We start from the raw sequence: 144,179 nt of genomic DNA, 5'->3' as shown, positions 1-144,179 counted from the left end.
TATTGCCTCAAGGGAAGTAACTGTTTAAGGGCCTCTAAGCAAACTGAAAGCAACATAAATGTGAGAGGGTAAAGAAAACGTTTCATTGAGATGTGCTTGAAGGTACCAATCACAGAAATCCAGAAAATAACTGCATACTAACAGCCTGGCATACAAAGATGATTTTAAAAGACTAATAAGCTTGTCCCAAAAATATAATTTAAAATTTGATTTAAGAGCAAAAGATTATCTTGGTGACTAAAGATCTATTTGAAATGCTGGAGAAAAAAGCCCACCAAGCTGATGTTATAGAGATCCAAAGCTGCAAAAAATTTTCTACACCAGCTAAATATATTCCTCTCACAATTTTAAGAGATTCAGTCAAACCTCTCCCACCATACCTGTACAGATGTTACATTGTCACTACCTATATTCCTCTCATGTTTGACCCTCTAGTTAAAAAAAAAGAAAAGGAAAAAAAAAAGACTACTAGGAGCAGCTTAGGTTTAGATCTTGAAAACTTATTTATGTAATTAAAAATAATAAAATGCAAAGGGCAGATTTGCTACTTTCTTACAGGCTTAGTGAGATTACATTTTGTGTAATAGTTTTACAAACAGAGACCCCACTGCTTAAAGGGCTACAGTAGAAAGTAACTTCTACCATATTGCTTTACAGAAAGCAAATTTACCTAATAGCAGTGCTTAAGTGCTTATTGAGCCATATTTATTTGTATATAAATAGAAACAGGTTGCTTAGTAATAAGCCACTTCTCTCTCTCTGATTCATGCAGCGCTACCCTGATCTGACATTTGGAATATCACAGAATCTTCCTATTATTAGGAGTCTGTTGCCTTTTTTTTTTCCTCTGGAGTTTCACGCCTTAAGGAACTGTACAGTGACTGCAGCAGGGATGTTGGAAGGGTACATCTGTTGTGCACAGGCTTGTGCTGACAATGGGCGTAGGGAAAGGTCTTTTTCTCACACTTGAAGGTTCTTTTTCTCACATTTCCCACATTCTCTGCTGGGAAGTGGTTCCCAACATCCATTCCTCCCCATGTCCATGCAGTATTGCAGTCTGGAGTAGCCTCTCTGGCTGCCTGGCAATTTTCAGGTTAGTGTTTGGATGGGTTTGCAGTACTTTTGTCAGCATTTCCCCCTGTATTTGAAAAAAAGGCAAATTTTTCAAGAAGTGGAATTCCAACTCACTAAGCAGTGGTAGAGAACTGTTTCTGATGAAAGATGAAAATATTAGAGACTTTTAAGCAGTGATAAAAGTAAGCACAGACTGTTGGAGTAATGTTAACATGAATGTGTGGGTTGGCAAAGAGGTGTGAATGGATATTGCACATTTTAAGAGATTATTAATTCTGAAACCTAAAGATAAAACTGGTGAAGTACTTAAAATGGAAATTACATAAGCAGCACAAAATCCACTAAATTTAACATTGAACAGGGAGAGAGCAGGACAGATATTGTATTTATAATTTAATATTTAATTAATGTAATTAATTTTAAACCATTACTGAATTTCTAAAAGGGATGTTGAATTGGATACAGCAGTAGGAAGATGCATACTGCCATCAAGTTAGTCTTATCTACCAGATATGTTAAAGAAATCACAAAGGTCTAAACTCAAGTTTCACTTCTTAATCTCTGTTTTTAACTGTTTTTTTTGGTTTTCTACATTAAAAATAATTCATTATTTTGGGTCTCTTTTTTTCCACAGAAACTGGTTTTACGGATTTCTGCTCCACTTACTCAGGAACTCAACATTAAGTTTTACTAGAATGGTCAGAACACACGGACCTAATTTAACATCCTTTGCCCTCAGATATTGATCTCACTTGGATTTTAATGTAAAAAAAAAAAATTAGTCATTAAAGCATTGTATATAAACCTGATGACTGATCTTTTCTTTGGTAGTATTTGTAACTCAGTATTGCTCAAATAAAATTTTCAGTAGTAGTTAATAAGTATTAACATAAACTGATGTGTGTTCAAAATAGCATAGAAGAAATCATCCTGAAAATTCTGTCTTACCACAGATGGAGATAATATTTGGAAATGTCCTCTGTGAGACCATATTCTAGCATATTCAACAGCATTACACTGGGTTTTTTTCAAAGCTATGGTAGGGGAAATAAAAGGAACAACTACTTAATTTCCATAGTCCAATAAATAGCCTGCCATTACTATAATATGCCATAATATATAATCTAATTAATATTAATATAATATAATATAATATGAAGTACCATATTATCATATCTAAAAAATCAGCCCATTGTCCCAGACTACAAGATCTACAACTGTAGTGATCACTCATTTTGTCTCCATCCTGAAATGTGATTGCAGCCTGGGCATGTCTTTCTCAAAGTGAGCTGGGTCTTGTGGAGGAGCTTTAAGACTTGGGTCTCTCCAGAGTCTTTGCTGGTTGCAGTCAGGTCTGATGTGAGATATGTTTGCTCTGCACAGTGCAGAGAAAGCAACTTGCACATCAGCTTTTTTGTGGGAAGAAGCTGGGGAAAATAAGATACTACAAAAAAGGCGTAGCTGAAGATGGGGAGAAAGGGCTGAGGAAGAACAGAATATGGGCAGTGGGATGAAGGAGGATTCAAGGTGACAGATTAACTAACCATCTTCATTGCTGTAGAATGCAGCACATGGCTACAGTCCTTGATGAAATAAACACTTGAGAAGTGTGCCACTCTGTGCAAATGAAGGTCCTTGTGCAGAGGAATGATGTTAGCAGGGTTTGTGAGAGCTGTGTATTTGAGACAGGGAAAGAAGGAGAACCTCTATTGGAGCAGACAGCATCAGCGGGCAGCCAGACAGAGCAGTGCTTGCTGCACAGACCTGAGAGCAGCAGAGGGCCAGAGGATTGGTCTGCACGGTGTCGTGGCTCTGCACTAGAGCAGGGAAACCAGCAGGGGCTCCAGCAGCACGGGAGGTGCTGGTCCAGAGGCTGCTGGCCACAGACATTGCCTTGGGCTTGGCCACCGTCCAATAAAGCAGACCAGTTCTGTGCAGAATCCAGTCTCTTCCATGTGTCTTTGCACCAATGGCATCAGAGGTACCTGCTCTCAGTTTTCCTCCAAATATGAGGGTGTTATTTCTTCACCATGGAAAAAGAGCTAAGAGAAAGAGCAAGAGACCAATGCATTAGAGAAAGCAAATTTGTAAACACCCTGGCCTGGCCTGGGGAACAGAATTTGGTTGGTTTGTGAGTGAGGCTTTTTTTGGTTCAGGGGGTTTCTCTCTAATCCACCTTACAGTGTGGGTAAAAGCAGGATTGGGAGAGGGGAGGTGGGTGAATTTGCTGACAAATTGTAAAAAAGGAGATGAGACTGATGTGGGAAGTGGAGCATAGATGTGGCTGGAGAGCAATGGAGATGTTGGAAATGTCACCTCTGTATAGAGCTCTTTGCTGGATAAACATGTGGAGTCAGCCAGTGCTCACAAGTTTTCTGTGAAATCACTGACTAAGCTAGCACTTACACATACATCTTAATAAAATAAATGCAGAAAAATACACTCCTACCAGCATCAATATGCTGTTTGAGCTTGTATTGCAACCTGGATTTTATTCCTTTCTTGTTATTTTAGGCCTTGTAACTTCAGTAAACACAACAGGGAATCACTAGCCAGTAATACATCTGCCTTGGGCTCTGATTTCACATATTTATTTTTGTAAATGTAAGCAAGACAGCCCTTGGTCAGCATTTGTAATAGGGACATAAGGAAAAACAGAGTTTGTGTGGCCATGTGTGTATCTGACTATTTATCCTCTCTGAAAATTAAGGTGCAGATGTAATTTTGGATCATTTACACTTTTTTGAAAGTTTTTGGTTACACTGTTTGTTCCTTACCATTCCAACAATTTCTTTTTTCTTCTTGTGCAAAGAATAACTTCAACAAAAAATACTGATCACCTGTTAAAAGTGGTATGAGGTGAACCCAAGAATCTACAGACAAATATTTTACTGTCACTTAAGGTCAGATTGGATTAAAGAATGAACTTCCCCAAGTGTTGGTGTGGATTATATTTATTACAAATACCGATTTTCAGTGGAGTGAGAACTTCTCAGACTGGGTTTCAAAAACATTGGCAGTCAGCTGCTTTCTCCATTCTGCCTTTGTTAGCCATATAACCCACCAGCTGAGTCCCTCAGAATCTGAAGGAGTTGAAATGTAAAGGGGAAAAGTCTTACTTTGCATTTCAAAACCCTGGTGATTCTATGCTTCTGCCTTACAAAGCCATAAAGAGAACACAGAAATTCACCAGCCAAAGTACAGCGACCCCTGAGAATATGTCATTAAGCTTCTCTTCTGCAGAGAAAGGAAAAACAAACATTCTCCATACACACTCTCCATGTACGCTTCATTTTTTTAATCTAAAATGGATGATTTTAGGTTTACTGTTAAAGGATCCCCACTGTCTGTCCTTGCAAAGCAGGAATTTGCTTTGTTGATGAATGTTTATGTTGATTTTGTGTAACATGGAAAGATGGTGGTGGCCTGAATCAGCTACACTGACAAATTAAATTTAGGGGACATGCACAGAGAGCTCTGCTGCGCTCAGTAAGCCAGACACAAAAAATCTGTTTTGATATGGCCAGATGAAGTATGGCATGTCTCGGAACAAATAAGAGACAAAAGAAGATATGACTCTGCTAGAGCAAAGGAGACACTGGAGGAGATGTGGGAGCTTGTTGGACCTGAGCATGAGCTCCCAATGAAAGGTTTAATCAAAAAGGAGGTAGAGCAACCTCAGACATACAGAAAAGTAAAGGCTGAGATACTATAACTCACCTGTTTGTCATACTGACACCATCTTGTTGGAACACGCCATCCCATTCTTGTGTCAGAGGTATGTGGAATATATGGAAATAAATAAGCTTGCCTACAAAGTAAAGCCACAACAGTGTCTAAAAGGCTGCCAAAAAAGTGCATTTTCTTGTGAATGCACTGTGGAGCTCAACCTTTCTCTAATGGCCAAGAGAAGGCTCAGTCCCATGAAAGTCTCGGTGTACCTACGGGGGCAGAAATGCAGTGGCAGAAGCTCTTTAAATTAGCAAAGGTAGGATTTGGTGTTAATGAAATTAGACAAATTCAAACACTGATATTTTAATTGTTGGAACAGCTTTTCGAGAACTGTGGTGAATTCTCCTGCAGTAGAAATTTTTAAAAGAGAAGTGGATGCTTTTCTAAAAGAAATACTCTTCCTCAGTAACTCAGGAGCTTTTTGGAACTGTATCCCTAGCCTGTGTCATGCCAAGTAATCACAGCAGTCTCTCCTGGGTTCACAATTATGAATCATAAAAGGATATTTTGTAGGTTTTTTGCAAAACATGGAGATTTCTGTCCCAAGTCAGCGCTTTTGGAGGTCTCCACATAGCTACAAAGATTATAAAATGCCATTGATATGATCAGATTTTTGGTAAATATTGGTATGTAATACATTTTGAACATATTTGAATAACTTCTTGTAAAGGCTTTGGTAATTACTTTTTCCTGTCACCAGGTGGAACTTGAATCTACCTGAAAATTAAAGCAATTCATTGCCATTCTCATGCAGGGACTATTTGCCAACAACAGGTCTGCAACAAAGATGAAAAATATCACTGGATCTAGAGTGTGCATGAGGTAGACAGCCAAGTCTCCCACAGCAGAGCTGGTGCCTGGCTCTGGGGAGCAGTGATGCTGTTCCTGGCCCTCGCCCCTTGCCCAGAGGCAGAAACCACACAGCTGCTGGTGTGACCCAGAAGGGTGAGTGTGACACCCATGAATTCCAGTTTCCTCTGCGGTCTGGGGTAATGTGACCTGGGGTGGCTGTAGGAACAGTCAGACATCAGGACTCAGCACCATCATGCAAAGCCAGAATGCAGCCTCTCCTGGGATGCCTCCCAGTGCAGGGACCTAGCAGGGTCCATGGCCTGGGCTGGGAAGTGGCACCTTGGTTTCCCTGCTCCCAGATCCATGGGGAAGGTGTCCAGAGCCTCAGCAGTGACCCGTAGAGACCTTGGCTACAGACTTGCCACTGTGGAGGATTATGAAATGAAGGTGAGATGTACCTACTGGGCTCAGAGGGAGGGAGACTGCCAGGGCTTTCTCTTGGAAATGGCACATTTCCATCCCAAGAGGGAAATGCAGCTGCCAGAGGATGTGCCAACAAATGCGGGATCTCTCTCTAGGGTCTAAAAAACTACAGGGATTAAAACCAGCACAGATGCAGAGTGTTGCCTGTATAAGCTCTAGCAATGTTCCCAGGTCATGCCCCAGATTCGGCAGCCACTGCCCCATGGCTATCAAGAGGTCATCCTACAAATATCTCAAAGAAAAAAAATTGCAGTAGAGCATTCTGGTGTCCTCTCTTGTTAGTCACCCAATGAAACGAGCAACCCCTGTTAATTTTAGAGAGACAACACAGTTCCAAATAGCAAGGCTGGTGGTCCTTAAACACTCCTGTGCGCTGTCCTGAGTGCTATGCTCAGGGCACAGTGAAAGCCATGAAGGAGAGGGGGGCAGGAAAATGCCCTTTCCTGGAGCAATGCAGTCAACTGGAGAAGCCCTGAGAGAGCAGAGGCAGAGAGAGGTGCACAGATAACAGGAGCGGAGCCCTGGAGCTATTCTGAGCAGTTCCAGGCCTGAGACAGATGGTGAGGCTTTTCCTAGTGACCTAGAAGGGATTGTGTAGATGCTCTCTAAAGGCTGTTGCAGTTTCACCACAGAGAAAGACCCAAATGGAAAAAAATCCAAAAGTAATGAGAGTTGTGTGTCCTTTCTGTTCACTGAATTTTGCTTGGGAGGTTGTTGCAGTTGTAGCTCAGAGCTTGGTGTTTTGGGATACTGCTGAAACTCACACCTGGAAGGTTGCTCACATCAGGCAAGCTGCTCAAAATTTCACCCTTTCTGTTCTTAGGCCCTGCTTTTACTTCGTGCTGTCCCCACAGATATGGCTCTTAGTTGATCTTTCATGGTCAGGAGTGATGAGACTACATTGTGTCTGCCAAGTGAGATGTTTCCTGTGGTCATTGAATAACCATTACTAAAATTGTTGTGAGAAATACTCAGTTGCTAGTTGCCTTCTCCAGATCCTCTCTTTATCAATAGATGATGGTGGATGATGAAATTCTTCACAGTTCTGCCATGGTTTCCAATTTTGGGTCTGTCTGAACCTTTTCCTTTAAATGTTTGTCCTAATATTTTCTCCAAGCAGTAATAATAGATTTGTAATACATCTTTGGTAGACCATGATGCCACGATTGCTTTTCAATCATCCATAAAAGATCTCTAAACTCCTAGTATTTAAAAAAGAAAAAAAAAAAAAAAAAAAAAAAAAAAAAAAAAAAAAAAAAAAAGAAGAAGAAGAAATTAGGCCCAGATAAAATATTGAAATTTCAATATGAATTCAGAGGAAGCAAAAAGGAAAGAAATACTTCTCGGATTTTTGAAAGAGTGTTGATCAGTTTTTTCACCACCTGATTATGCTTTCTGGAGAGTAAATCTGAGAAAACTGAGATAAAAGCATGGCAATTATGGGGTCTATATATATGCATATGTACATATATATATAAAACTTCACACAATAATTTTGAAGATACAAGCAATGTTCTCTCTTTTTCCTTCCATGGGCAGAGTCTGATGGGAAAGCTGTTTTGAGCCATTGCCAAGTTGGAAAAGACAAAAGCACAGTTCCATAACACTGATGTGTTTTTAGATCAAGCAGCTGGAAGTACTGTACTTAATGGCAGAAAAAACCCAATTCTTTTAGTAATACATAAAAGAAAATAATATAGAGCTCAAACTATGCAGCATTTAATTATTTCTTAATTTGTTTCACGTGATCATAGAGGTTTAGAGGCTAGAAAAGGAGAAGGTGTTTGAGAAACTCTAACTTAAAATGTCTGGAATTTATAGGCAGCTGGAAAGCAATGGAAGTTAAAATAGCATTTCCAGTGAGATGCCAGGAGTCTGACTGTCTGACACAGACACTTTGTGCCTTTCAGCACCTAAGGGAAATTTCAAACCTTTGTATACAAAATATTTGTATACATTCTTATTTTTAATTTGTCTGAGGGCTCAATTTCGTATTTTGGGTGGTGCATAGAATTCCTACTGACTTCTCTGCAAGTAGTGTATAGGACAAAGGTGCCCCTGGGATAACATTTTAGATCAGACAAGGAGCAAGCTTTTGAAGTGAGCCTTCTGACTGTCTCCACTTACTGCACTTGGGTCTTGGGGCACGTGAAGTGAACCTTTTTCACATGAGCTAAATTAGAAGAGGCTCTCTAAGGCACGATGGAATGTACCCTGGCCATCAAGGAGCATGCATGCTGTATGGGAGTAAATCACTCATAAAGGGCATGGGGTTGCTGTTGGTACTTCAGCACCTGGCCTTTCCCAATAGTTTGGTCCTACTGCACTGTACTACTTTCTAGGTTAGACAGGGTCCAATTTAGCCCAGCAGTTCAGCTAAATAATCTTAAAATTGTTTGAAGCATTCCCTAAATATTAATAGAACATGTGAACAGAGAGAAATCTGAAAAAAAATTAGAGAAATTTGGGCTTTGTTTTTGTTGGTTTTTTTTTTTTTTTTTAGCTAATCCTTACACATCAGGGAGGATTTATGCTGTTTATCTTTTTCACCTGCAAAACCTCACTATTAAGAGAAATTTGAAAAACTCAGTCTAACATCTGGAGGGACAATGTGAATCCAGCACTCCCAGAAGAATGTTAAAATACTCCTAGTGCTCCTCTTTCTGCATTATCAGTTTAGTCTGCTACTCATAACTTTTATGGGACAATGAATCAACTCTCAAATTCCTAATATTACATCTACAATACTGTTGTGATATTTTGTTTTGAGGTGCAGAGGTCAGATCAGCAATTACTGATTTGTTGCTTTATGAAGAAAAGCAGTATGCTTCTAAATGTGACTTCATTTTTTGTTTAATGATACTCCAAGCAGAGTGGTTTCTCACTTTTGTCTACTTTGCTGTTATTCCTTTTACTGCTCTAGATCACACCCTTTAATTGTTACTCTTGTGAGGAGGGACAACTGTTGATTATTTGGCTTTGTGTTCTTAATAGAGTCGTTATTAAGCTTAATAAGCATATCTTCTCCTGAACCTTAAAAAGCAATAATTATCTTTTTATAAGTAGATCTCACAATCCACCCCTAAACTGCAAATGTTTTCTTCTTGGTTTCTACTTTTCTACCTCTGGAAAACAGGAGATGCTAATTTAGAGAGAGTATGAAATTTATATTCCCTGTAGTCGCTCTTATAACTGACACAATCACAATGAGTTTTATGTGTTTGTTCCTATGCAACCAATGTTTGCATATGTTTAACAAGTCAAACCTCTTACGGTTCCTTTTCTTAATGCTATTTGTTTTATACCATTTATGACTATAAATTGCTGCAGGATTATTGCTGTGTGCCCTGCTTTTGTTGGTCTTACTGAACACAGGAAATAAAAGACATGGAGTGAGATTCTTCCCGTTTAAATACAGTATCTGCAGCCCGGACTTGGACATGGGCAGGGGTGCCCCTTGCTACCAGTGCAGACAGCAGCACCTTCAGAGTGCATCACCCACACTGAAACAGGCTCCTCCTGCCTGGATTCCACTGCCAGCATTTGCTAGACCTCACTGATCACAGCAGGAGCCTGGAAACCTATCCCCACAGGCATACCTACTCTGTGGACTTCATTACCAGATGAGAGGATTTTCATCCAAGGAGTTTCAACTGATTCTAAATTGCAGTTATTCAGGTCATCAGGCAGCATACTGGAACTGAATAGCAAATCTCACTGTGAATTTTTTTTCCCCCAAGATGAATCACCAAGAAAGTAAAGGAGGGAGGGTTCCTTCTTGAGATGGTTCTTTGGTTCCCAGAAATTGATGCCCAGAAGTCCCCAGGCAAGCCAGTTTTTACAGCAGGTGAGAGCCCCACATTTTCCATATACTGTCTTTCAGCATGAAATGCATTGTGCTACAGAAAAATAATGTTAACTAAAACACTGCAAAATGAATCACAAGGAAGAAGTAATTTATGCTATTCACACCATAACCTATAAAGCTTTTGTCAACATAGAGGAGGAGGCAAAATAACTGTTTGTGAATATGGACTTACGAGACATGAAAATGAGCTTTGGTTTTCCTATTAGCACTGTTCAGAACAGCACAGCTGGTCACAGAGCAGTAGTTCTAGAGCTTTTCCTCCTTCCCATCCCAACTGTGGTTGGGGAAACCTACCACATAATCCCTTAGACTGGTTTTAGAGCTATCTCTGATTTTTAGATCTCTTTGAAATAGAGTTTTTAAATAAAATTGATCTGAAGAAGAAGTGAAGAGCAATAGTTTAAGCATTAAATATGGGAAATATTTGCATCCTGTATTTATGACAGCAATGACCATGTAACTGGTGGCTCAGCTAAGTGATCTATAGGTGCACTGCAGGGTACCATTAAAGGTTAGCTTGTGAGATAACTGGTTTCTTAATCTTGCTCTGACAACCAGCCAAAAATAGGCAAGTGATCAGTCTTACTGATGTTGCCTAACAAGTTTGCTCTTTTCCTGTTGCTTCAGAGCTGCAGCAAATGCTTCAGACAGAAAAAGTTGGATGTTCAAACTGTGTAGCTGAAGCTGTAAGAAAAACAAGGAATGGAAACAATTTCTTGCAGAGAGAGAGTCCACCAAAAAAACCCCTCAAAAAACCCGACCACAATCTGAATCATTATTTTTACAAGCATGCTTTTGCTGTTTGTTCTGTTATATGCAAGTATTGGGATGCATTAACTTCTAGGCTTTATTTCTGCTCAGGTTCAGGGACCAGTGACCCTTTCTTGGGAGTTGCAGACTGTGGTGTAGGGTGCACCCACTCTGGGCACCTGTGGAACAGTGGGAACTACTGACTTCAACAGACAACATGCAGGCTTTAGCATATTTACATTTCATAGGTATTTTTTAATATTGACATTTCTGTTAAAATCAGGTAAGGTATAGGGATGGATAAAGCCTGGACAATCCTACAAATCTACAATAAATTGCTGAAGTAGGAAGAGTTGGCAAAAATAATCCCAAGGAGTGACTGAATTTATCTTTAAGAGATAGTATCTGGGGCCTATTCTTTCTGTGGCAATGACTTCACCATACTCCTGCGCATCACTGAGCCTTCCCTACCTAAGAGCTGAAACATCCCAGGTGAAATGATCCAGGAAAACATGGGAGCAGCCTGCGGCTGGGAGCGCCGGGCAGGCGCTGTGCCTGTAGAGGCAGGGCGGAGCAGCCCACAGGGAGCACACACAGCTGACAGCTGGACGGGAGCACAGCTGGCCGGGAGCACAGCTGGCCGGGAGCACAGCTGGACGGGAGCACAGCTGCGAGCCAGCCCCGCGGCCAGGGGGAGCTGAGCAGCCGGGTGCAGCTGTAAACTTCAGCTTAGGGCCTTTCTCCAAACCAACACAGAGTGGTGACACGGTAAACAGATGCAGCACCAGCCAATCCCTGTCTTTTGGGACAGCACCTCAGTTCCTGGCTACGTGGGTTATACGATGAAAAGGGGGATGATTGAAAGAGGAGAGGACTGCAGTCAGCATGTTCTGAGGAAGGGTTATTTTCCTTGCTGTAAATTGTCTTGCAGCCAGTCCCTTAAAAGTTTTTATTATTTAAACTCATGTGTACAAAATATTGTTTGTCAATAGGGAAAAATTTTCCTAGTTTAGGTGCATTGATTTAATTCTCCTCAGACAGTCAGACTCCTGTTCTGCATTTCCTAAAGCCTCTTGGAAACAGTATGTGCTGCTTGTGGCCAGTCTGTGCTTGGGGACAGGGCTGCAACTCATCTGTTCTAGAGCACTATAGACTGTTTAAAACTGCTATTCATCTTGTCTCCAATTTTGTGTTCAACGTGCTGCTCTCTAAAACAGGCCTTTCTATATTCAGTGAACGATCCATATCTTTGCATCTTATAGGCATGTGTTTGCATTGAACTACACTGCACCATTATTCCAGGGAACACAGTTTACCGTGAAATTTCAATCACTTGATTGACCTATTTCTTTTCCTTACAATGGTCTCCATTATGTTCTATCTGTGAAGTTTCCCAGTAAAGGACAAATATATTGAATAGAACTGATCCTGAAACACAGCATTATAGATGCTCTCTAGAATTAATTTCTGAATCATATTCTTTTTAGCATGTGCAGCATTCATTTTGTATAGTGCTAATTTTTAATCAACACATCATTTGGTGAGAAATTATATCAAATCCTTCAGCAAAATCTTGATGTATTACATTGCATTGTCTGCACTCACAGATTTTATCAATAGAAGTAATTATCCAGCATTATTTGTTTTCTGTGTGCTCTCTGTTACCCATACTCTGCAGTTATCTTTAAAATCCATATGTTGAACCTTAGCCTAATTTAATCTCTTTGAGGCAGGAACAATTCCAGTGTTAAGACATTGCAGAGCACAAAGGGAACTCAGAGAACTATTAATAATGTGTGCCAACTATTCTTCAGCTCTCTGCTGCAATTTAGTTGTTTCACATTTATTGCATTACTTTGGCCAGAACAAATACCCAGTCCAGAAAGTCCCTACAAGTTACATCTTGAAGAGTCCAAATTATCAGATTTTCCCTTTAAGAAGAATTTTAAAGCCTACATTAGAAGCTAATGGAACATGTATACTCACCAACACCTGGAATAGAGAGATAATTAGATTTTTTTCTGCAGGTAACAGTAGCAAGTAGTTATTATTTGTATAATGACGTATTTGTGACCCTCACAGAATGGTGGAGTGCAGAGGAGCATTGTCACGGTGTGAAAGCAGAGACTTTGCAAATGGGAGAAAAGGAGGCCAAATGTGAGAGCAGAGGGTGAAAAGAGAGTACTTAGGTGTCCTCCTACTGAGGACCTCAGGGCTGTAAAGAGGTCACCAGTGGTTGGTAAGGAAGCGCAGCATGAGAGCTGGACCAAGCCAAAAAGGCTGAAAAAACAAAGTTCACCATATCCAGTAAATTAGAATTTGAAATGGAGTTGCAGGGCAATGAGGCAGGAGCTTGGAGGACCAGTCTTGAAAAACTGCCCCAAGTGAGGGTTCTCATGGTAGGGAGGAAGAAACCATCAACATCATACACCTCCTTCCAGCAAAGAGGGAATTCGAACATGGACACCACAATTACCCTGGCAAAGGGTATGAGTGCTGGTGGCCTGCTGCAGACCTCTTTTTCTCAAGCAGTACTGATGCCATCAAATACAAACATGAAAACCCATGGGAGAGACCAATGGCAGAGCCCAACAGCAGAGCTAGATACTAGGAAGGTTTTGTACAACAGTTTTGACTCCATTATTAATGTTATTCTGAATTGTTCAGATAATTTGTACTGCAGCAGGAAGTATTATTGTGACTAGACTAATCTTAGTAACTGTCTGTTATATTGTAATTAGCATTGAGATTTTCATTAGACTAATAATAAGTTCTTGGCTTCCATGTTTTCTTTCCTGCCCTTAATGTTATTTGGAATGCAACATTGGTCTCAGAATTCACTTTTATGCAATAACACTGGTATGGAGCAGTGGCAACATAAAAATCATTGCATCATAGTTTTATCCCATTAATTTTAAACTTTATTTTATTCTAAGCAAGTAGTTTTTAAAAGATAGATTTTTTTTTTCTGTAGTCATAGTTCCATATATTTAGATAAATAACTTCTGCAAGTCTAAAGTCTGCAGCAATAATGTTGCTTATACAACTGAAGCTGTCCCTTTTCATTGTAAGATCTTTTACATCTGATCTGATCTATTCCTCAATATGACAAACAGATCATGAAAGTATTTCTTTCTATGACAAACAGATCATGAAAATATTCCTTTCTCTGTGACTGCAAATAAAGTATATGCATTCCACTGATATTAAAAATGAAAGAGGACATAAGCAGTTAAAATCTGAACAATTCTGCGGCTCTAAAAGAGGATATTTATGTTTCAAAGGCCTTTCTCTGCAAAGAGGAAGAGGCATTTAGAAATGTTTTAAACATCAAAAAATGAAAGTTAAATAAAGCTGTATATAATCTAATTGTCTGTATATCAACTATTTTTTCATTTGCATTGCATATGTAATTTTTCAGAAAGCATAACTGGGAGAAAAAGCCTTTGATGGAGAAGTTATATGTGTTACTATTTGCATTTCTCACCCTATTTGTCTTCCTTTACTACAAAAGAAGATTCAATTTAATTAATTTGATTTAGATAGTAAATGTCTGTAAGAAGCTTATTTTGGAAAGCAACTATAAAAGGAACAGAATATTTTAAGAGAGCTTTAGAAAGACGAACTAAAATGGTAATACTAGAAATTCAGTTTCAGACAATACAAAGAACGAAATAAATGTAAAGTGCAAAGACTCACTGTGCAATGAGATATATATCTAAGTTTTGGAGAGTAATGCAAAATAGATTCTTATGCTGTATCTGCTTTTTAGGATCAGCAAAGGCTGTGGGGAGGACATGAGTCAATGGTGCAGAAGGTGGTTATGGCTTGGCTTCTGCAACCTGAGAGACTCTTTCACTATGTCAAGTTCACAGACTGCTTGGGAAGCTGTGCCAAGGATGATATTAAGGCTTACACTACATTCTGCCTATGATTTGGACTTCTGAAAGAAACAAAAATTAATGGTTTATTAAAAAAAAAAAAAACACCAAAAAAAAACCCCAAAATGAGCTAATTTTTGTGAACTGATGTTTATTGCTTTACCACATTACATAGTGGTGTGAAAAACAATCATCAGTCACCAAAAAAACCTGCAATCAAGTTTGAGAGAATAAGCAATGAAGACTTTTAGCACATTTACTGTGTTGAGAGAGGCCCCCATGTCAGGCCAACAGGAGCATTGTGGGTTTCAACGCAGACCAGTGCACAGGTCTGCACTTGGTGTGGGTGCACCCAGACATGGGTAAAGGAGGGATCTGAGGAGGTCTGAGGGGCTGCACAGCAGCTCTGCAGCAAAGCCTGGGCAGACAACAAACTGAACACAAATGAGCAGAGAGATCACCCCAGGGTGTCCTGAAGGTTAACAACACCCAGGGATGTAGCAGCAGAGCCAGCAGGGATTTTTTTCCTCAAGTCATATCTTTGAATTGCATTGGGATGCTTGCTATAAAGACATTTAACTGCAGAGACACATAAGTGCAAGATCATTAGGATGATTAGGGAGCTGATGATTAGATCATAATGAGCAAGAAGAGCAGAGGGAACTCTCCTTGTGTAGCCTGGAGATGAGAGGGATGAGGAGTAGAACTGCTGCTGTCTATTACCTGAGTGGAGCTCTCTGAAGATACCTGGGACTGTTGCCTTGGTGGTGCACAACTGGAAGGACAAAAGGCAACAGTCAGTCACAAGCTGCAGCAAAGGAAAATCTAACTGGATATAGAGCAAATTTTTATTAAGTGTTTAGATGTTGGAAAAGGGCACCTGGTGAAGCTGCAAAATGGCAGCCTTAGTGAGTTTTAAACCTCGTCTGAACCAGACCCAGAGCAACTTGTCCTTCCCTTGATAATAGCCATACCCAGAGCTTTGACAATGGTCATGCTCAGAGCAAGAGGACTAGGTGAAACTTAGAGGTCACTTTCGGTTTCAGTGGTCCCACCATTCTTTGATAAAAACCAGCAGGTTTCCATGGTTTGGTGTTGGGGAAGATGAATCAGGGAAACATTAAAAATACGATTGCTTAGCAAAAGATTCTGAAAATATGAAACCTATAATCGGGATAGAAATGAAAGCTTACTTCGAGTTGTAGGATACTAAGTCTTAGTTACTATATAACCTGGAAACAATGGTCTAGCTAGCTGAAGGAGAATCCCTTTGGATTGAGCAGAACCCTTTCTGCTGGCTAAGGGATCCAAAGGTCAATGTAGCAAAACAGAAGTTTAAAGAGTAGTTTTTAGAGTTTAAAATATAACACAGTATGGTAATATAGTAGTTCTTATAGGCTGTATGTAGATTCTATAGGATTTTGTGTCTTGTGTTGGTTGGTCACTGAAAATTAGAATATTCATCACAAAAAGAGATATAATGTATTGTAACAAAGACCTCGGTCTCTTAGTTCTTCCTCCTCTCCTTCCCGCTGCTCTTAGCTCGCTCTTATACTTCCTCTTCCCCCTACTCTTGCTCTCTCCTGCTCTCTTCCCCCTGCCCTTTGCTCTCCCACTCTCTTCTCTCTCAGCTCTCACCCTCCTGTTCTTTCTCCCTCTCTCTTTGGGACTTCCCTCCAGCCCAGGCTGGTGACTGAAGGCAAGGCCTTTTTACCCACCACCCTTGCAATAAACCCACGTGTTCTAGAATATACAGGTTGGCAGAATTCCTTGTCCCAGTCATCCGTGGATTCGCCTACAGTCTGGATGATGTGAAACAGTGCTTTCCTTGCTAAGTTAGCTGCCATGCCAAGATGGCCTCATGATGTATTAAGGTTCATGTTCGATTTATAGTTTGACAAACATCTACAGCAATGAGTAAAATGAAAGCTAGTGAGTTTAAAAAGCTGGATAAAAACTAATCTTTAGATAAGAATGAAGAATAACTAATTTTCATAATTAAGATCTTCTATCTGGGAGGACTGTTAAGTCTAGAGATGTTAGAATCATAGAATAGTAGGTAAAACACTTTTTTAAGTTGAAAAGGGGTGAAAAACTAGGTTTTGAAGCATGACTCCTAAACCTTCCTTACCATGCCAAGCTTCTGCAGTGAGTGGCTTCTCAGCCAATGCTAAGCCAAGGCAAAGGTTAGTCTTGTTGAAGGTAAACTCAAGATTATTGATGAAGCTACAAAAAGAAGGTGAATTTTCACTATAGCTGAAAGTGACCCTTTCTATAATGCATGATCCATGTAGTGTATAAAACAGTTCTTGGGATCTATGTGGCTCTTAGGAGAATGCTTGTGTTGGGAGTCTGCTTCTATGAGGTACCAGGATTCCATTCTATATTGAATTAGGACTGGTTCTTGGACTTAGGTATGCTGCAAGACTCAAACTGGACTGAGTATTAGGATTAGTATTGTGTGAAGCAATAATGTAGTGTAGTATTATGTAGAATTAACAATTGTGTGTAGGGAGTTTACCCCTGAGTTAGCAGCCCAAGTTTGTTCTTTATACAGATTAATGCTGAAGAATGCATAATATTTTCCCAAAAGGCTTTTAAAAAGTAGAAACTGTCAATAGTAAAAGATTTTTTAGCACCTTTCTGTTTCAAAAGTTTGTAATTCTTCCCGGGAGACACAAAAATGACTCACAATAAATCTTGCAATCAAACTTCTAAAATCACTATATATCTCCATATAGCTATGCTAATTATATCACTATGAAAAAGATACACCAAAACTGTAAATAATTAAGGACCTGAAGTTAATATTTAAAGTGTAATATTAATTTGTACTGAATTATCTGTTAAATTCAAGAAGGTTAATTAGTTCATTGAACATTTCATTTCAATTTGGCCTAGGTTGTTTAAAATACAATATGTTTAAGAATCATTCTAATCCTTCTCTTAATTATGCAAAGTAAGTTTACCATTTTAAAAGCTACTGAACAAGCTAATTTAAATTTTTTGTGTGTTTACTGTTAAATTTAAATCAAACATATTAATATTAAACAGGGAATGACTATTCAAATAAAATACATCTTATTTCAAGAAGTTTTGTGTTTATCTCTGAAGCACATTCAGAACTGCAGTCCGTGGGACAGTTTTAAAATTGGCCATTTACTTTTTCTTTAAATTTGTTTCAGAATTCTTTGGTGGTTTGTTTCCCTTTTACTTATTTTTCCCACCAGAAAAAAAAAAAAAACCAATTGAAGTGTTTATGAAGTTACTTTCTCAACTGGGACAAATGATGATTGTGCTGGCAGCAAGCCAGCATCATTTTTTGCAGAATAACTTGAGGACAATTGTGCTATGGTTACTTAAATAGTGGAATAATTTTCAGAGAATTCTTGCTACCATGGCTCTGGAAAGTATGCTGCTGGTATCTGGCAATTGCCCCAAACTAATTAGATTTTTTTATTTTTGAAGATTAATGTTTATTTCACAGTCAAATAAGTAATGTGTATGAAGTCATTTTAGGAAAACAAATACTGTTTTTATCAGGACCCAAACCCCTTCTTAAAAGAGGAAATGAAAGGTTCTCATTAACATAGATACAGAATTAGAAGTCCATGGTGCTGATACAGTTTAATTTTTTATATTCTGTTAAATAACAGAATCTAATTTACCGCCCATTTCAGAAATATTGTGGTATCTTAAAGCTGAAAATAAGTAGTTGATCAAGTCTCATTTGAATAATTTGTGGACATGAGTAAGTACATTGAGAGAGCAGAATGTGATGTGAGAAAATTGTGATATTCTACTTCTCACACAGGCAAAGCAATGGTGCAATGACCCCTCCAAGCTCAGCAAATGGTAAGTGTGAGCTTTACACCTCACTTAAGAGGCAGACAGCTGCAGCCCAACAACACAGTTATGAATTCAAGCATATGGTTAAATGCATTCCTGCATTAGTGCCACAGTTGTTCTGGAAGATAGTCAAACTCATTACATTATTTGGGCTGGAAATTTTCAGCCTCATTAAAACCTTAATTGCTTGAATGTTGCCATGAAATGAGAAAAATCTGATGGACGATGTTCCCAAATGACTGTTCCCAAAATCCACATGCTGTTAACTGTTTGTTTAAGGTATGTTAATTGAGTAGAAAATAATATAAAATTAAAATTCATGAATGAGGGAATACATGAGGATGAAAAAAGAAGAAATACTCTTACAAAATTCAGTTTTCTATCTGAGGTTCTTTTCTGTTTTCATGAAAGGAAAAGAAGCAACCCTTTGAAGTTCTTACTTCTGTAGATATTTTAGTGACTTGCTAAATGTCAGTACTATAAGTCACACAGCCTTTTTGATAGTTCATTAATAACGCAAAATTAACCTATATCATAAATCAGTGTTTGGTAACTAGGATGGCAACTGTCATTATAAAATGCAATCAAAATAAATGCTGTGAAGTTGGAAAATTTAATTCATAGTTATAAATGAGTCATGAATGATTAAAATCAGCTTCTCTGAGAGTTTGTGTAGTCACTTTGGAGCTTGTTTCTGGTAAATTGGATGCAAAAGGAGACGATGCCCTGCAGTAATTGTATTTCTTCAAAATATGTTGTGTACAAGGACCTTCCTTTTGCTGCAGAGATCTCCCAGCTGTGTAGGAAATAGCCAGGCCCACTTAGGGGCAGAGCAACCCAGACCACTGCACAGCTCCTCCCTGGAGAGAAACTGAATGTCTGCACCCTGGAAGAAAACCATGGGCTCTGTAGAACCCAACCATACTGAGTAGCTCAGAAAATTGCATTTTATCTAAAAATGATAAACTTTCTCTGAGTAGCTGAAGAAAAAACCCCTACTGCTACAGGCCTTCCCTGGAGGTGAAAGCCAAAGTGATTTAATGGATTAAAGTTTGCTTTGTCAGACTGAGCATCTGACCTTGAAGCTCCTATCATGAACTAATGATTGATAATTATGGGAGTGGAGGTGTTTAATGATATTCCTATTTCAGTTATTGCTGCTTGAGTTCTTGTAGGTGGGGGCATAAAATCATCACAGATAGTACTGGTAAGATCTGTTACCCACTCAGAAAGTCTTTCAGCTGGGAAACAGAAGGTTTTCTGTCCTCACACAATTTCACAAATCTTTCCAGACACAATTCCTTCTCTTTCCAGAAGTCAGACCATAGGAACCCATTGTGTGGGAGAGGCTTATGCCTTCTGATTCTGTCTCTAATGGTGAGTTATCAAATATGACACAGAGTCTTGAGGAGCCATGAAGTCTTTCCTCCCTGAAAATAGAACTATGTTCTCTTTTTGCCTGGTTTCTTCCACGAAACAAGTACAATCCTGGGAAAAAAATAATCAAGAAGTCAATAAAGTAAATCACACGCAGCCTTCAAAATTAATTTGGGACAGAGCTTCTCTGTAAGCCTGACTGCATGAAAAATAGTATATGGAGGGACCTGGCAACATGCTGGGATTTCACTGATCTTTGAAGGAATACAGAAACACCCACTACTTTTTTTCAAAATGAGGAAGCCATAGAAATGGCATGGACACAGATAGTGACAAGTTTTTTGAAATTCAACTATCTTGGCTTACACTGAGAAACTTGTGAAAGAAACTGTTAAAAAGCAATTGACAGAAAAGTTTGGGTTTGCTTCTTGCTGGCTCATTAGAATATGTAGTGTTACCCTAACTTCACAGGGATCCTTCTGAGAAGATGAAATCATAAGTGAACCTGATATATCATCCAGAGTATTTATTTACGTGAGTTCAAGTGTGTGACTATTGACAAGCAGTGGATCCAGCACTTTCTCAGATTAGTACAGGTCATTCCTCTCACCATCTACCCATCTGTCTGAATATTTACAGGTAGATAATAGATAAGCAATTGCTTCGCCCTCATGAAATCTGCATTGGAGTCTACACACAAAGATTAAATCCGTGTCTATTTTGGCAGTTACTGATTTCTTCCATGCCTAAAATGGTGTGACTCAGTATCTCCTTGATGTTATCAGGAAATACACGAAGTCATGTGCATGGGTACTGAAGCCACCACCTGGGTGATGGAGGAGGCTGTAGCAGTTTGGGCATTGCTACTGTTGCATTCAGAAATGCTGTGATTTTTTTTTTTCCTGAAAGAACGGACTTTGACTTTAGCTGTGTCCTGGTTTGGAGTAAATTAGGGAAGAACCTCCAAAAGGAGTCCCCTAAACCAAACCTCCACCACCCCTTCCGCCCCCCAGCCCTGGGTTCGGGAAGGAAAATACCTCGGAGGAAAGTGGAAAAACCGGTTTATTGACAAAAATACACTCCCCAACACCGAATAGTGGGAAAGGACGGGTTACTGTGTCGATGGGGAGGGTGCTGACGCGTCTCTGTCTGGCCCGGGTCTTCTCCAACTTGTCAGGTCAGGTCAGGTCCGGAGCCGGTTCAAACCTTGGGGGGGGGGGGGGGTGGGGGGGGGGGAGAGAAAGAAAGGAGGAGAAAAAAACAAACAGAAGCAGCGGGGGGAAGAAAAACGGCGGCAGGGGCAGCCGGAGAGCAGAGCGAGGCAAAGCGAAGCGAAGAAGGCAAAAGCAGCTGAGCCAGCTGAAGCAAGAGCCGAAAAGCAGCCAAGAAGCCAAAAGGAGGCAGGAACTGCAGGCTCCTGCCCAAGAGGGCGGGATTCAGCTGCGAGACATAACAACATATCCAAGATATGGGATGGATATATGGGATAGGAGGCAGCTCAACCCAGAACAAGCTGCCATGAAGAAAACAACTGAATAACATACCTTTAAATTGTAGAGGCTATGTGCTTATTTCTTTTGCATTAGCCAAATTCACAAAGCAACTGTTACATATGAAGATTTGGCCTCCCAAGATGTATTGCTAATGGTGGCATTGATTTTATGAATATTCTGGAAGCATGCTGAGGGAAATTCTATGGGTCGAGATTAGGCAGAGAAGGAAACTGTGAAATATATTACTTCTAAAAGATTTGTAACAAACAAATATTTTCTGCAAATCAGCTGATATTTCTTAGAAATATGGAAAGCCTAGAAGTGACTTGGCATGGAAGGGAAGAAAAAATAATTCCAGTCATCAAGAGTAGTCCAAGAACATGGGAAGTAACTGAAGAGCAAGAAGTAGATTCTCCTCTATCTCTTCTGAGACTAAAATACTTTCCTGAATTGCTCAGCTGATCTTGTGAAACATCTTGAGGTTTCATTTTGGGGCTGTCTAATCTTAAGTTCTTTGAAAAGAATATTGTTATTTAGAATTTTTGAGATAAATTGTATGCAGACAATCTTCTTGTTACCATCCTTTCTGCTATACTAAACACTTAGTTAGCAGAACCTGGAATTATCTGCTGCCATGAATCAGTCATAAATTGTCTTTCTAGAAAAATAATTTTAAATGAATCCTTACATTTTTCTGGCAGCTTGTCTATAAATGAAATCTGGATGGCCAATGCTCAGTTGATGGTGCATGAATAACACTATTTCACCCAATCTAATCAGTTTTCCTTGTCCTTTAAAATGAAACCTGAACTTCTGAACTTTAAGCTGACTTCGTTAACAGTTAAAAACTTACTAAAAATATTCCCAAGTCACTTTTTTAGAACTTGAGTTCCACACGACTTGCTTCAACCTGGAAAAAGTGTTCAGTATATTTAAAATTCCTCAAAGATGTAGAGACCTTACTATGCAGTGTTAGGTGTAAGCTGTCTAATGGATTCCATTATACCTCCTGGATGACTCTGAGAATGTTTCAAGGGTCTTTGCCATTTTAAAGAGTGTTGCAACAAATCAGCTGGCACTCAGTTTCTTCATGCAGAAAGCCAATGCTTTATTCACAAAGCTCATATTTATAGGACATATCAAAAGGCACTGTGTTAAATCTAATTGGCCCGCAATACAGTGAAACTCAGTTCATTGGTTGGCAAGGGTTATCGTATATTGTCTATTAAATTTTCTCTCTCTAGATACGTTTACATATTTTCTTCACTGATTCTCATGGGGCAGATTCATTGTTTATGCAGGTAAACTTATTTTTCCTTCCAAGAATAGGTTGTTACGCAAACGGATTTTCATTCCTAAGATTGTTTCACTAGAAAACCAAGCTAGCTGCACTTAGAAGAACTAACAAGCTAGCTGGTAATTCAGCAGAGCAAGGTGTGATTTTATAAGGCCTTGCTTTCATAGCATCTTTTACCTGTCTGCAACAGAAGAACTCTTGAACTAACTGAAAACTATGTCAGGAATTGATGCAACTTAACCTGATTCTATGGAAGAACCCTTTCCTTAAGATGTGGCAGGAAGGAACCTTATGATTGTGCTGCTGATCTCTTCTGGCCCAGATCAAACTGGAAGAACTCTTGAAATAATACAGGAAAATTATCTAGCGCTAAAGGTACTTTGATACATAACATAGTTCTAGTGTAAATAAATATAATATGGTGAGACAAGAGTATTTGTTGGATAGGTGTCCTTTGTGTGTTTGAAGAGGGGAAGTGGTATTTACACTTTATGATTTTATTCTGCATGGAAGCAGTAGAGAGGAATACAAACAAATGCATTACTAATTTTATCATGGTACAGAAAGGGTGAAATTATTAGCTGTCTCTGCACTGATGACTCACTAACCTTCCTCACACTTATGCCATGGTGACAAGTTGTGGTGGTTTCATATTCTCTGGATTCTGTTTTGCCAAATTTAGTGTAGTGGTTTGAGTGTCTACTCTCTTTTAAAACTAAAACTACCACACAAGCTTTCTGGGTCCTCATAATGGAGGTGCTCTTAAGCAGACAGCGAGGATAGGTTTCAAAGGCTTTTAAACACAGAAGGCCTAGATACTTTTTACAGAAGAATGTATTCTCCTTGATACTTGTGAGACTGTAAACATCAGCCCTTGAAAAGCTAGTGTTTAAAGTGAAAACCTTAAAGAAGTGGAGAGTTTTTCTTTATGTCTAACCTCTGAGTCTGACACATCCTTTAGACTTTACTTTCACAAAAATAGAGCTTCATCAGTATTTGTGTGTTTTGAAAGCAGATCACAAAATCATGGAGTTATAGGAGATAATTCATCCTAGAAGAATAAAGAGACTGAATGTATCCATCAGCATGTTCTATTATGAATGGTTTTAAAGCCTGTGGTCTGTATTCAGCCACGGTTCTTGCCGATGGTTCCAGTAGTGATGGCAGCACTGATGGTTCCACTTGTCCCAGTGTTGTGGTTCGAAAACAAACCGAGTGAGAGGCTCCAAGTCAGAAATACAATTTAATGAGAAGAAAAAAAAAAAGCAATAATACAAAAAAGACCACTGACCTGATCAGGGTGATGGAAGCAGTGATCCCATAGAAAGGACAGGGAGCGCTGTACCTCTAGAAATCCAGTAGGTGAGGGCTCCCTCTACTGTCCCAAATCCCAGCTTATATCCAGGTGAGAATTCTTGGCTCCTCCCCCTGGGCGGAGCATCTCCCAGTGGGATGATGAGTCATACAGGAGCTCCTTGATGGCCCATTAAAGAGAGATAACTCCTGGAGGGAGCTATCTATGAGTCATGCACAAGGCATTGGTGGGCCATTAACTGAAGATGGTGATAGAATACATCCTAAACTACAACCCAGGACACCCAGCAAATGCTAAATGCGTTGTGTGTTTGTTCAATGAATTGAAACAATCAGCACTAGCAGAGAAGGAGTGTAGCAGCCTGGCAGGATGGTGAAATGCCTCCACCTTCCCAAAGTGTCTCCTTCAGAAGCTGCTCGGAGTGGGCCATGGGAACAATCATTTCCAGTCCATGCACACACACACCCCACAGGCAGCCCAGCGAAGGAAAGACACGAAGGGCCTTCTGTATGAAGAATTCACTTCTGTGTGAAGGTTTATTGCAGCCACCACGCTGAAGGGATCAAGGACAAAAGACTCAGATCAAAGAAGTGACCAGGGTTAAGTAAGAGGTCAGGAACCAATGGTCTGAGGGCAAGGCATGGTACAAGGGCAGGGCAAAGAGCAATGACCTACAGGGGAAATGGGGCAGACCACCAGGGATACCACAACCAATGGGGAAACAGAGAAAGGAGAAACCAGGAGAACTAGGGACATATATGAACCATAGAGGTGGGCAAAGCCCACAAACCAATGGGGAAAGCAAAACTGAGGTAGATTAACATAGTATTGCAGAGCACCATGGGGGAAGTCTTTTTGTTCACCCTAAGCTCTGAGGCTTTCTTGAATCCTTTGATAGATTTTTCCAAGGCATTGGCCTAGAAGTTTCCCTGACTGGCTCAGGGGCCTTCACAAAGGAGGAAATTAACTACATTAATCAAAGGCAGGAAAGAAAGATATAACAATTCTCAAACTGTAGTGTTCATTAGGATATTGGAATTGTTTTAGTGCTATGTTCAGTTATCAGAAAGGACAAAGTTATGGTTAAGTTCACTCCATTCTTCAGGTTCTTGAAAGAAACAGTTTGGTGGCAACCAGGATAAAAATATGACATTTGATTAATGTTACTTGAGTGAACTACTGAACGGATACTTGAAGAAGAAGGGGATAAGGTATGTTCATCACAAATACAGATTGAGTAGGCTTGACATTGTCATGAAAATGCATTGTAGTCACATTGTTCTGTCCCAATAACGCTGAAGTTCCCTTCTAAGCTCACTTCTATAATCATCCACCTATTCTATTATACAACTAGAACAGATGCCATTTCCAGTTCCTTAACTTTCAACATATAAGGCTGTGTTGGTTTTGTGTGTGGCTTTTTTTTTTTTTCAGTAGTGCAAAGATTTAATCATAAAGCTGCTTTTTTGAGATGTCTAATAATGATCTACAAGGCAGAAAGCTGAGGGGGTGGAGGGGAGTAATCAATGTTTGCATCCTGTGGCATTCTGCTTCAATTATACTGCTGAAACCTGGAAGCTGTGATGTTTTAAAGCAATCATCCAGTGTTACGCATTACAGCTATTCTGGAATCTCTAGTTTGTTCACAGTGTATGCGGTAATTACTGCAAATATATCCTTCATTCCTTAAATTAGATTGCAGGTATTGAAACAATTTATGTAGGTATCCGATAATTAGCAACAGCTAGTAATAATAAAGTAATAATCATAAAAAAAAGCAAGGATAATATGTCCTACTTTCCATTGCAAAATTTTCAGAGTCAGTGATGTCATTCAAATGTCAGCTTACCATACACCACACACAGCTCTTATGTTTCTTTTTGCACTGTAATCTGATAGGTATTTTGTACATAAATTTCAGATACTGAAACTGCCACTGTCCTAATACTTGGGCATTGTTCCAGTCCCCACACCTTAGTGCCATTTAAGAATGAAAAAACACACGGTGCCTCTCTGGAATGATAATAAGGTATATTTTAGTCCCATTGGTGCAGATCTTTCAACTACCCCTTGGTCTCCTTTTTAGTTTCTCTCTCCCATATAAATCACTTTCAGTGCATGAGAACTGTGTACTTACTCTAAGCTGAAACATTAAAAGACAAAATAGTTGTGCCTTTATAAATGTGATGAGAGAAGATGGATATCTCCCCAGCAACACTGAAGACTTGAATTACCTTAACTCCTCCATTATTTTCATAGGGTACTCTATTTATGGAATCAGCAATCACCAACAATTTCCATTTTTTTAAGTAGAATAAAATATTAAGATCGGATAATATAAAAAAGGATCAAAACAAACCCCCACGTAACCAAAAGTAAAGTGTATTAGTAGGGAATAATGTAAGACCATGTCATACTTACATGATATACTTTAAAGTTACTCACACCTGTAGTATTGTAACAGTTATATCATTTATGGTGATGTATTACTATAATAACTCTTCATACATTTCTGGTTATTCATGCTGTGCCCTGTGTGATACACTGATCATGCTTAGATCCTTATAGCAGATTATAAAAGAGGGAGGAACTGTATTATAAAGCTGAAAAGTAGCTTGGTTTTTTATCAAAATCTGTCCTTTAGCTTTTAGTAATCTAGTAGCTTACTTGTACTGGGCATTAGCCTCTCAAGACAGCACTGGTCCTTCACCCATCCCTGCACACTATTCTAAAGAAAAAACAGCAGTGAACTAAATTTCTTCTTGTTTTTTTTTGTTTGGGTTTTGTGGTTTGGCCTTTTTAGGCAATTTTACCTACAGACTTACTGGTTTGGCTGCCTGCAGACACACCTAGAATACCTGTGAAGGTACATGGTTTCTTGGTTGTACTGAGAAGTTTAGACAGATTGGTTTAAGAGGAAGTGTTTTAGAGCTATCTGATGAGAAATTGCTCTATGCTTGACAAATTGTTCTGAGCAAGAGAATGAAAATAAGGAAATGAGACTTCAGGTGATAACCTCCTGAAAACAAAGAGCCAGAAGATTAGAACTGGGAGGTGGTCAGAAGTTTCTGAATAAATATCTGTGATATCTTCCTTGAATTTCTGCCACTGGAGTTATGCTTCAGATGTGTGCTGTGCATAGGACTGTATGTACAGTGTGTATGTGCTGTGCATGTACAGGACTATATCTCCTGTACATAAAAACGTGTTACTGTTTTCTGCATTCCCACTGCTGTTCTTTCTGTTTGCTCTGAGCTAACCAGGTGTTGACATTCAGGTTCTCTTACCATTATTTTGATGTACTACCTGACATCAAGCATCGAACTTGAATTACAGCAACAAGAACCTAGAAATGAAATTAAAAATGAATGTGTTTTGATAATGTTTGTGGCTTTGGAGTAATTTTGTTTTAGAAATAAACACATTAAACTTACTTTATTGCTGTATGTAAAACTATTAACAGACAGAGGAGTAGAGGAATTAAGTACTTGAGTTTGGGCTGATATCCATGACCTGTCCTACATATTGTGTGGCTATAGATATGGCCTTTAATTTGCCTGTGCCTTAACTTCCCACTTGTGACATGGGAATTGTAACACTTCCATCTCTCTTCGAACTGCTGTGATGGGAAATAAAAATACTGGGGACTATTCAGGTGCCATAATGACGGATACAAATCAAACACATCACATGGAAGATGATGGAGCTGTTGCCATTATTGTGAATTACTACGAACAGATTCAGGGCAACTGGATTGGTGGTCTTGGGAAGAAAGAAAAAAAAAAATGGCTCTGTGCGCGTGTGAGAGTGAGACCTCGTTTTTCAGTGTAAATCAGGGTAAAATCACCTCTTTTCCCTCAGCTCTCCGGCAGTAATCGGCAGGGTTCGGCTTTCCGAGGGCACTCCCCGCCGGGGCCCGCCGCCCCGAGAGCGGCTCGGGCCGCGCTCCGGAGCGCCCCCTGGCGGCGGGCCGCGCCCCCAGCCCGGCGCTCTGAGGCGGCCCCGAGCCGCGCCGGGCCCCGGGCTTCGGCCCGCCGCCGCTGCCCACAGCCGCCGCCGAGCGGGGATCCGCACACGCACTAACGCGGGACGAGGGGATTCCCTCACAGCCTGCGGAACGGGACAGACCGCAGCGGGAGTTTCCGTGCAAGAGCCAAGGGGAAGGCATCGGGGAAGTTCCTCATTTGCCGACGCGCAGGGAGGAGATTTCCCGGACAGCCTGCGGGACGGGACGGAGCGGGAGTTTCCGTGCAGGGCCAGCGGGGAAGAGACCGGGGAGGCGCGGGAGCGAAATCACCCGGGACCGCACCCTGGCTCTTCCCCGCCCCGCACGCCGTGGGGTCTGGGCGGCCCCGGTGCCGCGTTTCCCGAGGGCTCGGTGCCTGCCCTCCCTCGGGCCGTCGGGGCCCCGCGGCTCCCGCTGGCGGTGACGCCACGCCCCGCTCCCGCCGGGCCGCTGCTCCGGTCCGCCCCGCTCCGGTCCGCCCCGCTCCGGTCCGCCCCGCTCCGGTCCGCGCCACGGGCGGCAGCGGCGTCGCGCCGTGAGACCATTAGGCGCCGCCTCCTCCCTCTCTTCCTCCTGCCCGCCCGCGCCGCTCCGTCCCATGTTCGGGCTGGAGAAGCCGGCGGGGCAGCAGAAGCCGGGCAGAAGCGGTGGGCTCCCGAAGATGGCGTCCGTGGGGGATTTTAACGTACTCAGCTCCAGCATCCCGGCCACCAAGGTGGAGCTCTCCGTGTCCTGCAGGTACGCTGGCGGCTCGCTGCCGCGCCACCCGCTCTCCCCGCGGCGTCGGAGGGGGCGGACGGGCGGGGACCCTCGTCCCGGGCTTGTCAGCGGAGCGGGGAGGAGAAGGGCGGCGGGGACAGCCTGCGTGCCCGGCGCTGTGCGAGGCTCTCTCGCTGCTGCCCTCGGGGCGCGGGGAGCTGCCGGTGCAGGCTCGGGCAGAGCCGGGCGCAGCCCGGGGCCGAATGCCAGCCCGCTACAGCCCGCTGGCCGCGCTCCGGGCGTGTCCGCCGCAGGATGTTGCCGCTGGAGCCCGGGGACGAAGCGGCGGCGGCTGCGGGTCCTGCCGGGGAGCCCGAGTCCCGGCGGGGCGCGTTATCCGGCAGGTATTCAACTTCTGGAGCTGTCCCAAGTGCTGTGGTGGCGACGGAGACCTTCCGTCCGGAGTAATGCTGGCATGGGTTCTTCAAGGCTCTCTCGCAAAACTTAGGAGTACGGGCGTGTTGTGTCGCCTCGTCATGCTTCATCGTAACGTTGCTGCCGAGAAATTGAGGGAATGCCAACCCATAACGCCAAATGTAGTGTCTCGGATTTTGTTCCTTTGGCGGTTGTTTATCGGTATTTCAAAAATCCGGTTTCGTGCCGTGGTGCAGAGATTTTCTCCTGAGAGGTCTAAAACATACTTTTATTTGTGCGCTTTTTTTTTATTCACCTCTTCGTTCACATTCCGCGACTTCCTTAAGTATTTCGTAAAAGTAGTTGCAAAGTGGGGACGCCTTTCACTAGCAGAGTTGGCAGCTTCTAGCGGAAAATTCGAACTGTCAGTGTGTTTCCTGATGGGAAATGAGACAGAGTTTCTTCTACAATCCGTTCCTTCATTTTATAATGTAGCTCCCCAGAGCTGTTGATTTTTACCAGTACTACTACCAGGACAGAACGGCAGTTATCTAAACTTAAATTGTCAGATCACTCCCTCTCTTTCCTTAGTAAATAAAAGTATGGTTTGATGTTTTATTAAGTGTGGATTTCAAAAGAAGGCTGAAGCAGTGAGAAATAGAGAAAGATTAAATCTGTAATACTGAAACAGTCTGACATATGAATGCCCCATTGTACTTGCTGGCTGTCTCTGCAAAGTTCAAAAACACCAAGTGTTGTCCGAGGAAGGGTGTGCTGTAATGTGTAAAAGCAATCCAGGACCTTTAGTATTACTTTTAAGTTCCTCAAATTGCCTGTCACAGTTACAGATGTCAGAGCGTTTATGCTGAATTTGACCCAATTCACTTAGTATGGGAGTTCCTTCAATTCCGGGTATCATTTGTACATACCTGCCATGTTTCACAGTGGCTTAAGAATCCATCAGATTGTTCTACACCTGCATTTCTTCGTAACTTAGTCAATCTGTTCTGACCTTGCTTGTAACTAATTTCAGTCTATTTCAGTATATAGTTTACACCGGCAGTTTCTCTCTAGATGTTGTTAAAAGCCGTGTCAATTTTGTTAAAACTCTTTCATTTGTCTTGATGCCAAGTGTAGAAGGATGGGAATTTCCATGGAGATTCCTTTCTTTTGTATATGCTGGATGACAATTTTTGACTACAAAAGGATGCTTCAAAGCTGAGCATAAAATGAGTGACACTAGGGCAGAGATTAATGGTTAACACATTTGTGATTCATCTGCAAACACATTTATTGGCTAGAGCTTGTGAAACCTGGTGTTAAATGAAATTGTGAAAGATTGCAAGAGCAAACTGCAAAATTCAGAGAATGCTGAAAATTCTTTAATAATTAGCAGTTGTGTATTCCTGAAAACCTGGAGAGAAATGCTTTTAACAGTTTGGGTCATGACAGTTTTTATCCTTGATACCTGAAGAGCTGTAAGACCGATGTGGTCACTAAATTACATCATTAGTTGTTAGCTGATAACTATTTTTTATTCCTAGATTTTTTTTTCTTGGGATTTTCTTTTTGTTTTGCTTTGGGGTTGTTTTTTTTGTTGTTGTTGTTGTTGTTGAGGGGATGTTGTGTGGTTTTTGTGTTCGTGGGGAGGGTTGTTTGGTTTTTGTGGGTTTTTGTGTGTTTTCCATGCAGGACATGAGGGAAGTTCTTCCAGTTTGTACAGCTGGTGTAACTTGGTGGTCAGTGAAGCAGTGCAAGCTGTTTGTGCCATAGAGTAAATTTGTGACTCTTTCCTTTGTTCTGTATTTCTTTTGTTATTTACTAAGGATACAGTTTCTGTTCCTTTAGCTTTCTGTATCAGTATTTCCCATTTTGCCTGCATGCTCTTTCTCACAGTTTTTCCAGAGTATCCAGACTCAGCCCGGTGCAGATGGCATTACACTACTTGATGTTCTCCAAGCCACCCTGGTTTAGCTTTGGGGTCACATCGGGTAGCCTTTAGCAGAAATGCATCTCATGAGATGAGAAACTCTGTGAAAATTGTAAAATCCAGAAATGCTCTTTCTGGTATTTCTTTATGACTAAAAGCTTTTTATTTAATTCACATGGCTTTTGAATGCTAGCAGTAGCTGTAACTTTAAAAATGTTAGAAAAGCAAGCAATTTATTTAATTCTAGTTATTACTACTCACTGCCTATCAAGTAAAAACTTAATTCTTTTCTGACTCTGTAAGATGCAGTTTATCAGGAAGCAGAAGTCTTTGACTCAAGGGCCAGCTCTAATATGGCAGAAGAGCTTACATATGTATCCCAGAGGATCCTCTGGTGTTGCTAATTGTCCACTGCTGTCTGGATCAGTCGTTTTAGTATCCATCTCCCTCTGCACTCTGTCTCTCCCTCCATCACATGTGATGAGGGGCATTCATGGTCTGATGAAAATGTTACTGTCACCTGCCATGCAATCTTTATGTTGCTGCCTGGCATAATTTTGCACAGTTGTCATGTGGTGGAGGACCAGGACCTTGTCCCTGCAGGCTGTGTGAAAGAGTGGAAATAGGCTGCACTCAATCCTTTTATTCCTACTGTTTTCCTGCCCAAAGGTTCCTCTTCCTCTGCAGGGATGTTTGCACTGCATGTTGGTTGTAGGCCTGTGTCTAGACACAACTCTTCTCTTACCAGCTGTGTGTGTAAACCTGTGGTCTTATGTGAGCTTCAAGTAGCTTCAGGCCATGTACCTGTCATCCTGTTTTCCCTCTATTGATGTTCTCCACTGATTCCAATCTGGTTAAGCCTTGGAAAAACATCGTATTCCATTCCCATCTTCCCTCTCTTAGTGCTGTTGACTCAAGTAGTTCATCTAATGCTGAGAGAACTGGAAGGTTGTGGTTATTATGTACCTTGAAGATTGTGCTCTGTGTGAGCATACAAAGTTCAGTGTAGTTTAATGGGTCCAAATACTTAATGTTTTTGTTGTGATCTGTATAATGATGATTTCTGTTTATCATGGTTACTGTGTGGACAGGCCTGGGTTTTTTCCTGTAGTACCTGATAATTCTGCGGCTATTCTACAGTCTTATGTTAATTATTTTTATGTTAATAAAAAGCATAACATAATCATTTTATCTCATATTAATGCTTATTTATGGACTTGTCAATCAGAATTATCTTCTTGAGAGTGTTTTTTTACTATCTGTAGGAAAGTGAAGCTGTAGTTTTATCATTTTATGACTTCTAGAAGGGTATCAAAGATTACATAGTTATGTGAAAAACGAGATTCACTTTTTGGTAGGTTTTAAGAAATAGGTTTTAATAAAAGATAAGACAATTAGGAGATAAGGAAAAAAGCAAAGTACGGCCGGCCGGGTGACTTGGCATTTAGCCAAGTCCACAAATTGCTATTTCACAGGCTTTCTTTAAATACTCCTTCTGTTGTATCAGTCTGTTGATTATTCATATTTTTCCATAAACTAGTTTCCATATTCCAGGGACAGTTTTGCACGGTCCCTCCTTGGGTCTGCCTTTTTAGAGCTGCGTGTTTCTTGGTTGTGTCTTCATTATCACCTCCAGATTGGGCCTTGGTCCGTGCTTTCTTCAGATGGTAGGTGCTGATAGTTGGTGTATCAATAGCAGAGTCTTCTTTACATCTTCACTGGAGGTTATCTCGGCCAAACAGACAGTTTAAGCAAGTACTATATCCACTACTACCACTATGCCTAATTTTCTTTACTAACAGCAGAAATAAAAACTTATAGTCTCACCACAAAGTTATTAATTGTATGGCACACATCTTGCGAAAAGCCAACTTTATTATAGGCATTTATAACAGTTATTTAAAAGACAGTAAAATTGTTCTAAGATATTGACACAGTGCAGGGTTACTTTGCTAATTCAGGACGTTTGTTATGATAATACTGCTTTGAAAGGCTTTATATTCTATCAGGCAGTGTGTCTTCTATCAGTCTGGGTTTATGTTGGATAAACTCTGTACTGCCTGTGTTCCCACAACGGGCACTGTGTGTGTAAAGGCACCATAAACACCTTGTCACGGGTAATTCAACAGAAATAGTTGGTTGCTCATGCCTGTTTTGGATCAATCCTATGCCACTTCACAATTTCTACAGAAATCTAACATTAATGAATGACCTGAATGGAGTTAAGCAACCCGTACTCTCAGTAATTGAAATCATTCAATTTCAAGTTTCTTGCACAGATGAACAAAACATACCACTTCAGAATTTTTGTTTGGCAGTCTGAAAGTCTTACCCAACCACTTCTGGATGTTTGCAATACCTGAAAGTATGTTTAATTATGTCTTTGATTGTCCTAGGCATTGATTTCTGGCAAGATCATCTCTCTCCAGCGATCATATTTACCTCCTGTTTTGTTTTGGTTTTTTTTTTAATATTAGTAATTTGTTAGAAGCCTCTGTCACAGAAAGATACAATGATAAAAGAGGTATTTGTAGCAAATTATTCCAGTTTGTAACTCTGTATAGTACAAAATACAGAATATAAAATTAATTTTGATTGTAAATCTGGTTCTCTGATTTCTTTGTGTTTGGGTTTCTGTGTGTATTAGATTAAAAGTCCATGGAGTGGTTATGTGTGACTGGCAACAGAATGTTGATCTTACATGTTTTTTTTTAATTTGAAATGAAACTGCCTAGACAACCAACTGGTTTCAAATGAGAAAAAATATAAATGGCTTACACTATCCATAGTCATGGAGATGCATTCCTGATAGAGTCCACGGTTTAGTTTTCACCTGTGTGTCTCTATTGTTTGAAATTAAAACATACAGCCATGTGACTGATAGAATTTAAAGCAGATCATTTGCAAGTTCTCTCTTGTGATTGCTAGTGATGGGAAAGATCATCCCTTCATCTTTACAAACTAATGTCTTTACAAACAATTCCATGGGTGAGTGTCTTAGGGAGAAAGGTGTGTTAATATCTTCGAAATGTGTCTTAGGGCCCTGCCAGCCTCAAGCTACAGAACCCAGCCAGTTTGACTCCTGTACTGAAGGGTAATAAACAAAGGGTCAGCGCAAAGTCTGTTGCAGAGCCCTCATAGCCCGAATTTCTGAACTTTGGAGGAAAATGACATGTTGAAGGGGGGAATGTGGCAGGCAGTTCGGCTCTACCTTCCTAGTACCGCAATGACTGGGGAAAGGAGGAAGACAACGTGTGGCCGGGATTTTACGATAAAAGGGGGCTGGTCCTCTGAAACCTCGAGAGAGAAACCCCACGGGCGTATGGTCGAGTGGACTCTCTCCCTTTATTTGAATAAAGCTGTAGGGTTCCTCTGTCTCCTTTGTGGACAGTGCCTTTTCATAGAGTGATTTTCCACACTCTGTGGAGTATGGCTGTTTTAGCACATGCCTGAGATGGAGTAGCTGAAAGTTCTTACAACATCCCTTGGGGTGGATTAAAGTGAAGTAAGACTGAATGAGCAGTGTGTATACACCTGGCAGGTTTATTCCAGAACAGTTTGGTTTCATTGGAAAGAAGGTATGTATCTGCTTTGGTTATTATTTATAGAAATATAAGTGATATAAAAATATCGCTTAGGAAAATATACAGGGAAAACCAAGAAAGTGTAAGAGTACAAAAGGAAAGAGATCACTGCCTGTGATCCAGCACTGAGACTTGATTGCTGCAATTTCGATGTCTACTGATCTGTGACTGTTGTGGTCACAGTCTTTATCCATCAGGGGTGGAGAAGTCTGCCCCGAAAAGATTCAGTGGGTTAATTAATATACGTTCAGGTGGGAAGGCCCAGGTGTCCCCTCTAGGTGTGGAGTTTTACACTATGAAATACTGTGGGTCGTGCACAGTCTGGGACTGCTTCAGGGGGTCTTTGAAGATTTGTGGCTCTTTCTAAGAGTGACCAATGTTTCTCATGACTGCACAGGTTGGGCCAGTTGTCACTTACCAGAACGGATGAATACCTTCAGGCTTATGTATGAATGTCCCTTTACCTCCCCCAGGAGGTGGTTTTACACCCGAGTCTCCTCAGCAGAGGACATTGGCATCATAAAAAGTATTACCCCACCTTGCAGGATCTGCTTCTTACTGGCTTTTCCCCTTATCTGGCTCAACAAAGAGATTGTTGATAAGCAAAGCTGGGTTTGTTGTGGTCATCCTCTGGTGGGTGAGCATACATCCTCTGCACCTGATCTGTTCTTGGGGAGATCGGTGGCTTCAATACACACCCCAAAATTCTTCTCCTGTTTGTTTAGGGGGTGCGAATCTGGCCTCAGCAAAGCACTTGTTGCTTTTGCAAATCTGATTTTTGAGTCATTAACCTTTGACATTGCAGTTCTCATGCAGGCTTCAGGTTTCACACAACCTTTCAAGTCTCAGGACTTGTCAGGTTTTGTCTGAACATGCCTTTGCCTAGATGGAGCTTTGGTTTTGCTCAGCTGCAAACTCAAACTCAGTATCTTTTTTCTGGTTACTGGGTATCTACTACATAGTTAGTCTCCCCTTGGCTTATCCTTGTATAATTGTGTGGTATAGCCATATTTATTTCAGCAGATAGTAGTAGCAAGTAGTTATTATTTATATAATGATGCATTTATGACCCTCACAGAATGAGTAGTGCAGAGGAGCATCTTCGTGGTGTGGTAGCAGAGGCTTTGCAAATGGGGGCACAGGATGGGAGTGTGGCAGCAGAGGGTGAAAAGAGGGTACTCAACATGTCTCCTTTACTGGGGACCCCAGTGCTGTAAGGAGATCACGAGTGGGTGGTGAAGATGTGCGATTTGGGAGCTGGGCAAAACCAAAAGTGATGAAAGAGCAGGTCTCAAGCAGGTGTAATACAGGCTGTATACAGTGACAGTAAATGTGGATGTAGAATGGAGTTGCAAGTGAATGAAGTCAGAGCATGTTGACTCAGCTGGGGGTCCTTGAGGTGGGGAGGAAGAAGTCATCGGCATCTTGTTCCTGGGACCACCTCTTCCACCACTGTAAACTTCAAGGTGAGACACTGATGGGTGGCTCACTGTGACACCCTCCCTCACCTGAAGCCCACTGTCCTCAGAAAGGTGACATTCAGGGAAGCCTGGCAGCAGCAGGAAAAGATCTAGGTACTAGGAAGTGTGCTATAGCTTTGTCTATTTTTGTGAAGACTTTCTGTGGTAGGATTATTTTCCTCATTTTTTTCTCTGCTCATCTGAGCAGTGGCTCACCCACCAAAGGCTCACTCTGCCTTCACTGGCAGAGAAAGGATGAATATTATACTGATGGTATAGATTTCCTTTTAAAATTACTTCCTTGAGGTATACCTTTTAAAGAGTTGTTTCAGAAAAACTGCAAAACCGATCTGTAGGTTTTATATGTTGTTATACATTAATAAACACCGTATTAACTGTATTATACATTTCTAAAGAAATCAGATCTCAAGTAGGGCAGCACATCCATGGATTTGGATGGTCTGGGTGAAAGTAACTGAAAAGGAATGGTGAGTGACATTAGACTGAAAAGCTCTTTCAACCACCAGCAGTCCTTAGTGACACTTCCCAGAGGCTCAGAGCCAGAGACTCTTTGCCTGCCCAGCCTTAACAACATAATTCTGGGTGGTTTATTTTGTTGGTTTCAAGTAGAAATTGGGTTGGTAGTGAAGCAGAGTTCCATGGGTTTGTGATAGTACTAATTGGTCTTTTTTTTTTTTAATGTAAACTGGAATAGTGTAAGATTGTGTTCAGGTCTGCTTCATCTGCACAAGAGTATTTTTATAACCCAGTATACTTCCTGTCTGTTTCAACAGATTTCCTGTAAAACTATTGCTGTTTTAGAGTAAATAAACTTGGCAATTTCTTTGGGGGTTTTTTAGCCTTCAGGAGGAATCAGCAATTTTAATAGAGGTTTCATCCTAAAATTGTTCACATACATCTAGCCAGAGATGGCTTTCTGTGGATTGTCTTAAAACTCATGGAAGCACTGCTGATTTTACTCTCCTCATTGCTTTTCCCTTTCTTTTTTTCCCTTATGGCTTCTGAATCAATATATTCTTAGCTTGACAATGAAAGTTACCATGAGACTGGAAATTATTTGTTTTCTGGCGAACAAGAAAAGTGAATTACTTCTCCAAGGGTTATGAAGAGGTATTGTGAATGTTTTCTTAAGCTTGCACATCAAAGATATGTTTGCTTTCTTTCCGGTTCTTCTAGTGCCCCAAAGAGTGGAGATGGTTTGAACAGAGAGGAACAAGTCATCCTAATTGCCTGTTAGTCAGTAAGAGTCACTGTTGTCTCACCTGTGAGCCTGTTCTAAGAGAACCAGTTATTTTGACAAGAAGGCAAAATTCTGCGAGATTGTCTGATCTGCTGTTAGGTCCAGGGCATTTTGAATGTAGGGATCTGAAGGCTAATAGCTGGCTTTGTTGTGCTCTGACAGACTAGAGAGGGAGCGAGTCAATAGCTGTGGAAAGGTGACTACTTCAGCTGCCACTTCAGTTTGTGAAATTACTCTGAAGGAAGGTCAAGTGGGCTCTTCACTCGAGTGGACTCTTTGGATTATACCTCATCTTATGACTGATCCTTTCAAGTTCAGTGATACCATTAAGGCTGAGGGGCAGTCCCTCCTAGATGAATACAGTTGTGTTACAATTAGTAGTACTATGGGTACTATTCTGCACAGTAAAAAGTGATTAGGCTGCTCCTTTCTTTTTCAGGATCTTCTGTGAAAAAGTGATGTGGGCCCATCATTAAGTGATGGAAACAGAAATGCATTTATTTAATGAACTAGGGACAGTTCCTTTTGCCTTGGATTGATAAGTGTGAGAGAAGTCGTGTGTGCTTGTAATATGTAGTACAAATATGATATACTGAAAATGTAAATTTTCTAAAAATTATTTTGCATGAGTAACCGAGTTCTGTGTTTGCAAACTGCTGAGTGCTTTATTTTACAATCAAGAAATCTTTGCATGCATTTAAATGTAATCTAAAGAGGAAGAGAAACATAAAGCCCTAGTAGCACCCAGAGAGATTTTGATAAATTAATCTGAAGTGAACCACAACTTTATCGTTTAAGATTTCAGAGGTGTTGAAAGCAATGTATAAGTAAGTCTTTTTCCAGTCAATACAGATTTTTAATTTTTTTTTTTTAATTTTAAAACTGGAGAAGCAGATTTTAAACTGCTCAGCTCTGCAGTTATTGTGGTCTGTTCTTAAGGCCAGAATTCTGTAACTTCCGACGGGGGAATTTGATTTACTTCTGCTTACCAGTTGGATGTAACAAAGGCTTAAAAAAAACTTACAGGAAAGGAAGTTCAGATATTGATCACTAAAATGAAGTACAATTTGAAGGAAAGTATATGTGAACAAGGTGAGTGAGTGCTACTTTTTAGTGTATGTCTGACAACATACATATAGTGTGTGGTGGGTGAGAGATTGTAGAAGCAGCACAGGCTGTGATGGTTTCTGGTGAGCTACCACTGCTAACTAGATCAGTGAATTTTGAAGCATCTGATTTATACACGTTACTTGTTTTAGATTAAACAGTACAAAGCACCTGGCATTAGGAAGCATTTCTTTACTGAGAGGGTGGTCGAGTACTGGAACAGGCTTCCTAAAGAGGCCAGTGCCCCAAGCCTGGCAGTGTTTAAGAGCATTTGGACAATGTCCTTAATAACAAATTTTAACTTTTGGTCAGCCCTCAAGTGGTGGCCTGTTGGACTGGATGATCATTGTAGGCTCCTTCCAGCTGAAACATTCTATTCTAAAAAAATTCTTGAGCACTGGACTGTTATTTTCATAAATTTTTATGGAGTTTATGAAGCTGTGTGTGAACAAAATGATTCTGTGAGGCATAGCTACATGCATTTTATCTTATTTACTGATCACTTTCTTTCTCACCCTTGGGAAATTGCTCTCATTATACAGAAGAAAAATTATCTCAGCATTTCCAGCGTTATTGCCATGGTTCCTATTCATTTTTTCCCCTTAGACATCTATGCTGTTGCAAGTGTTTTTGAAGGTCCACAGCAGAATTGGCAAGTGCGGAATGAATTCCTTCAAGATCTGTGCTGGTAGAATAATGCTTTCTGCACAGATGTTCCTAGATGTTGCTATAGGTGTTTGATATGCATGTTTCTCAAGAAAAAAAGTTTTGGTTTTTTTTCCCTCCCTCATAATCAAAAAACATTCCTTTTCTTTTTGCATGCTTTATCTAAAAGGCTTAATAGGCATAGAAAAAATATACTCACCATGTTCAGTTAAAATGTAAGTCGCTTTCTCTTGATACTTTGATTAGGAGAAAGAAAAAGAAGTTTCAGGTATTTCTGGTTTCTGAGTTTGTGAACCTTTCTGAGACAGAACATTTTGCTACCAAAGAGAATGTTTTTCTTAGGAAGAAGGGAAAACATACACTCTATTGCTCAGCATGTGCAGAATCTGAAGTTCTAGAAATACGTTTTCTACTTTCTATTTGGTGTTACCATTTCTTGTAGTTGTAGATTGTCCTATGCATAGGTACTTTATATTTAAAGGAGTACTTTGATTGTTATCCCCCTGAAGTGAAAATGAACAAATGAAATTGAGCAGTGTATTGAGGTGTTAGGTGATTTAGTGGCCAAATTAGACTCCTTTTTTTTTTTTTTTTCCTAGTGTCACTTTTTCTTTAAAGTTCCTTTTGAAGTTGGCTGCATTGCTTGAACAGCTTGTGAAGGTTTTATGTTACTATTTTGGTTGGCTGTTTATGATTTGGACAATCAGGTGTGCTACAAACTTTGCTGAAAACATTGGGGTTTTTTGTAGGAAAGTGTGTGTTTATTTGTAGGAAAGGGTTGAATTGAGGGTGTTGCAGGTTGTACTAGTTCAAAACCACCAGTTCCTTGCAGGAACTGACCTAAATTACAGTGTTAAACTTGGGTGTCTCTACCCTTGCAATCCTTCCAGGGATACCGCTTCTTTGTTCATTAAAGATTCTTTAGATTTATGAAGATTCTTTTAGAACCTATAGATTCAAAAAGATCTAAAAGATCTACAGATTCTCACCTTCTTTTTATGCTGCTCCTGTGGCGTCTGCTTTTTGCAGCTGCTGGAAGTATCAGGATAGATAAGCTTTACACAGTACCAGGCCACTCTTTATGTTAGTATGTATATGGGGAAATAGAGGGGAACAAAACTTAAAAAGGAACACAAGAAGAGTAGGAAATATCTAAAGAACTCAAAACACCTTATCTCAGTGTTAGCATGACTAAAATTCCTTAATTCTAATCTACAGTGACAAACACTAACATACCAATTGTAAGGTCACTGTATAGTCATTACGCAGAGGAATTAAAATTGTTTGGAATGCTAATGGTGAGTATGGGAGGCCTGTTCCAAAATCTAATGTACTATTTCTTTCATGTAAGTCTAATCTTGAGGTTTTCTTGCAGTTCATTTTGGGATAATCCAATTCCAGTTACCAGGAATTAGATATGTATAATTAAGGAGGAATAGGAGGCAATTTTCATTTTGGCAATTCCAATATTGCAGAACTTGCTGTACTGTAGTTTCTAGTGATTATTGTAAACTACTGACTTGGGTTCACTGATTTTCCTGGGTTTCTTAATACTTCCAATTTATACTTGCATTTTTTTCATTAAGGTAGGATACAGTCTCACTGAGTATAGTTTTATGCATAAAAATAACACTTCTGAATGGACTAGAGAAGTTCAGAAGCATTAGTGCATGCAGAATTCAGGTGTATTCACAAGTACTGATATTAAAGCTAGTGCCTACTTTGGCTAGATTAAATAATGCAGGTCTGTCCAACGTTCTCCTCAAGGTTTTTGTTTTTTTTTTTCGTTCACACTGCTTGTACTGAAGCGTGAACTTGGTAATACCTAAATTTGGGATATGGTGTCTTGTCATTGCTGAAGTCTTAATTGGACCACTTAGAACATCTGGATTAACAAAATATTAATACACTTTTCAGCATTCTTCAGTAGCACAAAAATAATTTGATTATATCTGAATGAGAGTAGTTAATGATGACCCTTGAAGAGGCTCTACTAGTTATTAAAGATAATCAGCTATTAAGGATGTAAACTGGTTATTTAAGCCTTCTTTTGCTTTGGGCTAGGATCAAAGACCTTACTAGGAATTGTAGCTGTCTGTCATGTTCTTGAAGACAATGGAGATTTCACATCATGTCTCCCATGTTTAACAGTGAAAGATGGTAAAATGATGGAATGAAGTTCAACTTCTGTGCCTGCGGTGCAGAAGATTCAATCTGTGGTTAAACCTGTTCCTGCTTGCTCTGCCTACATCGAGGTCAGCTGCAATTTGTAGCAGTATTTTCCTCATAGATACAGTCTATATACTTCCGATTATTTCTGTTTTCACCGAGCTCCAGTGGCTCCGTGCCTGTCTTAGATTGCAAGAAATTGGAGTGTCCAAAACATTACTGCTTGATTTGAGTGTTTATCAGTGTTATGAAGACCAGACAATTAGTCTAAAGTGGCATTTTCGTTTGTGTATTCCAGTATGCCTTTTTCCCAAAGGTACAAAGCTCCTGACTTCCATTCAATTTGTGGTCAACTGTGATGTCTAGGACTGTTTTTGACATAACTGCAGTATATCCAGCTCCATGTACCTGAATTTTTGCTGTTAAGTTTAATACCTTCCAAAGTTTATTAGCTCTTTCTTGTCCTTTTTCAGAGGACAATGGCATCCTGTTTTCAGAACATTTTTCTAGTCTGTCGAGACAATTTTAAAAATTTATTTATTTTAATTTGTTTTTGAATGATGAAGTGCTGGTGACTATTCTGAGAATGGTTTCTGGTCAGTCCTGATTCTTTAGAATTGTTAATTTAAGTCCATTCGTCTGTGAATGATTCTCAGCTGGCTGAAGTATGGTTATGATATTGGGACTGCATTCCATAACAATATTAATATTTATTCCTATATGTGTTCTATGTATGGATTAGTTCTCTTTACCTACCTTGTCCATGACAGATTCTTAGAGATACTTCCTGATGGCTCTGAAATCACATAGCCATTCTTTTAAGTAAAGTCAAAGTTTTTTGGGTTGAAGTGGCAAGATAGTATCTGGTAGACCTTTGTGATTCATAGGTATTTCTCTTCCTGATGCCTGTTACATGTATATATAACGTACAGGTGATTGTTTTTTGATTCATGGTATTGGAGTATATGAGCCACAGTTTGCTCAAATCCAAAATGGATAATGAAATGTAAGCTGACTCCAGTGTCTTGTGTAAGCTGACTAAGTCTTGTGTGTTAGGAGGGAACAAGACTAATCTGACTCCTGATTAAAAATGTTAAAAACATATGTGCATTGGTGTCTGATTTGCATCTTTCACAATTTTTTTAGCACCTAAGATTACTTTTATCTCTTCTTTTTTTTTTTTTTAGAAATCTTTTGGACAGAGATACATTTTCTAAATCTGATCCGAGTGAGTATATAGTATTTTGTTGTTTCTTCTAATTATGTATTCTAAATGTGCAGACACTGGTATAAAATTAGGTGGGTGGTTTTCTTCAGTGTCAGTTAATTTTACATTGTCTTTATGACAATTACTTAGAATAATTAAGTTGTACTTGATAAGTTACACTTACAATTAATATTATGAAAACTGGAACTTTATAGACCGTTTTTAATACTGCTTTCCTGAGCTGAATAGTCCCTTATTTAGTATTTAACCTAAAGTTTCCTAAAATTAATAAAATTCTGGAAAGTTAGGTTATTGTTTCTTTTTTAGTATCTGTTGTTTTAGATATTTTTCAAAGCCATTAGGCAAAATATTAAAGACTAGAAGCATTTGTTGCTGCTAATATATACTGTCCACTAATTTTAGAGTCAAATGCTGAAAAGTACAATAAAGTTAATTAATCTCTGGGAAACACTTATCTTTCCTGATCAAAAGTAGTATGATGTTTTTTGAATTAATCTTTTCAGAATTGTAAGCTAGTGACACTCACTTTCCACATAAGCTGCATTATGACTGGATCCCCCCAAAACTCTCAGGTCTATTAATTTATGATGGAACTTTTTATTTAAAATCCATTACTATCTTCCTGTATTGGATGCTTTCTGAAAACTTTAATCAAGGAACTGAGATCACAAAAAAATTCCTTTCTTTTCTGATATTGTTACTCAAAGGAATTTTGTATTGTTAATAGATTGGTCCTTAGGTTGTGGTGTCATCTTGTCTCCCCTACAACTCTCCATTTGCTTTTATCCAGAAATTCAGTTCCTTTCTTTAAGCCTGGGCTTTTCTTCCTTGGGATACCACATGTTGTGCTTACTGGCATTGGAAATAACCCAGGACATGTATACATTTTATCAAGTCTCTGGTCATACAATAATGTCCTGCTATTTGAATACTGAGTCATGTAGCAGTATGAAACATTTCAGTAGTTTTGTTAGAGCACATGTTTCCATTCTGCATCAAAAATTTCTTGAAAGATTCCACAATACACTTGTGAAGGGAAAAGCTTCTTCTATCTGGGGAAAAGCTACAAGAAGTTAGCAGTACCTTTGATGTTTCTAACCTGTAAAGCATTTTAAAAAAGGTATTTTTAAAATACCTGTAAAGTATTTTAAAAAACAATCTGAGGAGACATAGGCAATACCATGCCTCTCGTGTAGGGAGATCACACAGAAACAAAACTGAGTGGTTTGCATATAAATGAAATAATTTAGTTGGCTTAAAAAAGTAGTAAAAATTAGTTGGGGGTTGGATTGGATGATCTTCAAAGGTACCTAACAATTCTGTGATTCTGTTAAAAAAGATCCACATTTAAACTGTTTTGAAGAATGCTCAATGAACTATTGCCCATAATGAATTCAGAGATCTCATACTGCCAAAAGTGATATGGTGTCTATAAAAACTTAACACTCAAATATTATTATGGACAAGTGCTTCAAGTTTTTATCAGATAGTGCACTGTATTAGGCATGAATTGCAGGTTTGAGTGGCAGGGGAGTGCAGTGTGAGCTGTGTGGGAGAAGGCCATGAACCACCCTGTGACAGTCACAGCTCTGAAAACCATGTGAGTAGCACTTGCCTGCCAGAACCTGTGCCAGCCAGGGGAGCACACAGTGCCCCACTCTAACAGACCTCAGTAAAAATGTGTCAGCAGTTCTGAGCTAGAGACAGAGCTGCTGAAGATACTGCCAGAGCCACGTGTGTGCAGAGACACTGCTGGAGATGCCTTTGTGAGAGGAGATGCTCCATGCAAAGGCAGTACCTCCAAAGGCTCTGTGGCCTGTGCACAGCCCAGGCGGGTTGTTGTGGTTTTGAAAACAAACCAAGTGAGAGGCTCTAAGTCAGAAATAAAATTTAATGAGAAGAAAAGGAAAATAAAATAGAATAAAATAAAATAAAATAAAATAAATACAAAAAGAAAAACCACTGACAGAGTCAGAATACAACCTGATCAGGGTGATGGAAACAGTCCAGATGAGGTGGTCTTCCTGAAACAGAAATCTTGTAGAAAGGTTTGGTAGCTCCGGTCCTCTGGGAATCCAGTGGGTGAGGGCTGCTTTTACTGTCCCAAATCCCAGCTTATATCCAGGTGAGAATGCTTGGCTCTTCCCCATGGGCGGAGCATCTCACAATGGGATGATGAGTCATGGAAGAGAGCCTTGATGGCCCATTAAAGAGAGAGATAACTCCCGGAGGGAGTTATTTCTGAGTCATGCAGAAGGCATTGATGGGCCATTAACTGAAGATGGTGATAGAATACATCCTGAACTACAACCCAGGACAGGGATGAACCAAAGTGACTCTGGCTGGTGGGTGACCCCTTCTGGGAAAAACATGGAAACAAAGTGGCAGGAAAACCTAAAGAAATCTTAGTATCTATTTTAAAATGTTTCTGAGAGGTAAACTGGTGGTATTTTTTAATGGATTCAGAGTATCTGGAAATATTTTAAAAGTATCACAAACTTATTTATCATTTTGTGACATACTACTTTTTCAATTAATATAAAAAGCTTATTTAAAGCACTCAGATTGGTGGTGTGCTTTAGAGGTCTGGTCTCCAGTTGTGAATACCAGTTATGCTGCCAGTTAGGCTTGTCTGTCACAGGTTAGCAGTATAAAACCATGTAGTATAGTAATATATCCTTGGTGAAGAGAGAAGGGGGAAACTGTTGACTCTGGGAGTACTCATACTGTATTTGCACTCTGGAAATTATTTGTCAGTGCAGCTTTTATTTCAAATCCTCTCCAAACAGTGTACATCCAGTTTTAGTACTCTGCAGAGCTTTTTAATAGCCTATTTAGATTGTTTGCTTGTACTGTCCCTTAGTTGGGCACAGAGGTATGGCCCTACTGTAAAACAGGTGAGTAATAGAAAAGGTTCTTGTTCTTCTGTATTTGGAAGTACAGCAGGACAGATTTTCTCCATGTCTACTCACTTGGATAAAGGCCATTCTTAGGCTGCTCTGTGTATAGTAAGTTTATTCTGTAGCTAAAAAGGTGCTAAAATCAGCATCCTGCCTCTGTCACAAGATCTACTTTTACAGCCACTGAATTTGCAACCATTAGATCTCATACAAGATGGAACCATGTAAAGGCATTCTGTATGCTGAAGTGTCATTACTTTTGACTAGGCAAGTTCTAATATTCTTTTCATACTCCAATGCATTTATCTAAGGATCATACCGGTAGTAAAAATCCAATTTTATCTTCTTGGTCTTTTTCTTGGAGGGACACACATGAAGGTAGATGACTTCCATGTCAGTATAAATTGCCTTCTCCTGAAATTAAAAAGGAATTTGTGATTTTCCTGATTCTTTTAGGAGATATGCTTGGCCCTTTTTGGGTTGTTTTTTTTTGATACTGTAATTGCTACTCAGTGTCCCAATTCTGACCACTTCCCTGCAATCTAGAATACTCATGCCAAGAGGAATCTGTCACTTTGCCTCCCCAGAGGCAAGTGACAGAAATAACTGTAGAGTAGAGATAGTAGATACAGATGGGACAGGCTTGGAAAACCATTGTTCATTAAGTATTTTAAACAATACCAAAGCCTCTTACTGACAGTGCTTTCTGCTCAGTGGAGTCAAAGCAAGTCTTATATACTGATTTACTGTAGCATCCTGTTCTCCCAGTTTGGGGACCATTTTTTCTAGGAGTAGTTTTTTTTTTAAAATCTATGGGGTTTGTTGGTTTGGTTTTTTTCTTGTAGAAAGCTGAGCTAGCGCAGTGCTTCCTTGATGAGGCAGGGATAAGACCTGCCGAGGAGATCCAGATTAATGATTGCGGCATGTTTCTTCTGTTTAATGACGGGCAGAATTGTTTTCTTCCCCTGCTCTGACAACTCAAGCTGAGCCCTGCAGAGCTGTGCTGACAGCAGCACAGTTGGATGAAATGTCCTCCTGTGGAACCCTGTAGCTCCTGAGTACTGATTATCAAAAGAGTCCAGGATGAACAACTGAAGACATAAAAACTTCCCAGGGGAATCTCCCCTTGGAGAACAGTAACAATAAGAAGAATCTCTTTGCAGCTGGGACAAAGGGACCTTAGGGCACCTCTGCCTGGAAGGGATAAAAACTGATTAGTGAAGAATATTGGAGAGCCCTGCTAGTACTGGTGCCATGAAAAGATTCAGGTAGCATGGGAAAAAGGTCCATTTCATTGTGGGTAAGTCTTCCTTGAAATGGAAAAGATGTGGTGGTGTGTTTGGGAAAACTGAGATGGGCAGTGTTGATATAACAGTAGTTGCCAGCATATATACATTGAAAGGGAAGGGACAAGAGCAGGTAAGGGAGGCCCAGTCTCTCTGCAAAAATAGGACAGTGCAGTCTATAATAATAATATTTTTGGGAAGTGTACCTACAACGGAGTAATAAGTGTTGACACTTCCACCTTCTTCTGCATTGCAAGATTTAATTAAATTTACCTTGAATATGACATTGTGGTATCAGTGTCCAGAGTTAAAAATTACTAAATATTAATATTCCTGACTGTAGATGTAGCTGTATTTTGTCTTGGATCAACTCATATGGCAAAGCCTTCCAAAGGGTTTCTCTTCAGTTACTCTTCATCAATATGCTGCTGTGAACTTTCTCATTGCTCCCTCAGTTTTTGAGATTATGAGAGAAAAATTATTTTTTCAGCTCTGTCTTAGGTTATGGTTGCATGATATGATGACTTTTGAAATATTATTTATCTCCCTTTATTCCTTCTTCTCCCTCATGACAATGCTGTTAACTGTTTTCTGCTAAAAAAATGGGTTGCTTTATGGAGCCTTTAATCTCTGGTTAGAGTATTTCAAGTACTTTAGGACAACTTTACCATATTTATCTGCATTTTTCCAGTTGGATATGAATTTGACAAAGTTTTTGAGTGATTATTGCAATTAGTGTATCAGGATCTTTACAAAAGTCTCTCCATTCGAGATAGTGAATCTTAACATCGATGGAGACCAGTATCATGGTTGGTTTCCTAAAATTTATGGGGTGCATTTAGAGGAAAGATAGAAGAATTTTAAAAATGGTTCCAAATTTACAAAGTATTTGTTGGAAAGACTGGAATGTATGTCTTTCCCATAGCTTTCATTAGGGCTGGCTTTTTGAAATGTCAGTTTGAGATGCACATGTGTATGTATCCCTGTCAGACTTGCACCTTGTACTTATAATAAAATGTTGGATGAGATGATTGCTTATTAGTCTATATTTTTATTATATTTAAAATGTCAGACACATCTGCAGCCTAGAGGGGGAGACCTTATTGCAGTCTACAGCTTCCACTGCTCTATTCTCTGTGACAGGACCTGAGGGAATGGCATGAAGTTGTGTTAGGGGAGGTTTAGGTTGAGTATTAGAAAAAAGGTTTTTCCCCGGAGGGTGTTTGGGCACTGGAACAGGCTCCCCAGGGCAGTGGTCACAGCACCAGCCTGACAGAGTTCTAGAAGTGTTTGGACAATGCTCTCAGGCACAGGGTGTGACTCTTGGGGTGTCCTGTGCCAGGCCAGGAGTTGGGCTTCGATGATCTTGATGGATCCTTTCCAGCTGGGTCCCTTCCAGCTCAGGATATTCTATGATTCTACAATTCTGGATGAGTAGTCAGAAGTTCAGTAACCTACAGAACTTTCTTTGTCTGCTTTCATAGTTTTTATTTCTTTCTGTTTTCTCACATTTTTCCATTTCACTTCATTCTTCATGTAATACACTCCAGCAGCCTATTCCAGAGTGTGTTGTGAAAATAGGCTTTTTGGTTTGGATTCACTCTGCTATAAACAGTAACCAAAGGTAGGCACATAATTGCCAAGGGTTTATTTAGAGTAAATGGAGAAAGACAAACATCTAAAAATATTTTGATTTTTTTTTTGTAAAAGCTTTTTCCGTATACAAGATATCTTACTTAAAAAATAAAAGTGTTAACTTTTAGCTTCTATGTGAGCTAAAATATTGAAATTGTTTTTTTTCTGTTTCTCCTCTTATTTGCTACTGCCTAAGGGGATATGTTTGGGGTTTTTTTAGTGTGGAGCAAATGCATTTCAAGTAAGAAGAAAATGTAGTTAGAAGGTTGGCTTAATTTCTGCTTTCATCTGCTGATGATTTTGACTTCACTGAGAACAAAATCAAACCTGTACCTTTGTTGTTCAAGGCTGCAACCTAAAATAATATTATTTTTACCTTCATTTGAAAAATAATGATTGGTACAGGAAAAGAATTTGTTGAGAAAAAAAAAAAGTTGAAATATCTGCATTTCTGTTGTTTAGAAGGAGTTTGAAGAGGAATTTCAGGTAAAAATTGCTTTATCATAGTTACCTGCAACTAGTTCAAGACTAGAAAACAGGGTTTATAGTTCTCCTTCAGTGCAAATGATCTGTACTTAAAACAGTGTTTAAAAGACCTGGCTGTAGTCACTGCACCCCTGTCACCAGTCCTTGTGATGAAAGCTGCAGCTTAATGTGTAGTGAGTGCTGTACTGGAAATAGAGGTCTGAGTGACACCTGTGGGATTCTTCTGCTTGGTCTTTCAAAATCAGGTTAGGTCAACAAATTTAATTGATTCGTTTTTTTAAATCAGGCTTTGGTTTAAAAAATAAAGTATGTACGTGTGAGGTGCTTAAATATATATCAATAATTTGAAGTAAAATTAAGGAAGAAAACCTAAGAAGTTTTTTTCCCCCTTTTTCTGGTTCTGTTTCCCCTTGTTTCTTTTCAGTAGGGTCCTTATTTGGTTTTTTACTTGAATATTCTTCTCTCTTGCATATTTTAGGGTAATTGTGCATTAAATTATCTAGAATAGTCTGACCACCCACACTTAAAGAAGACCTGCTTTTATCCAGTTTTGCCTTTAAAGATTGTTAAGTGCTTTGCTGGAGGTCAGGCATTAAGTGCTGCCTCCCATTTTAGAAGAACTCCATTTATTAGCTGATTTCTGCAACAAGTACACCACATGGTCTCCGGTCTGGTTAGGCTTGCTGGCAGTTGAGGGAAAACATAACTATTTGATTGTCCTAGTTATTAATTTCCACAGCACGAGAGACTGCAAAATTAGTTCACTTAATTTAAGGATATGTTAAAGTTCAAAAATAACGAAACTTTTTTTTCTTTTTGCAGTCTGTGTTTTGTACACACAAGCCATTGGAAACAAAGAATGGAGAGAGGTAAGATGCATTTTCATATGCATGGGTGTATTTACCAATTTATTTTTTATTTTGGGTATATTTAAGGCTGGTCATTTGTCCTAGCAGAAGAGGGCATGTCATAGCCTCTTCGGTGCCATGCTAGGCTTATGGGGGTCCTTTGTACGAGCAAACACTTAAAACATAGTCACATTGATCTCAATTTCCATATCTGTATCACACATTTCCATCAAGAAAAGAAAACAATGTAGAGAAAATACATGAGTTTCCCATTTTACAGTGTCCCTCAGATAAATTAAACCAGACTTAGCTGTGAATAAGGCTAAGGATAGGTGTATGGCTCTCAAGAGGAAAGCATTCAAACAGGACTGAGCTGTGGTGACTGGTCAGTGTCAGCAAAACTAGCCTGTAGTTTTGGTCAAGATCTACTTTTGCTATGTAGTGTTTCAGAGAAGTTAGATGCTGCTCAATAGAGTGTACACTATTGTAGGTAACCAAGGGAGGGTTGATATTATGCATAGGTTGGACTTTATCTTATCTGTGAGGGGAAACACTGTGGAGAGATACGTCTTAAGAAACTCAACCAAGTACCTCAGAATTGGATACCTGCAGCAGATCAACATTTATGGCCTGGAACTCTTCTCCAGTATTAATCATCTAATTTTTCTCCTCTAATGTTGAAAGAACAGGTAGTATTGGGGGAAGGATGGTCATCTTTCTACTGATAAAATACACTATTTACCTGCCTTCAGAGAGGATTGGTGGAACTTCACTACAGGTGCCTCACTGTGTAATGGCCATGGGCTTTAAGAATAGAGCCAAGAGTGGAATGTACTATCTTACTATTTTTCCCTGTAAAAGAGAAGAGGTCTGATGCTGTTTTCAGATATTTTATGTGATTGCACTGTGTAAAGTTTCCAGTGGGAGGTGACCAGGGACACAGAAAACAAACCTCATCTCTTATATTTGGTGTCCTTGCCAATTGGCCAGAGAATTGTATTTTCTGCTTTGCTGAAACATGGTGAATGTGAGATTCAGTCCTGTCAGGAAGAGAGAATTGGATTTGTCTCATGCTTGGGGAAAATCTCATATAACTCTGCAGTACATGAATCAGTGTACCTGTTTAATTTGTAGTTTTTAGCTAAATTGTTGCTTTGTGTTGTTCTTAAGTGGGTACTAGACATCCTCTCAGTATGCCTGCTGGATCACATTCCTCTGATGGTTTGTGAAGAAATGTCTGTTTAGGGAGTCATAGTGGGAATTCCCTGGTCACAGTTTAATTAGATGTTCTGGACATACACAGGGTTCTGAATGTCTGGATAGCAAACTGTGGAAACAGTGGATTCTTAAGTCATACAGGTGGCTTGGTACCTTGATGGTTTGGTTGTCAAGCTTAGATCATCACGCAAGCGTTTGGGTCCTCTTCTGGTCCAGGGTTAAGATGATTTTGTCAAAATTTTGGCTTTTATTAGTGTCTAAGGTTCATATGTAACTTTGTGTGATTTTCATACTTCTCTTGTGTAGCTGTTAAAACAATTACTTACCATTTTTAATATTATAATTGCCCTGACAGTAGGATTATAATATAATTTTACCTAGAAGTACATATAATTAAAGAGGAAGTTTAGGAACTACAGACATTAAAGCAGACTTTCAACATTGCAGTTGCTAGAAAACCTGAGGTTTTTGTTTTAAATCATAACTATTTCTGTCTTGTCTATCAGAAGGTTCAGGTATAAATATATGCAACTCAGTTTTCTGTTTACAGTTAGTGGGAAAAAATAACATCCTGAGGGCAGTTCACCAGACCTAATTTAGATGTCTGCATTAGATCAGATGAATCATTCTATATAAATGCCTCCAAGAGATAACCAAAAGCCTAAACTTTTGACTGTGTCACATGTAGAGTTCAGTGAGTAGAATCCATTCCTTGTATCTGTTACAATGGTCAAAATTAATAGGTTGGCATTGTGGAGGGGCTTAATCAGGACTGTGTTTTATATGTTCTGGCATATTATACTTATACCAGCAGTAAAAAAATTATGGTGGTAGGTAGAAGATTAGTATCTTTAAATAGTTACATTGATTCTGTTACTCTCTCAAATAGTGTTCTGAAGGTTTTTTGCTTCTTGGCCATGTTGAAATTTTAGTTTACTCAATTGTTAGTGAGGAAAGTAGGCCATATGGAGAACTTATTAATGAGTAACTATGTTATTACTCATAAGTGACTGGATTATAGAAGTAATCTCTTCTGCTTAAAAGGGCTGTAGATAATTGGGAAAACGGATTTCAAAAGGTGCTTAATTTAGCTGAAAAGTGTAGACTAATGTTTTTTAGAGAATTGCATTTTAATGTTACAAGTAAGGTAAATTCTATTAGTAATTTGTCAGCTGAGTAATTAGTTGCAGTAGTTTAATCATAGAACCATTTAAGTTGGAAAAGGCCTTTAAGATCATTTAGGGAAACATATGTGAGGGAATAATTTGTGTAACCCATGTAGAAAGGTAAACAGATAAAAAACCCCTGAAGCCTCAGCTAAACTCCAAAATAGTAATTTAAAATAATTTAAAGAAAAGTTAGTAGTGCCACTGAATTCAGTCTCTTGAGTTTTGTTACAATCTAAGTATGATTAGTGAGAGATGAAGGTGACAGTGTAAAGGGCATTCAGTTAAGCCTTTTCTGGTCCCACTGTGATTTGAGCATCAGTACATTGGATATTTATCTTTGGTTACTGATCCACTTCTGTAATGCATTGTAAATAAAATCTGTCAGATTTCCCAAGGGCAACATGGTTGTAGTGTAAAATGAAATATTGTCTATTTAAAAAAATGCAGAATTGAAGAGATGAAAAGTACTTAAAAATTTACGAAGTTTTTTTATTTTAAAAAAACTGATGTTTAGCTGCCATTTTATAATTTCTTTTTCTCTTGAGGTGGCTTTTCCTTTGGATTCATACATAATTCTATTTCTAATGGAGCTATAAAATTTAAACCCATGATATTTGAAATATGGCAATCATGGAATAATTTAAGAGAAAGGAACCTGTGTGTTGTCTAGCCTCCTATTCATCTGCTGTCTCTGGTTTATCCTCCTGATCCATGAAAAGCCATCTCCAAAGTCAGGCCAGATTGCTCTGGGCCTTCCCCAGTTAAGGTTTGAATTTTTTAAAAATTAAAATATTTTCAGGTGGACAGGGGCTGAGGCACCTCCTATAAACATGGAGAAGGAAAAGGCATTTTGCCAAATGCTCAGAGAGAGGAGCCATGAAGAGAGCTGAACTGGGGTGAAACAGGAGATGGACAGTGCAAAAAATGATACGTTTGCAATGGAAGGACTGTGTTCCCTAATATTTAAAACTGTCTCCAATAAACAATATATGCAGGCTTTTGCTTGCTGTTGTGTCTGGTGGGGGTTTTTTTTTGGTGCACTTTTTTTCAGGAAACAGATTTTTTTAATGGATTCAGATTTTTGTGGGTTTTTTTATTGGCTTTGGGAGCTGATGGTTTAGGTCATGCAATACAAGTACGTACCACTCTATTGAAATATGAGGTCTGCTGCCATTGTCTTGATCCACAGGTAACTGATCTATTCATGTGAACACAGTCATGTGAAAATGTCATTTTCTTTCATGGCATCTATTTGAGAGAAGTTTTTACAGGCTGTCGTATATCTCACGTATTCCTGGTATTGGCAGTCTAATTATACTTCCTTATAGCATGTAGCTTAAACTTACACTTTTCTTTTACAGTTTGGAAGAACAGAAGTAATTGATAATACTTTGAATCCAGATTTTGTAAGAAAATTTATAATGGACTACTTCTTTGAAGAAAGAGAGAATCTGCGATTTGATTTGTAAGTTAACTTTGACTCTAATATTGCAGCCTCTGTAAGGATGTAAAGTTTTGTCCTGCATAAAATTAACTTGAAGTGAGATGGTATCTATTGACATAGGATAAATGGATGTAATAAACATGATTTGATTTAGTATTGCTTCCTCAGAAATAAATGTGTAACATAATAATGACTGAGTTTTAAGAAATTGGCAGATGTTAACTAGTCAAAAGTACAATTATGCTTACAATTATTACTTTCAGAAAATAGAAAGGAAAATATGTCAAAACGTTAAAATATTCTTGCAGCATAGCCAGCAACACAGGTGCAGATATACTGTCCAGAAATAAAATACCGTACAAGTAGAACAGAGCCAAAATTTTCTTTACTATGAATCTAATCATAATAAATTTTAAGGCTTTAAAACAGTAGCAGTTGTTCTAGAAGTAGATGGCTTTTGACAATATTCCAGATGTGCTCATTTCGTTCCACTGGTGAAATTGTTTTGACTTTAACTTTATTCTTTGGAAAATAGAATTGAAAATCCAGTCACCAGGTCATGTCACCATTGCATGTCATCTCTTTCTAATTATTTCAGTCTTTCTGATAATCAAGATTGTGTTGTTTTTTGGTATTTCTTTCAGGTTTTTTTTTTAATTTTCATCCTCTCTTTTTATTAGCATTTCTTTCTTAACCTTGCCCTAGGAGAGAGTATGAATCACTCTCATAGATAATTAAGCTTTTGCTGCAGTTTTGCATCAAACTATGCATTGTGGCCACAAATTTTCTTTGCATGTCGTTTTTTAGTTGAAGAACCCTTTTCCTATTTCTTTTCACTTCCTTTGTAAGATGTACTAGACCACCTATTTCAAGGAATGAAAGGAAATACTTAAAGCCAGGAAGATTACAGGGTGCTTTGAGGTGGCTAGGTACAAATTCTTCAACTTTCACAATGGAAGCCTGATGTAGACTTTATTTGTAGTTTTAAAAGTTGGGTTTAATGTCGTTCAATCTGTGGAGTATAATAATTGTGGGTTATTTTAAACAAGTTTTAAATAAAAACTAAGCAATTTGTGAAATAAAGGATTCTTCTCCAAATACAAAGCATTGCTGCAATAGCCACACAGTGAGAGCTGTGTGGAAATCTGTGTCTGTTTGCCTCCTGCTTCTCATAGGATGCATGTAAGTTATGGGGAGGGGCCAGTACAGTAGAAATGGAAAATTATAGAAATGAACTGAAAAAGAGAAAGCCAAGCTCAGTCAACAGTAAGAAAGGGGAGTTTGTCAAGACGTTCTGGATAAGTGCTATCTGGAGAGGACTTGGACCTGGAAGGGAAAACACTGTTGCCTGTTCAATTCTTTATGTAGTCAGGGAAATGGACTCCTATCTGTTCAGGAAAAGCTGTAAATATCACACATTCTCTGTACTTATCAGAAAGACCTGACTGCTTTTTGCTGCTGTCCTGGGTTACCTGGACTCAAGTCTGTTCTGAACTCAAAGCTGAAAAGCTGTTGCTGTCTTTGAGTGACCACGTAGCCATATGGTGTGAATTTACTGTAGAGCACTATAACAATGATGGATGCAAAATTAAATGTCTTGGAACTCTGAGTTAGAAATGTGGATCTCATATAGCCACTCATGGATTAAATTTAGAAAGTTTCCTGTATTCAGTTCCTGGCGAAATTGTGCACTGCTGTTGGCCAAAGTGTCATTTTTCAAATAAATTCCTTATAAGATTCATATATTTTGCCGGGGAAAAAAAAAATCAAGTGGCAAGTATCTCTCTGATATTTGGTGCTTAAATAAATGATCATGACCCCCTCCCTAAAATGTACAGCCACCGGTGTCTCAGGCCCCTTTCTGCTCACAGCTGGTACTTAGTAAGTGATTTTGCCAATGAAGTCGTTCTTTGTTTTACTTCTCTAGCTATATCTCAGGTCAAATTATAAGTTGTGTTTTTCTGTTCAATTTCACCAAACAGTTTGCTTTTAATTGGAGGTTTTAACTCATGTTAATGACACTTATAGGGATTTCTTTTCTTTATAAAGATGTTTCTTGAGCTTTCACTGTACTGTGCTACATCTAGTTATGTTATGGTATTCCTGTAATCCTCACTTGTGATCTGGTCCATGATGCATCCCAGCAAGCAGTTCTGGCAGCACAGCCAAAGGGATGGCATTCCATGCAGTGGGAATAGAAACATGCAGGAGAGCCTGAGATGGGCAGTAACATAACAGATAAAAATGTTTCCACTTTAGTTACTGGTATTGAATCTCAACGGATTATTTGATAAAAATATTACTTGGATTATCTAATAAAGGTGGAAGACTCTTAAAGTATAGAGATTAGGAATCCTGTATGAATTTCTTACATTATTCTTTTCTACTTCTCTTAAATTCAGAGAATAATTTTTTCAACCTCATGGTTTGATTATGGAAGGGAAACTATGACATTTTCTATCTAGAGGAAGACCAAGATTATGATAAACTCAAAAGAACAAGTCAAACTCTTGCTGAAAGCAGTTTAGTTTTTTGTCAGTTCTGTTTGCTTATTCAAATGACTGAAAAATTACCTAAGAAAATAATTTACAAATTAGTTTGTTTTCTAGGGATAATTTTTAACTTTTGGTCTGTTTTTTGTCATCTTTCATTGTTCAAACAGGAGTATCAAAAGAATTTCTCTTTAAGGCTTGCACTTTGTTGAAAATTATTTAATTTCAAATGACTAGTGAACCATAGTCCTATAACATGTGATTACTCAATTTGCCTTCCTTACTGGGAGACTTCTATTCATGAATCTGTTTGTGTAAATTGCAGACATGGCAACAGGTGAAAGAATCGTTTGATTCTTGTTTCTTTACATAATTGTCCTCAGATATGTCATCTGGCAACTCTGATATAAATTTTCTTTTTTTTTCCCCTAAGCTATGATGTTGACTCAAAGAGTCCTAACCTGTCAAAACATGTAAGTTCTTCCTCACTATGATAATTTCTGGTACTTAAATGCTTAAGTTCTTAAGTATGTTTATTTTCTTTGGACTGTAAGTAATATCAGATAGAGATATAGAGTATAGAATATATTCTATATATGGAATATAGAGACAAACACAGTGATTGTGTTATGAGTGAAAACACGTAATGCTAATGAATATAATTTTAATGGGACATTACTCTTGCAAAGGGCATGTTTGAGCATGCATGTATACCTTTTCAGCTATATAATATGCTGCAATTTGTTGATATGTTGTTAGGTCCTAAAATTGAAGCAGGTTTTGATTGTGTCTCAGTGTTAGAAGAAGCCTTTTTATACTCATGTTTTCTTGAAGTGGGAGTGATGAAATAGTAACTTTAAAATTTAGAGATGCAAGAGTAGAATTCAGAGGCTTCTACGTGAATTTTTTAAAAAATGAATACAGGAAGGCTTTGGTAAGAGAATCTTTGAGAACCTGGAGCAGTGGAAAAGAGGATAATAGAAGGAATGCTGTGTGTGTGCTTCACAGTGCAAAGATGATGCCTTTAGCCATTGATCTCAAATTACAGCCTCCCTGTAGTGATTGTGTCGTGCCTTAGAATTATATCTGTAAATGTAACTTACTGTTATGTCAAATAGGTGGTAGTGAGTCTGTTTATGATTCATTATTGGATAGTTATTACTAAGATGTGGAGATCCGTGGAATCTGTTCTTCAGTAGGGAACAGCTCAGATAAATGGGAACCCAAATTTCTTTGTGTGTAATATGAATTCTGAGATTTTATGTTATTGCTTTTCAGGATTTTTTGGGACAAATGTTCTGTACACTGGGAGAAATAGTGGGATCACAGGGGAGCAGACTGGAAAAATCAATTATGTAAGTATTCTGGAATGCTGGATGAATGCATACTGCTGCATGAGGCAAGAGTTGTGGAGCTTTTTTGCTGTGAGGTATTGACAGCATTGACACATATGGCTTTTAAGAGAGAGTAAATAGTTACCTGCAATAGAAATCTTTATATGGGCTATGATAATTTAAGTTTCATTTTGGACAATTAGCAAATCCAGAATTTTTGTCGACTTTGTTATATCTTACATTAGAAACACCTTGAGTGTATTCTTCTAAAAAAATGTTTTGTTTTAGTTTGCAAATTAGCACATCATAAAACTTTTATTACCTTTTGTTCAAGCATTTGAGTTCCTGTACAAAAAACTTCGCAAAGAAACAGTGAAGAATCAGCTGACCAGATTATCAGATTTCTAATACAATCACACAAAATTATTAACATCAGCAAATGTTGTGGCTATTAGACAACGGTATTTTGTGATTCTGCCCTTAATCCCATTCTGGATATTTAACTTTTATAAAAGTGTGTAGGAAATAACCTTGAGGACCAGTACAGTAAGTGTCATAATAGAAAAGTGGTGTTAGGTTATGTGATTAAAAAGGTTGTCTGCAAACAAACGAGAAGAGGGTCCCAATGGTAGGTGGGGGAGCCCAAATACCTTGCCCTGGCTACTTTCAGACCCATCCTAGGAGAGTCACCAGCTGGTGGAAACCCATCTCCACAGAGTCAAAGAACCACAGATGTACAAGGCACAGGCAAGGGAATTCCAGTATCACAATTCACAATTAAAGAAACAGTCCCTGCCCAGCTGCAGGGCTGTCTCAGGAGAACCAGAGCCCCGGCACTGTGGGATGGCAACACGCAGTCACTGCTTCTTCTGGACAGGTTTTTAGTTCTCAACAGCTGCACAGTTTGGCCACATAAATACTGTCTTGTCAAGTGGGACAGGAGGTTGGCCCTATTTTGTTTAATTCTAGTAAAACAACAGCTCTCTGACTTTTCACTGTCTAGGCCTAGCTCATGCTGGCTGCTACAGAGAATTGCACTGTCACAACTCCATGGAGTGGGTTTTGGGGATTGCCAGTTGATTCTACTGGAAGCCTGTGGTCACTTGTTCAGAGAAAGTGCTGGCTTTGGAGGCACTTACATTTAGTAAGATGAATCTTACCTGACTTTTTGAAGGTCTTCAAATTTGTTTCTGTCCTCAATTAGTAAATTATTCAGTGTAGTACATGAGTTTTTTGAGAAAAATTCCTGAAATTTATTTTGAATGTGTAGATTAAAAGGCATCAATGCTGCAGTTTAGCATTTGGTATAGGTTATATGAAGTCTGAAATGAATAACAGATGAAGTTTAAAGTTTGAAAATATCTATGAGGAAAGAAAAAATAGCAGTGAAGGTTCTGTGGAAAAAAGATCTTACTTCACAGTTGTGTTGCCCTGTGTAATATATTTTCTCTTGGGTGAATCAGCATTTCTCAGGTCTGGGTTCTGATACTCTCTTGTGTGGTAGTTACTAAGTGGACCCAACATGTGGGTAGACACATGTTAATGAGAGAGTATTTGACTTTTTATTAGTTCTTTGGAGTGTCTCTATTTTATTTTGTCATTGGCGCTTTTGACAGTGCTGTGACTTGACAACTGTGCCTGAGTGGTTGGCCATTCTTTACTCTGAAGTCTGGATATCTGGGTGTCTAGGAGACATTTCTGTTATTCCTGAAACTACTGTATTGCATTGCAGAATTGTTTGCTTATAGGTGTATGTTTAATGTCTCTTAATAATCAAACAATGAGAATTGAATTGACAATATTGCATGTCTTTGCTTCTTAGAGATGTTTACTGCTTTGAATTTACTGTTCTCTTTATGAAGTCAAGTCTGAGCTCTCATAGCATGAATGCTGTTTATGATCTATGAGTTAAGAGAGCTTTATCTTTTGACTGTATTTCTGAAGTTCATTAACATTTTCCCTCTTCAGTTCTCTGCCAATGGATGCACAAAGAAGAGAATTCTTGGTGCTGTTTTAGTCCCAATCAGCTGCCCTACAGAGCTAGCACTTTTTATACTTAGGCAATTTGAGAAGCTTGAATTCCATTCTCTGATTGGCATTCAAGTAAGCTCTGATCTTCTTTCAAAATGAAAATTAGAAAGCCTTGAAGCTTATTCTTCAGCTCTATCTACTTTAGGCATTCACAAAAGTCTTACCCAGCTCAGGACTCCATGGCTGCTGTGAGCTGTCCATCTTCAAGGCAGATTGTGTATCATCAGGGAAAGTTCACTCAGGAAGTCTACAGTGAAAGGGCACTCTTGTCCCTCCTCAAAGTTAAAGTAAAACATCTCAAGCCTAGGGGGTCACCATTACTGTGGTCATGCAGGAAGGCTGAAACACACCTTGCACTAATCTTCATGGCAAGTACAAAAGTGAGGGTGGCACAATTCACATTTTTCTTTGCCTCCATGGCATGCATGCCTTGCAGTTTCATTGGTATTACAAGCACCAGCAGATTACATCTCTGAGGCATGAACCGGACAGTATTTCTTCTTGGCAGTTGTGAGATTGTCCCCTGAACCTCCCTCTCTGTTTCTGAGACTTTTAAGGACTTGGAATTTTATGCAGTCTGTCACAGGAGAGTCTTGCTCCCAGTATTGTAGTGTGATAGCCTGTTGTCCTTATGACAGTGAACATTTTTTGTTCAAGAACATACTTCAGTATTGCACTTTGTTTTACAGACTGTCCAGGTACAGATGTGAACATTTGTTTTGGATAATTTCTATTGGAAAATAATTCTAGTGATTCAAAGAAGGTGAAATGGATAATGTGTCATTTTAACAGTAATGTTTGTTCTCTTTACATGTTGGGTCACTAGATTTATTAAATGCCTTCTCAAGACAAACTCCATGTGTAAGATTTGGACTTGCCTTGCACATTCCAGCTGTATTGGCATGGAAGGATAATGTGCAGATACATCTACTTCCAGTAATTACATGGTTTCATTTTTCTCTAAGAGGGTGTCACCTGCTCAGGCATTATCCAGAATTAGATCTTTGCATGTTCTGTCTTCCTAGAGAGAAGATGCTAGCCACATTTATAACTCTGAGCAATGTTTTTTTTTTCAGGATCTGCTAAGTGCATTCCTGTAGGGATTCCCTTTGATGAGGAGATAGGGCCATTGCAAAGCTAATGAGCATTCTATGCTTGTTACTCATATTTGAGTGCCATTGCCAGCTAATGAGGCTGTACTGGAGCCAGCTGGCCTATTATGTGAAGTTCTTTCTCCTGTCATCTTACTGTTAACACAACTGATAGAAAAACACCTGAAGTGACTTCCTATATATATTTGTCCTATCCTTTTGTCTGTGGGTGTGACTGTCAGAGAGCTAGGCTCTGCAAATTCAGGGACAAGAATGTAACATTTTGAATGACCTGAAAAATGTTCCATCCTTGCCTCAGTGGAATTCCAAACTGAAAAATTGGAGGCTCTTTTTCACCTCTCAGGTTTGAATTTCCACATAAATTGTCATCTTTTACACAGATTCTGTAAAGGTCCTCCTTCAGTCCTCGTTAAAGCCCAAATAAAGCCCAAGTGTCCTTTTAAACTTCTCTCGGTGCTGCAGATGTGGTGTCTCAGTTGTGCAACCATTTGTTCTAATGAGACAATAATTACTTCTCAAGACTGTATCTTATCTAGACGTGCAGCTATTGTTGAAAACCTTTCATTTGGTAATGGTTGCCTGTTCTATTCCTCTAACAATGAAATTACCTGCTCCTTCAAATACTGTCCCAAAAGAGGTGATCACTGTAGAGAAACCTACAGGTTTTGGACTCTCAAGCCAGTAGGACCAACACTAATGTAGATTTTTCAGATTTTGTTTTCCTTTATTCGGTTTGCACTCTTGTTCACACTTAGACTGGCACATTTTCTATATCTGAGTTTCAGATAACTAGCCCTGAATGGTGGTTATGCAATACAGGTTATGCAATACAGGTTACAGATAATCTCTCTCTCTCTAATACTCATTATTACCCCACAAACCCTGATCTGTAATTCTTCCCAGACAAACCCTGAGAAACCAGCTGCCTGAACATAAATTTTCTATTGTGATTTCAGTGCCATAGAACAAGTTCCAAGGTAGCTCACTACCAGCTATCCCTTAGACTTAAGGAAGATGGGTAATGGCACTGCATTCTGGATTTAAACAGAGCTCTTACATGCTTGTCTTCAGCATAGTATTAGGCAATATTTCTCTGCCAAGTGGAAAGACTGGTCTGTAATGATGAATCTCTAAATAATTTTTTTTGGTACTTGAAAATTTGACGAGTTTGAAATTATTTTGTTATTTTCTTACAGAGCATTATTGCTAGTTAAAGTTTGTTCCATTTGCCTGATATGTGACCACTGGAGTTTTTGTCAGAGTGCCTACTTTACACTTAAGGATTTGTCTTAATGAACGATTTGTAAGAGAATTTGTAAGAGAACAAACTCTTTAGTGTCTGTAAATGGTCCAGTACTATTTTCATGAATGTAGACCAAGTGTGCAAAGTTTGTACTTAATAGCATCCAAAATTGTCCAAGTCATTTGGTAGAGTTTTTAGTTCCTGAATAATGAGAACTTTTTGTTCTGTAGACAAATCCTGTGCTAATCTTGATGAAGTATTTCACCTCTTTATCAACCATCATGTTAACATTGTCCTTCTTTTGTAAGGCTTATGGCTTTTGGTATTGAGTGTGTTCCCCTCCCAAAGGCTGCTGGGACTGAGTACTATCAGATTATGTGTGGGTTTTCTGTTTCTTTGCTGCTTTTTATGCTTAGGAAATGTTTTGGGCTTCCTGGTGTTGCAGCATGTGTTTTTAATTGCTATCTGAGTCAATAGTAATTTATTTTATTATCCTGTATCAGATATGATGGTGAGATTATTAAGTGTCTTCGCAGACATTTCAGAATAAATGTAAAATGATGCTGGTGTTTACTTTTAACTATATTTTTGGGGTTTTGTTTAGGTAAAATTTGCAATAGGATATTTTTCACAAATCAGTTGCAGAGTCGTCGCTAAAGGAAACATCAACGGGAGGGTAGACAGTAGAATTCTGGTACTATGTCAACCTATTTAAACTTTTAATGCTGTTTCCTTTAATATCAAAACAGATTTGTTTCTTTCTAGTTAGAATAAATATGCAACTCATTTACCATTTCACTTAGGATAAACCGACTTTTTGACACAGGACTAGTGTCAGAGAAGGGAAACTGAATTGCATGCCATCAGCTTTGTGGCTTGAAAACATACCTTGTTCTTTCTGTGTCAGTTGTAACTGTTTATTAAGGAACTGAGGTGATGTGGTTGTGTTTTCTTGCAGAGGAATTCCTGGGAAGAAGTGTGGAACGGTCATTGTAACAGCAGAGGAGCTAGGATGTTGCAGAGTAAGTGTGCTCATTGCTTTTCAAAAACAAAATGAAAATTATTTTGTAGAGTTACTCTGCACTGGATTGTTGATGGTATAACTTATAAATTTGCTTTTAGTGGTTTATGTAAGAAGTTAGAGTACAGTTTTCCTTTAACTTGCACTTAGTTTTGAGAGAAGCAGCAGAAGGAAACAGAAGCCAGTGCTCAATATCTCTTGCATTCTCTCTAATGCTCCTTCATGTCCTCACTCTCTGTCTCTTGCAATGTCTCAGCAGCTGCCACATACTTGGTCTTCTGGATTTTTGTACTTTATCCAAATTTTTACAGCTTGTATTCAGAATGTCAATGAGTTTTGAAATCACTGAATTGCTGAGGCTGGAAGAGACCTTGGAAGATTGTGTAGTCCAATACTCCTGCCCTTCTTAGGGCAGGTTACTCAGGGCTCTGTGCAGTTGGGGTTTGAGTCCAGGCAATCTCCACAAGCTCTGTGTGACTGCTTTTCAGAACACTCAGAGTAAAAAGCTTTTCCTTAGGTTGAAGTGGGATTTCTCACATTTCAAATATGTACATATTGCCACCTTTTCTTCCACTGGATGCCACTAACCTTGGGCTGTTTATTCCCTAGTATCCTGTACTTGCGCAAATTGATAAACCTTCTGTTTTCCAGGCTAAATAGTTTCAGCTCTCTCTGCCTCTCCTCAGATGAGAGATGATCTAATCCCTTAATCATTTTAGTGACTCTTTTTGTGGAATTGCTTCAGCATGTTTGTGTCTTCCTTGTACTGAGGAGCCTAGAACAGTGCTCCAGGAATGAACTGTGCTCCAGGAATGAACAGTACTTCAGGAGTGGCCTCACCAGAGCTGAGTCACTTTCTTCAACTTTCTGTTAGCACTCTTCCCAATGTAGCCCAGCAGGCTTTTGTTAGGACAATTGGCCTTTGCTGCCAAGGGCACTTTGATCAACTTGGTGTCCACCAAGCCCCTTCAGTCCCCTTCTGCCAAGCTGTTTGGCCTGCAGCTGTACTACTGTTTGTTTCCAGCTGTTTGGCCTGCAGCCTGTACTGGTGCATAGGGTTATTCATCTCCAAGTGCAGTACCTGGCATTTCACTCTTGTTGAGCCCCATGAGGTTCATATTGGTCAGTTTTTTTCAGCCTGTGCAGATGTCTCTGAATGACAGCATAACCATCTGCTGTATAAACTGCTAGTTCTGGTTTTGTATTATTTTCAGAGTTTCAAACAGAGGGTCTACTCTGTCCATCATCCAAGTCGTTAATGAAGGTATTTAACATTCTGGGCCCATTTTTGATGTCTCAGCTACACTGCTAAGTGACTGGTCCCAGGTGCACTTTGCACCTCTCTATGACGCTTTCAAGCCCAGCAGTTCAGCCATCTTTCAGTGTCCATCACTGTCCAGTTATCTAGTCTATAATTCATTAGTTTGTAAACAAGGATTTATGGGTCACAGTGTATAAGGCCGTGCTAAGGTGAAGAATAAACAACGTCCACTAGGCTCCTCTCATCCACTCAGCCACTCATTTTGGGAGGAAAGTCTTCCAGCGGATCAGGCATGAATTTCCCCTTTGTAAATCCTTGCTGATGTCTCTTAGCCACCTTCTTTTTCATGTGTTTGCGTATGTTGTCCAGGATTACTTGCTTTGTCATCATCTCAGGGTTTGGATAAAACTGGCTTGGATCCTCCTGCCCTTTCTCAAAGACAGGAGAGCTTCCCCTGAACATCATAACTTTAAAGAGATAACTAAAAGTGGCCCCACAGTGATATTAGCCAACTCCATCAGCACTCTCAGATGCATCCTACCAAGTTCCATGGACTTCTGTATGTCTGGTCTGTTTCAAATGTTCCCTTTCCTGGTCCTTCTCTACCAAGCACAGGTTTCCCTTGTTCTAGACTCTCTCAGGTCTGGATGTCAGGTTTCCAAGAGTCTTGAAGCCAAATCTTAGCAGTAAGATCAAGAAATAGAAAGCTATGAGAAGCATGGACCTTGCAATGTCCTTTGTCACCTGGTCCCCTACCCCACTCAGTGGTGAACCCACATTTTCTGTCATCATCCTCTCATTGCTGTGGCACCTCCAGACCTGTCTATGGAGCAGTCTTCCAGCAGGCCCTGCCCCAGTTAGCTGGTGAGTGTGCAGATTTATCTTTGCATTTATAATCCTTTTCTCATTCTTAATTTTTCCCAAAGAGAGGACCTCTGTGACTTTCAGTTTGCCTGATCACAGCAAGGAAACTTATCTCCCTATTTGTTGTACTTGGTATCTTTCAGGCTCATTTCCTTGAAGGTTGCAGACTCTTAAGAGCCAGCAGCCGTTTGCTTGACCGGCAGTAGGAGCGGACAACAACAGGTCCAAGTCGCTGAAGGAATGAGGCTGACTCATGCCTGACTGGAGTTTTTAAAATTAGTTCTAATATACTTTCCTTGCCTGTGCATCTCCTTCTTTCAGAATGCAGTTTTGGATGTCAGGAAATCCTTGAAAACTCCTGAGCCATTTTAGCATAGAAAATTGTTCTTTTTCTGGTGTCTCTACAGAGGAATTCTTGTTTCCAGCCATTCAAACTATGCTATGAAGACATTGCACAAATGTGAATATGTAGAAGACATTTAGAAGACAGATACCCCCATTTATTTTGTTTCTAGTGTAGTAGGCTGCATGTTGTCTGTAATTTTTTTATTACCCATTTCAGGATTCAGTTTTAATGCAATTTTGTGCAAACAAGCTGGACAAGAAGGACTTCTTTGGGAAATCTGATCCTTTCCTTGTATTTCATCGAAGCAATGAAGATGGCAGGTAGGTGCTGAGTATTTTTTCTGCTCATAGTTAGGCAACCTAATTATTTACAGATAATATAGTTTTCTTTTTTTTACATTTTTCAGATTAAGCTGTGTTTATTTTATAATGTTTGTTGGATTTCAGTTTGTCATGCTATGCTGCATAAGAATAAAACTATTGCAACAAATTGATCAAATACTGCAGTTTAGGGTTTTAAGAGGTAAATATCTCATAAATATAGAGCACTATGACAATTTAATAAAACAGCAAAAGTAACACTATTTATCTAAGATATAGTGTGCATTTAAATTAAATAGAATTCTCAAAGAGAATTGTAGCTGCAAAATATGCTAATGCTAAGAAATTGTGTTAGATAAAACCATTTTATACTGCAAATTTAAATTAGGAAATATCATGTATCTTTTTGACAGAGTTCTAGGAAACTGAATTTAAAAATCCCTGAAATAAAATTTATGTTTTTTTACAAATGGCTGTTTACTACATTCACGCTTTAATTTTTTTAAGTGGGCTAATCTCTTCTGTTCCACTGCTAAGCCTTGACATGCACTGGCAAACACAACACTCTGCCTTTGTGGGGCTCTACTGGCAGGTTAAGATCTCTTGGAAACTGAAAGTCCTCACATCTCACATATATCAAACCAGAGGCTAGAGATGTATGATACTAAGTTTGTTCTCTAGCTTAAGTGGAACAGTTGCAAACAAATCTGTGTATGGGAGTGTGTGTGTTACCTGCTCTTTTTCTCTTGGAGGCAGATTACAGGGACAGTTTCCTGAGTAAACACTGCATATGTAAAACTGCAGGCTTGGAGGAGTTTTGGCTCCTTTGTGAGTGGCATTGAGGTCACCTGTGAAACTTCTCTGGGTATTACTGGGGGTGCTGGTACCAGCAGCCTCTCTTGGCCTTGGGTGCTGTTCTTTTCCATCTCCTTCTAAGCCAGGGATGAGCCAGTGATGCTTTATGAGTCTCCTGAATCCAGCAGGATGTTAGGGCAGTACTTCTGCACCTGTGGCAGAAGGATGCTTTCTCTTTTTGGTTTTTTTTCTTGGCTTTAGGCATGTCTTCTGAATCATAGCCAGGATAAAAGCATAGACGTTTGGGGCGCAAGGAGCTCATTCCCTCAAAGGATAACTTTAGTTGCAACTGGATGAAGAATTTCAGTAATGATTTCACCAGTGACCTTGTTTCTTGTTTTCTTTTGAAAAATTCAGTCCCCAAAATGGGGACCTTCAAAAGATGTGTTTTAATTTTGCATCATTTAGAGGAAGCAGAATGTGCTAATACAGTTCATGAGAGGAGGTGATCATGGAATCTCACAGAGATTTATATGTTTTACCTAAGACAACCCTGGTTAAAAAATCATGGACATAAAATAGGGGAATAAGAATCTGAAAGCCATCATTCCCTTGGCTCAGTTTCTTAATCTCTAAGCAAGAGTTAGTTCCTCATAAGATCACTTTCTGGATCTGTGACTAATTCCTGCATGTACAAGGTCTGTTAAAACAAGTGGGATGGAAACTGCTCTTCCCTGAAATATTCACTGAATGATTATAGTTCCTGTTGAAGTTTTGGGTAAAAACATTTTAGATTTAGAGTTGTTTAGCACTCTAGTCTGCAATCTCTCTCCAGTGAATCTCTTCAGTCTTCCCTTCCTTCTGATTTCACTATATTTCTTTTTTTCTTACCTTATATTTTATATGGACTTTGTATGTATGAATGATTGCAGTTCTTTTAATTCCATCCTTGATGATATTAAAAAAAAAAAAAGTAAATAAATATGAAATATATCCTTTATTTTTTGTTTTAATTACAGTTTTACAATCTGCCACAAAACAGAAGTTGTAAAAAATACATTAAATCCTGTGTGGCAGGCATTCAAGATTTCTGTCCGAGCACTGTGCAATGGAGACTATGACAGGTGAGCTGTAGCTTAAGTTTTTTAGCATATACAGTTTTTTCCTCCCCAACCTATGTGTTCTTTTGTGTTTAACTTTATCTATCCAGTCCAGCCCCTGGTGTTATTTAATCAACATTTTGAAAGGGTAATAGGTGTTCAAAACCATTCATCACATTAAAGAATTAAGAAAAATAAGGCAGATATGCTAAATCTGTAGGAAATGCTAGTGGTGTTTTCTAGAAAAAAATTCTTTGCTCTCTATGGTGTGAATTAGAAACAGAAAGAAAAGACTAATTTAAAGCATGGTCTCTGTGACAAGTGTACACAAGTAGTTTTTATTGTTTCAATGAAAAACAATTGATGACCTGTTTTCCTTGGGTGACAATGCAATGTCAGAGGATGCTGATAAATGAAAGCCTTTAAAATACATAGATTAGTAGATGAGAAAAACAGAAGTTAGTCATCTTCAGATTTGAAGTTTTCAGTGGTGCTGTGCAAAAGGATCTATCTTTACATGGTAATAATAACAAGTTTTTAATCAACATTTTACCACTAATAACAAACAATGGAAATTTCAGTGGAAATGGTTATTTTTAGACTCCTTAAATATAGCCATGTTGGTTACTCTTTCGCTTAGATGCAATAAAAATGGAGCAATTTTGTAATGAGCATATTCAAATAGAATTTTTTACTTGTATTTGGGTTAATGTGCATAATACATAAGCAAAATAGTATTCATTAAGCTAGTCTCTGGACACTTTACTGTTTATCATAAAAAAAAAAAAGTTTTCATAATAATTAGAAAAGATGTTGTGATGCAGGCATATTGAAATAACCCCAGCATTCCAAATTAAGGGAACTTAAAAGTGTAATAGCACTCCTCTAATTAGTATTGTATATCTATTGTTGACCTACTTACAACATAATGTGCTCAGTGAATAAAGGCTCCATGAAACACAGTCCTGCATACAACAATCATTTTTCAGATTAAGAAGTAGTCATTAGCTGTCAGGTTAATTCAAATTAAGCTGCTGATAGTCCAGAAAAAACTTTGAAAGTTTGGGGTTTTTTTTAATTAGAAACCCTTTTCTTTCTAAAGGTAAGGATTAACTTCCTGACATCCACATGGTAATACATAAAAACATAAACCTCTGAGGTCTCTTTCAGATAGTGATAGTTTTATGGATAAAATTTTAGTGCTCTGGGTCCTGTGATAGATGTGAAAGGTGGGAATAATGTTATTAGTGAAAACCTGTCACAATAAATGGTTATTCTGGTGTGGGGGAGACTAAATCTTCAACTAGTGCATGCTTGTGAGTGACCTCTGTCCACGTTTTCATTATGGAATGACCAGGATTTGCATCATTTTTCTCAAACTGTGCAATTATACAGTGTTTTCAGACATCACAGGAATGGCATTTCAGTACTGCAGTAGTACTTAGTGTCTAATGTCTTTGTTCTTTCTTTTTCTTAGTATGAGCTCTCAAAAGGCACTTAGAGTTATTTTCTGCATAAAAGTTTTAAAACAGAGATACCCATCTCTTACCTTGATGATTTTTAAATGAAAGTGGGTTTTTTTAATATTAAAATAGGAAACCCATCCTCTAAACTGTGTCCTTTAAGGTAAAGGTTAAATTTCAGTATGTGAAGATTGGAAAGGTCTTTTCATATCTTGCATATCATGCAAAATAGATAAAAGTCAAGATCTGTAATTAATCCTTTAATATGAAATAAATTTCAGCAGAGAGGAGCTTTATTCAAGGATGAATTGCTCTTACTTCAGGTACCTGTCTGAAGATCCTTCTCAGAAATTTATCTTGATATTCTTAATAATTTATTTTAATAATCCAAGTTTTGTCACTGAGATAATTTTGCTATTTGAACACAGACTTGTAAGACAATTCAAAACTTAAATCCCACTAAACCTTATGTAAATCTTAACTTAGTGATGTGTTCTGTCTGTCATAACAGGCTTTGAAATGTAAGTAAAATAATGGTTGTCTAAGGAAAAAGACACTGATATTGCCTTTTTTTTGCTGAATTCCTCTGAAGGTGAAAGTAGTTTCCTTTGAAGGTTGAAATACTTGATGGGATGAAAGAGATTTGGAGTTGTTTTTCACTTGGTTCTGCAGCACAACTTTCACTTTAATCAGTTTTTGTTATAAGGTGACTTAAATCCAACCTGAATTATGCAAGAGCTATAAAAATATAACAAATGGTGTGGTTAGGAGCCTTTAAACTTGAGTTGAAAAGAGGTACATCCAGACAAAACAACTCCTCCTTAAACTATTTTGGAATATAAAAAATGTGGAAAAACATCCGGATGTGAACTATTTGATATTTTATTGTATATAATGTCAGTTGTTGCTCAGCTTTATCCTCAATGAGTCCCTTCTTAGTAAAAAAAACTAATCAATATATATTTGACTGTATGTAATTGGAAGAATGAGGAGCAGTTTCCATGGAAGCACATTATAAAGGAATTGCTTAGATTCTTGTCCCATCTTAATAAAACAACTCTCATGACTTCACTTCATGTGAAACTGTTCTGAAGAATAAAAGTAAGTTAAGTTGTTGCTCAACATACAGGAGGTCTGGAGGTTTTATTTTTCTATCCCATTTTCAGTTTATTTTAGGCCAAATAGGATTCACTGTTAATGACAGTTGAATTTCCTTACATAGATACACTTTCTTTAGTAAAAGGAGATGAAGAAAACTATATGCTATCTCTAGCCTCATATATCTTTCCTGTTTCATCAAGAATGTTGATGATAATATGCTCTGTAGTATTTGCATTTTAAGAAATCCACTCTTGAAGTAAGTATGTGAAATATGATTGATCTTTACTGAGGAAATTGCTTTTTCCTTTTTATCTGTTTCCCAGTCATCCCTGAAGCTAGGTTAGAGCTGTCCTCAAGGGTTCACTTTACTCATAAGGAAACAGTTCTTAAAAACTTTGATAATACTTTAAGGTTTAAGGAATCATTTATTTAAATAACCACAGAAAATTCAGAGCATCAGCAAGTAAAAATATATTGGTTAAACTTCCAATGTGTTTTATTGTTTCCTTAGCTTCCACTGTATTTAGACATTGATTTATGAAGATGTGTTCTGTTACCTGACAGGCTATTTGCTGCCCCATGAGAAATGACTGAAAAATTCTGCTTTTTGGATTTGGCACAATTGATGCACCCCTGTGCTATTAATCTTAAAAGCAATCTGGGTACATACTTAACATTTTAATAGGGTTGTGTTGCTGTTGTTGTTGTTTATATTTTTTTTTATTATTTTAGGACAATTAAAGTAGAAGTATATGACTGGGATAGAGATGGAAGGTAAGATGTTATCCCTGCATGTTTATACACATTTTAAAACATATAAATATTTAGTGTCCAGCATAATATTAGAGAAAGTTAGGTAATTGTCAATATTTAAAGGTAGAGGTACTGGAAAGATTCTGCTGTGATACAGCTCTATGTTTTGCAGTTGTGGTAAATACTGATGCATAGCCTACTTCAAACCTGCTGTGTGTATATTCATCCATGGAACATGATAAAATGCACATACCTGCAATGGCTACTCATGGGGCCTAAATATTGCAGTATAGAAGCCACCTATTAATTACCTTAATTTCAGATTGGGTCTGAATGTTCATTTCCATGTCTGCCTTTATCAAAACATTATTGTAAACTCTGGAGTTGGAAGGCCTGAGTTTTGTACACCTCTCTTTGAAAGAGGACAGTGGAATGGACCTGGAATTTCTGTTGCTAAATTCAGGAAAGATATCTGTTAATCTTAATATCTGTGAACCCCAGTGTACTGGCTGTACATTTTTTTTTTGAAGAAATGAGCCTTTCAAATTGCCTTTATTTTGACAAACAAGGTAGAATTATTCTTTAACACAGTGGAATGATACCTCTTGTTCTTTTAAAAATGTTTCAGCTTAATATCTTAATACTTTGATTCGAAATCATATGCATACATTTTGGTACTAGAAACATGGAAATATGTTTATTTCCATTTATCTTTAAGTTGGTGCATCTTAATTATTTCCTATTAATCTCAATTTATATTTTAAACCATATGGATATGCACTTGCATTTTGATTTTTTAAAATATATTATTTATTCTCCAGTAATGTCTTTAATACTACCAATGCAATTTGCTTCTAGTGTTATAAATAATGATATTGTGCTTCTGTGGTTAACATGTCTTGTAATCATGATAGGCAAATTTATGCTGTGCTGCTGTTTGTTTCCTTGCTGACAAGATCCAAAAGCCTATTCAGCTTTCTTGGGTTGTAATTTTGTCTTTTTGGTTTTCCATCATGAAGCCTGTTGATCTATAAGCATTCTTATCTCATGTTTACCCTCTATGAATACCTGCCAGTGTAAATTCATCCTTCTTTATCATATATTCCCTGGAGAGAAAAAATAACATATTCTAGCAATTAAAATAAGTGTATTTAAATTTAAAAAGCCATACTAGCAAAAAAATCATTGCATCCCTGTTGAAACTTCTGTTAACATTCTTTTCTCAATGAGATTTGACAAATCCTTAAAAATTTTATGTATTTGTGTATAAACTACAGTTTTTGAAAATAAGCTAGCAATGAAAAGTTAAATTGTATTGCCCAGTTAATAAAAACTAAGGATTATATTTTATCATGGAATCAAACCCCATGTGCTGTCTCATTTTATCCAAAATCTGTAAGATTAAAAAGGAAAGGAAGAAATCTGACAGTCAAATAACACTAACTGCAAGTCTGAGTAAAATTTTGAACATTCTGTAGATTTTAGGCATATTTGCCTCTCCAGTCTCAAATAGTTTCAAATATTACCTGCATTTGCTCACGTTATAAGCTGAATACCTATAAAATTAATATCTGAAAAACAAAAAGTGAAGGATATCATTTACATGTTTTCATTTTTATTCTAATGGTTTGGGGTTTTTTTTTGCTTTCTGTCTATTTTGAATTTAGAAGCACACTGAGCACTGACATCTTACATGTAAAATTCCCCTGAAAGATGATACAGCACTCATCTCATGTGACTTTAGACAATGCAAAAATCAGACAAATAGATTGGACTAATCATTTAAGCTACTTCAGTGGCTTGCAGGGGAAAATGGTCTGATTGAATCAATCCTAGCTGAAATGAATTGTCAGTTGGTAGTGCCTATACACTTACATAGTGATCATAGCAAAACCTAAGTGCCTAATTTAACTTTGACATTGCCAAGTATATCTGAAATGAATCCCGTTCAAGAGTTACTCTAACAAGTTTTTGCACAACTCTGCTGCTCCTCAGTTTATATTAATTTCCATTTGTGATGGACAGTTTTTATAAGCTGTTGTTACACCATCTGGACACCTCACCCCACTGAATCTCTTTGCTCCAGAGATGTGCAGACTGGGCAGGACCAATCTTTGAAAGATTGCCTGCTCTCTAGATAGCAAAGGAAGTTATTCTCAATATTACAGACTGTTCTGCAATCAGGAAGACCAAGTTATGGTGCATATACTTGATTTCTGAATCATGACTTCATTTTGACTTCCTGAGTCTAAGAAGTTTTTTCCGCTTTTCCCCATTCTATGTTGCCTGTGCTTGGAAAAATAGCACCATTGTGCTTTGGGTTGAGCTTCTTACTTCATGTTCCTAAATTATGTTGTTACAGTAATTGTAATGTAATATCATGATCATATTATTGTCATCAGAGAGCTCTTATTTATTTTCAAGCATCACATAAAACTTCCTGACAAAGTAATACATGTCCTTGGTAACATTAACACCATTAATTATTAAGCATCTCTTTGTGTCAAACCAGTTTTTGCACAAAAATTGTCAAAATGTGAACAACTTGTTCTGATACCTTTTATTGCTTCTAAGAGCAGTATGAAGCCCAAAATATTTGATGCTATAAGTCACAAAAGTTGGTTTTGTTACTTGGGACAAGCCCAGTTGTTTGACAGAGTCACATTTTTAGAGCTTTTTTACTGAGTGTCCTTATACATGAAGCACTTGCAGACAGGTGTAACAGAAGTAAAAAATAAGATAGTGCACAACTTCACATCAGCAATACTATGATATTTTTAGTTCTCTCTGAAAGCTTTTTCATTTAATTTCAGAAAAAAATTCACTTAGCATATATGTTGCAGAAGTCGTTTCACAGTCCTGATGTTTATGATCTGTTACATAGAAAAAGGGGCGTGTGAGTTATAATGCTGTAAATATTGTCATGGGGCCACAGCATTCATCTGAAAATATGAATACTGAAGGAGAGATTTTAAATTTCAGATTCTAAGCTCTTTCACCTTACTTTTTGTCCTTTGTCTTCCTTCTCCAGATAGATAGTTCATTTTTAAATTCTTGCATTTTTTTACTCATTGACATCTTTCTGATTATGATTGTCCTTTTCTCTATCTTTTTTTTTCCTTTAGATAATAAAAAATTCAAAGTTAATACCATTTTGAAAATTATTTTTAGCACTTCAAAACACAGGGCTAAAAGTGGAAAACTTAGGGAGATGAGCTTTAAGTGATTATTCTGTGTGCTAAGACTCTGGTTCAGTGTTCTGATGTGCCACTCATGGCTGAAAGTCTGTAAGTCTAGGAAAATTTCATGTTGGGCAGGAAAAGAGAATAAGTACTTTGGATTCTCAATCCAGAGACTAATAAAGACTGATGATTAATATTAGAATATTATCTTAATGACTTAAACATCTGGCAAAGACATATTTTGTCCAACGGGTGCCCAGCCTTCAGAGCCAGCCATGTGGTGGCATGTACATCCACCTGAACACCGAGTGTAAAGGTCCAAGCTGATGCTCTTTTAAGTGCAGAGTGCTCTGAGACTGGTTATGTATGCCCATACTTTTTTAACATGATTCATCAGAGGAATCCTATCTTTCTAGCTCAAGTCTTGTCAGTGTTTGTGTGTAGCCATAGGGAAAGGAGGCTTTCCAATGTCTCTTAGAATTAAAGGAGGAATTGTTTTTAAGCAGAATGGATTCTTTTGCTCCCTAGAGACAGTCCTGTCTGGAATGGCTCATGTTTCCTGTTTGCTGCAGCAGGTTTGTAGGTAGTCATTGAACTATTGTTTGAACTTCTGCCTTCAAAATATACAACCTGATTTGAAAATAAAAGGTTAGAACTGTTACAAAAGGGGAAAGTTCCATTTTAAGCAATAGATATTTTTCTTCAGTGCCATGGTTACCCAAGGTTAAATACACCTTGTGGATGGCTTCCTCTGTTCCATGCTAAAATAGCTCTTGCAGTCTGGAGAGCATTTAAGCAGATATACTTCCAAAATACATTTCTTAGGAAAAGTCTTTGGTTTGGAAGGAATTTGATGATCTTCCAGCTGAAGGGGAAGTGTTTCATGTGAGGTGGCCTGTTCTGAATCTGGATTGTGAGAAATACCTTTAACATACAGTATTTCTCAACTTTCTTACAGTATGCTTTGCTTATTTTGTATTAGCATGATGACTGAACCTTTTAGTTGTTTGAATTACATATTTTTTGAATTCATGCTGATTTCAGAAAATGAGATTTATATTTGAGGGGATTTCTTTTATTTAATTTCATTATGAATAAAGCAAGAAAGAAATTTTATGTTGCTATGGATTGTTTCCATTTTTCATCTTGCAACATTCAGATTTATTTAGATTTGCTTTTAATATTTATAGCTTAATTAGAATGGTGCCGAATTTCTTAAAAACAAGTTTTGCAAGTCACAAAGTCATAAAACTTTGGATTTCCATTTTAGTTTACCATTGGAGGGAAGGTAAAACAATTAGCTTCATAGCTCACCACATGTGGAGGCAGAGTGTAGAGGAAATACAATGCCTTCTTAGGGCACAGCAGGGAAAATCTGGAGCAGCAGTGGGGAAAGTTCAGCTGGGCAGAGCAGAGAATGGGGACAGAACTTGTGACTGCTGGGAGTTGTGTAGCTGATCCTTTGGGCACTGACCCCTGCAGTCTTTCCATTCCAGGTACCTGGCTGAGATACAAACCTGCAGCTCAGTCCTGTCTGGAAGCTCTGTGGTTTCTGTGCCCCAGTTCCCTGAGCCCGGGCCTCTTCCTCAGCTTCCCCCACTGCAGCTCCCTCTGGCCACTGTGCTCACAGTGCCTCCTTGGCAGTGTGCCCCCCCTGCATTGACAAAGCAGTTTTTATACCTTGAATAGCAGCACAGGAGTGCCAAATGTATTCTTGGAGCTGGAGCAGAATTTAGAAAGGAGAAGCTTGATAACCACTCCTTTGCTGTTAGGTTGAGATTTACTTTAATGCCATAAGCTGAGCAGCCTCAGTGGATTGCTTTTCTCTTCCATGATGGGAAGGCAGAGGAGCTGAAATAAACTTTGAGTCTTCCCCTTAAAAGTTCAATGTCATGTTACACAGATTGGGAGGGCTGGTCTTTTCTGGCTTAAGTTACTCCTTTCATGCTTTCAGTAACTCCCTTTCTCTCACATAGCCTCATACACAGTTCAGAGTTTGTAGTGCCAGTGGTCATCCACTGAGGGAATGGTGACAGTAGCCTGCTCTGTTTTTTCAGATTCTGTAAACGTACACTGGGGTGGATCACTGATCTACAACATAGTTCTCATTGTGCAGCTGAGTTAAACAAAAACCATCAAAAATTTTTAGGCTAATACTTTCCAACTCTAAATTTGCATTACTAATAGGATGGACACAAAACAGAGAGAATCATAAAGATTTTAAGCAAATTGTATCTGTTGCCAATACTTGTTTCTTGGGTGTCAGTTCATATTGGCTGTGTCTCTCTTTTGCATTAATCAATAAAATACATGTTTAAATTCCTAAATGTGGTGCACTTGATTTAAAATCTTATTTTTCAAACAGCCATGATTTCATTGGAGAATTCACAACAAGTTACAGAGAGCTGTCAAGAGGGCAATCTCAGTTCAATGTTTATGAGGTAAGTATTAAGAATATTTACTCACTCTCAGGGAAATACATGAGAACAATGGAAAGCTATTATTGCCACTAATGTGGTAGTTAAACCTGCACAGCTATAATCCTTTTTTTCTTTTTTTTTTCTTTTTATTTTTAAATAATTTTTTTGCTTCTGTATGGTGTACAGAGTTTTGCTATTCCTTAAGGTATCCTTTAATTGGTCTCAGACTACTGCCATTAAATTTTACTGTTTTTATAGTCCTAATGTAGGTGGTAACAAATATAATGGTTTAGGTAAAGAAGGCAGGGAAGCAGGATGCTCCAATTATGTGCTGCACTTTTATTATGAAGATGAGCAAAGGTGCTGTGCAGAGTAGGACAAAGATAACGGAAAGCCATGGGATTTTTCTTATTTGGATCCAAGATCAACCCCAGAGTTACAGCAGTTTCCTGTGAATAGTGTCATAACACAGATTACTGTGTGCAGTGGAAATGTCCTCTCCTGTTGTATCACTGACATGAATACTACCCTACCAGGAATATTCTGTCATAACATCTTCAGTAATTTTTCAGTTTCTTAAATGTAGTGTCAGTATCACACTCCCAGCAACAGTGTGTATTTCCTGAGCAGCTCATGTTAGCCTCCCCACTCTGCAGTCCTCCGTTCTTGAGTACTGCTTCTACTTGATCAGTCTGTACAGTAATACAACAAAAAATACTGGGCAAATTCTTTTTTAAATGTTTTGCTTTTACAGACTAACCCAAGGCAGGTAGAGAAGTTTGAGTGAATGTCCCATATTTAAAGATTAGTAACCTTGCTAGAGCCACCTCTTTGCAATTGAGCTTTTTGTAATAGGTTAATTATAATTCATGTAGCTGTCCAGGTTCTTGCAGGGATGTAAAATTTCTAGAGGCTAAAAAATGTTGTTTGATTTCTAAAGTTGAATCAAAAATAAAAAAAGCCCTTGTAAAAATTACAATAATTATAGTCCTATGAATTACAGGAGAGAAACAAGCTGTCATTTCATTCATCTTTGCTCCCAAGTATATGCCTTGTTTCCCATGATATTTCACTCCAAGCTCTAGTGCAGTTCCTTGCAATTCCTAAGAAGCCAATTGTCAAGTTACCTGAAGCAGAAAGTTCAAGTGAATCTTCTCTTTGGCATTTAATGACTGCTGGCAAGCAATATGCTGCTAATTCAGGCCTGACCATTGAATTCTGGGGAGCAGTGAATGAACTGCCACAGGGCAGACAGGCAGCCTGTTACTTTCATCTTCCTCTTCTGGGCAAACGTCAGCACGAGTCACTTTCTGGCTAAGATTTTGGTTCAACAAGAATTACTGCATTGTTTAATTACCACCATTACACAGGCTTAATCTATTGCTCATCAGACACTGTTAAGGGGAGGGGCAGGAGTTACTTGGTATTTTTTGAGTGTTAACGGGCTTATATGTGTATAAAGGAGTAAAAGCTTTGCAGAATACTTACTGTGTAACATTAGTGTGGCATACAGGAGGAAAAGAATGAGTCACTTGTTTAGCCTGTTTGGGAAGACCTCAAATCGTAGTTGTCTCTTCCTGCCTTACATTTCACTGCTGTTCTGTGTTGTACAAGGAGTAAGATCCTTAAATGTTATTTCATTTTGGTTGGAGGAGAAGTGTTACTAGTTTGCCCATTTTCAGGCAAAATTCTTCAAATGTTTTGTACCACTGATAAGTGACTAAGGTTTCATTGGGAATGTTTTTATTCGTTATCATTTGCAGAACATCTGTGAGCAGTTAACAGTGAAACTTGGCAGTAAACCATAAGGCATTGAATTTCCTAGATACATAGGAGATCGTTGAATGACCTAATTAACAAAATAATGTTTTGCTTCCAATTCCATGTGCATTTCTGGAAAAGAAGGAGTACATTTTCATGTGTATGTAACAAAATTATCCGAGACTTGCCTTTTGTAGGTATCCAGAAGGGAAAAAAATATTGGTGGCTACAGTGAGAAATTTTATAGGCATGGGTCCCAGACATCCAGGAAAACTGTTTAATGCTTTGTAGTCCAGCTCTGTGAAGATCTTGGGTCTGGGGAGTGCACTGAGGCACCCCCCAACTCCTGTATGCCAGTCAGGTGGTGATCTTCAACATTTTCATGAAATTACCTATTTCATGAAATTCAGTCTTCCTGTCAGCCAGATCCTGTCATTGCACCGAGTATAGAAATTGGGAGTAGAACAACTCTTGTGTTTCTTGAGTGCTGTGAGGAGCAGATGGAAACAGATTAACTGGATTGTGGAGAGATGCGTTGTGAGGTGACAAAGGAGTGACACCATCCATGGAAACGCTGCAATCAGGAATGCAGAAAAATGCAGAATCTTGTGAAAATTCTAAGAGTGTTTCACTGAGCTCTCAGTTATAATGAATATTCTGTTGCCCCCATCCCTTATTTGTCAAATATGAGTACCAGCAGTGCCTCACATGGCTAGTACTGTGAGGATAAATTCACTGGTTTTCAACATGCACATATCCCAGCATCAAGATGCATCAGTAAACAGGTGCTGAATACATGTAGAAAGCACTGGAAGTAGAATACTTTCTGCATTGAAAATACCTTACAGTTATCTTTATATTGGATCATACTGCTTTAATGTTTGTATCTGTGTTTTTAGGTAATAAATCCAAAGAAAAAAGGGAAAAAGAAAAAGTATGTTAATTCTGGAACAGTAAGTAAATATATTTTATGTTATTGGGTGTTTTTCTTCTTGCTTCAAACATAATTTAACAGGATTAGAATAGAACTTTCTGTCAAAACCACAATAAACTATTTACTTTTACACAGCATTTATTTTCAGATGTTTTTTTGTTTGAAGAGTGTGATATAAAATTTGTTCCAAGTGTGTTGTCAAGTCACCAGTGGTTTTCAAAATAAGCTCTACCAAAATTTCAGTCAAATAATTGAAGATATTGGACAGTATATTTTAAATTTTTATTTGAAACATACTTGCACTTTTACAAACACATTTTCTTTTTAATTTCATCTGCTGAGCTAGCATTGTTAAAAGCTAGTACACTTATCATGGCTAAATTGAAAAGAGTAGTCAATTTTTATTGCCAACAGGTTTTTTTGTAAATTTATTCTGAAAGATCTGTTATTATTGTTTGGGATGAGAATTTCTCATTTTTAGTTTGTTTTCCATATTCTGTTCTCATGTTTATGAACCATTTGATAGCAATGTGAGTATTTCCCTACAGCACTTGCTCAGCTTTGATGTCCTGACATCCATGATGTTCAGAACATCATTTAAAAAGGAGTGAAGATAAATGTTGAGGATGGTTATATTGGAAAACCTAAACAGTTGTAAGAGATGTTTTTTGTAAACACATGCACCATGTGGGTTTTTTCCACATGAACAGTTCCACTGAAGTCAGTAGGGCTACTTTCATGCTGAAAAGTAGCCTTGAAGGAATGTTTTGACATCCTCACATTCTTGTCTAACTCTGTTTATCAGTGAGAAAATAAAAACTTATTTTTCTACCTTTGCTTTGAATTATGAAAAATTGGCAGAAGCAGCTTGCCTGTTAAAATTTACCATACAATATCTAATTCATTAGGTAATTTATTCTTTGCTAACATATTCCTTTTATTAAAATCTACCATGTTAAAATCAAGTTCTATTTCATTAAATTAGTGAGTGAGCAACTTATGTAAAGTGGTTATTTTCAACCAGTGCTAAAAGTGCACTCAAAATTCTAGGTATGAAATCTGCCTTAGGGTACAGAAGGACAAAAAAAAGTATTTTCACGTTCAATTTTCGTGTTGATTTTGGTTTGAAATACTTCAGCATCCTCACAAGGATGTGTCTGCATTTGAAAAAACGTATTTTACTCATGTTTGAACAGGCAAAATCAATTGTCATGTTTTTTACTTCCAATTACATCAAAATTTCCAATAAACAGCTGGTAGCGATTTTCTTTCCTTGTTCCTTCTTTACCTTTTCTTTTCTTTTTCCTTCTCTTCTCTTGGTTTTGTAAATTCTTTTTGATATTAAGTCATCTCTGTCCCCATTTGCTCTTACTTCTAGTAGTCCTTCAGGCTTCCCTTCTGCTTCTCCACATGGTCATTTTCTTACGTGCTTGCCTACAGTTTTGTTTTTCTTGTCCTCATCCTTTCCCCAAGATGTTCTTTATTCCACGAATTTTTAAATTTTCAAGCCAGGCACTAAGACCATAATTTTCATTAATAGGAGGTAGAGTTTTGGAGAACTTGGAGTGGGTATAAACCATTGACTGCTATCTCACTATAGCATTTAAGGACTATATGCATAATGTGCACATCTCAAGTTATTATTACTTAAGGGGTCATTTTAAATTCAGGTAGTCAAATTACATACTAGGCAGAAGTGTTTCCAAATATATGGTTAGTTTTAAACAAAACCTAGTAGTGAAATAAAAAATTCAGTGCATAAAACTTGAAGCGTTGGTAGTCATTGCCTATATGTAAGTAAAAACTTTGGCCTCTTTGGGAGTTGGTTCCCATTTTCATTTTTGAACTTCTAAAATCAGTGAAGATATTTGCTTAAATTAATTAGGAACAAGATAACCAGCTGTAAGGACAGATCAACCATTAATATTACTGTGCCAGTAGGAAAATGCAGAGAAATTTTGGTCTTTTTTGCATGGCTATGCAATTGATAGCCTGGTAGGACATTGTTATGGTTTTCTGTTCTCAGCTAGAGGGGTGATTTTAAGCTTAGCTAATCACTCAATCACACAGAATTGTGACAAGGAAATGGGATAGAAGACAGAATTACTACCTGTAATCTCATTCTGAGTCTAAGTTTACAACATAATAGTATTTTCAATATTTATATTTTACTGCAAGTGGACACAAAACTTTGTGATAGACTTCCATTCCCTTTTTATTCCTTGTATCTTTGTTAATGGATTTTCTCTGAGTAGTCACTTAAGCAGTTTTCACTGGCTGCCTGCTCCACTTATGTAATGAGAGAATTTGTGTACATAAAATTAAAATAATTTTAATTATTCATAAATATTACACAATATATGAAGATCTTAAATGCTGGATCTTTTCCACTTGAGTTTATACCTCTGTGAGTTGATTGCTGAAAATGCCAGTAACACCTTTAGATCACTCTGTGTTTTAGATCTCTGTCATTTCTGAATGATAAAATCTGGGACTGCTGAAATTTCTTACCTTTGCATTTTTATATATATAGATATATGTGTGTGCACACACATATACACATACATACACACACACACTATATTTATTTGTAGTATGTATATACTACTTGGAAAAAATTATATATTTCCTATATGAGTATCCTTTACTAGATTTTTGCATTCTAGGCTTGCATTAATACTCAATACTTTAATGTGAGATGAGTAATTACATAAATAATTGTAATTGAGTTCTTTAAACAGTGTTATAGTGCTCATAGAATGGGTGCATTATCATATACCCTGTAATATTCAATTGTAGGTATACACAGAAATCAGAAAACATGTATGTGGTAACCTGCTCTGGAATACAATCTTTTGCACCTTACCTTCTCCTTAAATAAAAAAAAGAAAGAAGGCAATTATAGACTTCTCAATCTGTCTGTTCCCTTTCAAGAGCTGCCTACTGAAATTATTTAATATCTTTTTTTAATCTTCTTTTTTCCCTTAATACTGTAGGAAATTACATCCTAAGGACAGAGCTCGAAAAACATTGTGCTTATGTCTCTGCTTGTTCAACTGGGAAACACACAATTCATGTCTGACTCTCTTTTATTTGCTTTCAGGTAACGTTGCTTTCCTTCCTAATTGAAACAGAAGTTTCATTCCTTGACTATATTAAAGGCGGGTATGTGATTAGCAACAAACCTTTCTTGTTTTCACGATTTCTTTATGGCTCTCAGTAGCATCTGTAAGGAGCTGCATTATTTCCTCATTTTAGGGACTGTACTTTCCTACATAAAGCATGCAGATTGTTACTAAATTATGGAACTTTTACTGTTGGAATTGGAGTTGATACTAAAACACTGGAAACGATTTACCTCTGATTAGCCAGAAAAAATGTAATTAAACAAAAGGGAATGATCTATATATTATTAAATTATTAAAATGCTGTCTGTTTCTTCTGATTATACAGCTTTGGTGTATTTAATACTGGTGTTTATTTAGAGCTTTTCCCCTTCAAAGGCATTTTTCAATTCTAATTAACATTTTTAATATGTTTGATTTCTCATTTGTCATCACTTTTTCTAAAGAGAAGTAGAGACAGGTGTGTCAAATATCTTACCCTAGAAGGTGCCTGGAAGTGTAACCAAGTCTGAAAAATTCCTGGCTTTTAACATCCCTGCCAGAACGTTATACTTCTCTAAAATAAATGAAAATTCGTTATGCATTCCTAGGCACTTATTTTTGGATTTTTGGGGCCATTAAGTTTGAGTATACATTCCACATGTTTTTTAGAGCATTGATTACCTGTGAAGAAAAAAATTCCTTTTTTTTTTTTTTTTTTTTTCTTTTTTTGAAGTCTTCAACTAGAGTTCAGTGGAAATAAAAAAAGTTTGTGCTTTGTTTTGACAGTAGCTATACAGGACTTTGCCTTCAGTCCCAGCAGTGGCAGTTCTACATTCCTGTTGTGGACTTACACAGAAGTTGGAAATGGCCATCCATCCATGTTTACCACAAATTTCTATTGACTGAAGTCTGTGTATGCACAAATACATGAAGAAACAGTCTTGCCTCTAGTGCAGCTGTTTCCTTTGAAGTGTGTTGTACAAATATGCCATGACCATTCTATTCCCCATTCATTCAAAATTCATCTCTACAGAAAGAGCAGGTATAAGGAATTGAGGTTTATGTCTAAATTTGAAAAAAAAAAAAAATTATATAGGGACTGCTTATATAATCTTTTCAGGGTGGTCTATTACAGTCCTCACTGAGATGCTACAATACAGGTTAATAAACCTAATTATCTACATTCTGCAAAAAAGTCACATAATTTTTTAATAATATATTGTGGTTTTCCTATTGATATTTTGTATACATCTTGTTAACTGCAAGTCACAGAAGACTTGTGATATTAGTAAATTCCACTTAAACTTTTTTCTGCTCTTTTTACAAAAAAGGGATATAATTCAGTAGAATGCTTAAAAGTATGTTTAAAAGTATGGGCAGTAATACTTATTTAATTATTTTATATAGAATCTTCTTTAGTGATTCATACAATTATTTCTATGCACATGCCACTGAAAACTGTAGAAGCACTTGTATAAAACCTTACTTTTCTTTCTGCAACATACGCAGTTATGTAAACATGACAAGAAAGCTCAGACTCAGAGTTATTTTCTAGGCTTTTCCCTTCCTTTGTTTGTCTCATTTAATATTACTACACATCAGTTAAAGTCCAGTTGACAAATATTTGAAGGAAGGGGAAAGAGAAGATTTTGTCATTAATCAGTCTGTTTCCTCATCATGTCCTCCAAAACTGGGTTTTTAAAGTTCCTTGTTTTTCTTCCATTTAGATAGGCAGGAGATAGAAAGGACTGATTCTGCAACAGGCACAATTGCATATTTGCTCTTCCATAAATGTGTGCTTATAAAATACTTCATGTTCAAAACTTCCATTGTAATTTGTTTGAGCTGTTTAGAATTATTGCAGATGTCGTGGAAATCTTGACAGCTTTAACAGATTATGATTACAGTATTGATTTCATTTATGTTTTGAGTCTGAATCTGTTTAATTGGGATATTCGATTACCAGTATCATCTGTATGAGTGTTGTTTTCTTGAAGAAATATGGAGAATGAAGTAGATGTTTGTCTGTAAACTCAGATTTCATTTTACTCTGTAAGACTGGATTTATAGCAGCATGACAGAAAAGAGGAGGATGTCTCTTTTGCATCTGAATATTACATCAAATAGCACCATCTTAATTGCTGGCTTTTCCTCACATCTTGATACTTAATCACATATTTTGCCACACTGACCCTTCCCACATTTAAAGTATGTTGTGCTAAAAAAATGTTTATTTCAAAATTTAATTTCTCCTGTTGCTTAATGCAGCCCCAGTTAGTAACATATTTCTATCAAAACACCTCCAAATATATGAATAAGTTCAGCAATGTGAGGGATGCAGTCTTGGAAAGGAATGCAATTGAATTTGCAGGAATGACTGTCAAACCTAGTTTAGTGTCTACTCATTTTTTTTTTTTGTCTGGAAGAAAGATCAGAAGCCAAAGAGCTCTGAGATTTAGTGGACAGAAAAGATATTTCTGTGCAGAAGTTTCTGGCCTGTTTGACTTATTGGAAAAGGTAGTGAGCTAGTTATTTGTAAATCAGTAAAATTCAGGAGCTGAATCCTTTTGCAACTGAAATATCTTGTCATCTCTTTCGTTGCAGATTAGTGGAAGATAAGAGGAAATGTTTTCCTCCATTGTGTTAAAAGCCCTACCTTCATCCAGGTCTTTAGAAATAAACACCCATAGATCTTTTGGATGCAAAAGGATTTGGACATGTATTTTTAGCTGAACTGTATTGAATCATTGATGGTTGAAAGGGAAATTCATACCTCCTTTCATGACTGTTTTAATCCAGGCTGTACACTATCCACTGTAATGGGAGGCATACTTGCTGTTCACAGGAGACCTGGCAAGAGAAAGTTACAAAGCAAGGGCTGCCATAGCTTGGTATTTTGGAAGCTTTGCCGTGTGTTTCTTGTATCCTTGGAGACTATCAAGAAGTAATAAAACTGTGTAAGAGGAAGATCTTGAAGAGAACTTTATCTGCGAAATCTTCTGTATGATGTTACAACATTTGGCTCAGCAAGCATCTGCAAAGGGGAAATTAAAAGTGACACTGGGGGTTTAGATGCCATGGAGAGGATGCAGCCTCTTGGTAGAATTAGTTACTCTGACAGCTCTGCTGTAGAGTTCTGTGCAGTAAGTGGTCCTCAAACCTTCAACTGCTCCCCCCTGCTGACAGACCAGCTGGTTGTCATTCTGAAGCCACAGGGGGAAATCCATGTTTCCTTCCAATGTACTGTTTAAAAAACCATAATCAAGCCCAGTCAAAAACTACATTCAGGCTTAATTTGTTCCCTTATGTATATCAGTGCTGATGGAACTCGTATTAAAAGATGGCAGGTTTCACTTTACTCTCTCTGTGGCTGTGAGGTGAGGATTACTGTTCCTTTTAAGATACTTTCTTCATTTCTTGTTGTATATAATAATATAGGGTAAAATCACGTGTCCACTTTCAAGTAGATCATGTACTTCTATACCAACTAAATGATGGCGAAGTGGTAGAGATCTATGCAGCACTGAATTCATGAGGCACATTGCTCTGTTTGGATATTCACCTCAGCTGGGAGAGGACATCTTGCATGACCACAGTTAAAATATGTCCAAGGAAAAATTAGTATTACTGTTAAAAGGAATTAATAATATTTATGACAGTTAAGTTCTTATTAATGATTTATTTAGGTTTTTTAATAAACCATGGAAAAAAAGAATTATGGAGTCAAGTAACTGTTTTCAACGTGTTAATGAGTCAGTGTTGTAGCCCTTAGCTTGAGCCTTATATTTTCAAGTGATTATTTCCTCTCTTAGAAAGTCAGTGTCCTACAGTTTGTCCACAAATGATGTTACCATCTCTGGTTTATTTTTCTACACAGCAGTACAACTATTAATAAAATTTGTGTTTGCTTTTTTGCAGAACCCAAATCAATTTCACAGTCGCTATTGATTTCACAGCCTCCAATGGTGAGAATAAAAATAAACATCTTGTGTGTGTTTGTGCTGTGTTCAGTTTTAAGTGCACATATGTGTGTTTGTAACAGTATTTAGCTGGCACCACCTGGACTCAAGATTTCATTTTGCTGAGCAACAGATAGGAGTCCAATTCCTGTCCAGGAAAGCAGGACAAACAGAACAGATAAAAGCTGGAAAAGCTACATATAAAATTTAATAATCAGAAGCAGTTTGAAAATAACCTGTGCAGTTTTTGATTCTTATTATTATTGTTTAGTTTTTTAAAACTGCTGGGAGAAAACTTTGAAGAACCCATTGAGAAGGGCCAAATAGTTCCAGGCAGAATGAGGCTGAAGTGGGGTGGAGCAGAGATAAGTTGTGATCCTCCTCCAAAGCTGCTCTCAGAATGTCATAGTACTTTTGTAAATTTTGTCTTAAAAGTGTATAAATTACACAAATCTACTAATTTCTTGCTGTCCTTTCAATGCTGAAATACAGCTTTTTGTGCTAAAATCTATTTAGAGCTACTAAAAAACTACTACTTTTAAAATTTATTCAGAACACTACGTTTTTACCTGATACAACTGCTTATTTTAAGAGAGAAAATTCTGATTCAGTTTTAAAGTAAAACTGATCCTTGCTTCAACAGGTAACCCTTCACAGCCAACTTCACTGCACTACATGAATCCCTATCAGCTGAATGCTTATGGCATGGCACTGAGAGCTGTTGGTGAAATAATTCAGGACTATGATAGTGATAAAATGTTCCCAGCTCTAGGTTTTGGAGCTAGACTTCCTCCAGATGGAAGAGTTTCACATGAATTTGCACTGGTAAGTAAATTAATACATGTTTTTTAAATTTCTTTACTACAACAGAATTTTGGGAGTTAAGGTTGTAGTCTAAGGGAGTTACTGAACAAGTAGAGAACAGAGAATGAGTTAAGTCTTCCATGCCAGCTCTAAATAGTTGTCTCAAAACTCTTCATCATAGTGAAGTTACTTCACTTGAAGTTTTGGAGAGAAATCTGGAGTCAAGAAGTCCCTGTAGACCAAAAATTGTAATAAAGAAAAGTAATAATCTTTAACCTCAGCTGTAGCAGCTTGAGAAACAGATGCTTTAAAGGCTTCAGACTGAATCTAATCTCTCTAAAGAAGCAAACGAATCATGTTCCAAGATAATATTTCATCATTATTCTTATTCTGTCTCATTTTCTGGGATCTCTATCTTTACAGGCTCCTAGTTCAGAGACACAGGGATATCTAAGTGGACTAAAAGATGAGTTGATAAAAACAAATCTGAGGTTGGTCCATGGGTCAGTTAAATTGCAAACTTAAAGTCTACCAGGATTTGTCAGAGAGGTTGTTCTGGTATAACTGACACTTGTGAATAGTTATTTTATCTACTTGTTATTTATCTACTTGTTATTTTATCTACTTGGTTATTTTTAGGCTTTTGTTCTTCTCAGAGTAGGATAAAGTTGTCACAATTACAGCAAATGTGGATATATCAGAGGGATCTTCTAATCAGGTAGCATCAAAGACATGGCAGAAGATTGGTGACTGTAGATGTGTGTTTCTTCTGTCAGCCTGTGCTAGAAAAGAGTACAACATATCTTACCTCAGGGAAAGGTTTTCCACATAGATAGTAATTTAAAACAGGTGCCATTGCAAATACTCATTTAAATTGCAGACTTTGGACTTTGTATAGCAAGTTCAGATATATTGATACATCTTTCAGTTTTAAGGATGTTTCTAAAATTAATTAAGTTTAAAGTATCATGATGGCTCATAAATTACAGAAGGAAAAGCACCACATACATATGTCTGTGTGTATTTCCTTCCTTCATATATAAACATACATAGGTGTCTCCCGTGGAATGGTAAGCAGTGTTTTCAGCTTTCTCTTTTAATGTTTTAGACAAATTCTGTCAAAAATCCCCTTTAGTTTTCTGGATTCTCAGGCAAGTATGCTTTACTTCAGAATGAGGTCCTGGCATACTAAGCTAATGAGGTGTTGCCATATGAAGGAGAGCAGGATGATTTGAAAGGTTTTGAAGCTTACTGTAATAGATCATTTGCCTGGCCTGACACTGGTCTGGAATTCAGCTTTTATATGTGCATTGCCATCTGTAAGTAGGTAACCTCATTAAAGAATCATTATGGAGATGGGTAGTAAAATGCCTACCCTAAAAATTTACAGTACCAGCCATTTTGTGGGCTCCCAAGGAGTACATTCCTTTCTTCATTTGTTTATATCAGGTAAAAAATAATTTTTCAATGCAGAAATATTGGGCCAAAGCAATAAAGTTTATTGTTTACCTTACAGTCTTGTAAGTGTATGAACCTCAGGGTCTGGCTACTGGTTTGTTTTCTTTTTTTTTTTTTTTTTTCACATTTTTAAAAGAATATATCACTGACCCTGAACTGTGCTCCTAAACATGCTTCCAGTTTGACATCTGACCTCTAATTCAGACCTTAAATCCACACAGGGGAATGCTTGTTACTGTTGTATGTTTTAAAGAGTCTTTAATTACACTAAAGGTGGTATTTATGTCTAGGAACCCTAGTGATTCAGACTGCTGAGGCTGGTAGACCCTCCTGACCTCAGCAATTAACACTCACAAGCAGACATGGACATACAGTGGGTGTTTGTAGTAGATTCTCTGAATAGATCTTAGAATGCTTAGGTCTTTGCCTTTTAAAAATGTATGTTGCTTAGTGGTCATTAACCTACATAATTTTTACTTTATAATTACTTATAGTGATTAATCATCTCTTGTTTTCATTAGAACGGAAACCCTCAAAATCCATACTGCCATGGAATTGATGGTGTAATGGAGGCATATTACAGGAGTCTAAAATCTGTACAGCTTTATGGACCAACAAACTTTGCTCCTGTAATTAATCATGTAGCCAGGTAAGCATCACAACAGGTGCTGTGCAGAAACCTCTTCATGTCAGAACAACTACTACATGTAAAAGGAAGGCAGTTACAGAGAGGTATTTGTTGGCAGTTGTTTATTCAGTCCCATGATTACCTTGTGACTTTGAGTAGGTTTGAAGACCATGTGCTGGTGTTATGCAGAATTTAATTGCTCATTAAAAAGAAATATAAGTGATCCAGTTGACCAGCCTGAGTCAAAATCTTAGCAGAAATCATAAGGAAAGAAAATTTTTGTCATGTCATGTTCCTTTTTTGTCCTTTAGAGCGCAGAATTATTGCTTCACAGAAAATATATGTATCTATCAAAATTTTTTACAAACTCTTGAGGTTTTTTTCGGTATGTGTAGTTTCTCTGATCTCTTAAATGTCCCAAAGGCCAACAAAATCTTCCAGGTGTCTCTGGACCAACAATTCCCAGCTGGTAGTGGTACTTTTAAGGCAGTGATGCAGCTGTCACCATTGGGGAGCTGTGGTGCTGTTATGCAACACGTCATCTAACTGCTCAAAGTAAAAACCTTCTTGTGTTTATGGAAGTTTCTTAAGAAGGATAATGCTGCCTTATTTTGGCACACAAGATCTTGACTTATAATCTTGAGCTAAAGACCTTGGCAGCATAATACCCCCATGAATTTATATTGGAAAGTGATATGGCTTAGGTGATTTGGTGAACAGATTTTATTTATAGACACAAAGAACTGCAGGTTACAAAATAAAGAAGTAGGGATCTGCAAATCATTGTACTGGTAATGTTTTATTTATGAGCTTACAAAATAGCTAATTTTAATAGCAAGAGATATTTATATACTATCTGGTTTGCTGTTGTTAGTTCTACGGACCAGCAGAAAATAATTTGCAAATTTTGTGGTGCAAATAATTTTCTGTGCCCTCTAGCATGGCTAGATAGCTGATTTCAGCTATTTATCATTAGGGTTAGTTGTTTTCTCTTCAGATCATACCATTAAAATTATGTATATGTATATTACATGGCTTTTTATCTGAGAGTAGCTGTCTCCTTTAATCTTTCTTTGACATGTTATCTTCAGTAGCAATTTTTCATATATGCAGCATTCAGTGTCTGCATTAGCCACATTATCTGGAAATCTATCTCAACAATTTTCCTGGCTCTTTCTTTTTCTTCAGAACTGGTCATAGCAACTGAGATGCTGACTCAGAACTTGGCAATTTATCTCAAGCCTGTTCGTTGCAAAAACTGAATTTTTTGATCCAATAGTATCGAACCATTGGTATAAAATTAGTTCTTTTTCTCACCAGTTGTTTTCCAGGAATATTTGCCAACTTCTGCAGAATAACAGAAGACTGTCCACCAGTATTAGCAGTTCTTCCACTGAACTTTTGTCTAAATATCAAGTTTTTGCAAACTTTGGGAGCTCCTCCTTGTGGCAAATCATACTGCATTGTAATGGGAAAACTAAATATCTTCATAAGGATTTCTACTGTATGATCATCCCTAGAGCAGTCTGTGTATCAGTCCAGTTCTCAGTAACACCATTTTCCTTCAAGGTTCAATTTCTCGGTTATTCTTGTGACTCTCATAGACATGATACTGCCCTGCAGTTACTCTTTAAACCTACCTTGAGCCTCAAAGAAATTTCTTCTTTCTACGTTCCTCCTACCTAAAAGAATGCCACTGGTGAAATCTCTTTAAACAATGTCAGATACTACTATCCCGTTGTGATCTCGGTATTCTTTGGAAACTTTTTAGGGAGATACTGATTTTTTTAATCCTTTCCTCAGTTACAGAGTTATTTTAACTACACCAGATTCAACTTAGTGTCATATCTCATCTCCCCTCCTCATATAAGATCTTTCTTGCAAAAGGCTTTGGAGCATTTAAAACTGAAAATTCGAAATGTCCAGATTTCTGTTCCATTTCTTCAGTGTAGGTATGTAGACAGTGTTAAGTGCTCAGAGAGGATAATAATGGTTATTTTACTCTCCCATCATTCCTTGTCAATGCAATCATCATTGGAAAGTTTATAAGCATTGTGGCAAAGTGAGATAAAAGAAGTCTCTGCATGGCAGTGAAAATGCCTTTCATGGTAGGTCTTGCTAATCTCAGTATTTAGCTATCAGCCCCTACTGCCAGCATGCAAAGAGGGGATATCCAACAGGGTCACTGCTTGTATGGCTTTTTTACCCATCTGTATCCTGAGGAGAGGGTGGAAGATGGTGATGTTGTGTAAGTTAGTTGTGGCTTTCTCCAAACTCTTATAAATGTTGTGACTTCAACATTGTATTTATCAGAACTTGCTTGCCAATGCACTGTGTTATCATCAGAGAATTTGGTAAGCATATGCAAGCATTATGGCCATCATTGAACATACTCTGTTCAGTGCACCAGGCCTTTCATATTCAGTGACCAAAAAAATAGATCTTTGGCAGTCATATTAGGTATTTGGGCATGTATTCAAAAGTATTCCTGTGGCAACTAATTTTTTATTTTTTTTTATTTTTTTCTGCTCTCTATACAACACACTACACAAGGTTCTACTTTTTGACTTCTTCACAGCACCAAGAGCCTTCATAAAAGTAGGAACTGTAGTGGCTGTGAAGCAGCAAACATCTTCCTACAAAAAAAGTTCTTCTGTTCAGGCCATAGAATTTAGTGAGGCTGTTTGGACTCACTCTCTTTTAGGACTTTGCAAACCTTCAAAAGCTGCTCATTTTCAAAGAGTAGTTGCTTCTTGGGTCCTTTAACTGAGGTGGGAATGGCACTGGATGTATTTTATCTTACATGCCTATACAGCACAAGGAGAAGCTTGAGCCTTGAAGGAAAGGATATCTGTGGCTGGTCAAAGAAGTTAATTTCTAAGCCAGGGTTGCAGGGTGCATGTTCAGCCATTTTACAAACGTGCATGTAAATCTGAACTATAAATCTGCAATCATGGTCAAAAGTAAGTAACCTGGATTTGCAAGACAGAAAAAAAAAAAAGAAAACACCAAAAAAAAGGAAAAGAAAACATATGTAATGTGTTTCTTCCTATTAAGTTTTATTTGTGTTATAAACCCAGCCCTTCAGTATTCATGTATACCCTTCATACGAAGATATGTACCCCATTGGTAATACCTATTAAACAGCTTAGGCTTTCTAACATCTCATGATTCTATAAATCACATTCTGTCTATGCTCCTTTTGGTAATAGTACAGTTCCCATTTTTCACTGATGCAACACATGCAGATTATCAATATTGTATTAGTTTTTTCATTGTTCTCATTTAAAAGTAGTACATCCAGTTTAGTCATGAATATCTTTACTTTTGAAATTCACCGTGTTATGTTTGTTACTCCTTGGTCGTCCAATTTTACAAATACAACTTGTTTTCATATTAATTTCTTTTATATAGGTTTTTCTTTTTTACTATTATAACGTTGGTTTTTCTTCCCTTAGATATGCTGCTTCAGTAAAAGATGGCTCCCAGTATTTTGTTCTTCTGATTGTTACAGATGGAGTTATATCTGATATGGCTCAGACAAAAGAATCCATAGTGAATGTAAGTTTTACTGGAAGTGTTGAAATTATTTTTCTATAAATTCTTATTTTAGGCAATAAAGTGAATGGATTAATACTTCAGGCACTAGAGTTGTTCCGTAAGTACCCGTTTTTACCGAACAGGAAAAGTTTTTTATTTATAAAGATGAAAAGAAAGCAAAAGTTGAACTTGAGCTAATTAGATAGTGTTCTGTGGTAAATGATACTCTTCTCTCTAACACTGTATATTTGTATGATTTTCCTCATCTACTTCTTGCCTCCTCCTTTCTCATGCAAATCCCACCATGCACTTTTGCATAGTAAACTCTTCTCTGTGTTTCTCATAAATGCAGACAGCTTTGATCCCCACACTTTTCAAAGACTGTCCCCAGCTTTCTGATTCTGAATAGCAAGCATACCAATCATCTGATTTCCCTCAAAACAGTCCCCTAAAACTCTGTTAAGTTCCTGATTTCTTAGTTTCTGCACTATTTTCACTATTTATCTCTTCAAAACTCTCATGTGTATAGGTAATAGTCTATATTATGAGCAGGTTCTACTGTGCTTTTGGCTGTGGGAAATTTCAGATGAAAGTAGACACAGAAACACTCCTAGACCTGGTTGAAAAAGATCTCTACCAATAGTTTTAACATACCACAGTGGAGCTAGTTAACAGCAAAGTGGTGAGTCCAAAAGCCCACATTAAAATAATTTAGCACCATGTCCAAGTGAATAGTGTAGAATTAGGTGGCATGGTTTTGAAGACCCACTTTCTGTACCTCGTGTAGAGATTTGATACTATTGCAGTTTATGGGGTGCTCATGAAAATGCTGCCCCAGTGCTGTGCCTTTCACTGGGGAGCAAGATGCCCTCGAGTCCCAGCCTGCAGCACGTACACAGAATCTGTGTCTGAATAAGCTTGGAAATACATTCTCTAGCTCAGCCTAGAAGTTTGAAACATAATTTCTTTTAGATGAGCTGCTTCTAGGTGACAAGAAGAGTCAGTGGAGCAAAAAAGAGCAGCTTTTGATTCTGACTCACCCTTCCATGTGAAGTCTGTGCATAGGAGACCAGCAAGTGCAGTTGGCTGATACCTTGTAAGATTAATTCATTTGCCACTAAGACATACAGAGAAACCTTGTTTTCAGTAATAGTTCATTTCAAAGAATTATGACTATTAGTCTACAACTATCTGGAAACATAGCAGATGTGTTGTTATCTTGGAATAAGTGGAAGCTTGGGAATATTTGCTGTCTTGGTTTTTTATGAAGTTGCCTTCATTTTTCTGGGAATGTGAGCACAGTATACCATGACAGAACTAATGAAATGCTATTCAATAGCAGTTTTTTCAGTCTTATTAATATCCATAATACTAAAAAGGGCAATGATGTCCAAGCAACTTGATGTGTATAAAACTCAGAATATATTTCAATTTTTAACATTAATTGTGCTTTTAGGCATCTTTCTCATTACAGCATATATGTCAGACACATTCTGTTTTACCAAATTGTTTAAAGGTTATGCTGTCATTCAGGAAATGCCAACACTTAAGTTTATATGCAGAAGTTTAACTCTTTGTCTTTACGCTGTTCTTGCCACTTACTGTTTCATATTTCATTGTATTACATAATTCCATGTCTGTGTGAGTAGGAATCTCTTTAAAGAATACTTCCTTTACAATCAAGAAATAACATTCTAGAAAACATCTAAAACCAGAAAATTCTGTTCTGAGAGATCAGAAGGTGTACATCTATGATGTAGTACAGTAGTATGCAGTAGTGTATACTCCTGTTAAATGTTTAAAATTACTGTAGACATTCTACAGTTTATCAGAATACCTCAATAAGCAACAGAATTATCAGAATTATCTCAGTAAGTTGTCAACCCTGACATTTGTTCTTTGGTTTTAGTTGATGCCTTCTTCATCAGAGAGATTCACATTACTTCTGTAAACAGAGGCAGATTCACATTATTTCTACTATCAGGGCAGGAGAGTGCAATATTTAAGATAGTGTCTTTGTAATTTTAAAGATTTTACAGTTTATTCAGAGAAAGCCAGATGTCATCTTTGAATAAAAAAGATAAAGTAAAATTAAAAATCTTACCACAGGCTGATTCTATGTCTTTCTTGTCTGTGGCATGGATGATTGACTAGAGTAAAATTTCATTAATGGGATAAATGTAATATACATATTGCTCAAATAAATTATTTATTTTCTTTAAAAATTTGGCGTAAGATCAACATACAGTGTAGTGCCCCATAGTTGCAATCAGCTGTGTAATATCAAGAAATACCAAAGCACATTAAAATAAATGTCAGACTGTTATTAGGTACATATTTGCAATTACTGTCAGTTGACAAAAGTTTCTAAGACAAATTTGTCCTCTTAGTTGTCATGTTAATATTAAATGCTAACGTAGTTTGTTGTCTTTAATTAGCATCCTATATGATTCAAAGACTTGGTAATGAAAAAACAGAATAATAATTTCTGTCTTCATCCAAGATGTTTCGTAGCACTTAAGCAGACAGTTTACACCACTCAACTTTTTAGGGGGGGGAAATTTTTTCTTTAAAACATAATTTCTGCTTGTTTTTTGTTCACTGTGTTCTCAGATCTCATATTATTGGCAGAGGTTATGTAACGCATTCAACCTCTTTTTTTTTCTTCTTTTGAAGGCTTCAAAACTTCCAATGTCCATAATTATAGTGGGGGTAGGACCAGCAGAGTTTGATGGTAAGTGTCCTAGTGTTTTTTCTAATTTTTTTTTTATATTTGCTTACATTTTAGTAATGTGTGGTTTTTCAAACTAATATTGGTCTTTAAAAGAACATTGTATGAAGCGAGGAGTGAGTGCTGTTGGCATTTCCAGCTGGATTGATTGATTGGTAACTCAGTGTGATTACAAGCTACCATGTGGAGCTGTGTAGCCCCTCAGGCTCCCTGTTCAAGGCAGAACCATATGGAGGCTCAGCATTTACAGTAAAGTGAGTATACACGAGAAATGTTAAATTTCCTCAACACAAATATTTAGATGCCTCGTGAAGTGTCAGTTGACTGAAAATATTGATTTTACTGCAGTGATAAAATCTTGAGGAAAATAAACACATTTGAGGTGATCTGGGTTAAAAAGAGTTTCACTTGGTAACAGGAGTGAGCCCTAATGTGCAGCAGCATTGGCAGAATATTACAGCAGGAGAGAAATTACCAGGTTATTTACATATTCTTTCTATGATATTCTGGAACACCATTCTCTGTCACAATAACTAAGCTGCTTCCATTATTTGTATTAATTTTTTAAATATGTATCACTGCACTGTGAAGTGTAGACATTGTGTGTGTCTCAAAGTCCTAAATTTAATTGTTAATTTCCTTTTTAATTCTAGTACATCTGGTTAGACAGTATGCCTTCTGTTGCACATGAAATATACTTAGTACTACTATGACAGATATTTAGGATTGATTAATGACTGTACCTGTTAATTTTTGTACAAATGCTCTAAATGTAGGAAAAATAAGACAAAAACTTATTTTATTTAAGATTTATGTTATTTTATTTTAAGCATTATTCTTATGCTGTTTGGCAAGTGGTATATTAGTCATAATTTTAAGTATCTTATTCCATGATGAAATTGTGAACACTTACACTTCAGATCATTGTATGCCACAATCAGAGAAAAGACAGTTTCTATCCGTAAATGCATATGATGGAAATTTGTAAACTTCATTTTTACTACTGAGAATTCCAGCATGGTCCTGTGTTACTTGCCATTTTCTCACCCCTCCATTGCATTTTCCCTTTCTCCCTGTTTGTCTAGTCTTTGGATTTTCCCAGGCTCCCTTTCTCAGTCGGGACAGGTTCTTGGGGTGTCATCCCTCCCCCTTTCCTGAAGTTGGGATTCTGTTTGTACTGCAGGATGCAGTTTCCATCTTTGCAGCCACAATCCTGGCGTGTACTGCCTCAGTGAGATTCACCCATTAAGTGTAGGCCAATAGTCCCTCAGTGCCCAGGAGGACAGAGGAATTACTTCCATCTACAGAAACTCCTTCTGGAATAAACAGCAGACCCCGTGTCTGCTGTGGATGCTGGAGGAGTGTTTCTGCAGGAGGCTGATGTTTAGGCACTGTCTGGACATTCAAGTGCCTCTGAAGCTTCAGTTCTGCCATAGAGAGACCAAGCTGCTCTTCTTCAGATCTCCCTGTTCCCCAGATTTCCCAGCCCTTGGGGGATACCAGGGCCGTTCTTAAAATCTGAAGCTTGGGTAGATGACACATTTGACAGAGCTTTACTTAAAGGATGTGAGGATGTGCCTATAACAGGAGCATTTTTGCCCAGTATTCTGTATCTGACATGGCCATGGGTAGTTTCCTAGAGAATGTTAAGAACAGACTAAGCAAATAGGATACTTCCCTGAATACTGTTTTTAGGTTGGAGTTTCCTAGGCAGGATTTATGTCTATTTTGAAAATCTTTTAGTGAAATTTCTTCAAATACTTGTTCAGTCTCCTAGTTTGAACACATGTACATTTTTGCAACAGCAACGTCAGGCAACATGCTCTGCAGACCTACTGGTTTGTTTTTTTGAACAAATACACTCTGTTCAGCTTGGCTCCTGATAGTGTCATTTATACTTTCTACTTCTTGCTTTGGAAGAACTAGGTTTTGACATGCTGGTTTCAGTGAATTCAGCCCAGTTCATAAATTCCTGAGCAGCTGAGGTCCAGGGCTTTAGTTTGCAGTGTACACTGAAAGAAGGTTTGTAGAATTGCAGATCCAACATTTGAGCAATAATCTGAGATCCCAAATCCATCATTTCAACACTGACAAGAGAGTAGGTACATTACATCTTTCTACCTAGAACAGTTTCCAGGTATCTGGACAACAGAGCTCTCCTGTATCCTGCTCAGAAGATACAAGAAGAATTGCCCAATAAATATAATAATTTTTAAGCACTTCTCATACCTTAGCATTAGAAGGTACTGCTTTTTCAGTGTGAATGTGAGTTATTACCTCTTTGTGCTTTATGCTTTTGTTTCTTCGGTAACAATAGCTGCTGAAGATGAATTCTTCTCCATCTCTGAAAGTATATATATATTGCCTTACAAAACCAGATATATCTGCTGTTTTGAGAGATAAAAGGATAAAAACTTTGTCATAGTCTTTTCTTTTCTGAAGGTGACAGTAAAGATAAAAGTATGTATTGTCACCATGGAAAAGTGCAAAAACAGCTACAAAACATGATGTATTTTCTGATGCAAATGTTCTTAACAGAGTTACCTAAAGAAGAATTGTTGGTTTTATTGCTTGAAAGTGTAAGTTGTCTGAACTTTTTCTCAGTAAGATGATTTTGTTGTGTACCTGAACTCAGTTTGTTTTTGTTGGTTTATTTTTTTAAGCTATGGAAGAACTGGATGGGGATGTAGTGAGGATTTCTTCAAGAGGAAGGTTTGCAGAAAGAGACATTGTGCAGGTGGGAGAAAAAAAATATTCTCATAGATTTTATTGTTCCACTTTGTTTTGAATTCTCATTTCTATCTATATTCCTACCTTTCTTTTTACCTTAGCACTGACGTACTTTATCTTGAGGTGTTGATATAACAAGCTCAGAAATTCCCAGTGATAGCTCTAAGCCTTTTTTATAACACATAGTAGTGGATCTGCACTTGTTAGGAAATGACCCCTAACTGGCAGGACACTGTTATAAAGTCTTGGTGTTATACAGCCATGGAGAAGAGTTAGCTATTGAAAATTTGGAGAAAGATGATGTTTCTAGAAAAAGTTATATCTGCCTAAAAGCAAATCTTACATGGAAGCCATATTTTCCTAGTAGGGGCTGAATACATGTATAAAATATATTTAAGTTGGAAGGGTCCTACAGCAGACATCTAGTGCAACTGCCTGGCCACTGTAGTACAAGACTGACTAAAATGTTCATAAGAGTGTTGTCCAAATGCCTGTTAAACACTGACAGGCATCCTTAGATTCAAACCTCACCTTAGATCTGCCATTTCTTCTTCTTTCTTTATTCCTCCTGTTTGTCAAATTTTGTAGTGTTCACTTATTTTTCCTCTTACTTATTTCTCTTTCACACAGGTTGAATTTTTATATTGTGGTTTAGTAGAATATATATAGAGGGAGAATAACTGAGCCATACCAATCACCCATACAGCATGATAATTGAGGTCAGATAGCAGCTGATGAACTTTGGGATATGATTACTTGTTTCCATTTATATCTGCAGGAACTGAAACTTCAGTATCTTTAATGTTACGAATACGGATATGTGAATGTTTAAGGATTGATTTGTAGCTGCTGGTGGATGTAATATTTCAATCCAAGGATGTGTTTAAAACATGTCTTTGACACCTGATTTTATAGTTTGACGTTATTAGAATACAAAAAAATAAAGAAAGCTACATAAATATATGGAAATAAAAATGATCAGATTTTTTTTCAGTCTTCTTGCATAGTACATTAAAATTCCCTCTCTATTTTTTTTAATGGGGATCAGAAATGAGCATCAGATGACAGAAATTAAATTACTCTTATACTCTTTATGGATATACATTAAAGAAAGTCATGGATCCCTGAATTCTAATAGTTGAGAAAGATACTTTTTTCATTTTTGCAACATATAGAGATAAGAACTGATGGGAAAGTAAGATACAAAAGCTCTTAGAAGAGGAAAACATGCTGACTTCTTTGGTCATTGTTTTCAGATAGTTTTAAAAGTAGGGATGATGTAAGACACCTGAACAGGAGATATGAAATTGTTTTTCATTTTGTTAAAGCCTTTGTAGTATTCCTCAGTGTTCATATTGGGCTGGAGAGGAGCTATCTGTAATCTGTTGTTCTGTAAATATCACTGCTTTCAACAGAGCGATGTGTGGGGTGGACCCCAATCTAGTACTTGTGCAAAGCCTATGTGCCATGTGTCTTAGTTTATAGAAAGACAGGTGTTTGCCAGAGGAAAGCTGGAGCTTCCCTTGGAGTGGAGAATGTAAACCCCCTCCCTCCAAATTATTATAATTTTGCCATTAAGGGCCTTCAGGCAAAGATTTGGGAATAGGGATAACAGTTCTTTACTAGGAATATTAAAAAATGCAAATGTAGGAAAGGAAACAATAAAAAAAAATCCTAGAAACACTGGCAGAGTCATAATACAACCTGACAGACACCCTGTTGGTCAGGGTGTTAAGAGTAGTCTAAATAAGACCTCCTGGAGTGACAGATGTGGCTGTCTTGGAGTAGAGATGATCCTGTAGAAGGGTGCAGTGGTGGCAAGGTGGGTCTGGTCTTTCCTCTGGGAATCCAGTGGAAACCAGCTGTCGTGGTGTGCTGCATTTCAGCTTTTATCCAGGTAGGAATGCTTGGCTCCTCCCACTGGGTAGAGCATCTCACAGTGGGATGATGCAATGTTATCAGTTATGTAGTGAGCCTTAATGGCCCATTAACAGCAGATATCCCCCCTGAGGGAGGATGGGTCCTGGAAGAGATAAGGAACACTGCTCCACCTGGTTTTAACAACTGGTCCATTAACAGAAGGCACCCACCCACTCCCCCATGGAGTTAAAAAGACCCCACCTCTTCAACTGGTTTCGACAGATTGGGAATAGAATACATTTGCTTATATATTTCAACCTGAGACACCATGTCAGATTTTTTAAAGCTAATTCAGGTATCTCTGACACGCATTACACTTACCTTTAAATGCATTTAAATATAAGCAACGTAATTTCTCTTATAACAGCAGCTCAAAAATCTTCAAAGAGCATAAATGGATAGAGTTCTAACATGTTATAAACAAGATCTATGAAAATGCTTTCTTTGGAATTCACTGCATATCAGAACTGTAATAAAACATTTATTTAATAATAATATATTTTTATCAGAATGTTTCCCCATGCCATATTGAATTACCTGAAGACAGTATTATTATGTGCTCTTATTTTACTTTAGACTAACTAACTAAATAAAAAAGGGATTCTGTCAAACCCTCTAGGTTTAGTTTGACCTTTATTTGTATCTAGAAGGCTAAAACTGGTTTGCCTTTATAAAACTAGCTACTCAAATATAAAAAGGGGGTTTTTTTGGGTGCGTTAGAATTAACTACTGAAATTACCTATTAATTCTAACAGTACTGTGAAATATTATGAATAATTTAGTATAGGGAAAGTTTATCTGTTAACAGCGAGTTGCTGTATGTGTTTTATTTACTATGGACTGCAATTCATGGAAAAGGCATGTTCTTCACTATTTCCTCCTCACTATTATGTATACATTATATATTCTGTATTACATGTGTACAGATTTTCCTCAGTTTTGTTTAATTTCTGCTGTTTTCTTATCCTTTTGCTGTTTAAGACATTTTAGGAGAATATTTACTTGTAGTGATGCACTTTGTTGTTTCTCCTGAGAATTTTGCATATTAGCCTTTTTAATTAAACTCTTAAATTACAGAAAAAGCACTTGATGTTCCATCAGTTTCCCTTTGGTTTCTCTTACACCTTTCATTCAATTCCTCTGCCATCTCCACATTAGCTGTCCTTGTACACTTCTAGGTTTGCTTACCTGTCCATGGTCCCTCCAGCTCCTCTGACATCTCTGCAGTGTGAGGAGAGGTGAAAAACAGCTAAATCAGGCTGTCTGTGTTGTATAATTGCATTTCAACAATTGCACTGTTGAAATAGCCCCACTTTGCTACGGAACAGTGGTCTGAGATTTTGTGTCTGCAGACTAATGGTTAAGGTGATCTGTTAGGATGGGACACGTTCTTTAACTCAGACTGCATGTGCATTTTACACAAGGAAAAAGAAATCAAGCAGCCTGGATTGTTTATTTTTTGTATTCCAGTAGCACAAGATTCTCATTAAGTATTACAAAACCCAAAACAGGGCTGGGCAGGTAACTGGTTTAGGTGTTGAACATCTAGGTATCACAGAACAAGTTCTTTTTTGATCCAATCCTTTTTGCTTAGCTTCTTTGTGCATTTGTTAGTATATTAAAAGTGTTCAGGTGGTTCATAGTTCTACTAGGTATAATGCAAAATGGTCAAGAATTTAAAGTCATCCTTTGTGTTTTGTTCACTTCAGAAGTCCAAAAAAATCTATTCACCACGTGGCAGAGTGGAGGCAGTCTGGTGGGTGCCCCCAGGAGCAGGGAATGTAAGATAAGGCTGGCTTTCTGAGACAAAATTACCTTCTTGCATGAAAGGGTTGAGAGGTAACCCAAATAGATCAGTGAAGCATGTCATCAGCAATCTGAGCTAGCCATGGCTCATGTGAAGGGGTTCAACCAAGTGAAAGCAATACACTGTTTCTATCAGAAGGCAGATCTATAAAAATTGAGATACAATGTGTATTTATAAAATATATAACATAAAATGCAAGGTATGTATATGTACATTAAAACTGTATAAGATAACATATTCAGGTACTCTAACTCCCTAGGTTAAGCTTTCTTATTTTTAGGTTGTAAGATGTATTCTGTGTCTGCATAACGGCCTAAGTGAACATCTCTTTTGTTTTGTAGTTTGTGCCATTCCGAGATTACATTGACAGAAGTGGCAACCACGTGTTAAGCATGGCAAGGCTGGCTAAAGATGTTCTAGCTGAAATCCCAGAGCAGTTTCTGTCCTACATGAGAGTCAGAGGAATAAAGCCATCACCTGCACCACCACCCTACACACCCCCGATTCACGTGTTGCAGACTCAGATATGACTGCTCGGAAGTGTTTGGCATTTATCACAAACCTCTGGATGCAGCAGCAGCTTCCAGTAACTTTTCGGAGCTGGAAAAGTTCTCTTCACATACCAAAATTCTCCTATAGTTGCATATGCAACTGGAAAGCTTTTAAATGCTAGCAGTAAGATGTCGATGTTTTGAGACTTTTTTTTTTTTTTTAATCCAAACACCCTACTTTTTTGATGTATTTATTGGAGGGGGGAAAGCACAAGTCAGGTTTTCAACTTAGAAGATTGGGTCCTCTCTGAATACTGTGTGTATATAAATGTATAGGAATGCTAATACTCTGTATCAATGTTTACATGTTACTATTTTTAAATTTCAGTACTTTTATAACTATTCTTAAGAATAAAAGTTTGGAATATTGACTCACATGTCTTCTAGCTTGCAATAGTTTGTCACAAGATAACAAGAGAAGCAATATCTCTTTGAATGTTTGTCCAGGCAAATATAAATGAAAGCTAAGAAAAGGACAAATATATGTATGTGTTTTAAATTAACTGAAGTGCTTCAATCAGTGCTCAGTAGTCCATTCATCTCATGTATTGAAAATTTCAACTCCTGAATGTAAATAACATAATTGCATATGACTTATAACTGACTCCAGACTCTGAGGGGGAGGTATGTGTATTTTTTCAGAGATTCTCCAATTTCTAAGTTTATCTAAGTTTACAGTTTTTTAAGCTAACTACTGAAACAAATTAGAATAGTTACTTGCTAGAATTAATTAAAGAAAATTACCTCAATCCAGACCTATCAGAGTATTATAGTTGACTCACTGAGTTGTTAAATCATATCATGCATTCCTTAAAGCACTGGAAATTTTGCATCAGAAATGTCTTTTGAAGTGATTACAGCATATATGTTTTATAATGGACCATTTTAAACTTTAAAAATTTAAAATCTTACCCTTTTTTTTTGTCTAGATTGTCCATTCAAAGGGATGCTGACTCTTAATATTTGGGTTTAATATTGTCGTTTAATCACATTTCCATTCAGGGTGCATGAATCATAAAGTTAATTAACTGGCTTAAAAATTGCACAACTATGTTGCTTTGTGCAAAATTTTGTGTACGGAACTACCCCAAAAAATTTATTATATGCCTGTTCGTATAGAATTATAAAAAGGTTTTGCATGTATATTTTGTACAAAATACACAGTTTTGTGAGTTTGTGTCAGATACATTTTATTTAGAACTAATGGCCTTAAATTTCACAAAACTCCTGAAATGATTGTGAATTGCCTTCAAATACTGTTTAAACTGAACATTTTAATTTTTTTTGTGTCACAGTTGTAATTGTCTTGTATACGTAACTTTTTTCTTTGCATATAACCTGTTTACTAATTCTGTTTCTTACTACTGTATGTTGTAATGTACAGTATAAAACTAAGGTGCATTTTTTAAGCATGAGAAGTTTTTTGCCAGAAAGCATATCTTCAATATTAATGGCATATAACTATGTAAATGCAGAATCTTCCATTTTAAAATATATTTAACTTCCTTTGACTATTTCATGTGGGGAAATTACATTTTCCAAATAATTATTCTGTAAACAAAAACAAAACAAAAAAAATCTTTTTTTGGTAAAAAGAAAAACTTGTTTTATTTTTATTTTGAAACAGTTTTTACATAAATATGGACTTTAATTTTCTCACCAAAATATGTATTTCTTAGTGGATAGATGTTGCATGAGTGAAATTTGATACTTGGCAACTACAAATTTTGATGAAAGTGCATCATAAAGAGTAAGTTTAAATCTACTATATGGTCGTGTTGTTCTCCTTTCATCTTCTACACTTATTTTTTGCGTGGACAATGTTGGCACATTTGAAAAAACTGAAGTTATACTATGTTTCTGTTATTTCATTTGATTGGACAAATCTTTATGCTGTTTTTAGTGTTGGTTCCCAATGGGCCACGTGTGGGCCATGTTTTCAACATGAAAACATGATGTTTTCAACATCACTAGAGGGCCAGAAAACAAACTTACTCAGTTAAGAGTCATTTATTAGCTCTCATGTAGCCAGTACCTTTTTATTAGTTCAAAGATTAGTCTCAAAACTAATCTAGCAGTTCATTTAAGAAGTGAAAGAACTTTTGAAGAAAGATGTTACTTCATCAAAGTTATTTTGTCTATCCAGCCTAAGTACCAGCCTATTCTATTCCACAGTGTTTGGGTTTTTTTCTTCTGCTTGGTATTGGGTGCTAAATAAAACATATTTAATGTAAAGAAATAGTTGTGGTAAGTGCAAATTCTAGTGGAAAAGGGTTATTTCCAGACCTGTGAGATTCCCTGTCTATATGCTTGACACCTTGAATTTATAACATGTAAGAATCATTATGTAGACTCACATATTAACTCTCATTCCAGTTTTGGGATGAGAGTTAATGCTCGGACCTTGAATTTCTCCAAAAGATCACCTACAGCCATTTTTGTTCCTGGCTTTATCCTCAAGAATAATGGAACTCAAAATTCTTATTCCTTCCCAAGAAAAGCTGGCTGCTATCAAAACTTACTAACTTGCCACGCCTGAAGAGTAGCAGAGAGTATTTGTGTTTATGAAAGCTAGAACGTTAATAAGACATGTTATGTGGCAAATGAGTTTTCCTGAGAGGAAAAACTGTTGGCCCTGACAAAAGCTCTTTTCCGTTGGTATCCATCTTGGAGTAGATTATTTTCTTCATAATACATGCGGAAAATTTTCTGGTGGGGCAAACTGCACAAATGTTCCTACAAATGAGAGGGGACACTGGCTCATAGAGTCTAATTCAGGAGTGACTCCTCAGTTTGATTCAGACTAATGAGGAATTGTGTGCTAATCTGGAAGAAGAAACTGGTTTGATCTTGGTTATAACCTAGAATTTTGTAATTCTAGGCAAAGATGGAAAGCTATACAGTAGAATTTACATGGATTTCAAATCAGCTCAGTGATCTACAAAAAGATTTTATTGTGTGGTGCCACAGGGAGATGTATGTTTAAGATGGAGAGGATTCAGGAGGGTTCTCTGAAAAGTTGCATTTTGAGAGGCTGGAAATTCTCACCTAAGTAGGAGCAGATGAAATTCCCTCCAGGATACTGAAATTCAGCCATAAAGTGGCTGAAACAAACAGAATGATAAATTATTTATCACCTTTAAGAACTAATAAAAGGACACATAATGAGAAGTTACACTAATGCAATGGGAAGCCTGGGAGCATAGTAAGAGGCCATTATAATTGTGCAAGAAGGTCTTTAAAAAGGAAAATCAACAAGAGTAGAAATAATACATAGCCACGTATAAATGTAAAAGCAAGATATGTGTAAAAAAGAACAGAAAAACTAAAAAAACAATTTCTGCTAAAGCCTAGAAACCTCTACTTAGAAAGCGAAGGAAAGTCAAATCAATTATTTAACAAAAGGATGAGCATTTAGTCCATTAGAGAAAACCTAAATACTCAATGGTGTTTTGTTTTTTTTTTCCTTCAAGCTTCATAGAACAGGGATAATCGTTGAATTAAATAGCCAATTAAAAATAAATAAATGTAGACTAAGGTTTACCTCTACCAATAAAAATTTGCTACTACTGCCTAGTTTTGAAGCAGTAATTTTCTGTAAAAGCAATATAATGAGCTCAAGGATAAAAAAGAAACAGCTGCTTTTAACAAGACATTTTAAAAGCAAAGCAGAAGATACTGTCCTTGTTTGAAGTGTTGTGAAGTACTATAAGGCTGGTTAGATTAGGCTGGTCAGAAAAAATGCTATCAGTTTTCCATCATCAAACACAAGAAATAGAACAATTGCTGTTCCATAGGGACCTGTCTTGCTTTTTGGTATTATTCAGTCATTTCCACTGATGAAAATTTTGTCATTAAATTATTGGATTGTATCAACTGGAGATAGTTGAATCACTTCCAAAAAAATGGAATTAAAAGTTGAAATTATTTTTATGAATTAGAAAAATGACGTGAAAGAGGAGCAAATTCAATCAGGGCAAATAGGTAAGAGTACTGGAGTAACAAAGACTTCCTGCACAGTTACAGCACTTTTTGGCTATGCAGCAATTCTTTAAAACAGTGTCTGAGGTTGTAGTGGATCACAAAACAGACACTGAGGGGGAGGTATCATAAGTAAAACAACTGAATAACGGCCACTTGAGGTAATCCACCCACTTGTGCTCAAAATAATAAGGTCCAGTTTTTAGAGTTCAGGTATCATGTGGACTAACTGGGAAGACTCTCAGAGGACTGTTAGGGCACTGAGAACAATTTGGGCAGATGATCAGGGAGAATTTCTGTGGGGTTTCCCTCCCTACCAGGGGTCATCTCTAACTGAGTGAACTACCAGAGCAAGGGTCATGTGTGAGACCAGGACCAGCCCTACTGAATGAATGTGTGTGGGGAAGCAACTGGATGTCATCACAGCAGAAATATTTTTAGGACAGACTGTGTCCATTCCCGTTGTTGGGCTGCTGTTTCATACTGCTCAGCTTTTTAATTTTACATTTTAAACTGGCTTATAGCACTTGCACACATTTTCTTCAGCACTCCATGGTGGATTTTTGCTTCTTTGCCACTGAGTTGGTAGGGTAGGATTTCAGGTGTTCTTTCCAGCCAACATTATGCATTGCCCTGAGTGTGCAAGTTGCTGTAGATGACTGGCATTTTCAAGTTGGCCATCTAAAGAAAGGGTGTAGAGTACATCAGTTTGGAGCGTATGCCTAGAGCTAAACACTTGACAATACTAAATTTCATCATTAGAATTTTTATTTGATGCTTTTATTTTGCAAACCACCAAAGGCATTGAAGTCACTGTTCTTACAGATATCCCATCCAGGAGAAGGAGTACAAAGTGCTGTGAGACACCAGCAATCATGCAGTGTGGATCCTGGGGCAGTGCATGCCACAGGTTAGGGAGAACCTTCCCAAGCCACAGCAGGCTGTGTCTGTGCACTGAGCAATTCCATCACTTCTGCACTGCTTTGTTTCCCAGGGAGCAAAAATTCTGCCCAGCCTTGAGAGGAACAAGATTGCCATCATGACTGAGGGGCCTGTGTGTCCCTGTGCCACAGGCTGCTCTGTGGTTTGCTTTGCTTCAGGCTGATCATGAAAATCAGAGCAATTGACTGGATGTGCAGAGTGATTAGCACTGAATGCTGTGTTTTAAATTGAGTGGGCCATCAGGACACAATCACCAGCCAGAGGGAATTCAGGAAGAAAATTTTCTCTCTTCCATGAGCAAAGGGCTACTGCAGACTGGAGATTAAATATTTCCCCTGGTACGGGCAGAAAGGCCCTGAAAGTACAAGAGTGACCAGGCAGCCTTGGTGGATGGCTTTCTGTGAGCAGGAGGGAATGGAAAATATCAATAGGTAGTCAGACCTGGAGGAAAGGGAGAGAGTCCAGCAGGAGCCTCTCATGGCTGTTTCTGGCAAATGTTGTCATTAATGCAGTAAACAAGGGAGTTAGAGGCTGCATTTATAAAGTGAATAAAAGTATTATCTTACCAGGATTGCAGGTTGGGAGGCCAGAATAAATTTAAAAAATGGTTTTGATGAACTGGAGGGAAGGTCAGGGGAAAAAAAAGTGGAACATACTATATTTGGGAGGGAAATAAATAAGCACAAATAGAATGAAAACAAAAGATACCTTTATAAGCAGTAGTTTGGGACTTAATAATTTGTGAATTACAGCTGGGGTGCAAATAGAATATGAATCAAATTGTGATACTACTGCATAAAAAGCAAATATCACCCTGGAAGATGCTGACAGCAGTTGTGTTCATATGGCAAGAGAGATAATCATTTCTCCAGGCTAAGCTGTGCTGAAGCCTGAGCTTGGCACTGTGTCTGGTCCATGGGGCCACACCTTAGGGACAACATAGCTAATTTGGAAAGAGTCCAGGAGAGAAAAACAGCAGATGGTTTTTAACCTGTGAGGAAAATATTAAGGCACTTGGGTGTGTTTTGTATGCAGATTACCAGGATTGTGGTAGCTGTGTCTGTGCTAGGGGTGCTGTTCTCAAAGGCCAGCAGTGATGGGTGATGTTGCTGGCTTTGGCAGCAAGAGTGGCTACATGGGCAGATAGACAGCCCTCCCAAACTGTCTGGAGCCCCCTTCTAGAGCATCTCGGGGAATTTACATCAACTTTGTCTTAGAAATTTGTTTAGAACACTCTGGAGGGTTGCTAGGGATTCCCTAATTGTGCAGCATCCTTCTGAACAGCGAAATAATACATTAAATAGTTTTAAATGTCCTCCTGAAGTCTCCTTTGTCAGTCCTGCAAAGATAGGCAGCCTAATTAAGACAGAAGAAAGGATAATGCAGAGAGAGAGGACTGGAGTGGATGGGTGATTAGGAAGGCACCAGGAGGGCAGAAGAAAGCCCTGGTGAGATCTTGTCTGAAATACATATATGCTTCCAGTGACCTGTTTCCAAAGTAATGGACACACAGGGCTCATGAAGACAGAGACGCACAGGAGGAGAGTCTTGTATCCAGTGGGCAGGTGAGATGGCCAGCCCCTGTCTGTGACCAAAGGCTGTGAGGAGGGAAAGGTCTCGTGGTGAAGGTCAGGTGGGGAGCAGGATATGCCAAGCAAATTGGTGGAAGTGGACAGCAAGATGGGAGTCTCCATCTGTACACCTGAGGTTTTGCAACAAGGTGTTGGAACAGCAGTAAAACTGTACCATCAGTAATTAAAGAACAGTCAATTCTGCAGTCGTGACACCTTGGCTTGATGTACTCAGTCAACTGTCACCAACCAAAACCCAGAAAACCCCAGAAATATTCCCTCTAATTTCTTTTAAAGGAACAACACACAGTATACTGTCTGCTCCTCGAGATCCACAGCACTCAGCTGTACTGAAACCTGCGGTTCCTTCAGTAACCAGAACTGGTATTTGCTCTTATCTCTGATTCACTCACTGATAATAGGCAAATCTTTGGATAAAAGAACTGAAGATTCTTTAAGGGATGTTGGAATAAAGTTATTGTTAGATTAGCATTATCAGATGCCCTTAAATCTGTGGTTTGCATGTTTATCATGTTAAAATTCAGAAATAAATGCCGCTTTGGTGTGAAGGGGAAATCTCTTTATGATGGAAGCTGTAACTGCTCTCCCTCACTGACTTTCTGTTGAGCTCATGGTTTGCTTCTCCCGTTGGAGCTGCAGGTATTCGCTTCTTGTACCCAGGATCAGTACTTGATAACAAGAACCCCTCTGGTTTTAAACATGACTCATCCTCCTTTTCTCATATCTAGACCGCCTCAAAACTTGTCTCCTTTCTGTAACTCCAACCTGTACAAGTCTCAGCAAATGCCACAGTGGTAGCCCTACAAAAAACCTAAAATAAAACTGCTTTTTAGCATTTTACTCAGTGACTCAATCAGTAGAACTGACACTATGGAGAAATCACATCTGCTAATGAAATTGGCTATTTACCTGTTGCTAAGTGCCCTCCAGCGTAGGAAGAGGTTTTACAGCATATAAAACCCCAAACCCACACCTCAGCTGCAGACACACACAACCATGAAGCTGCTTCTGAAGTAGCTTCTTTCATCTTGCTAAGCCTCTCAGAAGAATACAGGCAGGAAGAAGGTGATGCCACTGTGAATGTGAAAAACCACTGAATCGCAGCATTTCATTACTGGAGACATGCTGTCAGCTGCACTGCAACATTTCCCACCGTCCTGGAAGAATTAGCAAGAAAAGAAATATGTTTGAGTACACACCCACAGTATTAGTGAGGGTTTTCTCTGGCACTGTTAGATATTTCACGGCACAGAAGGACTCTAAAGGCTCCTTCATGCGTGTACTGTGTCATTATCAATAGATCTGTCAATTACCTGTCATTGCAAGGAAGTGCCAGGCTTCCAAAAACTCTTCTTCACAATGGCAAAGCCAACCGAAATGTCGCTTTATTTAAAACCTGTTAGACTGAAATAGGAAAAAGAGGATGTTTAAAGTATCACTGTATTCTGTGGGTAGGTGATCTCCTCCTCTCCCTCCTTTTCCTCCCTTCTCCCCCACCCTCAAGCCATAGAAGGGAGCTCCTTTCTCCCAGCTCTGTTGTGGGCATTTCCCCTGACCCCAGGCCAGGCAGAGAGATCTCAGGCGCCCCTCACAGCAGCTGTCTGGGATTGATGGAAAAGGGCCACATGAAATGAATGTTGAGTTCTTGGTGCCATGGAAGTCTCAGAGCACAGGGCAGGGGTCACTTTGCCCGTGGTCTCCCCGCAGCCATGGCAGCATTTGCAGAGCAAGATGTTGCCCAAACCAAGACTCCATTATTTTCATGCAGGGAAAAGCCAATTCTATATTCACATAACTTATTTTATACAGTTTTCACAGACCTCACGTGCAACACCTATTGGCTGGTATTTTTCTTACTCCTTCATTTATTGGTCAGAAGGTGATTCTTGTGTACATGCTAAGATTCAGGTTGTTGAAAAACATGTACATTTTTCCTTTATGGGTTCTCATGGAGCAGATCTTATTGTTTACACAGATGCACTTATTTTTCAACCCAAGAATAGGTAGTTGTGTTGATAAAGCTTTCATATCAAGATTGTTTTTTGCATGGGAACTTGCAAATTGCTTAACTACACTTAGAAGAGATGGCACACCAGCTGTTAATTTAATAGAGCAGCCTTGATTTTATGAGGCCTTTCTTTTATAATTCTTCTACCTGTCACGACACAGGCAGGGACAGATCCCAAGGTGCCAAACGAGCTCAGACACCAGCCAGGGCAGCACTGCTTGTGGCAGTGTCCCAGAGGCTGGATGGCAAATTCAGGACAGTGTTTGCCTGCCATTCCAGCGGGGCTCTGCAGCTGCTGCCCCGGGCAGGACACTGAGTCCCAGCTCTGCTTCAGAAGGGGCAGGACAGTGCTCAGCTCTGAGACCACTCCCAGCAGCATCACAGCAAATAAAGTACAAGCCAACCATTTAGCATCTTTGTTTCCACAGTTTTCTAATGGAAAATTCCCTGTAGGGCCAGCCTGGAGAAGCAGGGTTATCAGTGAATCCAGAGGGCTTTGGGATAGAAGGGGGAAAATACCTACCAGCACCAGGATGACTTTTTATCAGTAAAAGGGACTCTTTTCTTTTCAGAACAGGAGTTGGTGAGGATGCAGCTTGGCTGAGCTCTGTGCTGCACATTGGAGAGCTGCTGCTGCAGTTCTGCCCAGGTGAGGAGCAGCAGCCCTGCCTGGATGCAAAGGGAGCCTCCAGAGTCCTCCCCATCCAGCCCAGGGCAGCGTGGGCTTTGTTTGCTTTGCAGAAATCGCTGCAGGCAAGTCTGTGTTCAAAATACATAAGCAGGTGCACCAAGCTCTATGGATGGTCTGTGGGTAAGGTTTCCCAGCTGAAGGCTGCCCTGTGCCATTCCAGCCGGACTCTCCAAGGGCAGATGTGCCTCTGCACTCTGGCCTCAGCACTGCAGGGTGCTCTGGCTACATTTGTGGGTGACCAAAGGCCCAGCTGAGTTGGTAGGAGATGAAATATGTGTTTTTCTTTGCAGAAGCTGCTGGCTTTTGCTGTGTGCTGGACTGCTGCATGCTGTAAGAGGTGCAGCAGGGTGGACAGGGTGCCTAGCTGCTTGGTGGTTGTGCCCAGGGCCAGCATGCTCGACCCCCAAGGACAGCAGCAGGCAGATTTTATTGCAAGCTGAGACTGCAAAGCTGTATTCTGACATGGCAGGACAGAGCCCTGTGCTGCAGCTCATCAGGCCTGAGAAGCCAGTGAGGTCTTCCTGTTGCTGTTCCCTTCTCACTCTTATTAAATTAAGGATCATCTAAATTGTGATTACTGTAAAGAAAACCAAATGATCGTGTCCTCCAGGTGCCTCATTATGACATTTGTTAGAAATAAGCCAGTGACAGGTGGAGGAAGCTCCAGACATCTCAATCCCTTTCTTAAATTCGCATGAATCTCATTAGGAGTTGGAGTGCAAGTCCATGCATTGCTTTGCCTTTCCTGCTGGCTTGTGCCTGTGCCCAGGCAGATGTCACAAGACTTGAAACGGAGGGAAAAGTCCCTGCAGGATTTGAAAACTCTCCCACCAGTTTATTTTAAGTCTATGTGCTTGTGTTTAGCCTCAGATCTGAGCTTCAGCAGATTCTCAGAGCAGGAGCCCCTCCCTCTGTTCCCTTCCTTCCCACTGCCCTCCTTTCCATCCCTTCACCCTCACGGCTTGTCCAGCACATTCTGCTGCACACGGGGCTGCAGTGTGACAACACTGCAGTGACAGCTTCCCCTGTTCCATCCTGACCACACAACTGAGCCCCACAGGGAGGTGCCTGAGGAACAAGCCCCAGTGGGTCCTTGGTGGGGAGGCAGGGCTGGCAGTGACCTCCTCTAACCTCCTCTAGGACTGCATCTGGTGCCCTGTGCTGTCTCTGCCTTGGCCCTTGGGGTTGGTTCAACAGCCCTTCTCCTGGGGTTCAGGGCTTCTTTAAAGATTGAATCACTCTGTCTATCCATCATCTGCACAATCTGTTCTGGGAAGAAGTAATGGCCCTCTCTGCCCAGAGCAGCCAGCTGTACCTAAAGCCGGACTCAGCAGGAGTGTGAGTGACACACGGCTGCTCAAAGCCACAAAGGGAGGCACTGTTTTTGGGAACACATTTCCTCTAGTACTTCCATCTGGCAGAAGAGTGGATGTCTGAAGACCTGTGGTCCAGGTGGCAGCAGAGGCCCCTAGCCAGGGAGACAGGGCAGGTCTTGCCCTGGAGTGGGTGCAGGCAGCCTGGGAGATAATAGGGCATAAAATTTGACCTCATAGATGTTTGTTCTAAACACACTCCTGAGAGGGGTCTCTGATCTCTCAGTGCCTCTCTGAAAGCAAAATATCCATGCTGCAGGCAGCTGAACAGGAGCTCTTGCCAGGTAGGTTCTGTGGTGGAGTATTGGATGAGTCAGGCACGGAGCTGTTTCTCATTTATACCTGTGTAGCTGCTGACAAACCTTCAGTTAAATCTAAGCAAAGCCTGAGCAAAATGTAGGCAGAATCACAGCGTTGATGGTTTTTGGAAAGCACTTTTCTTGCAAGGAAATCACCATTTTCCCAGCTGCTGGTAGGAGTTGACAGGAAAAGCAATAATAACCCCAGTCCTGTCACATCAAAGAGTGGGAGGCAAATTTCACAAAGATCAAAGATATGAAATGGGTAAAATTTAACAATGTAGATCATACCTGCTGTCAGAAATCACCAGGTTGGCATTTACCCTCACAAGGAACTGAGAAAAAACCCAACAAAACCAACACAAAAAGAAGGCATTTGCCAAATAGGTGCTTTCTATTAAGAGATATAGTAATGATAACCATAAGAAACTGTCTTGTGGTGAGCCTCCTTCCTTGGGTTCTCTGCTGGAAGTCTGTCCTTGCACAGGCTGTCCTGGGATACAGCTCTCTGCAGGGCTGGCAGCCTCCACTGATGACCAATTATCACTGGAGGATCCAGGAGTGATTGCACAGAGTGCCTTGGTCTGCAACGAGCCTCTCCAAGGAAGTCTCCAGGTTTAAATTCAAGCACTTGGCACTTGAAGTAATGCCATGACAGTGCTCTGTAAAGCTGATGAAAATCTCTTTCAAGTGCTGGCTGTGATGCAAGAAAAGGTTGTCTTGGAGGGTTTCATCTATTGTCATGGACTCCAGTGGAAGAAGAAGGATGGAGCAGAGGCGCTGGCACCTCTGTGTGCATGAGCAATCATTTTGGGCTTAGAGGACAACAAGAGGATTGGCAAACACAGACACACAGCAAAAGGGTCCCAATTACTCCTCTCATGTCTTTTCCAGGTCAGAAGGCAGCCCAGTGCACTGGCTGCTGGAGCAGTGCTGGGCTGGTGACTGTGTGTGTGTGTGGCCAGAAAATGGTGGCTGTGGGCACCATGGCAGGGATGTGGGAATTGGGTAAAGGAATAGACACAGCACAGGATGGGTGTGCAGCCCTGCCACCTCTGTCACCACAGGGCACAACAACACTGGTGACACCACTGGACAAAACTGGAGATGCCATCGCCCAGTAACCCCAGCCTGTGGAAGAGCAAGTGGCCACAAGGAACTCACTGAAGGAGATCCCAGGGAAATATTAGAAATTCTTTGCAGTGGCAAGGAAAGGAACTGGGCACAGCACAGATTCCCAGAAGGAAGAGCAGAGCTGTGAAGAGAATATTAAAGGGATAAATTGACCCAAAACCAGTAGTAGGGAAGTTGCTGTAACATAGGGTCCTTCTCCTGCAGCCTAGTTTCCAGCCAGGTGTGTGTTCCTCCTGCAAGGACAGGAGACACCTGGCTGAGAAGCAGATGGTTTGGGAAGAGCAGAGAGCTGTTCTAGGGGATTAAAATTTAATATAGTTTATTATATTTTTTCTGTCCTTCAGCATAATTGTGCTTTGCTGGAATCAATACTAACCTCAAAGAAAAGAAGTGTTTGTGTATTTATCACATGTTAGTTTATATATTTAAACTTTATATATTTATCTATAAAAGTAAATAGGGATAAGCTGTTCTTATAAAAATAAATAGAGATAAGCTGTTCTAGTAAATGCATTTTAAGTTGTCCAACTTAAAGTTGGTGGGGGGTTCAGTAGGTCAGCAGTTGGTTTTTATCAAATTGATCATGTCAGTGCCACTACTTTTTCATAACCAGATCTGAAAGGAAGATTGTGTACAAAATATTTCCCCTGGCAGCATTGCTTGCTCCTACCTAGGAGCTACAAGGCTGCACTCCTCTTATGGAACAAGTCTAATTTTCTTAATTAAGAATAAATAAAAAAAAGATGAAAGAGACTTCTTTCATCTGATTTAGTAGATAATAAAAACACTGGCTACCCTTAAGCACAATTGCTGATTAAACCCTTGGATGCGGAATAAACAGGCTGAAGAAATTTTTAATACATAAACGTGGGACTGATCTACTAAACAGCTGAAAAACTATCCCTAATTGGGAAGATTCTGCACAAGAAAAAAAAAAAAAACCAGAGACCAAAGGGGGAAAATGCATCATTTCTGTAAACAGCAATTTGCATCAGGGCTCTGTGGCTGGGGCAGGTGGCCTGGGCTGGGGATGTGTCCCCAGTGCTGTGGTGGGGAGGCACCTCAGGCACCAGGAGCCAGCCTGGAGGAGCCTTGCACTGCCAGGGCTGGTGTGGGCAGGGGTCTGGGGGCTCTACCAGGCCTGCAGCCCAGCGATTTGGGCAGCAGGAGAAGGAAAAGGAGAGCTTAGCATTTTCAGTGCCCAGCAGTGGGACTGCCAGCAGCATCCTTCTACTCTTCACCCACAGGGATGATTTGCTGGGGTCAAGACTGGTTTTGTAATATTTGGAGAAGCTCAGGTGGCAGTATAAAAATCGTTTGGATTTCAGTCACAAAAGAGACCTTCTTCACTAATTTGTCCCTTGGTGTAGCATTTATTTGTGGCAAGTGTGATGTGGCTAAACCTTACAAACCAAGGATCTCAGCAGTGTTTATCTGCTTGCAGCACACTGCATTGCCACTTGCCCAGAAGTATTAAATAGGCTTGGATGCACCAGCAAGCTCTTTGCCCTATTCCTGATAGTTCATTGCCAAGCTCCAGTACTAAACCCTGCACTGCTTTCAGGTCCTGCTGTTCCATTTTTTAGTGTGGCAGATGTCAGTGGCACCAGCAGGTACTGTTCTGACACAGCTGTCAGCAGCTGCAGCACGGAGAGGCTTGTGAGTGAGGGGCTGAATCCTGGTCTGCACCAGTCCTGGCAGCCTCCTGGCCAGAGGGGTGCAGAACAAAACCTCCTATGACTACATTATGTAACTAACAAGACTTGGCTGTCATGTAGCTGAATGCAAGACAATGTTGCGTGTTTCCAAGTGCTAGGTAAACAGCATTAGTTTTCTTTTCAATTACTAAACATATTTTTATTTATTCTTTCAATAAATGTACTTCAATAGCGAAAGTCTTAGAGGATGTGGAATGACTGATCAGCTACAAACCCAAACCAATGACTTAGCATAATTTATTCCAAAGCCTATCTGCAAGGACATTAGCCAGGACAGACCAGCTGGGAAGACTTTATGTTTCACCTGGGCAACAGCTAATACCCCCAAAGAAAGTACTGTCTTGTTCTTCTCTGGATATTGCATCTCCTAATTAGTGTAATCTATTTAGCTGGCTCTGTTTGATTTTTCACCTGCAGAGGCTGTGAAGTTTCTGCTCTTAAACTTGGACTTGCAGTTATCTCCCCTGTGTGTCAGTGAGGCCCCTGTACACAGATTCCTCTCTGCAGGAGCTGGGAATAGCAAGGAGAGCGCTGTAACTCACTGCCTGCTTCCTTCCCTGTCAGGAGAAAAGGATGAGGGGCAATCCCCACTGAGAGCAGGTGGATGCTAAGGCAGAGCTGAGACACAGGACATGGCTCGAAATACATAACTTAAAATGACCACATTCCTTACATGCTGTGGTTACTCTGCACTTTGAAGTTTTCACTTTGCCCTCAGGGCAGCAGTGGAGGAAGCACTGCTGCCATTTCCATTGGGTCTGTGCCTTTGTGGCACATCCTCCCTGGTGTGGGAGGCAGAGCCCTTTCCATGTGGAGGTACAAGGACAAAACTCAGATGATGGGGTAAGAGCTTTCTGTGTGAGAGAAGTTTGTCTTTTCCATACAGCTTCATCCCTAGAGCTACCAGACCTTTCTATGGGATCACTGCTTCAGGAAGACCACCTCACCTGGACTGCTTCCATCACCGTGCTCAGGTTGTATTCTGACTCTGTCAGTGGTTTTTTTTTTTTGGTTTTTTTTGGGTTTTTTTGGTTGTTTTTTTTTTTTTTTGTATTGTTGCATTTTTTTTTCCCTTTTCTTCTTATTAAATTGTATTTTTGAGTTAGAGCCTCTCACTTGGTTAGTTTTCAAACCACAACAGCATAACAGTCTCATGACTGACTGGAGAAATCTTCAGTGGTGAATCTGTCTTTTGCTACAGCTAGGAAAGCCAAGTGGTTTCAAGGTATACCTGTTTAGTTATGTCACACCTGGAGATCATGGACCTCTGGTGACTCCTGGGTTCTTGCAGCCCTTGTCATACACTGAGCACGGGGTAACTTGAGCACTGGAGTGGGAAAAGCTTACCATCTTCAAAGAGCACACTCAGATTTCATGCCTGTCTTCTCTACTATACTAAAACTGTGCATTTCATCCAGTGAATGCCAAAGAAATTCAGTCTTGCTTTTGCATCCTGTATGGGAAAACTCACATATACTATCACGTATGATTTGGAGTTTTAATGAGGATAAAGGGCATGTCAAGACAGCAAGTTTGGAGTGCACAGATGTTTAAAAGTATAATTCCTTGAATACTGAGGAGAAGAAGATGAGATGCAGCAGATGTATCAGAGCCAGTTGCACTTTACTGCCTTGCTCATTTGGTTTCACAGGGAATCCTCAATCCCTAGAGCGAGCTAGATTTTTAACTGTTTTGAGAATGAGTTTCAGGTAGACAACTTCTCTTTTCTTGTAAATCCTTAATACTTGCAAACAAGTGGCCAAATGTTTTTGATATGGTTACAGAGGTAATCGTTGCATTAGTTATTTAGAAGGTGATTTTGGAAAAATACTGAGAGGAAATGGCTCTAGCAGCAACACTTTGAACATTTCAGCTGTTTTACTTCAGGTTCATGATTTCTACTTTATTTTTTTTAAAAAAAAGCTATTAAAAATGGCCTTTTGTTCTTAAGCTTTTTTGTTCCTTCCTTGTCAGGTTTGCTCAGATTACAAGTCAAAACAAAGCTTTTCTTTTGTTCTGTGGTGTAGATTCACTGTCAGAGAAAAATTGGCCTTCCTTTTGTTATAAATGCTGTAACAGACAACAGGCAGATGGTAATAAACCATTTGAATTTCCAGTGTCTTGCTGGTGGTGCAAGAGCCACAGCTCTGTCTGCAGAGTCAGGAGTCACCCAGGAGCAGAAAGGCTTCAGGTGAGACTCTGCTGTGCTGAGTTTGGCCATCACCACACATTTCAGGTTGGCAGCTGGTTCTTGGCTCATTTGCTGGGCCTCCTGGGCTGGGCCAGGGTTAATCTCACTGTCAGCTAAGAAGGACTCAGGAATTATCTTTTCTTCACTGGTGGTGTTAGACCCTGAAAGAATACATTGCTGTGCTTGGCTGCCTTGAAGAGCAGTGTCTGTGAGGCAGTAGAAGCTCTTCCCAGCTCCTGGCTGCAGAGATGATCATGAGTCTACCAGCAATGGCTCCTGGAAGATATTTGCCAAAGCTCCAGCAGGAGCAGGGGGCCTTTTCTTGTCTTCTTTCCACCCATAAACCTGTCTGTCAGGAGTTCCTATGAGAGACATTACAGTTGTAGTAAAAAGACTTAATGATCTACATTTAACATAAGCCAGATAAATTCTCTAAGGCAACCTCAACAGGTGAAGGCTGAAGTGTCCTGTATTTTTCAGAAGACAGAATAAAAATCCTTACACGAAGAAGAACTGCTCTGTCACTCTTCCCAAGTACAGTCATGGCCTCCTGAAATCCTGACACCCAATAATGGTTTCAGCTCAGGGCCAGAGTTTCTGGATGCTGACAGTGAGTGCAGGTGTTTGCTGTTCTGCTTTCTGATGCCTCAGTGTCCTAGGGTCATGTTATGATGTTTGTATGCCCAGTCATCTGTTGGGTTTGTGCTGGATATTGCACTTTGTACCTTTGGTATTGGGTCTGAGAGCAAAGGGGAGGGAGAAGCAAGGGGTTTGTTTTCAGAAACCTCCTGCTCCAGCTGGCCTTGAGAGTCAGAGTCAGAGACACACAGCACAGGACCAAGAGGTTTTTCTTTTTTTTTTTTTTTTTTTTTTTTTTGTTAGTTAGTTAGTGTGTAGCTACCTGAGGGGCAGAAGTTTGTTTTTGTTTTTTTCCTCCTGTTTTTTTCTTTTTACTTTTTTTTTTTTTTTTCTTTCTTTTATCCCCTGTTTTTTCACCTTCCCTCAGAACTGTTAAAATCTCTCTGGACTGAGGAGCTGGGGGAGCACCATGGGGGGCTTGGCCCTGGAACCCACCAAGATCCATCCTGTGCAATGGTTCCCAGTGCCAGAGGGACTGAGACACAGCAACCACCTCCAGGAGGGACTTCTCTTCTAAATCTGTCATCTCTCCAGAACGGCACAAAGTTCTTGTCATTGGGTATTGTCCAATTTATTGTGCTGGGGAGTGCTTTGCCTGTTTAATAAACAGGGTTCTTTCCACTTCTCTCTGAGGAGGTTTTTTTTTTCCTAAACCGGCTGGGGGAGGAGAGGGAGAGCCCCTGAGGATATTTCCTCCCAAATTTGCCCTAAACCACTACGCTCACACAAGGGGTGTCCTCTGTCTTAAGGAAGGGTCCTTTACTGGAGCACATGAGAAATAGCCATCAGCTGGACCTGCTATAAGTTCATGTGACTTCTCCTCCAAACCACCTGTCCTGGGTTGTAGTTTAGGATGTATTCTATCACCATCTTCAGTAAATGGCCCATCAATGCCTTTTGCATGACTCCCTCTGGGAGTTATCTCTCTCTTTAATGGGCCATTAAGGCTCTCTTCCATGACTCATCATCCCATTGTGAGATGCTCCGCCCATGGGGAAGAGCCAAGCATTCTCACCTGGATATAAGCTGGGATTTGAGACAGTAGAAGCAGCCCTCACCCACTGGATTCCCAGAGGACTGGAGCTACCAGACCTTTCTACAAGATTTCTGTTTCAGGAAGACCACCTCGTCTGGACTGTTTCCATCACCCTGATCAGGTTGTATTCTGACTCTGTCAGTGGTTTTTCTTTTTGCATTTATTTTATTTTATTCTATTTTATTTTCCTTCTCATTAAATTTTATTTCTGACTTAGAGCCTCTTACTTAGTTTGTTTTCAAAACCACAACACCACCTTCCCTGCCAGAGACACTGCCAAGAAACAGAGAGCAGAAGACTGTTTGGGGACAGATCCTTTCCCCAGTCTGGAAAAGGGTGATACTCTAGCACATGTGGGGCATGTGGTGGAATGTTGTACCAGATCCCACAGCTACAGCTCCCTGCCTCTCAAACACAAGCACATCAAGCTCTCCAGGCGATGTCAACAAACGCATATCCTCTGAGCAGAGGAGGCACAAACCCACTGCAGTTCAGGGCTTTTATCTGCCTCTCTGCCCAAGGAGTTGGGTGTCTCCTGGGTGAGCATCAGCCGAAGTTTGGTAGCACACAGAGAACCAGGGTCACATATCTTTTAGCTCTGGACATATCTTTTAACATCTGGACATGAAGATGGACCTTCAACAGCAGCTGCCCCATCCCTTTGTGTCTACAACAGCCCCTGCTGCTGCTGAAATCCAACACAGCAGCTCTAGATTACCTCGGCCTGAAGGAGTGAACTTACTTGGGACACTCAGAGGTTAAAATGCAAACAGAGCATTAGGGTGGTTGGAAACAAGAATATAAACTCAAAACCAGCCCTACAAGTCTGTGAGGGAGATACCAACTATCTGTTCTTCCTTTCAGCATGGCCAACATGACAGTACTTTCCTGTGGACTTCCCTGTGATAATTGATTTTTCAGCTAGACAAAATAATTTCCAAAGTATGCAAACTTGGGCAGGGAAAAACAAAACAAAACAAGCCAGTAAAGGAGTATTCCCACATAGATTTAAAGATCAAAATAAAATTCAAGCAATTCACCTCTCCAGAAGGGGACACCTCATCTTCAATTACACTGAGTATTCCATCATCCCAGCCTAGCTATTTTAGTGATTAATTACTCTACTGAAAGTCTTTGTTTTCCTGCTAGCTTAAATTTATCCAGGATCAGCTCCCAGTCATTAGTCCCATTTTAATGTCATTGCACAAATTGATGGTACTTATCTTCTAGATTCTTGTACCTTAGGCCTCCCCCTGGATCTCAAAAACTTTAATGCCAAAATATAATTTGTTCTCATTAGCAGCATCTTGGGAGTGCTGTGTGAAGGGACCAAGAAAGTTGGATGTATTAGGCTTTAGCTAAGACACAGAAGGGGATGCAGCACTAAGCACAAAGCAATAAGTACTGGAAGGAAGATAAATCAGGTACCTCTGTGAGCCTTGTCCCCCAAGAACAGGGTGATACCGTGAAAGAGCATAATGCAAGCCCTATCCAAATTAAAACTGATAACATAAAACAGGCCTTACAGGCTAGATGATAAATCTTTGCAGCTCACTGCTCCCAAAGTGCTATCAAGGCTTTGCCTGTAGCCTGAGCCCCTCTGTCCCCAGCAGGGTGCTGCCTGCTTTGCCCCCTCACCAAAGCATGTGGCTGTCCATGCAGGAGGAGGGAATGGTCCTCCAGGCCTGTGGTGGTCAAACCATCCCTACCCCTGAGCTGCACTAGAATCTCAGAAATGCTCATTAGGCCTTGGCCCTAATAAGCATCAGCTGCTTTTGCCAATACCTTTGCTGACGATCCTTTGAGCAACCTAAGACTGCTGTAACGTGGTCCCACTGACTGACAAGCATGGGTTTTGTTTTTTTTTGTGAGGACTCCATTAACCTCAGACCTTTTTTTTTTTTTCAGGCCAAAAGTTTTGGTTCTGGATCTTGCCAGGTGTTGCACTAAATGATCTATTCCTGGTCCTACCTTTGTGCCACCAGTCAACCGCGAACACAATTTTCACGTTTGTGGTTAGCCACGGACATCATGGCTTTTCCTTCCCCTCTCAAACCTGGCTTTAAATTGCTGATTCGTTCTGCTTAAATCTCTTTCTGGGATCCCAAAGCTCTGTAAGTTGTCCTTATGGGTGTAATGGACCAGGAAGCACAGACCACTTGTCAGTAAAACAACTAACTGTTGTTAGTGTGAAGCTGTTACCTAAAGACCTTTGACCACACGCGACAGATTTTGCTCTCTCTCTGCTTTCAGACCCATCATGTCAAACTGGTCTCACCAGCAGTCCAATACCCAGGGATAAAAGATCTCAGGGCTGATGGAGAACCACCAAAACTAATGTCCTTCTGGGCAAAGAAGGAAGCCAACAAATAGTGAAAGAAAATCAAATATAGGAGAGTGCTTGTATGATAGGATATTCTACTGTATTGGGTTCCTGCCTACCTTTTTAAAGAGAAATTGTTGGCTGGGATATTTGGAGCATGAACACTTTTACAAGTTCATTAATACCAGCCTGAGTATTCATTTGGCTCAAACCTCCAGGGAAAGGGAGCTGCTGGGAAAGCTCCAAACATCGGGACTGGGACAGACTGTGGAGAGAACAGGGACTGCTTTATGTCTTACATGAGTGGCCTCAGTTTTCAGGGCAGTCAACAGGGCAGTCAGGTTTTCTGAACCCTGCACACCTCCAAAAGCTATTCTTTTGGCAAAGAAATTTGCATGTTTGTAGCATGGTGGAAGTCAATGACTGTTAATAACAGCATCAAAGGGTCATTTCTGGACTCTACAGCAGCAGACAGGCTGCAAATTAGCACAACTGTGCCAAAATGATCATTTACAAAGCCTTCAGATATTGACAGGTTTTTATCTGGTCTCATTTCATCCAAGCCTATTTGCTGTATCAAGAGGGCATAGTTCATTTTTTGATCAATTTTGTTTGTTCTTTCCCAAAGAAGCTTGTCTTGTAAGTCATATAATACTTCTGAAGACAGGAAAAAATACACATAGAGGCAGGAGGTGCTGGAACTAAAGCCAGCTATGAAGGAATCAAATGATTCATCTGCCTTAATGTTAGAAGTCTGTGGTGCAAATATCTATAGATGAGCCCATCACCCTGAGCTCCCTTTTTTGTCAAGAGTGAGAAATGGGCTCTTGCGGGGTGTGACTAAGCTGGACTATTTCCAGCAGCTTCATTAGAATGAAGTGAGTTTTCACAGAGGTTGTGCCTGTTTCTCTCTAGTGACTATAAAGGAAGGCCAGCTCAGATGTGGCCATTTACACACACGACTGTGGTTGCCCTCTGGCACCTCTGGGTCTTTCATCCCTGTTGAGACAGACTGTCATTCTCTTTCATCTCCAATTCTAGTTTAAAAATAGCGACTCTTAAACCAACCATCCCAATAATGTGAAAGGATTGAACTTTTTCTGCAGGTGCATAAAAATGTGAGCTAAGCTGCAGGATGAAGGGCCCAGGGCAAAGTGAGATGCTGTGTTTGCTTAAAATGCTGGATCTTTCCATTGTGCAGCTCACTGGGCTCTACCTCTGCCTGCAGGCAGCAATATCACAGAATCAAAGAAGCTTTGACGGGAAAAGACCTTTAAGATCATCAAGTCAAACTGTTAACCCAGTCCAGCCAAATCCACCACTAAACCATGTCCCTAAGTGCCACATCTACACATCTTTTAAATGCCTCCACGTATTGTGACTCCACTGCTTCCCTGGGCAGCTGTTGTGGTGCACACCCACAACTGAGGGGCTGTTTCCATTTTAGGGAAGGGGTTTCAGTCTCACCCCTGACTTTTTAGGGAAAAAACATCAGAAACTTTTGTGTTCCCTTTACCATAATTGGCTCAGCACCAGGAGAAAGGCACCTGTTGGTCTCTGTAGCTGTTCCTCAGAAATGCACCTATTTTCTATTGGGCGGTTTACCAAAAGCTCCCCTGAAACATTAAGTACTTAAGGAGGAGCACAAAGATGCTCAGTGCTTTTTTGGAGTGTCTTAGCAAGGTGTAAAGGGACTTCTGTACATCTGTGCACCGTTTTTGTTTATGTTTTGTATCATTTGTTATTTTCTTTTCAATTAAAACTTTTTGCTTTTCAAAACACACCCCATGAGCTGTCTCGCAAATTCTTATTAAGCCATTTCTGAGAAGCTGCTGGTCAACCCTCAGAGCACAATGAATCCTCATGGAGCTGATAACATGCTGGCCCCATGCAGAATTTCATCAGGCAGCCTGTTCCAGTGCTTGATAATCTTCCAGTAAAGAAATCTTTCCTAATATCCAATCTGAACCTCCCTGGGCACAGCTTGAGACCATTTTCTCTGATCCTGTCACTTGTTACCTGGGAGAAGTCACCAAAACCCACCTGGCTACACCTCCGTTCAAGCAGTTGTAGGGAGCAACAAGGTCTTCCCAGATGCTCCTTTTCTCCAGGATAAACACCCCCAGCTCCCTCAGCTGCTCTGCACAGGACTTGTGCTCCAGACCCTTCACCAGCTCCACTGTCCTGCTCTGGACACATTCCAATATCTGTCTTGTAGTGACAGGCTCAACATTTATTTCAGGAGCCCTAGTCCTGCTGGCCACATTTTTGCTGATACAAACAGCACTGGGGGAAGCTGGAGGTAGTAAATCCTGAAAATAAATACTTTTAAAATAGTTCAACTAAAAACTTCTGCCTCTCTCAGTTATTCAAATGTCATTCTCTTCATATTATCAACATATTTGGTCTCCAGTCTTTCAGAAAAATTAATTGTGTGATCTGATTGTACATGCACATAACAAAAATGCCTTGTGAAAATCAGTTAGAAATTCCCAAAGCAAAATGAAAAACTAAAAGCATTGAAGAAAACAAGAAGTGCTATACCCTTGGTGTGTGACATTAAGAAAGAGTTACTTATTTGGTAATGAAGCAGAAGTACTTCTTTCCCTTTCAGGTCATTTTTGAAGATGTCCTAAACTGATTTAGTTGTGCTTAATCAGTTGAAATTGAGAGTGGTCAAAAATCGAAGCAAGAAAATTTGCTATGTTGAAGATCATAATAGAAGATAATTGTTTAATACAGGAGGCAGCAATTTGCAATATTCCTCCAATATATTTCGTTTTAGTCCTCACTGCCTCAATGCAGTGAGGACTAAAACATTTACACTTTATCTTACTATCTTCATTTTCCTTATGCAAATTTATTCTTTCACACTATTTCTGCACACCTGTACTTTGCTATTTTATTATGCTTCGGTGTCATTTTTCAGCACCCAAAAGCTCTGCTTTTTGATTAGTGCATTTCTGGAGAAGATCCAGTGTCTTTCTCTGCAGCAGACAGACCCCAGGGATTTGGCATGGCTTGGGGATATTCACATTTCTTGGGCAGGAGAATGTTACTCCTTTTTCTGCCATATCCACCAAACAAAACCACTGATCTCTGGCCTCGTTCATGTAAGCACAGAACTCATGTCATTACAAAACACAAAGCCCCAAATCTGCTGAGAAGATTGTACAGTTCAACCCCAACACATCTGTAAGAAAGGTACCTATGAAAATGTTAATGGACATAAGAGCTCTGGCAGGCAATTTGACACACTTCCAGGAGAAAACAGCAGCGTTACCACGTAAGCATCAGAGAAGATAAGATACTTTGCCATGGTTACAAATACAAGGACAATAAATATGTCTGATGCTTTTCCAAGAAAACGAGAGAAAAATAACTGGCAAGGTGCCCTCTTCTGAAACAAATTTCGATATATAAAGGAGCCTGTAAAAAGGATTCTGACTAATACACTGTCAGGCAGGGAGAAGGAACAACCATTTCTGAATGCAAGAAGCATTGAAAGTGTAACCAGAAATAAGATGAAAGTTCCTTTTGAGCTTTATAAGAGTGAGACCAACCCAATAAAACTGATGATCCCCAGTGATTTCAAATCTGCATTTGGTATCACTGAAAAAACTAACTTGACACCATCCAAGAGCAGCTTCACTCCTGATGTGACCCAGGAACTGTAACTTTGGCCACCTAATTGCCTTCTGCCTCTGGGAGCTGGAGATTCAGCTGGAGGCAGTGCAGGCATTGTGAGGAGGTCATTTCTTCTCCTGAGGAGGAGCCAGCAGGCATTTTCTTCTGAAGTCTGGACTCAGTTCTGGTAAAGAGATGCTTATAAACGAGGTTATTATACAAGATCATTTCCTTCACAGTTTCTCTTGGTACGTGCAGAGGAGATTGCTGTAACTGTGTTGTGTTAAGGTGACACACTTTCCAGTATAGAGCTGCTTGTAGGTAGCTGTCATACCTATAGATAAACCCTGAGTCACTGCTGTTTTCAGTCATCTGCACTCAGTTTAAGCCAAAAGCACAGGAGTTCCTCTTTCTCTGTGTGCTGCCTGATTCTTTGTGTGTGGTAGGCTGTAATTCTCCCCAGCACCTTCAGTCTTGTCTGTTCCAGCACATTAGGGACAGTTTAATACTCTGACCCCTGAGAGAAAACCAGGACGCCCTTTCCAGTCCTCTCAGCTCAGCTCTGCTCTTTGTGGCATGGCCAGACCTGACCTTAATGTTCCATTCAGGTAAATGTGGCAGTCACTGTGCCAGGCTGGTGTTTCTGGGTCTCTGAAGATTCAGGGGAACAATGGGACATTTTTCAGAGTATTCCGTGTTTGCCTTGCAGACAAAAAGATCTAGAAACATCATTTGTCTTATGCAAAAGGTGGGAAATGGATTTCCTATGCCACTTATGGCAGCAGAGTGCCTGACACCCATTTTTATAAGCGGCAAAAAGGCTTTTAACCCTCAAATTCCCCAATTGAGCAACATGGGCCAGGCACAGTTATTTTAAGCCCTCTTGACGAATTAGTTGCAATGGTCAAAGAGATGAAAAGTAGCATCTGTGATGGTGATAGCTCACAACAACCTCCGGGTCAGAGCATCAAGCAGGTGCATCTTTCCAACAGCCAGTGATGCTGGACTGTCCTGAGCTATCTCCAGCCCCTCAGCACTTGTGTCAGACAGGTCAGCAACAGCTCCAGCTGCCAGAGCCATGTCTGCTTTTGCACAAGCAAGGAGCATGAAGCACTTGCACAGGCACTGCCTGTCCCTCAGTTTGCTGCAAGCTGGCAGGCAGCAGGGATGGAGCCACCAGCACTGGTGCAGTGTCTGAGCATCATCGAGAGCCTTCCTGCCAGAGGGATTGAAACAAAATGAATGTGATGATGCTTCCCTGCTTTCCAGTGCAGAAGCAGAAAGGAGATGGGTTTCTAAGAATCCTGTCACCTGCTTTTATTTTAACTCAACTGGATGATTCCCATCAGGGTTACTGGGGGGCCCTTCTCCAACAGCACAGGACAGTTTACAGAATCCAGAATCCTGAATCCTAATTCAGCAGCTGAGTGCCATAGATATTAATCTAGTCATATGTAAAAAGGTGGGATGAAACTTTTGTTGTTGTTGTTTTAATACATCTCCCATTGGAAATCTGCAGCTTGCACAGCAGATCTGGTTCATCATCTGACAAAAAGGCAGTTGCCAGGATTCTTTTTTTTTTACTAATGCCAGGTACCATTGTAGGAGAAAATGTGAGCCGCAGTTGTTCATGGGCACTCATTTGCAGTTGTGAATAGTGCAGTGTTTGGAAGCAGTTCAGAGTACAGCTGCTATCAGACACCTTCAATATTGGCTGTTCAGTGCCAGAGACAGCAGAGATTGTGTAAGTGCTTGGAGCAGCAGGGGTGAGAAATGCTGGGAGCTCAGCCTCTGCACAATTCCTCTACAAGTAAAAACTCACCTACAGGTGATCCTTCTATTTTCTGTTACCCATCGATCTTAAATGTCTCACATATTTGACCCCATTTACATAGGCATCTATCCCAGGAATAATTCCCTTACAGTGAGTGCAGGATTGTGTGTTCTGAGGTCAAGAGCAGCAAGATAGCAATTACAGAGATAATTGTTTTTAATGCAGTTTTCACCTACAGAGTCCCATTAAAATGTTCTTTGCAGAAGAACAGAAAGGAACAATGTTTTAATATTAGGTTTACAAGAAACACTTTATTTCTCCTTTATTATATCCAAGTTCCTTGACACTGACCATGAATTAATCTTCACATTGTGAAATCTGATTTTTTTTTTTTTTTTTTTTTTTTTTTTTTTTTTTTTGTGAAGCAGGCTTTGCTCACTGCATCTGAATACTGAAACTTGAAAAACACTGACAGTGTCTATGGTAATTAAAATCAGTTGAAGGACACTGTTCAGTACTCTCTAGATAGGATTAAAATTCCTCGTGTGTCTCTTAACAATCAGCTAGAAGGGAAGGGCCAGAGTGTTAAGACCTGTTAGAGCAGGATGCATTTTTCCTCCACCATTTTATCGATGTTGTTTGACAATCCCCGGAATTAATTCCTTTATGTCCTGCAACACCTTTTGCCTCAGTGTCACCTACGTCCACATTGAACTGGTTATATTTTAATTCTTTAGTTGATTTATTAAAAATATGGATATTGATCTAATACCAATATCCAACTCTGACGGACAAAGACTCTCTAACAGTCTGAAGTTAGAAAGTGTATGTGTATTACAACACTGGGCAGTGTGTGGGATAGCTCCCAAATGCACACCACAATTTACAGATGATCACAGGGTCTTTTTATGTACAGGAGTACTCAATACCCAAAACACAAATGCATATTCATGACTCTGGTCCATCCCATTCCCCGCTTCGTATGGTAATTAGGCAAAAAGCAATTAAGCGTGCGTAGTTGTTCTATGAAATGGGTCGGTGGTCCTTCTTATGGGGTGGGGTCTCAAAATGATGAAGTAAGATGGGTCTTCCTCGCTTTGACTTTTTAACCTTTTAGTGTTGGTGACACCTGGATCCTGTTTTGTCAAGACTATCTGATTTATGATCACATTGTGTTCTTGGTGTCTATTGATTAAGTTGACAGGTCTCCTGATTTATCAGTTCCTTAAATCCGGCTTCTGTTAACGAAGGGAAGTTTACCTCAACAACATCCAGTTAGCAAAGGGGAGTCTACCTCAGCAATATCTAGTTTAACTGAAGTCCTTAATTCTTCAAAATTAATGTCCATAGTGTCACCAGGAACAACACTGGTCAGCTTACTTGTAACCATGATCCTGCCTGTGTCCACACCAGCGAGGGGAAGCAGCTCCTCCCGTGCCTGCGAGGGGGATGTCCCGTACACTCCCCATGGATGCACGTGCTGGGGCAGTGAAATGGTCCTGGCCCCTCCAGAGTCACTCCCATATCAGCTGTTGAAGGAATCAAAGAGATGCCACTATCTCTCGTGGATATCTCAGTGACACTCACCCCGCGGGACAGGAGAGGTTCCTGGAGCAGCTTGTCACAGGCTCATCACCAGAGAAGGTCCCATTCCCTAGGGACAGGCTGGGCCATGCGTCAGGGTGGGATGTCGGTCTGACCCACTCCCATTGTCCTTTCCCCACAGCCTACTGGCGTAGAGGATAACATCCTGTGGTAAATGTAATGGATAAATTCATGTAGATAATATTATATCAAAAGTTTGGTCTATTAAAAAGCTATTCCAGGACGTCTCCGAGATTCCAAGGCCTATTGTCCAAGCTGTGAAACCACAACATTTACAACAGAAATGACATGGCCGGACTGGAGATGGCCCATTCATCAAGGATGGGCCTCCACTTCATGGCTGCTCGACATCTGATATTAATCTTGATAGGGGATCCGGAGGATGATCAAATCAGTACCCCAAAGACGAGATCCAGGAAGACTCCTGAATCGTGTTTCCATACTTATGGGAACTCCTTTCAAGACCTCCCTTAGAAATAAAGCGATACATGAATATTTGGACTTTCAATGGACTTAGCCTCAGGATAAATAAACTGTATAAAAACCCTACACCGAGACCCAGTGCGTGTGGTCGAGGCTGGATGGTACCATTGCTACTCTCACTCTGCCCACCCAGCATTCGATCGATGTTGTCCAATTTTATTGTAGCCTTTCAATTTGATTTTGGAAAAATTGCTAAATAAATTCTTTTTATTTTGAATTGGCTTCTAATCATTTATAAAAATCCCCTTCTCATCTCTCCTGCCTGTCATTCCTAAAGAGCCTGTCTCCTTCCGTTCCAACAGTTGTCTCTGGAGCCACCTCATGACATCTGTGAGGTGACAAGAAGATCAGAGCCCAAAGCCATCAATACACACTATTGGTGCATGGCAAATCTACAGTGGCTATTTCTTGTAAATATGATATATCTGAAGCACTTAAAAATAGGATGGTTTTTGTTTTAATACCTCTTCTGAGATTCACAAATAAGCCAAATTATGTGCATTTACCAGAGCCTCCTTTTGCTTCTTCTTAGCAAGAAATACAATTTTCTTTTATGGAATTTCTTAGTTTTTAATTTCTACTCTGAAATTTTACATGAACTTCTCCCAGTATCCTTGGAGAGCATCCAGCTTTCAAATTCCATGACGCTCCAACAATTTGAAAATATTTTATGTATTGCAGTACTTTCTGACATCTTTCATGTTTCTATTCTTTTAATCTGAGTTTGAACCATTTCCCCTCTGTTAGAGTAGCTGTTTAATCACTACCAAAGCATCTTGTAACAACTGACTCAAAAGAGGCATTCTGTCTCTTTGGTATTTCTTGTCATTAGCTTTCCTTCTGCAGTGAGTAGTGAACCAATATGTCATCTGATATTTCTCTTTCCAATGCCTCCACACATTGTGGGGTTTGCTATTCTTAATTTCTTTTTCTCTTGAATTTGATTTTCTCCTTTCCAGCACATGCTGTTCTTTGATAACCATCCTTGCTCACTTGACCTCATGCCCATTTTTTCTGTACTTCTTTGTTGTACGAGTTTACTGAAGAGCTGAAGTTGTCCCAACTGGTCTCTTCCTGAAATTTCTAGTGTCACTGCATGCTGGTAGAATTGTATCTTAACACAATTTTGTACAAGAAACTGACAGTTCTCCTGAACTGTTTACTTTTAGATTGTTTTTTCTACAAACTATTATTTATTATCTCTCTTTGGTTACCGAAATCTGTTTCTTGAAACCAATTGACTTAATTCTGTTTGGTTTGGTTCTCCCACATTCTTTGTCTAAGAGCTAATTAACACTTAATAATCTGTCCCTGAGCAGTTAATATTGGCCTATCAGCTGCACACTCATAATGCTTAAAGAGCTCTAGGAGGGAAGCAACAACATTATCAAAGCAGCCATGAAAATGGCAATAATAATTTGATTTGTGAAAAGGAAACCTAAAAGATTGCAAGAGGACCTGAACTATTAACTGACCTCCCATATCTACCTTGGCTTTTTGTGGTATTTTATGATGCACATCCTCTTCTTGACATTTGACTGACACAGCAGGAGGCAAATTAAAACTTCACCTACCTGCACTAGAGATACATTCATGTTCTTATTGGTCACAGCTGCAGCTTTACTTTCCACCTACACCTGGGGAAAAAGCCCAGTTATCTCTACACAACCTCCAAGAGCAGTGTCTCCAAGGGTGCTGCCTCCCCACAGCGATGCAGAGCAGCTTTAACAGTCGAACCCAAATGTTTGTATTCAAAGCAGAGGAGCAAAATCCCTCTGTGGAGTAACCCCTGGCAGTGGTACAAACTCCTGGCTGCTGGCAGAGGACACGCCAAGCCTTGCTGCCTGGCACATCAGCCATGGTAAGGCTGTGCTCCCTTTATCAGAACACTGAGAGAGAGGCTGCCCAGAGACGTTCTGGAATCCTGCTCTGCCTGGAGATCCTCAAGATTCAGGTAGGCATAAGAGCTGCCATGCCTGACTCTGTTTTGCCCCACTTCTTCTCGAGGATGGGCTGGATGCCTCCAAAAGGCTTTCCAACCACCACGCCTGTGAAGTTTCTAAACCAGTTTCCCATCTCCCTGAGCCATCACAAGGCTGGGATTAAAGCAAAGAGATGGACTAGAGTCTGCCTGACTCCAGAAACATCAGTAGCTAGCTGCTAGTGATGGGTTTGCCACTGTGCAAAATTTGCATGTGGCTGTGGTTCTTCTTTCTCCTCCTCCCACAGTCCTGCTTGTTAAAAACTTTCTTTGAAATTCGTTGTTTGCTGATTACATGTGATTTTGTGGCTGAGGTTTACAGAGCTCAGGTCAGCAGTGCGTTTTTGAGAAGCTGCCTTGGAAATGGGACATGGTCCAGGCTGCCACAGATCAGGACTTAGCAGAAGGTGACATATGCAGGTAAGGTGGCCCCAGAAGGTGCAGGATTGTACCCTGTCACTGAGATGATTTTTGGGAGGTCACATACAGGTGAGGCAAAGGCAGCCACTGGGCTCCTCCCTTGCTGGTGCAGGGCACAGGAGATATATCCCTGCCAGACTGTGTCCCCCAGTGTCTCTGAAAGGAAGGCAAAACCTGGTCTTTCTCCTTTCCTTGTCCTTATAATCACCATCCAAAGATATTTCTCAGCTATTGCAGATGATTGGACCCAGCCCTTTCCCAATTAAACCAATTCCCATTTCAAATGTCATTACAAAAATGCTGAGATAGAAATGCTGCTGGGAAGAGCTCTGCCATTAACTGACCGAATATTAAAAGGCATCAAAGCAGCACAGATAAAGTTATTTCAAAGGCTAATTACTATACCAGTCCTTCTGGCTTTAATTCTGGACTGAAATATTGCTGTGCTAAGAAAATAGAATTCACAGTACATGAGACACATGGGGGGGAAGATTCAATTTGTAACAATAATTTGAAAAATTTTAATAGGGTTTCACCAGCATTATGAAGATTGGCAGTCTAATAATTTGTGTAAATTAAGAAGTAAATCTCAGGCCCCATATTTAAAGCCTTCCTAAAACATCTGGAACACAGTGCAGGATAAGCCAAATACCTGGCAAATTTCTGATTCTCTTTTCAGAGTTAGACCTACTCCAACTGCAGCACTGTGGCTCTCACTGTAGGAGTTGATTGCCAGAAGCTAACAGAGGAGACAAATTTTGGGCTTAAACTCTCCAAAACCTTCCTACCAAAGCACTCAATATTCTGCCATCTTTGCTGTGGACATTTTAGGATGGTGTTGGAAGAAGCTGCTTGCATGCTGAGCCAATAGCCTCACAGAAGATGGGAAGTAATTCTCTATAGAGACATCTTCAACAGATGAAGAGCAGAAATTATCACATCAACCACCTGAACTTGCAAAAGCAGTGTCTTGGAAAGCCTTTATTTTGAGGAGAAATTTTAAAACTCACATGTGAGAAATCAGCTGTGCCTGGTCAATATTTCCTGTCCTGTACAAGAGTCCTGTGTGCCACAGAGCCCAGGCTGCTGCTGTGGTCTGCTCATGGGGTGCCCTTATCCACAAGTGGGATCCAACAGTGCTGACAATTCAGGGGTGGTTCAGTCACTGCTGAGCTTACACAGAGTTAAAGCCTTTTCTGCCCATCAGCCCACCCCACCAGCAATGAGGCTGGGGGTGCACAGGGGGTTGGGAGGGGACACAGCCAGGACAGGTCACCCCAACTGACCCTGGGGGTTTTCCAGACCATGTGGCCTCGTGCTCAGCATATAGAGCTTGGGCAAGAAGAAAGAAGAGACAGAGGCAGTCAGAATGAGGCTGGTAGTCTTCCCAAGTCATTGTTATACATGATGGAGCCCTGCTTTCCTGGGGAAGGCAGAACACCTGCCTGCCCATGGGAAGGGATGAATTAATTCTTTGTTTTGCTTTGCTTCTATGCACAGCTTTTCCTTTACCTACTAACCGTCTTTATCTCAATCCACAAATTTTCTTGCTTTTACCCTCCTGATTTTCTCTTCCATCACACCACGGAGGAGTGAGTGAGTGGCTTTGTGGGGCTGAGGTTTTGGCTCGGGTTAAACCACGACACAGAGGAAAACCAGCATTTAAAGAAATTCCCTAAGTCCATGTACTTTGTCAAGATAGAGGAAAGCAATACTGCCAGAGGGAGACTGTAGCTCAGTTGGTGATATTATACAGGCTTTTAGGAAAGAAAAGGAAATAAAGATGTAATTATTTAAGTTAACACAAAAAAGTTTGATAAGAAGGAATGCTACCTGCTGCTCAACTGTTAGCAATGGGTTTGGTAAATTTGCTGAGGGGGAGGTTTCATATCTGTATTTTGCCATTTTCAAAAAGTGACTGTAACAAAATTACAGCCTTGTTGTAATGCATCCACCACCTTTCAGTTCTGGCTTTCCAAACTACACAACATGAGAGACACCTAGCTTAATTTATGCAAAATGCCCTACATGAAGCTGTATTTTGGCACACAGAAGTTAGAAAATAACCTTACCAAAGATATCGTATTTTCTGATTAGCTTTTCAGATTCCTTTGCTGCTAATTAAGAGTCTATTCCTTGCAGCTGGAAGACAAAGAATGCCTGAAAACCTGTTCCATTTTTGAGAAGCAGGAGGAAGAAGTGCATCTGGCTGAGCTGGGGTTTGCCAGGGTTGCTTATGCTCAGTGTACACATTTCCAGCCCATCAATTCTGAGATCAAATTAGAAGCTTTGTGTCTGCAGCCAGGAATAGTTCAGCAGTGGGTGCGTGACAGGCCACCACCTCCTACAGATCCTACAGATGCCCCAACACATCCCTTGTGCTGGAGAATGGATAGAAAGCCCACAGGTACCCCACAGCAGGCTGCTGGGATGTGGCTTCACACACCAAAGCCTCTGCAGAAGATGGGACCGTGATTTCATTTGTAAGCCTAATCAGATAGCAAAATAAAAACCAGAGAATCAGCATAATTAATTCAAATCTATGTCTGGCAAACAGGTTCTCTGTATGAGCCATCTTTTAAGTCAGCATAAATTGAAGGTTAAGCTGGCCTGCCCTGTTGTAATCAAAGCAACCCATGGGCGGCTTAATTTTAATTACAGCTCCTGGGGACCATTTAGGTGCTACTCTGGATGCTGCCTAGGCTTCATAAAGATGATTATTAAAGTTGTCAGTCACAGATCATGGAAGTTCATAAGTGCAGAAAGAATTGATTGATACCAGCTTGTCCCTATCCAGAGCATAAGGAGGATTTAAAAAAAAAAAAAAAAAAAAAGCAATTTAAAGAGCCATCTTGGATCTGTAAAGCATTTTAGAGTTCTGCCTAAAAGTTGCTACATAAATGCAAGTGATTATTCGTGATTTGGCTGAATGAAGAGGAAGAATGCTTGAAAATGAGGCACTAAAAATATTGCCTTTCAGATGTGGAGGTTGAAGGATGAGACTAAGCTTCATTTCCTTATCCTTGCCCCAATATCTGGGCTCAGGAGCTTTCTGTAAAATTGCAGGGTCTACCCCAGGGGTGTGAGGAATGCCCCACTCCTCATAGCCTAAGCTTTGTGCTGGAACACTTACAAATCTAAAAAGAAGCTGAACATCTCTCATGAGCTAATTGGTGAAGTTCTCCCTGCTGTCACCAGGTGAGATGGGAGAGCAGCTCAGCCATCTGTTATTGCCTGTTCAGCCACCTCTGTGTGGGGCAGCTGGTCCCCAGGCAGGAGGAAGGAGGGACCCAGAAAATCAGAATAAGAAGATGCCTAAACTGTAGGTATCTCAACCTGACAAGATGAGCCTTGCCCTATATCCCAAGCTACCTGAAAGCCAACACAGAAATCCACAGCAGTGGGGCAAAGGAGTCTTTCAGCCCTTCCCCATCCCCATGCCAGACCTGTGTGGCTGAAAGGGTACTTTTTTCTTTCAGGCCCCTCAGGTCCTGTTCAAACAAAACCCCAAGGCTGCTGTACTGTTGCTAGAGGGAAACATTTTCATAGAGGCATGGGTTGTAAAGCACAACAGTAGGCTGCAGGACCTGCCCTTCTGTGCAATCTAAAATCAATTATTAATGGCAAATAGGAATCTGATAATGTACATGTTATGCAATATATATTAAGAGCTGTACACATATGAGATGGAAAATGGATAATGTTTGTGATTCTTTAAAAAGGCAATTGCTGTCACTTTTGTTTGACATCCCTGTGCAAAGCCCTCCATAGAGAGGAGGCTGTTTACTCTCTCTGCTTCAAGGAAAGGAGAGGAACATTTTCCTCATACTTTCTGCTCACTGGGTTGCCTCACGAATTTCAGACACTCAATAATTTCAGGTTAATAGGAAGTGATAACTCAGAGCCCAAGCCATTCCTCTTGTAAATGCTAATGTTCCTTTATAAATAAAACATGCATTGTAAAAAAAACAACTCCTTCGTGATGGGGGGGTAGCAGCCAGCCTGCTCTTAAATGTTCAAAGCTGGAATTTGGTGCACTGTGAAACATTTTGGGGTGATGGGCACAAGCAGCATGGCACGTCCCAGCCCTCCTCATGCCAGGGAGGGGAGAGGGCTCAGCTGCCCCATGCCTCTGCTCCATCAGGGACAGATTCCTTCTTTGATCCTCAGCTTTGTGGGTGTTTAATGCCCCCATGGTACCTGGAAGGTGGTTAACCAGAATGGGTGAAGTAGGCTGGCTGAGGAGCTGGTTCTGGCCAGGGTTCAGTCAGGGTTTTGCAGACCACCCAGACTCTGAGCCCAGACCCAGAGGAGCAGCTCACAGCACTCACCAAAGGTCCCAACCCCCTGCCCAGGCAGGAGCTACCTGCTGCAGTTGTTCACCACAGCCCTGCAGCCAGATGCTGGCTGGCTCCAGCCCTTATGGGCACAGTGCTGTGCCCCATACCTGGCTGCCAAGATGGGCAGAGGAGGCAGAGAAAGATACCAAAAGCTGTTTTCTTCCACATCCCTATGGTCTTATTTCGGTGCCTTGCCTGTGGTTGCGTGTCTTGGTGGAGAGGGAGGATGCTGGCAGTGGGATTTTACCAAAAGAAGAGAGGAATTGGGGTTTTCAGGCACAACTTTCTGAACCCTGAGCAGCAGAGTAATTCAGACACCCAGCCACCAACATGCAAAGTGCTTCATGGTTGGTGCTGTAGCTTTTCAGGTTGCCATTAAATGATTTACCAAAAGTGAGAAAATGTAGGTAGCAAAATGTAAGGCACATGATAAATTGATGAGAAGCAGTTCTGAGAAAGAGCAAAGTGATAAATGTTTAAATAACACATGGGTATTACTAAATGAAGCTTTCTTCAGATTATACCACAAAACAGAAATTTGCATTACTGCCTTTTCCCACTGGCCACAGAAATGCTGGGGATGCAAATAAGCAGTTTCAGCTCCAAAACCAGACCCTGGCTCACACGTACTGTTATTGAGGGGAAAATAGCACCCAAGAGCTTTAACTGCTTAGGGCATCACTTACTCACTCTTTTACAGGTGGTAGAGGTATTGCTGCTGGTATGGAGAGGCTGAGAGCTGGCTTCATTACACTGCATGTGGGCACTCTCTCATTAATTAAACATTTGGAGTAATTCTGACACATGACTTCACAGAGAAAACAGGAAAGTTATTTTTGTAGAGTATTGAAACAGCTCCTGGGAGAAGTTTCCCTGCAGGAGGTTGCAGAGAATGCACAGCATTGGAGAGGTGTGTTGTGGAGGTTTCCCACTCCAGAGGTTTTCTTGTCCCAAGGCTTTCCCTCATTGGCTTCAAGAAATTGCTCACGTAGAAGAATGGTTCCTAGTCAAGGGGATGGAGTAGGACATGGAAAACTTCCCAGTGAACCAGCAGTCAAGCATCCAAAGGGAAATTATTGTCTTCATGGAAGACTGCTCTTCCCCCTGCTTGTTTTATTGCTTTTTGGAAACATCTGTCAGGCAATAATCTTTGATTTTAATGTTTTCACCGTTGCAAAAGGAAATAAGAGCTTTATGACACTGAGACCTAGTCTCTTCTCTCATAATCTTTTTTGTTTGGTGTTTATGCTGCTTGGGGCAGAGATTGCCTTTCCATTGCATCTGCAGAGTGCTTTCCCCAGCAGGGATGTGTTCTGTGCCTCCACTGCTAGAAGCCAGCACAGTGAAATTGTAACAATTATAATTAATAACAACAATAATAAAATGTCATTTCTTCCTCTCCATTGCTTGCTCTGTAGGTTCACCATTAACCTGAAACTGAGCAAGATAACAACAGCCAGGGGCAAGGTGAGCCAAACAGGGTGGACATCTCACTACTGTCATGCTCCCACAGCAAATAGTGATTAGGAAGTTTATTTTAGGAGTTCCACCACACTCATTGTGGGACACTATTAAGATTTCACTCTGAAAAGAAAATCATCACCTCTTGCCTCAACGACTAGCAAAAGGGACCTCAATACAAATACCCATTACTTAGATTAACAAAATGTAATAATAATGTGAGCGAATTCTTAGTCCTTTATGTGCATTAAATGAGGTGGGATACATTCAAAGACCTTGATTCCACAACCATTAGGGCAATACCTCTGTGATATGATCATGACACATGGGCCAAGTTCTAAAGCAATTGATGTTGCTTGCCTGGTCATGCTGTGGAAATGTTTCCCTTTGTGGCACAGCTCCTCCCTCCCTGCTGGTGCCCCTGCAGGGCTGCCACTCACCTTCAGAAAGCCACAGGAGACCATCAGAGAACCAACCCCAAAGCAAATGTGAGCACAGTGGCTCAGGGATGAATGTCTGGAGCCTGGTACATCTAAATTAAGAAACACTGACATGGGAGGCTGACTCATTGGCGTGGTGCTGAAGCTGCCTCCGTGCCAAACCCACTCCTGGGGATGCATGTCCTGTGGTGATTTCACCACGTCTTGCTGAGGTCTGGAGGGATGGGCAGGTGACCACTGGTGTCAAAAAGCCCCAGACAGAAGCAGAGAGTTGCAGGTAGTGTTGGAGCCTGGAGCAACCCCAGGTTTGGTGGATGCTTGGCTGAGACATCTGCCAGGACAATCCCATACTGAGTTTTACAGCAGGGAGTACACAGGTCAGACTCTGCCATGGGGCACTTTCATTTGTCACCTGCACAATTTGCTCTACAGTTTGGAAAAGGAGGGCAACACTCAGCTCATATTTCTCCCACAGACTTTGCACCTTTGGACCATGCATGTTCTGCCTCAGTTTCTGTTCTCTACCCTGGCAGAGGCATGAGACAGGCACAGCAACTTCCCCAGCGCAGAGCAGACACAGCATCTGCTCTGTCACTAATTCTCACTCTAACATAACCCTGACCATACAGACCCTCAAAAGCCACCAGCTCCTCTCTGCAGCTTCAAGCACACACAGCTCACAGCCTCCCAGGTGAATACTGCCTAGGCTGGTGTGATTCAATATCTATATCAAACACCTGGAAAATTAAAAAATATGCACAATATGTGTTCCTGAGAAAGTGTGTAGCTAGCCCCAGTTTGGTGAGCCACAGGAGAGCCATACAGAGCTCTTTGCACCTTCTGACAGTGCAAATTCACTTGGTAGATTACATTGATATGTTTAGTCAAATCTCAGGTTCGGCATTTTTAAAAGCTACTGGAAAAACCACAGATATGTTCGTGAGGATAACTGAAAAAACAAACCTAAAAAAACCCCCTCAAACTATATTAATGAGAGCTTAAAGAACTTCAGTTTTCAAAATTTTGTGCTGTAAGGTTAAGGAAAAACAAGCTCTTTGTCTATATAGGCTTGAAGTCTATTTTCCTTGGTTGTTTTATATTTCTCTTGAGCAAAATCTGCTGGAGCAGCTGCTGAAAGTGACGGGAAAAATATCCTCATGCCTATAGTTGTAATCTGCAGAGAGGAGGAGGATTGGCTTTGGTCAAATCCCTGGAGAAGGCATATCCTCTGAAGGGATGGCACAGTCACCTGCTCCCAGGGAAGACCTTCCAACCAGAGGCTGTTGGTACACTAGAAGAATTTTCCCCAGCTCAACAATTATCAAAGTAAAAGGACCCATTACACCCCTAGAGCAATGTGATCAGTCACCTCTCTCAGTGCCTTGTTCTTGGCCTCAGCACCAAAACTTTCCTCTTAAAGCATTGCCATGTCCTCAGGCAAGACACCCTGTGTAAATCTTTAGGTGAGAATAATTAGCCATTGGAAGTGTGGACCTAAAATACAGGAATATCCCTGGCAGCAGAGAGCATTAAATCAAAGGTGAGTGTCTGTCCAGATATTTTTAGTGCAATGAAGGACACAGAGCAGCTTATTGAAACCTCATGGCTGTGTGTGAAGAGCATTATGTGTGGTAAGGAGGTCCCTTGTGGCCTTGAAGGATGAGATTTTCCTGAAACCAAGTGCTAAAAATTGAGCAGAGCAACATAGATAGTATTTGAGGGAAAGAATGAAATTCAGAGTCCGAGGAGCTCATTGTGAGTCATTCCCCTCTGGAGTCAGATTGGCCTTCAGATAAAAGGGAACAATGAGGTTCTGTGAACCCCTCTGTCCAAAGCCACAGGCAGAGCAGATGAGGTGACTGTGAGCTTTCAAATCTGAGAGGGGCAGGAGAGAAACTTGGCAGATTAAAGTCCTTGTGTGTGCAATAACTACATTCTCAGAACGGTCCAATGAGAAGAACTAATATCAGAGGACAGACTTCAGAAGTTATTTAAGCATCTGAAGATGCAGTGAGGTTTTTCATGTTAATTTTTAACAATCCCATTTATGTCCCTGCATTCCCATAGTTTCCCCAGTAGATGTGCTCTTGGGGAGCCAAAACAAGCAAAGTCCTGTGGCTGAGATTGATACTGAAGGGTGCACAAACTTTGAGCCATGTTACCATATGGACTCATTAGAATGGAGAGAACTGTGGGTAGTTCAAATCAGCAAGGTACTATCAGAAAGGTACTTGTCTTGAGTCACTGCAGAAGGAAAGCTGTGGTGTGATTCCCAAACACAAAGGACAGCACACAGCAGCAGTGCTGATGTGCACCTAAGGAGAAACACGGAGTCAAGGGTGAGCACACAGCTTGGGCCAGAAGCTGTAAACAAGATAACAACAGTCAGAATAAGATCCAAATGTACTTGGCACAAGGGGCAAATTTTTCTATTTGTAACCAAAGAAGTTTACTTTATGAAAGGGTGGCACTTCTAGCATTAAAAAAACAGCACAAAGGAAACAGCAGGACAAAGCTCTCAAGAGAAGCATTATGTCAATACATTTGCAAAGCAATGTTCACCATGAGATTGTTTTGTGACACAGGAAATAAACGAACTAATATTGTGTTTCAAAGCAGATACTGGAAACAAAGGCACTGTAATCCTAGCAAACACATATAAAAACAATTAATGACAATCTGATTCTTAGGCAGATAATGCAGCTTGCTTTTTACATTGGGCACACCACAAGCTGATCTAACAGAAAGATATTAGCATGGAGGTGTAAGAGGTGTTACTTTTGTGTGGGTTTTTAAAGAGCAGGAGAATTCTTCCATGCTCTGGGGCTAAGAACAGCAGGGTGATACACAAATGGGCATATTTTCTGAATAGAAGGGCAAAAGGCATTCTTAAAAAATGATGTACAGAAGTACCTAATGAGCTCAGATACATTAGGGATATAGAACATCACATTGATATTAATCCCATGAAAGCACATAACTTTCCACACATTTTCCCTTTTATCCAATATCACTGAGAAATAAGAAAAAAAGAAAACATAGGTGGTATGGGAAAGTTAGTTGTTGAAAGTTAGTTGTTAATGAGCAACTTGCTAAACTCTGCACTCACCAAAATAAAACCAAATGCATCCCTAAGTGGGAGGTTTAAATGTGAGCAGTGCCCCAGAACGACAACCATGGCTAGCTAAAAAAAAAATAAATTCTGACCCTAAGGCAAAGGTTATGCAAAGTGGAGCATCCTCAAATCCCTGCTTACAAGGCAGATGTCTGGAACTGCCCCAGCAGTCAGCCCGGCTGCCACAGCTGCTGTCTAAGGACTCCTAGAGGGAAAGTGTGAGTCAGGAGCTGATCTGCTGATATACATACTGGAAAAACATTGGCACCTTTCAGGAAAGCACTTTCAGCCTAGAAGCATAATTTTACATATATAACCAAAAGAGAAAATAGACAGATACACATAAATATATTTTTTTAGAAATTATGGTGGTGTTTTACATGATGTAATTCTGGGCTAGCACCTTATGCTGCATTACAGAAAATAGAAATAAAAGTGTATTTCATATGCTCATCTTCATCTGGAGGTTAGTAAGAAGAAATCACAGTTTAAGTAAGACAGAATATTAAGGTTTCAAAAAACTAAAAGTTCATTAAGTGCTGGAAATAGATTAGCATGGCATTTTTGAGCAGCCTTACTCCCAAAGATGCCCTTCAATTCAGCTGCAAGTCAGTGGTGTGATGGTGATCAGTTAGAGCAAGAAGAGTATTTTTATGCATTGCTTATTCTGAGGGAAATTGTGTCTATTAAAAATTACATCAACTAACATGACAGTGATCCCTCCTGTCCCTACATTCAGTTTTATTGCATCCAATTCTCAAATTCATTAAATCCCTCTTCCCTTGACAATGGCTGGAAGAGGTGGGATGTGTCGGTGTTTTGGAATTTAAAGCCCAGTGATCCCACAGGTGTCTCAGCAGCACACAATACATCACTGCAGACAGTGCTCCAGGACAGGGAACACAGCCCGTGGCTTGTGTGACTTATCTCTCAGGCACATGTCAAGGCTTTAAAAGGCACTGCCAAACAGAAATATTGCAGAAATATTAACACCATGCACAGCTTGATTTAGAGCAGTCCACGTGATGGTTCATTGTATTTTATTATTCTGACTCATGTCTTGTGTCAGGATCCAGAGAGAAAAGCCACTCTGGGCTTCATGTCATGTCACAGAAGAAAAGGACCCAGTCTTGTAAAAGCTGTGTCTGACAAACTTGGGCTGTGCTCTTGGCTGGACACAGTCACTCATCATCCTCCACTTTACCTCCCCTGCCTGTAGCACTGCTATCAGCCTCCCTTTGTGAAGTTTTTTCCAATGCATTAATGAGGAAACCACATATAATCAAAGATCGTTTCGACTGTATTGTCTGGGGCTCTTTTTCAGAAGACTTTTTTCCACTACAGTCTTGACATCTTGCTCAGCCTCTGAATCTTATTTTTCTCTCTTTTCATCACAACAGTGTATTAAGCATTTCTCCCTCCTGTGTGATGAAATGCTTTTTCTAGGCAAACTATATAGTAAAGGAATTCTATGTAGTGTTTTGTAGTAGTAGATTAGTGTTTTGAAGTCCCTCACTAAAATTAATATCTATATAAACATTTTACTAGGAGGATGTTTGAATTGAAAAGTGTGAGTTACTGCTCAGAAAAAGAAATTAAACACTAATCCTTTGAAAAAATGACAGAAAAACCCCTCCTAATATTTTTCTATTGTCCTGTCATTTTGACACTTCATTCTATTCAAACGATAACTGAGGAAATCAATGCGTCAAAGATTCGTGAACTTAATTTTATGTTGTCCAGGACAAAAGGTTTTCACTTCATCAGACACTAATCTTTGGTTTTCCCAGTGGGCATCATATTAGGTAAGTCATATTTTGGAATTTCATACTCTTTTTGCTTCCTTTAGGCACCAGCACACCATGGGATTACCTCTCTCATGTCCCATTTCAAGCTTTTCCTCATTGCTGGTGATTCAAGATTTTAAAGAGTTAAGATTTTATCCAAGGAATAGAGGCAATTTATATTGATTAGGGTACAAGTTAGAAAAATAAAGATGAGTTAATAATTATTAGATGTTTAAGTTAGAGCATAGATAACGTATTACTTGTTATTATAGGCCTGTCTTAGCTGTGTTTTTAGAAGGAAATGAGATAAATGGACCAGCAGGATAACAAATGAAAACCAATAGAACCATGATGCACCTGGACCCAGAAACTAATTGGAACCAAAGCAGGAGGGATTGAATTGTGCCAAGAGGTCATGAAAGCCTGCCAGAAGCTAAAGGTAGGAAGGTCATTGAAAGAAAGACATCTCTGACTTCATCCTTCAAGACCACTGACCCAATTAGAGTGAAGAACTGTGCAGGGGTAAAGGACTCTGGCCTCATTAGAATATGAATTGGAGAATGGGAGGTGCTGGGATTATGCATATTAGAAACATTCTGAGTGTGTTGGACTTTTGTAAATAAATAGAGGGCTACAGCTTTGCAATTTGCCTGTATGACTCTAGGAGGTGACCCCATTCTGCTTGACATCGAAACAAACATAGCACTTCCTAACTTTAACTAGCTAGAGGGCCTTTGTCCATGATCTTTTCGATTTTATTTGAATCTCTGGGACACTACAGTGGAAGGGAATTTGACCAAGAGTATTTCAGATTAACCGACCACAGGATTTTGTTCTCCACTGGAATATTACAGAAACTAAAAGAAAAAGTGGAAAAGGTTGATTTTCTGTGAAGAACTTTTGTAACCCCTCCTGTGCAGAACAGGCTGCTGGAGGCTCCCACATGGCTGCAGTGGGCCAGGACAGGGAGAACTCCGTGGAGGAGCCCCTCCCCACTGGCAGCAGTGGCAGCCTGCCCCTGCCCCTCTCA

At 39.4% G+C, this 144,179-nt stretch overlaps 2 protein-coding genes across 15 annotated transcripts in view; both read left to right on the top strand.

Annotated features, from left to right (window-relative positions):
• LOC136361013 (sucrase-isomaltase, intestinal-like) overlaps window positions 1-1,947 on the top strand; it is a 35,497-nt gene extending 33,550 nt beyond the window's left edge. For both annotated transcript variants that reach the window (XM_066318627.1, XM_066318626.1), the window contains exon 16: window positions 1,709-1,947. In XM_066318627.1, coding sequence (XP_066174724.1) covers window positions 1,709-1,768 — 60 coding nt within the window. In that variant the 3' untranslated portion in view covers window positions 1,769-1,947. The remainder of the gene's footprint in view (window positions 1-1,708) is intronic.
• Window positions 1,948-28,365: 26,418 nt separating this feature from the next.
• CPNE8 (copine 8) lies at window positions 28,366-103,954 on the top strand. Of its 13 annotated transcripts, none has more exons than XR_010743557.1 (20): window positions 28,366-28,655; window positions 42,395-42,435; window positions 49,565-49,611; window positions 53,339-53,442; window positions 56,347-56,386; window positions 57,192-57,268; window positions 62,592-62,655; window positions 65,342-65,445; window positions 67,260-67,364; window positions 70,637-70,678; window positions 76,205-76,280; window positions 78,920-78,973; window positions 82,058-82,119; window positions 85,980-86,026; window positions 86,664-86,845; window positions 88,804-88,931; window positions 92,369-92,471; window positions 95,127-95,184; window positions 95,278-95,435; window positions 97,845-97,904. XR_010743557.1 is itself a non-coding variant. In XM_066318614.1 (20 exons), the coding sequence occupies exons 1-20, from the start codon at window positions 28,516-28,518 to the stop codon at window positions 102,166-102,168; spliced, it is 1,737 nt and encodes a 578-aa protein (XP_066174711.1). In that variant the 5' UTR covers window positions 28,366-28,515; the 3' UTR covers window positions 102,169-103,954. The 13 variants fall into 13 exon arrangements, 10 of the variants coding, with proteins under 10 accessions (XP_066174711.1, XP_066174714.1, XP_066174713.1 ...); XM_066318614.1 differs by lacking the exon at window positions 95,278-95,435 and adding an exon at window positions 101,980-103,954 and having other exon boundaries at window positions 97,845-97,918; XM_066318617.1 differs by lacking the exon at window positions 95,278-95,435 and adding an exon at window positions 98,690-98,901 and having other exon boundaries at window positions 97,845-97,918.
• Window positions 103,955-144,179: the final 40,225 nt, after the last annotated feature.

This window comes from Sylvia atricapilla, chromosome 5 (assembly GCF_009819655.1).
Source record: "Sylvia atricapilla isolate bSylAtr1 chromosome 5, bSylAtr1.pri, whole genome shotgun sequence".
Classification (NCBI taxonomy): Eukaryota; Metazoa; Chordata; class Aves; order Passeriformes; family Sylviidae; genus Sylvia; species Sylvia atricapilla.
The sequence above is the reverse complement of the archived record's forward strand: the minus strand, read 5'-3'. Positions and strand labels throughout refer to the sequence as shown.

Coding starts and splice junctions, on each gene's coding strand:
- CPNE8 (XM_066318614.1), top strand. CDS start 28,516: ATGTTCGGGCTGGAGAAGCCGGCGGGGCAGCAGAAGCCGGGCAGAAGC. Junction 62,656..65,341: donor AGGAGCTAGGATGTTGCAGA/GTAAGTGTGCTC, acceptor TACCCATTTCAG/GATTCAGTTTTAATGCAATT. Junction 88,932..92,368: donor GTAATTAATCATGTAGCCAG/GTAAGCATCACA, acceptor TTCTTCCCTTAG/ATATGCTGCTTCAGTAAAAG.